Genomic DNA, 130,428 nt, shown 5'->3' with positions numbered 1-130,428 from the left:
CAGACTCCGAATGCTCTGAAGCTGATTATCTTCATGCCGTTCAGGTTTGGAGTCACTTCAACTGTCAAACACTTAAAGATTATTTGGAACTCTACTTAAAGACAGATGTTTTGTTGCTCACAGACGTTTTTCAGAACTTTAGGGCTATTTGTTCAAATATTTACCAACTCGATCCTGCCCATTATTGTACAACTCCAGGCTTGTCATGGGATGCGATGTTGAAAACTACAGGAATATCCCTCGAATTACTGACTGATATTGATATGATCACATATATTTAATCTGGAATTCGAGGGGGACTTGATCAAACTAGTCATAGATATACCAAAGCAAACCACAAATATCTTCAAGATTTTGACCCGAGTAAGGAGTCAGAATATTTAATGTATGTGGATGCTAATAATTTATATGGATGGGCAATGTCAGAAGCACTCCCTTATGGAAATTTTAAATGGTTGAATCAACCAGAAATAGAAATGTTTAATATTAATTCTATTTGTGAGGAAATATACGGGAGGACGATGGAAAATAGCTTAAGGCGCATGGACATTCGCCTAGTAACAGAATGGGAAGCCCCACCTGTATGTCCCAAAGGTGGGCGTCCTAGATTATGTGCGAGGGAGTTAATAGCCAGGTCCAATTTTCATAGTGCAACAAAGTTTAGTGAAAACATGTATGCAATTCAAATGAATAGACTTCATAACGTTTGTGATAAGCCAACATACCTGGGTTTTGTAGTGTTGGAGTTATCCAAATGGAAGATGTACGATTTCATTACTCATATATGAAACCCAAATTTCAGAATGCACTTAAATTAAACTATATGGATACAGATTCATTTATCTACTCTATTAAAACAGAGGATTTATATAGTGACATTCGTGAAGATGTTGCTTTAAAATTTGATAAATCTGAATATCAATTGGCTAGGCTATATAATTTCCAGCAGTGTAATAAGAAGCGCTTAGGGTTCTTCAAAGACGATCTGCAGGGTAGGTCAATGACAGAGTTTGTGGGTCTTCGCTCGAAAATGTACGCCTACACAGCAGCGGGTGTAGGTAGCGAGCCTAAAAAATGTGCTAAGAAAAATAAGGGAGTGAAACGAAGTTGTTTGGAAAAGATTACTTTTAATAATTATAAAAATTGTTTGTTCACAGGACAACAATAAAGTGATAGCATGTACATGTTTAGATCGAGAGAGCATGAAATTAGTACATTAAAAATTACAAACATTACTTTAGATAATAAGTATGACAAAAGAGTTATAGGTGATGATGGAATATCCACTCTAGCAATAGGTCATAATAAAACAGTTCGTAGGGAAATTGAAGGCTGTATTGCAGATCTAGAAGCAGATTCAAAGGTTTGGCTTAGCGAAATTTCTGCTATAGGAAACACCCCAAATAATGAGGGTAAGAGAGATACTCTCAAAAGAAAATAAGACGATACTGAAAGTTCGCTCGACAAATTCGAAGAAAATTTAATTTGGCATTATATTTCAATGAATAAAATGAGAGATCCAAAAATTGTATTTAAATAAAAACATATATATTTTTTTTTTTTTTTTTTTAAATACTTACTTTAAGACTAAAAATAAATTAAATCGATGTGTATATAATATTAAGATAAGATTAAAATTAAATCAATGAAAAAATAAAAAATATATATAAATAAATATCCAAAGTAAAACATAAAACTGCTTGTGTCTTTATTTCATTATAAAATTTCAGAGTTATTTATCCAGCTGTCGTCGGTTTTCAGGCAACCCAACGAACGTACGAACGTATTCGTGAGAATATTTTAATGCTCTCGTTCCTTTCACTTGTCCGTTTGGTAGAAAATTTCTTCGGTAGGCATTACTTTTTTGTAAAATTTCTCTATATAGCTCCGGATCATCTGTATTATAATTTTTTGGAAGATGATGGAATATTAAAGAATATAGTCCGCTAGTGAGTTTCCAGTTTTGCCCATCCTCAAACTCAATTGTAATTTTTGATACATTTATTTGATTATTCCCCAACATTAATTGACCAGAGTCATTTTTGTATGGTCCATACGTTTTATCCAAAATATGATCTCGTGCTAGTTCACTAACATTAAAATTTTTTGAACTCTCTTCAAGCACTGAGGGTGGAGATCTCATCAATGGTGTTGTATGGGGGGGGAGGTTTGAGTTGTGTGAGCAGTCGCGGTTGATAATACTGGTGATGATTGATGTGAGTGATGATCAGGTGGTGAGAATGAAGAATCATCATCTATAGCTGATTGGGAATAAAATTGATCGTTCTCGTCCACCTCATCCCCACCAGAAATATTATCATAATCATCATCACTTTTTAATCTCCAATCCAATAGTTTGTATACATCATATTTAGCTTTTAAATTTTTTGTGGCTGCAGTTTAAAATGTTAGTTTCCTTTTTTTCATTAGCGGAGTTTTATTCTCTTTGTCAAATTCAAATTGATCATTTTGATTGTCTCCCCCTGTATTGGACAGGAATTTTTTGTTAATATTATTATTATTATTATTATTAACAAGTTCATTTAATGGATCAGTTATGGGTTTAAATGTTTCTTCCAAACCCATAATATTCTGGGTCTTAAATTGTTTTAGCTCTGAAAACTTTTTTTTCAAAGCATTTCGAGTTTTATTTAATTGTGATAAAATATTTTGGTTCATTGCGATGTAATTTGAAAATATTTAAATTTGAAGAGTAGAATTATTTCAGTCTTGGGGCTGGGAACGCACTGAGAAATAATTTATTAATCATAAGCATATATGTATATATATATATATATATATATATATATATATAAAGAGGTGTGGTATTATCTGATATGATAAACAGACCTGGTATTAACAGGTCTGATAAACAGATCTGGTTGTAAGACCTAATGTGATCTGATAAACAGACCTGGTATTAACAGGTCTGATGAACAGATCTGGTTGTAAGACCTGATCTGATCTGATAAACAGACCTGGTATTAACAGGTGTGATAAACAGATCTGGTTGTAAGACCTGATCTGATCTGATAATCAGACCTGGTATTAACAGGTGTGATAAACAGATCTGGTTGTAAGACCTGATCTGATCTGATAAACAGATCTGGTATTAACAGGTTTGATAAAACGAGCTGGTCTGATAAACAGACCTGGTATTAACAGGTCTGATAAACAGATAAAAATGCTGAAAAAATCCCCAATTTGCATTTCCCAATAATTAAAGTTTATGTTTTAAGTTTAAAAAATTTTTTAATTTTATTTATTTTTTAATTTTTATTAGCTATTACTCGTCATTTTTATACCCTTGCAGGGTATTATAATTTAAGTCAGAAGTTTGCAACGCAGTGAAGGAGGCACCTCCGACCATATAAAGTATATATATTCTTGATCAGGATCAACAGCCGAGTCGATCTAGCCATGTCCGTCTGTCCGTCTGTCCTTCTGTCCGTCTGTCCGTTTCTACGCAAACTAGTCTCTCAGTTTTGAAGCTATCTGAATGAAACTTTGTAGTTAGCCTTCTATATACTCTCACTCGTATATATGTCGGAACGGGCCGGATCGGACGACTATATCATATAGCTGCCATAGGAATGATCGGAAAATTTTTACAAAAAAAATTTTAACATTTTTCAGCTTTCATGAAAATCGGACGACTATATCATATAGGTGCCATACAAACTATTGTTTGATGTAGAAGAAAAATGGAAATCTGTGAATGAAAAGCTGCAAATATAATATGTATAGGTGAATGAAATGAAAGCAGGTATTAATTCATTGGTTTTTAACACAAATATATATAATTTATATGGTATGGTCATAGTCATAGAATTTCTATCTGCAAGGGTATATAAACTTCGGCGTGCCGAAGTTAGCTTCCTTTCTTGTTTAGATTGAAATCAGTGTTGCCATCATCCCTTTTTATAAGGGTGTAGCATTTAGTATTAAAAAAGTAAAGAAGGCTATCTTCAATTGCATTGTATCTATCTGGAAGATAGACCAATACATTGGCAAGCTTGAGCATTATATTTTGCACGAACTTGCCTGCTACCCTCCTAGCTGAAAAAATATCAAACTCCATATTAATGGGGAGTTTGTTAAAGCTGAGCTTACCCTTAACCCTGCATTCGTTAAGGGCAAGCATTAGCGGGTCCTGCTCGATGTCCCTCAACAGAGCGTTGAGGTCCTCCTCCGTTTCCCCTTCGGGTAAATTGGTGATGGTGGTGGAGGCGGTGGAGTTGGTGTTGGTGGCGGTGGAGCTGGTGGAGGCGGTGGAGATGGTGGCGGTGGAGCTGGTAAACATATAAGTACAATAGTATAGAAACGGGATTTTCGGGACCTTTGATGTCGGCAAAAGGGGTAATAAAAATGCAATTAATGGGTTAGCTGTCAAAACATTTAATTGCTTTGAGTAATAAAAATGCAATTAATGAGGGTTAGCTGTCAACCTGTCAATGGATGGGGGTAATAAAGATGCAATTAATTAGGGTCAGTGTATGTAAAAGGACACTTGTGAACAAGTGTTCAAGCGCCCCAACAAGGATGTGGATACGAGTACGAAAGGGAGGGGAGCGATCCCGAGCGATCCCGGAGCGCTCCCCGCACGTGTACGTTCCCACGACCCTCACTTAAAGAAAGGGACGGGGGAGGCAATTGAAAAGGTCGCACCGCAGCGATCCTGGGCCGCATCGATCCCGTTCACGCACGTGGACGTTGACCCACAATCCTCACTTAAAAAAGGGACGGGGGTGGAATTGAAGAAGGGTGCTAACGGAAAAATCCACGCCCACGCTCTGCTCGATCCTCGTTACGCACCTTGGACGTTGACCCACGATCCTCACTTAAAAAAGGGATGGGGGTGAAATGGAAAATTCCACGCCCACGCTCTGCTCGATCATGTTCACGCACTTGGACGTTCACCCACGATCCTCACTTAAAAAAGGGATCGGATTTGTTTTCCCATAGAAGGAGAGAAACACACAATTCCCTCCTTGAAAAAGGATGGGAGGAAGGGGTTTTCCCACACTCATTGCATCTGGAGTTGTTCGAATGTGTGTGATGACATATACAATTAGCTTATCTAAATAGGGGTGGCGGGTGAAAGGGATACACTTGTAACGGTTTCTCAGTGAAGGCGGAGCTGGCTTTAAAAAGGATGGAAAGGGTAAGAAAATGTCAAGTGTTTGCTATACATTTTCTGATTTTCGTGGGTCCGCGTATGGACTAGTTGAGTACTAAGAATCACTTCTAGTTGGCGGTTTGATCTATCCAGAGTGGAAAAATTAAATAAATTTTTAAAAGTTTATTAAAAATTTATAAAGTTTATACAAAATTTATAAAGTGCAAACGTGCAAAAGTGCAAAAGTGCAAAACTACAAAAGTGTAAAAGCACAGAACAGAAAAACAAAAATAAATAAATTAAATAAAATTAAAAACTAAAATAAAAATCAAATAAAAAAACAATCAACAAAAAACAAAATCATCATCATCATCATCATCATCATCATCTTCATCTTCATCATCATCATCATCATCATCATCATCTATCTTCATCTTCATCTTCATCACCATCATCGTCATCAAAATGTATGCCAACAACAACAACTACAACAACATGCAAGGAATTTTCTGTAACTCCTGTCAGCAGAACCTTCCAATTAATGTGCAATGGCATCACCATGTTCGCACAGAACAGCACAAATATTTTGCTACCCGACCCCTAGATGGACAAGTAAAGCAAATTATTGATGGATACAAGGGACGTATCCTTCAATATATGTTTACGAATGAGGGAGCAGCTCTAAGGATTCCTGGTGAATTTTTGCATGAAGCGGGCCAGGCGCTGCTCCCTCATATTGAAAGAGTCCTCAGTTTCCATACAGCTTCAAAAATAAATTTTGAGCTGTTTGCGGAGTACATGTTAGTAAAAGAACATGAAACGCAAGTGGAAATTAAATCGTTCCAAAGTAAGATGAGTTTGGTTACGATATCATCCAACTTATTTGATTTATACGATTCCCATACGGATAGTATAAAATCGAAAATGGATGAGTTCCAAGAGAAGGACAGTGGATGGACCCTAACACGCATACTTAGGGTGGAGTTGAACATGCTTCAATGTGTTCCTCTCAAAGGATCGGAATATTTCGATCTACCTGCACGCCTTAAAGCCCGTAGAGCATGCATCAATGTACAGAACAAGGATGTTTTCTGTTTTAAGTGGGCAATCGTATCCGGATTAAACCCAAAGGAAAAGGGAGAGCGGTGTTGTGTGTATGATGTTGATATCAAATCAAGCATCATACACACAAACAACATCAGAATCGATTTCACTGGGTTGACATTCCCAATGAAAACGGATAAAATAAATGTATTCATCCAACAAAACCCTCACATAAGTCTTAATGTGTTTGGGTATGACGAGGATAAGGACACTATTTTTGGACCCCTATATACAAATGGAACTGAGAAGCAGCATCATAATTTGCTGTATCTGGATGGACCAACCACCGATATTCATGGACATTATGTGTGGATCAAAAATATTTCCGGGTAAGCACACTCAAAAAAAATAAATAAAATAAATAATAATAAAACAAAAAATAAAAAAATATATAAATATATGGTATGATGATAATTGACTAACTCAATTTTTTAATTGTTAAATTCCAGCCTCCTATCTTCACAGTTAGGAAAAAAAGGAAATAGGCGATGGTTCTGCAACAAGTGCCTATCCTTTTCAACGAGTGAGGAAAGGGCTCACCGACACTCCGAAAGATGCAGCAACATTGTGAGTCAACAACCGAAGGAAGGGGAAAAAGAGCTCAAATTTAAGAAAGTCCATCGCCAGCTGGAAGTGCCCTTCGCTGTGTATGCAGACTTCGAATGCATACTTGAGCCCACAACAATAGATGTAAGTGAAAAAACCCAATTAGTAAATAAGCATGTCCCGATAGCCTTTGCATATTATATAAAATGTTCATTCGACCCCTCGTTAGAAAAATTTGTATCTAAGACCGGATTAAATGTCGGGCGCACTTTTGTAGATAGTTTAACATCCGATTTGTCCGCTATTTACCAAAACTACATGAATTATGTAGTACCACTTCAAATGAGTGCACAGGATTCGTATGATTTTGACGAGGCCCCTTAATTGTCACATATGTAAGGGATCACTGCCATTTTACTGGGCAATTTCGAGGTGCAGCACATAGTGAGTGCAACCTTAAATATAAGACAGGAGATTTTATACCTGTTTTCTTCCACAATCTATCCAAATACGATTCACACTTGTTTGTGAAAGAACTTGGGGAGATTGATGGAGAAATTAAAATAATTCCTTTGAATAAGGAATTATATATTTCCATTTCAAAATATATTCCATTAGGGAAAAATAAGATGGAAATTAGATTTTTAGATACCATTCGCTTCATGCCCTCTAGCCTAGACAAACTTGCAGGAAATTTAAATGAAGGGGATTTCAAAGTTCTTCGAAATCAATTTCCAAACGTAAAAGATTTCTCCCTACTTCGTAGGAAAGGTGTATTCCCATATGAATACTTGGATTCTGATAAAAAATTATTAGAAACCTCTCTCCCACCTCGAGAAAATTTTTATAGTAAACTAACAGACTCCGAATGCTCTGAAGCTGATTATCTTCATGCCGTTCAGGTTTGGAGTCACTTCAAGTGTCAAACACTTAGAGATTATTTGGAACTCTACTTAAAGACAGATGTTTTGTTGCTCACAGACGTTTTTCAGAACTTTAGGGCTATTTGTTCAAATATCTACCAACTCGATCCTGCCCATTATTATACAACTCCAGGCTTGTCATGGGATGCGATGTTGAAAACTACAGGAATATCCCTCGAATTACTGACTGATATTGATATGATAACATATATTCAATCTGGAATTCGAGGGGGACTTGTTCAAAGTAGTCATAGATATACCAAAGCAAACCACAAATATCTTCAAGATTTTGACCCGAGTAAGGAGTCAGAATATTTAATGTATGTGGATGCTAATAATTTATATGGATGGGCAATGTCAGAAGCACTCCCTTATGGAAATTTTAAATGGTTGAATCAACCAGAAATAGAAATGTTTAATATTAATTCTATTTGTGATGAAAGCGAGTATGGATATATTTTAGAGGTAGACTTGAAATATCCATACTCGCTTCACGATGAACACAATGACCTGCCTTTCTGTCCTGGAAACAGACTCCCTTCAAAAACCTCAAAGACTCCAAAATTAATAGCCGATCTTTGTAATAAAACCAAATATATCATACACTATAAAACTTTAAAGCAGTGTATAGATAATGGCTTAGAGCTCGAAAAGGTACATAGTATCCTCGAATTCAAGCAAAAACCTTGGCTTAAAAAATATATTGATATTAACACAGAGCATAGGACTAGGGCTAAAAGTAATTTTGAGAAAGACTTTTTTAAGCTTTTAAACAACAGTGTCTACGGGAAGACGATGGAGAATAGCTTAAAGCGCAAGGACATTCGCCTAGTAACAGAATGGGAAGCCCCACCTGTGGGTCCCAAAGGTGGGCGTCCTAGATTATGTGCGAGGGACTTAATAGCCAGATCCAATTTTCATAGTGCAACAAAGTTTAGTGAAAACATGTATGCAATTCAAATGAATAGACTTCATAACGTTTGTGATAAGCCAACATACCTGGGTTTTGTAGTGTTGGAGTTATCCAAATGGAAGATGTATGATTTTCACTACTCATATATGAAACCCAAATTTCAGAATGCACTTAAATTAAACTATATGGATACAGATTCATTTATCTACTCTATTAAAACAGAGGATTTATATAGTGACATTCGTGAAGATGTTGCTTTAAAATTTGATACATCTGAATATCCAGATCAATTGGCTAGGCTATATAATTTCCAGCAGTGTAATAAGAAGCGCTTAGGGTTCTTCAAAGACGAACTGCAGGGTAGGTCAATGACTGAGTTTGTGGGTCTTCGCTCAAAAATGTATGCCTACACAGCAGCGGGTGTAGGTAGCGAGCCTAAAACATGTGTTAAGAAAAATAAGGGAGTGAAACGAAGTTGTTTGGAGAAGATTACTTTTAACAATTATAAAAATTGTTTGTTCACAGGACAACAAGAAAGTGATAGCATGTACATATTTAGGTCGAGAGGGCATGAAATTAGTACATTAAAAATTACAAAAATTACTTTAGATAATAAGGATGACAAAAGAGTTATAGGTGATGATGGAATATCCACTCTAGCAATAGGTCATTATAAAACAGTTCGTAGGGAAATTGAAGGCTGTATGACAGCTCTAGAAGCAGATTCAAGGGTTTGGCTTAGCCGAATGTCTGCTCTAGGAAACACCCCAAATAATGAGGGTGAGAGAGGAACTCTTAAAAGAAAATTAGAAGATACTGAAAGTGCGCTCGACGAATTCGAAGAAAATTTAATTTGGCATTATATTTCAATGGATAAAATGAGAGATCCAAAAATTGTATTTAAATAAAAACATCATTTATTTTGTATTTCTAGTATAATAATTTATTTAAAAATACTTACTTTAAGACTAAAAATAAATTAAATCTATGTGTATATAATATTAAGATTAGAATAAAATTAAATCAATGAAAAAAATATATAAATAAATATCCAAAGGAAAACATAAAACTGCTTGTGTCTTTATTTCATTATAAAATTTCAGAGTTATTTATCCAGCTGTCGTCGGTTTTCGGGAAACCCAACCAACGTACAAGACATCTTTTTCCCTCTCTTTTAAGTACCTTCTCAACTAGGTAGGTATTGGGAAATCTAGTTTTTTTTAGCTCTTCCTTATAGAATCCACCCTTAATAGGATTTCCATTTAAATCTTCTAATAGATATGTGGTTGGATATGTATTTTGAACTTTGTATATCCGATTTCTCAAATACTCCCTTATATTTTGAAATTCGAACATTGTCACCAATTTTCAGTTTGCTACCTGTAAACATTTTTATATTATTGTATACCGTTCCCAAGATGTGTTTCTCATTCTCAACATTCACATCGATAGGAGCCATTTTTATAGTCCTGTGTATTTTGTTGTTGTAAAAGTTAATTAATTTTTTGTAGATTTCAACCCACTTATAGCTCCCGTTGTAAGAAAACTCTTTCCACATAAGTTCTTTTAATGTTCTGTTGAATCTCTCAACAATTGAAGCCTTTAAAGTACTAAATGTTGAATAATGATTTATTTGATGTCGTTTCATCAAAGACTTAAATTGTTCGTTAAAAAACTCTTTTCCATCATCTGTTTGTAGATGTTTTGGTACTCCACGCCCAGATTTAAATATTTTCTCCATTGCTTCAACAACATCTTTTGCAGACTTAGACTTAAGTGCTTCACCCCACGCAAATTTCGAGAATGTGTCAATTACTGTTAGTAGGAAGCGATATCCATTATTCGAGGCAGAGTACTTTCCCATTTCCACCAGATCAGCCTGCCATAACGAATTTATTCCCTTTGTAATAACCCTCCGACGTAGAAAATGTTTGCGCGCAGGAGCGTGTAATTCATTAATAATTCCTCGCCTACTCATTATCAGGTAAAAGACTATTCAATTATTTCGAAAATCTTATTTTTTCAATAATAGATGAGACAACAACCTCAAGTCTCTCTATTCGATCTTCAATATCTGCAGTTTTCTCATCAGGAATACTAACAATTAAATCTTGTTGATGTGAAATAATAGAATCCCTCAGCCTCTTTACAGACTTGTCGACATATTCCTTGTTGGCTATATCTTTAGCTTCTTTGGGAATCCCAACATTTTTTTCACGTTGAATATTAAAATTACCCTCTGTATCAGTATCGATTGCCGTAACACCATCAAAACTTTGACCAATTGCTTCTTGAAATTTTGTAATCAATGATGTTAAGGATACTCTCAACTCATGAATAGCTTTATCAACATATTCTTTGATGACGATGTCTGCGTTTTCTTTTGGGAAGCCACCATTTTTTATACGCCTTTTTTGTATATTAAAGTTTCCATCAGTATCTAGGTAGAGTCCCGTCTCAGTTTTCTCATATCGTTTTAAATTATTAGTGTTCTGCTTTTCAACGGTCATGATGAGTATAATCTCATTTGAATATTACAACATAAATATATACTAAATAAATATATACTAAATCTTTGGCCTCTCGGAGCTCTTCAATTATCGATGTAATTTCGTTTGCGTGATTTGTATTTCCAGCTGTTTCCGAAGCTATTAAAAGTTGAAGTCGTTCCACTAACTCATTTGGATCGTCCCAGTATACATAATTAGGTTTATTCCTTTCAAGTGTCATGAAACCAGACCCGGTTACGTTTTCTTTATCGCGTTTGGGTGTAGACTTGGTGACGGGTAAATTAGCTAAAAGTGGTTTGATAATTTGAGAATATTTTAATGCTCTCGTTCCTTTCACTTGTCCGTTTGGTAGAAAATTTCTTCGGTAGGCATTAGTTTTTTGTAAAATTTCTCTATATAGCTCCAGATCATCTGTATTATAATTTTTTGGAAGATGATGGAATATTAAAGAATATAATCCGCTAGTGAGTTTCCAGTTTTGCCCATCCTCAAACTCAATCGTATTATTTGATACATTTATTTGATTATTCCCCAACATTAATTGACCAGAGTCATTTTTGTATGGTCCATATGTTTTATCCAAAATATGATCTCGTGCTAGTTCACTAACATTAAAATTTTTTGAACTCTCTTCAAGCACTGAGGGTGGAGATCTAATCAATGGTGATGTATGGGGGGAGGTTTGAGTTGTGTGAGCAGTTGCTTGATTTGATAATACTGGTGATGATTGATGTGAGTGATGATCCGGTGGTGAGAATGAAGAATCATCATCTATAGCTGATTGGGAATAAAATTGATCGTTCTCGTCCACCTCATCCCCACCAGAAATATTATCATAATCATCATCACTTTTTAATCTCCAATCCAATGGTTTGTATGTATCATATTTGGGTTTTGAATTTTTTGTAGCTGCAGTGTAAAATGTTAGTTTCCTTTTTTTCATAAGCGGAGTTTTATTCTCTTTGTCAAATTCAAATTGATCATTTTGATTGTCTCCCTCTGTATTGGACAGGAATTTTTTGTTAATATTATTATTATTATTATTATTAACAAGTTCATTTAATGGATCAGTTATGGGTTTAAATGTTTCTTCCAAACCCATAATATTCTGGGTCTTAAATTGTTTTAACTCTGAAAACTTTTTTTTCAAAGCATTTCGAGTTTTATTTAATTGTGATAAAATATTTTGGTTCATTGTGATGTAATTTGAAAATATTTAAATTCGAAGAGTAAGAGTGGTTATTTCAGTCTTGGGGTTGGGAATGTACTGAGAAAAAATTTATTAATCATAAGCATATATATATATGGTGTGGTGTGTATAGAGGTGTGGTATTATCTGATGTAATAATCAGACCTGGTATTAACAGGTCTGATAAACAGACCTGGTTGTACGACCTGATCTGATCTGATAAACAGACCTGGTATTAACAGGTCTGATAAACAGACCTGGTTGTACGACCTGATCTGATCTGATAAACAGACCTGGTATTAACAGGTCTGATAAACAGACCTGGTTGTACGACCTGATCTGATCTGATAAACAGACCTGGTATTAACAGGTCTGATAAACAGACCTGGTTGTAAGACCTGATCTGATCTGATAAACAGATCTGGTATTAACAGGTTTGATAAAACGACCTGATCTGATAAACAGACCTGGTATTAACAGGTCTGATAAATAGACCTGGTTGTATGATTTGATCTGATCTGATAAACAGACCTGGTTGTACGACCTGATCTGATTGATAAACAGACCTGATATTAACAGGTCTGATAAACAGACTGGTTGTACGACCTGATCGGATCTGATAAACAGACCTGAGATTAAAAGGTCTGATAAACAGACCTGGTTGTACGACCTGATCGGATCTGATAAACAGACCTGACCTGATGAAGATTTTAAAGAATATGAAAAATAAAATTTTGAAAAAAAAAGATTTTCATTTCAATAAAATTGGATAAATTTGATATTTAGCCATTTTACTATACTATACAATTTTTTATAAAATTTTATGAAAATCTGAAAAATATATATATAGCTCCCATAGGAACGATCGAGAAATTAATAAAATTAAAAATTATAATTTTTCAGTTTTCAACAAATTTTCATCAAATTTGAGGTTTAGTCATTTTATATTATTTTTAAATTTTGTATTAAATTTTATGAAAATCGGACGACTATATCATATAGGTGCCATATAAACTATTGTTTGATGTAGAAGAAAAATGCAAATCTGTGAATGAAAAGATGCAAATATAATATGTATATGTCAATGAAATGAAAGCAGGTATTAATTATTGGTTTTTAATACAAATATATATAATTTATATGGTATGTTTATATTTATAGAATTTTTATTCAAGGCTATATAAATTCTGCTGCCGAAGTTAGCTTCATTTCTTTTTAAATTAAAATAATGTTGCCATCATCCCTTTTTATAAGGGTGTAGCATTTAGTATTAAAAAATAAAGAAGGCTATCTTCAATTGCATTGTATCTATCAGGAAGATAGATAATACATTGGCAAGTTTGAGCATTATATTTTGCACAAACTTGCCTGCTACCCTCTCGTGAAAAAATATTAAACTCCAATTAATGGGGAGTTTGTTAAAGTGAGTTACCTTAACCCTACATTCGTTAAGGGCAAGCATTAGCGGATCTGCTCGATGTCCCTCAACAGAGATTGAGTTCTCTCTGTTTCCCTTCGGGTAAATTGGTGATGGTGGTGGAGGCGGTGGAGTTGGTGTTGGTGGCGGTGGAGCTGGTGGAGGTGGTGGAGATGGTGGGGTGGAGCTGGAAAATATAAGTACAATAGTATAAAAACGGGATTTTCGGGACCTTTGATGTCGGCAAAAGGGGTAATAAAAATGCAATTAATGGGTTAGCTGTCAAAACATTTAATTGCTTTGAGTAATAAAAATGCAATTAATGAGGGTTAGCTGTCAACCTGTCAATGGATGGGGGTAATAAAGATGCAATTAATTAGGGTCAGTGTATGTAAAAGGACACTTGTGAACAAGTGTTCAAGCGCCCCAACAAGGATGTGGATACGAGTACGAAAGGGAGGGGAGCGATCCCGAGCGATCCCGGAGCGTTCCCCGCACGTGTACGTTCCCACGACCCTCACTTAAAGAAAGGGACGGGGAAGCAATTGAAAAGGTCGCACCGCAGCGATCCTGGGCCGCATCGATCCCGTTCACGCACGTGGACGTTGACCCACAATCCTCACTTAAAAAAGGGACGGGGGTGGAATGGAAGAAGGGTGCTAACGGAAAAATCCACGCCCACGCTCTGCTCGATCACGTTCACGCACGTGGACGTTCACCCACGATCCTCACTTAAAAAAGGGATGGATGTGATTTTCCTTGAGAGGTATTGAAAAGGTATTTGTTTTCCCATAGAAGGAAGAGAAACACACAATTCCCTCCTTGAAAAGGATGAGAGGAAGGGGTTCTCCCACACTCATTGCAGTTGGAGTTGTTCGAATGTGTGTGATGACATATACAATTAGCTTATCTAAATAGGGGTGGTGGGTGAAAGGGATACACTTGTAACGGTTTCTCAGTGAAGGCGGAGCTGGCTTTAAAAAGGATGGAAAGGGTAAGAAAATGTCAAGTGTTTGGTATACATTTTCTGATTTTCGTGGGTCCGCGTATGGACTAGTTGAGTACTAAGAATCACTTCTAGTTGGCGGTTTGATCTATCCAGAGTGGAAAAATTAAATAAATTTTTAAAAGTTTATTAAAAATTTATAAAGTTTATTAAAAAATTTATAAAGTGCAAACGTGCAAAAGTGCAAAGTGCAAAAGTGCAAAACTACAAAAGTGTAAAAGCACAGAACAGAAAAAAAAATATTAATTAAATTAAATAAAAATCAAAAACAAAAAACAATCAACCATCAACAAAAAACAATCAACAAAAAAAAAAAAAAAAAAAATCATCAAAAAACAATCAACAAAAAACAAAATCATCATCATCATCATCATCATCATCATCATCATCATCATCTTCATCATCATCATCATCATCTTCATCTTCATCTTCATCTTCATCTTCATCTTCATCTTCATCTTCATCTTCATCACCATCATCTTCATCAAAATGTATGCCAACAACAACAACTTCAACAACATGCAAGGAATTTTCTGCAACTCCTGTCAGCAGAACCTTCCACTTAATGTGCAATGGCATCACCATGTTCGCACAGAACAGCACAAATATTTTGCTACCCGACCCCTAGATGGACAAGTAAAGCAAATTATTGATGGATACAAGGGACGTATCCTTCAATATATGTTTACGAATGAGGGAGCAGCTCTAAGGATTCCTGGTGAATTTTTGCATGAAGCGGGCCAGGCGCTGCTCCCTCATATTGAAAGAGTCCTCAGTTTCCATACAGCTTCAAAAATAAATTTTGAGCTGTTTGCGGAGTACATGTTAGTAAAAGAACATGAAACGCAAGTGGAAATTAAATCGTTCCAAAGTAAGATGAGTTTGGTTACGATATCATCCAACTTATTTGATTTATACGATTCCCATACGGATAGTATAAAATCGAAAATGGATGAGTTCCAAGAGAAGGACAGTGGATGGACCCTAACACGCATACTTAGGGTGGAGTTGAACATGCTTCAATGTGTTCCTCTCAAAGGATCGGAATATTTCGATCTACCTGCACGCCTTAAAGCCCGTAGAGCATGCGTCAATGTACAGAACAAGGATGTTTTCTGTTTTAAGTGGGCAATCGTATCCGGATTAAACCCAAAGGAAAAGGGAGAGCGGTGTTGTGTGTATGATGTTGATATCAAATCAAGCATCATACACACAAACAACATCAGAATCGATTTCACTGGGTTGACATTCCCAATGAAAACGGATAAAATAAATGTATTCATCCAAAAAAACCCTCACATAAGTCTTAATGTGTTTGGGTATGACGAGGATAAGGACACTATTTTTGGACCCCTCTATACAAATGGAACTGAGAAGCAGCATCATCTCAATTTGCTGTATCTGGATGGACCTACCACCGATATTAATGGACATTATGTGTGGATCAAAAATATTTCCGGGTAAGCACACTCAAAAAAAAAAAAATTAAATAAATAAATAATAAAACAAAAAAAATAAAAAAATATATAAATATATGGTATGATGATAATTGACTAACTCAATTTTTAATTGTTAAATTCCAGCCTCCTATCTTCACAGTTAGGAAAAAAAGGAAATAGGCGATGGTTCTGCAACAAGTGCCTTTCCTTTTCAACGAGTGAGGAAAGGGCTCACAGGCACTCTGAAAGATGCAGCAACATTGTGTCTCAACAGCCTAAGGAAGGGGAAAATGACGTCAAATTTAAGAATGTCCATCGCCAGCTGGAGGTGCCCTTCGCTGTGTATGCAGACTTCGAATGCATACTTGAGCCCACAACAATAGATGTAAGTGAAAAAACCCAATTAGTAAATAAGCATGTCCCGATAGCCTTTGCATATTATATAAAATGTTCATTCGACCCCTCGTTAGAAAAATTTGTATCTAAGACCGGATTAAATGTCGGGCGCACTTTTGTAGATAGTTTAACATCCGATTTGTCCGCTATTTACCAAAACTACATGAATTATGTAGTACCACTTCAAATGAGTGCACAGGATTCGTATGATTTTGACGAGGCCCTCAATTGCCACATATGTAAGGGAATTTTAGGTAGCGATAGAGTCAGGGATCACTGCCATTTTACTGGGCAATTTCGAGGTGCAGCACATAGTGAGTGCAACCTTAAATATAAGACAGGAGATTTTATACCTGTTTTCTTCCACAATCTATCCAAATACGATTCACACTTGTTTGTGAAAGAACTTGGGGAGATTGATGGAGAAATTAAAATAATTCCTTTGAATAAGGAATTATATATTTCCATTTCTAAATATATTCCATTAGGGAAAAATAAGATGGAAATTAGATTTTTAGATACCATTCGCTTCATGCCCTCTAGCCTAGACAAACTTGCAGGAAATTTAAATGAAGGGGATTTCAAAGTTCTTCGAAATCAATTTCCAGACGTAAAAGATTTCTCCCTACTTCGTAGGAAAGGTGTATTCCCATATGAATACTTGGATTCTGATAAAAAATTATTAGAAACCTCTCTCCCACCTCGAGAAAATTTTTATAGTAAATTGACAGACTCCGAATGCTCTGAAGCTGATTATCTTCATGCCGTTCAGGTTTGGAGTCACTTCAAGTGTCAAACACTTAGAGATTATTTGGAACTCTATTTAAAGACAGATGTTTTGTTGCTCACAGACGTTTTTCAGAACTTTAGGGCTATTTGTTCAAATATCTACCAACTCGATCCTGCCCATTATTATACAACTCCAGGCTTGTCATGGGATGCGATGTTGAAAACTACAGGAATATCCCTCGAATTACTGACTGATATTGATATGATAACATATATTCAATCTGGAATTCGAGGGGGACTTGTTCAAAGTAGTCATAGATATACCAAAGCAAACCACAAATATCTTCAAGATTTTGACCCGAGTAAGGAGTCAGAATATTTAATGTATGTGGATGCTAATAATTTATATGGATGGGCAATGTCAGAAGCACTCCCTTATGGAAATTTTAAATGGTTGAATCAACCAGAAATAGAAATGTTTAATATTAATTCTATTTGTGATGAAAGCGAGTATGGATATATTTTAGAGGTAGACTTGAAATATCCATACTCGCTTCACGATGAACACAATGACCTGCCTTTCTGTCCTGGAAACAGACTCCCTTCAAAAACCTCAAAGACTCCAAAATTAATAGCCGATCTTTGTAATAAATCCAAATATATCATACACTATAAAACTTTAAAGCAGTGTATAGATAATGGTTTAGAGCTCGAAAAGGTACATAGTATCCTCGAATTCAAGCAAAAACCGTGGCTTAAAAAATATATTGATATTAACACAGAGCATAGGACTAGGGCTAAAAGTAATTTTGAGAAAGACTTTTTTAAGCTTTTAAACAACACTGTCTATGGGAAGACGATGGAGAATAGCTTAAAGCGCAAGGACATTCGCCTAGTAACAGAATGGGAAGCCCCACCTGTGGGTCCCAAAGGTGGGCGTCCTAGGTTATGTGCGAGGGACTTAATAGCCAGATCCAATTTTCATAGTGCAACAAAGTTTAGTGAAAACATGTATGCAATTCAAATGAATAGACTTCATAACGTTTGTGATAAGCCAACATACCTGGGTTTTGTAGTGTTGGAGTTATCCAAATGGAAGATGTATGATTTTCACTACTCATATATGAAACCCAAATTTCAGAATGCACTTAAATTAAATTATATGGATACAGATTCATTTATCTACTCTATTAAAACAGAGGATTTATATAGTGACATTCGTGAAGATGTTGCTTTAAAATTTGATACATCTGAATATCCAGATCAATTGGCTAGGCTATATAATTTCCAGCAGTGTAATAAGAAGCGCTTAGGGTTCTTCAAAGACGAACTGCAGGGTAGGTCAATGACTGAGTTTGTGGGTCTTCGCTCAAAAATGTATGCCTACACAGCAGCGGGTGTAGGTAGCGAGCCCAAAACATGTGTTAAGAAAAATAAGGGAGTGAAACGAAGTTGTTTGGAGAAGATTACTTTTAACAATTATAAAAATTGTTTGTTCACAGGACAACAAGAAAGTGATAGCATGTACATGTTTAGGTCGAGAGGGCATGAAATTAGTACATTAAAAATTACAAAAATAACTTTAGATAATAAGGATGATAAAAGAGTTATATGTGATGATGGAATATCCACTCTAGCAATAGGTCATTATAAAACAGTTCGTAGGGAAATTGAAGGCTGTATGACAGCTCTAGAAGCAGATTCAAGGGTTTGGCTTAGCCGAATGTCTGCTCTAGGAAACACCCCAAATAATGAGGGTGAGAGAGGAACTCTTAAAAGAAAATTAGAAGATACCGAAAGTGCGCTCGACGAATTCGAAGAAAATTTAATTTGGCATTATATTTCGATGGATAAAATGAGAGATCCAAAAATTGTATTTAAATAAAAACATCATATATTTTGTATTTCTAGTATAATAATTTATTTAAAAATACTTACTTTAAGACTAAAAATAAATTAAATCTATGTGTATATAATGTTAAGATTAGATTAAAATTGAATCAATGAAAAAAAAAAAAAAATATATATAAATAAATATCATAAATAAATATAAATATAAATAGTAAAACATAAAACTGCTTGTGTCTTTATTTCATTATAAAATTTCAGAGTTATTTATCCAGCTGTCGTCGGTTTTCAGGCAACCCAACGAACGTACAAGACATCTTTTTCCCTCTCTTTTAAGTACCTTCTCAACTAGGTAGGTATTGGGAAATCTAGTTTTTTTAGCTCTTCCTTATAGAATCCACCCTTAATAGGATTTCCATTTAAATCTTCTAATAGATATGTGGTTGGATTCCCCTCAAGTCAGGTGTGTGATGCGACCCGTGCACACTGACCTTCAGGTTCGCAGCTGAGGGGTAAAGCCAGCTGTGTCTGCACGGAGCCTTCAAAGGGCCAGGCAACCCTGGGTCGTAAGTGGCCTTGCCGCAGTTTTGGGGCGAAGCTGCGGTCGACCTTCTTCGAAGCCCCAAACCCCCTCTGGCCCGCTGCGCTTGCCAGGTCGAGCAAAGCGGGCGTTCATGTAATGTAATGACTTCAAAAAACCCCAAACAATGTCAACGAAGGACGAGAAGGAGTTGCAGAGGCCGAGACTGGTCGCTGCATCTCACATTGCATCGGAGACCGACGGAGAAGAGTCGCAATCCGAGGGGAGAGCGAGTATCACTCCCCAATCTAAACACACAGGTGGGGCTCAGCTGAGCACCACCTCAGAGATAGCGAAAATGTCTCACCATCAGAGACGAGCGAGGGTCAACAGAGCCCGCTTCGTTCTCCGCAAGATAGCCAAGAATGAGGCTGAGGGCAAAACTGACCCTCGGGATGCCGAGGACAAGGCCAAATTCCTTGCGGAGATCGCGGAATATGAGCAGTACAAAGCGGCAAACCCGGCGGCGTTCCAGCCCTCGAAGGCAAAGCGAATTCGCTCACAGGAAGTGAGCGAAAGCGCACCTAAGAGAGCGAAGGACCCACAGGGTAAGCCGCGTGCGACAAACTTTGTCAGCCAGGCAAAGAAGTTTAGCGAGGTGGCCAGAGACAGTCTGGCTATGGCACTGGTGGACGAGCTCCATGACGACGGTCGCCTGCTGTCGGAAAAGTGGGAGGAGATCGAGGCCAAGTTGGCCGACATGGTGACCGACAGGTTGGTCAGCATGCCGACCGGCCCCATCCCCTCCTTCGACGCCTCAGACGTGATCAGAGGGCACCGGGTCATCAGGTGCGACGACGGGTTCTCCCGAAGCTTCCTGGCGGAGTGTGTGGCTAAGATTAGCGACACATGGGCTGGCCTTAAGATTAGGCTAGTCCACGCCAGGGAGATCCCAAGGAGACCCAGAGCTCGCATCTGGTTACCTAAGGGCCAAACTGATTGCCTGTCTGAAGGCCCAGAACCCAGATATACATACAGAGGACTGGACCATCCTCAGGGCAGAGCAGGTAATGAAGGCGAGCCAGCCTTTCCTCCGGCTGATTAACCAGCAATGTCTGCCCCAGCTGGAGGCAAACGACCACAAGGTCCGGTACGGCGTCAGGAAGGCCAAGATCAAGGTCTTCTTGGCCGAGCCGGACGAGATTCTGGAGGAGGTCGATGACACCAACAAATTGTTGGACGACATGGTCATCGACGACAAATCTCCTGACGCCACCCCCACCAACATCGATGTCGAAAATCGTGCAGATTAACCTAAAGCACAGCTCGCAGGGACCAGGGACGGGCAAGTCGCTGGACTGAGAATCCAAGGATACACACTACTGTGCACAAACTCGAATGGTAGGTCGAGAGCTTGCATTGTAATCAAGAATCATTTAAACGCTTTTCTCTGTCCCAATCTCAGCACACCTGACCTAGCAGTGGCCAGATTCGTGGCGGCGGATGGGAGCGGAGTCACCCTATCATACATGGCCCATGACGAGCCGGCCCCGCCTGAGCCGGTAGTCAAGCTGCTGCAATGGGCGGAAGCGACGAAGACGACCCTGGTGCTCGGGTGTGATGCGAACGCGAGGCACACGCTCTGGGGTAGTTCGGAGACTAATGAAAGAGGTGAGTCACTCTTTGACAATATTATATGTAGAAATGTAACGATATGCAATAAGGGTAATACCCCGACCTTTATCTTTCCGAGCACGGAAAATTTTCAAGGTTGGGAAGAGGTGTTAGACCTCACATTACTTATAGAACAAAATAATTACAGGGTCGAGAACTGGAGGGTATCAACAGAACACTCCTTCTCAGACCATAGATACATTTTCTTTAATATAACGACACCAGTTAAGAAACAGGTGCCAAGAAGGAACCCCCGTAGGACGGATTGGAACAATTTCAGCGAAATTGTCCGATCAAAAGTAAACGGCAGGAGGATCAAGACTATATCCACTGCAAAGGCACTCGACAAAGAGGTCGAGGGCCTAACTAATATTCTGAACAACGCCTTCAAAGAGACTTGTAAGCTAACATTCTCGAAGAAGCAATACCCAACGTGGTGGACAAAGGAATTGAGCGAGCTCAGAAAGAGCGCGAGAAAGTCCTTTAACCACAGCTATGTAACCCGGGATTGGGGAACATACAAAGAGGCACAAAAAATTTACAAGAAGGCAGTATACAAGGCCAAGAAAGAGTCCTGGCAAAACTACTGCGAGTCACTGGAAGGCATAAAGGACACGGCGAGAGTAAGCAAAATCCTCGCCAAGGGGCACACAAGCCCTACCCTGATCAACAGAGCAGACGGCTCTGCTACGACGACAATCGAGGAGTCACTAGAGCTACTAGTTGACACCCACTTCCCAGGAAGCCTCAGAGTGAACTCGGAACCCGAGGAGGGAACGAGCTCTCAAATGGATACACCTACGAAAGACATCATTACCACTGAGCGAATCCAGTGGGCAATAGATTCTTTCGATAAGTATAAAAGCCCGGGCCCAGACGGCTTAATACCGGCAATGCTACAATCAGCTAAGGACAGTATTTGCAAATGGCTAAAAGCCATTTACGAAGCTTGTTTAAGACTGACGCACGTCCCACTGCTGTGGAGAGAGGCTAAAGTCATTTTTATACCGAAACCGGGCAGAAGGGGGCGCATCCTAGCAAAGGATTATTGACCGATAAGTCTCACCTCCTTCACCCTGAAGACACTAGAGAGACTCCTGGATGTCCACATCCGAGAGAAAACGAACTCACGACTAGTGGCAGAATGCAAGAAGGCCCTTAACAGACTTGCCGATAAAAATAAGGTACAAGTAACATGGGTACCGGGACACAACGAGATCCCAGGTAATGAGAAGGCAGACGAACTAGCCCGTGCAAGCTCGGCGGGGCTAAGTTCTGACTTCGAATTACCAATCTCCCTAAATCCAGACAAGGATCCATGACCACTTTAGACAGATAGCTAGTAAAGAATGGCAAAGGAAGAGCGATCACAGAAGGTCAAGGGAATGTTGGCCGAGGTACGATAAGAAACGAACCAGGGAACTGCTATCCAACAGCAAGCGGGATATCAGCAGGTTCACGGCACTCACCACGGGACATTGGGCGATCGGTTCGCACGCAATGAAGTTGGGACTGCCACACAACGCAATCTGTAGAAGCTGTAAGCAACCTACAGAGCAAGAGACACCGGAACATCTGCTCTGCTTCTGCCCAGCGGTAAACCACATCAGATTTCGCCACTTCGGTGCCTACCAGATGGAGTCACTGAGAAGCATAGGAAAACTGAAAGTTTCAGCAATCCTAGGTTTCCTTGCTGACTCTGGATGGTACTGATAGTGTATAACAACAAAAAAACAGAGGGAGTGGAACAAAAAGGAGCTTAGCTCTAATTGGAGGCCCCAGCAATGGGCCTCACCACTGTAACCTACCTACCATGTGGTTGGATATGTATTTTGAACTTTCCGATTTCTCAAATACTCCCTAATATTTTGAAATACGAACATTGTCACCAATTTTAAGTTTGCTACTTGTAATTGTATACTGTTCCCAAGATGTGTTTCTCATTCTCAACATTCACATCGATAGGAGCCATTTTTATAGTCCTGTGTATTTTGTTGTTGTAAAAGTTAATTAATTTTTTGTAGATTTCAACCCACTTATAGCTCCCGTTGTAAGAAAACTCTTTCCACATAAGTTCTTTTAATGTTCTGTTGAATCTCTCAACAATTGAAGCCTTTAAAGTACTAAATGTTGAATAATGATTTATTTGATGTCGTTTCATCAAAGACTTAAATTGTTCGTTAAAAAACTCTTTTCCATCATCTGTTTGAAGATGTTTTGGTACTCCACGCCCAGATTTAAATATTTTCTCCATTGCTTCAACAACATCTTTTGCAGACTTAGACTTAAGTGCTTCACCCCACGCAAATTTCGAGAATGTGTCAATTACTGTTAGTAGGAAGCGATATCCATTATTCGAGGCAGAGTACTTTCCCATTTCCACCAGATCAGCCTGCCATAACGAATTTATTCCCTTTGTAATAACCCTCCGACGTAGAAAATGTTTGCGCGCAGGAGCGTGTAATTCATTAATAATTCCTCGCCTACTCATTATCAGGTAAAAGACTATTCAATTATTTCGAAAATCCTATTTTTTCAATAATAGATGAGACAACAACCTCCAGTCTCTCTATTCGATCTTCAATATCTGCAGTTTTCACATCAGGAATACTAACAATTAATTCTTGTTGATGTGAAATAATAGAATCCCTCAGCCTCTTTACAGACTTGTCGACGTATTCCTTGTTGGCTATATCTTTAGCTTCTTTGGGAATCCCAACATTTTTTTCACGTTGAATATTAAAATTACCCTCTGTATCAGTATCGATTGCCGTAACACCATCAAAACTTTGACCAATTGCTTCTTGAAATTTTGTAATCAATGATGTTAAGGATACTCTCAACTCATGAATAGCTTTATCAACATATTCTTTGATGACGATGTCTGCGTTTTCTTTTGGGAAGCCACCATTTTTTATACGCCTTTTTTGTATATTAAAGTTTCCATCAGTATCTAGGTAGAGTCCCGTCTCAGTTTTCTCATATCGTTTTAAATTATTAGTGTTCTGCTTTTCATGGATATAACGTCCAAACTTGTCAACGGTCATGATGAGTATAATCTCATTTGAATATTACAACATAAATATATACTAAATTAGAATATAATTTTGGCCTCTCGGAGCTCTTCAATTATCGATGTAATTTCGTTTGCGTGATTTGTATTTCCAGCTGTTTCCGAAGCTATTAAAAGTTGAAGTCGTTCCACTAACTCATTTGGATCGTCCCAGTATACATAATTAGGTTTATTCCTTTCAAGTGTCATGAAACCAGACCCGGTTACGTTTTCTTTATCGCGTTTGGGTGTAGACTTGGTGACGGGTAAATTAGCTAAAAGTGGTTTGATAATTTGAGAATATTTTAATGCTCTCGTTCCTTTCACTTGTCCGTTTGGTAGAAAATTTCTTCGGTAGGCATTAGTTTTTTGTAAAATTTCTCTATATAGCTCCAGATCATCTGTATTATAATTTTTTGGAAGATGATGGAATATTAAAGAATATAATCCGCTAGTGAGTTTCCAGTTTTGCCCATCCTCAAACTCAATTGTATTATTTGATACATTTATTTGATTATTCCCCAACATTAATTGACCAGAGTCATTTTTGTATGGTCCATATGTTTTATCCAAAATATGATCTCGTGCTAGTTCACTAACATTAAAATTTTTTGAACTCTCTTCAAGCACTGAGGGTGGAGATCTCATCAATGGTGATGTATGGGGGGAGGTTTGAGTTGTGTGAGCAGTTGCTTGATTTGATAATACTGGTGATGATTGATGTGAGTGATGATCCGGTGGTGAGAATGAAGAATCATCATCTATAGCTGATTGGGAATAAAATTGATCGTTCTCGTCCACCTCATCCCCACCAGAAATATTATCATAATCATCATCACTTTTTAATCTCCAATCCAATGGTTTGTATGCATCATATTTGGGTTTTGAATTTTTTGTAGCTGCAGTGTAAAATGTTAGTTTCCTTTTTTTCATAAGCGGAGTTTTATTCTCTTTGTCAAATTCAAATTGATCATTTTGATTGTCTCCCTCTGTATTGGACAGGAATTTTTTGTTAATATTATTATTATTATTATTATTAACAAGTTCATTTAATGGATCAGTTATGGGTTTAAATGTTTCTTCCAAACCCATAATATTCTGGGTCTTAAATTGTTTTAACTCTGAAAACTTTTTTTTCAAAGCATTTCGAGTTTTATTTAATTGTGATAAAATATTTTGGTTCATTGTGATGTAATTTGAAAATATTTAAATTCGAAGAGTAAGAGTGGTTATTTCAGTCTTGGGGTTGGGAATGTACTGAGAAAAAATTTATTAATCATAAGCATATATACATATATATTTGGTATTATCTGATCTGATAAACAGACCTGGTATTAACAGGTCTGATAAACAGACCTGGTTGTACGACCTGATCTGATCTGATAAACAGACCTGGTATTAACAGGTCTGATAAACAGACCTGGTTGTACGACCTGATCTGATCTGATAAACAGACCTGGTATTAACAGGTCTGATAAACAGACCTGGTTGTACGACCTAATCGGATCTGATAAACAGACCTGACCTGATAAAGAGAGCTTAAACTAAAATTGTAAAAAAAAGAAAAAAAAAATATAACCAATTTCATTTCCCAATAATAAAAAATTTTGAATTTTATTTAATTTAATTTATTATGATAATTTATTTTTTAAATTTTAAACAATCTGAAAAATAAATGCTGAAAAAAGAACCCCAATTCCCATTTCCTAATATTAAAAAAATTTTGATTTTTAGTTTACATTTTTTAATTTTTATTATTTATTTAATATTTTAATTTTTAAGTTCTGAAAAATTAAAATGCTGAAAAAAGATCCCCAATACCCATTTCCCAATAATAAAAAGTTTATTTTTAAGTTTAAAAATTGATTATTTTATTTATTTATTTTTTAATTTTTTTAAAAGCTATTATTCCACATTTTTTAAATTAAAATCAATATTACCATCATCCCTTTTGATAAGGGTGTAGCATTTAGAATTAAAGAAATAAATTAGACTATCTTCAATAGCATTGTATCTATCTGGAAGATAGACCAATACATTGGCAAGTTCGAGCATTATATTTTGCCCAAACTTGCCAGCTACCCTCCTCGCTGAAAAAATGTCAAACTCCATGTTGACAGGGAGTTTGTTGAAGCTGAGCTTACCCTTAACCCTGCAACTGTTAAGGGCAAGCATCAGCGGGTCCTGTTCAATGTCCCTCATCAGGGCATTGAGGTCCTCCTGTGATACCCCTTCGGGTAAATTGGTGATGGTGGTGGAGGTGGTGGAGTTGGTGTTGGTGCCGGTGGAGCTGGTGGAGGCGGTGGAGCTGGTGGAGCTGTTGGAGGCGGTGGAGCTGGCAAACATCTTCATTTATCGGTGTTGAGCTGGTGGCTGGTGGCTGGTGGCTGGTCTTGGCGCTGGTTCTTCGCTGAATGATATTTTTCCTAGACGAGGTCCCTGATTTTATACCCGACGAGGAGAACATTTCTCCTCCTCCGACTACACAGCATGTGTGGAATGGGAGGGGATTCTAAGAAACGTCTATCGACTCATATTGTCCACTTCATGTAAAGTGAAGGTTAGGCAGGACATGGCTTGAATTGCACTCTAGTAAAAATTTGATACATAAATGCCCACAGTTAAAAGTACCAAATTTTTGGAAACGATTGTAATTATATTTTATATTTTTACCCAAATATCTTATTACTTCTAATGGAGGTTGTAAATTCCCAAAACTATCAAAGTAAAACGAGTGTGTCCCCTTCTTAAAATAGGCTACCCAATGCGTTCCTTCTGATGTCGAGTCTGCTAAATTTATTATTCCACATTCAGAATGATGAGGAAATTTCGGTATTTCATCTTTCATATAAACTCCTCGAAAATGAGGAATATTTTTAAAGGCAAACTTCAATATATCAAAATTCGATAACGCTCTATTAGGTAGCTCATTTAGTAGTTTTTTTGATTGCGTTTTTGTTTGTTGGTATTATTATTTTTTGTAAATGATATACCGTAACCTTTCTTGTATGGATGTAAATACAATCCCTTGCCTAACGCTACCGATTCCATTTTTCTATTATGTCTCTGGTTTTCCTCAAGTTGTGCCTTTGCCATCTTTGCATTGTTAATAGACTTTACAATTGCAGCGCTACCTGATGCTAAACTTCCCACAGCGCTAAGGGCTGTTAAAATAGGTACCAATGGTAAAAAACCACCAATTTTAGGGACTGCTATAACCCGTGGAATTACAACATTTTTCCTACACCCCATAGAGTTAGATACTGCAGAGCGAGCCACTTTTACTGCATTCAATAAGTCAAGAGGTTTATTCTTTCGCAATTCGATTGTTGCCTTTCTGATGATTGAGGCAAGAGTTTTTTTTACAACTTTCTTTTTCTGCTGCTTTGTTCCCATCCCAAATTTTTTCTTTAGCTTCATCACGTTGCTCACAAAATATGCTGCAGCTCTTTCACTAATGCTGCTATTCAATGCTTTTACACGATCCCGAGCCCTATCAATTAAGATGGAATCTGCTTTATGTCGTTCACTCAAGTCCTTGCTATTTGAATATGCTATGTCGTGTTCCCGACAAGCCTCATCTAAACCATTGATCCCTCGGTCACCACGAAGTAATCGTTTCTCAAGGTTTGTGCCAGGTCCACAGTAATTGTACCCAGGTATATGAGCCTCAAAGGGTAAAGTGTTTATTAAATTATTTATGATACCAGTTCCCTGTTTCACATTTGATTTATGACTGATTATATTATAAAAATGTTTCCCCATTTTATATCAACCTCAATTAACGAATGATTGTCCTCGAATGAAGTACTTATCTTCAAATCATGCGTTTATTAAGACAAAATAAAAGTATCACAGTAAGAAACATTGAAGGTGGTGTGCATGGTGAAATTACTCATCCACGACACAGTTCATTGTTACCAAACACAATTAGAGCTTTAATTGTTGGACCATCCAATTGTGGAAAAACCAATGTGATGATAAGTCTTATCGAAAGTCCAAATGGCTTAAAATTTGAAAATATTTACATATTTTCAAAGAGTTTATATCAACCAAAATATGAGTATTTGGAAAATCTTGTGAAACCAATACGAGGAATGGGATATTACACATTTTCGTCAAATGATAGTGTTTTGTCACCAGAAGAAGCAAAAAACAATTCCATTATGATATTTGATGATGTCGCATCCGAAAAACAAGATAATATTCGAGATTATTTTTGTATGGGACGACATAGGAAGATTGATTCATTCTATTTATCTCAAACGTATACACATATTCCGAAACATTTAATTCGAGACAATGCGAATTTTATTATAATGTTTAAACAGGATGACTTAAACATGCGTCGTATATATCGAGATCATGTTAACAGCGATATGGATTATAATTCATTCATGAATATATCAAGAAGGTGTTGGGAAGATAAATTTGGATTTCTTCTAATCTCTAAGGATGATGATATGAAAACTGGACGATACAGAAAAGGATTCGATCAGTTTATTATTCTCGAATAAATAATAATATAAGTATAATGAAGTTGATAAAAAAACATACAGTTCACGATTAAGCTTCATAATGAGTACATCGCTAACAATTGCTTTAAATGGAAACACATCTGTACTAAGCGAACATTTTTTTCCTCAAATTGAGTTAAATCGTAATTATGAATGTGCTCTAATCGACTTTTATACATTCAATTCTATACCGAATGTAGATAAGGGGAATAATCTATTTCATATTGGAAACAAAGTCATAGAAATACCTATAGGCTCATATGAGTTTGAGGATATAATAAAATATATTTTTAATAAGCTCAAGGAATATGAACTTCACAATAGTGTAACAATTGAATGTAACACCAATACTTTACAAGTTCAAGTTGTTAGTAAAAAAGAGACAGTATATTTTAATCATGAACGATCAATTGGACGATTATTTGGATTTAATAAGCGTAAATTAAGACCAAATGAAAATGAAATTTACGTCTCGGATAACCCTGTAAATATTTTAAAAATAAATTCTGTTAGATTGGAGTGTAACATTGTTAGTGGATCATATGTGGGGAATAAACCAAATCATGTGCTTCATGAATTTGGAATCAATGTTCCGCCTGGATATAAAATGAACATTACACCACACAACTTGATTTATTTACCTGTCAACACCAGAGAAATAAGCACACTCGAAGTACGGATAACTGATCAAAACGGAGAATTAATTAATTTGCGTGGAGAAACTGTATCAATTCGTCTTCACTTACGATCAACAGAATGATTATTTATAATAAAAAGACGTTACATAGCTCCTTTGATAACATTATTAAATCGTCAGTTGAAGTGAAAGCATCATCATCCTCAAAATCATCATCATCAACCCGAGGTCCTTCAAATCAGCGGCCGACTCTCACATTAAAAAATAAATTGATTTTAAAATCATTGGGATTTAATATTAAATAAGACTTACAAGTATTATTCAAATGAATGAGATTTTTTATGTTCAAGAAAAACCTGTTTATGATGAAAGCATTGTTAAAAAAGAACTTCATACTTATTATCCATATCAACAAAACTTCAAGCCAAATGATGAAGTTCGCATCACAATACACAAGTACTATGTATGTAGTAAATTAAATTATATATATAAAAATGCTCTGTTCGTGTCTACATCCTTCATAGACTCGAAAAGTTCTGAACCGTTTAAGCCCAAATTTTTACACAACATGCGTTGAGGTTCCAGCTCGGTTATTGACTACTTTTGATGTTGATAGCTTATCTGCGGTTGCGAATAGGCCAACATCTATTTTTCATCCCCCTAAATGTTAGGGGTAGTCCACCCTTAGCGTTTCCAAGTGACCCTACTGCTGCGCCATCTACAGGCAGCCAGCTGAATCAAAGCATTTCCTGTCAAACATTCAAAACATATTGAAAGAAGAAACTTGAAAAGTTCTGAACCGTTTATGCCCAAATTTTTAGAGAACATGCGTTGAGGTTCCAGCTCGGTTATTGACTACTTTTGATGTTGATAGCTTATCTGCGGCTGCGAATATATCTATTTTTTTAGCGTTTCCCCGTGCCCCTACTACTGCGCCCTCTACAAGCAAATCAAAGCATTTCCTGTCAAACATTAAAAACATATTGAAAGAAGAAATTGGAGATACAAATTTTATTTTTTGTTCAGGTTCAGTAAGAAACGAAGTCATGCCACCAAAAAAGTCGAGATTGGGTCGTTGTATTCGCAATACAGAAGCAAAAAGACGTAAGATTACGAATATGACTGACGAAGAACGGGCCTCCTTCCGAGAGACTGAGCGGCTGAGAGCAATGCATGGGAACGCGTTAATATTGCTCGCAGGGGATTTCAGACAAACGTTGCCTGTGATTTCCCGATCGACACCAGCTGACGAGATAAATGCTTGCCTGAAATATTCTATATTGTGGAAACATGTACGTACATTACAGTTGAAGACGAATATGCGTGTCCAGTTACAGAACGATGACTCAGCCGACGTATTCTCACGACAGCTACTGGACATTGGGAACGGAAAGCTGCCAGTCAATGAGACGTCGAGAAAAATAGTATTGCCCGGGAATTTCTGTAATTTAGTTACATCGAAGGAAGAACTTATCCAAAAAGTGTTCCCCAATATCCGAATAAATTATAGGAACCACGATTGGCTCAGTGGACGAGCGATTCTCGCTGCCAAGAACAAAGATGTCTACCAGCTCAATCATGTAATCCAAAAAAGCATAGAAACTGACGAAATTACATATAAGTCGATAGATACCGTTGTGGAAGCAGAGGAAGCAGTTAATTACCCTACCGAATTTCTAAACTCACTTGATCTGCCTGGAATGCCACCACACATATTGAAATTAAAAATAGGTGTGCCGATTATCATGCTCCGGAATATAAATCAGCCGAAACTCTGCAACGGTACGCGACTCGCAGTCAAGAAATTGATGAACAACATAGTAGAAGCAACGATCATAACTGGTCCTTTCAAAGGTGAAGATGTCCTCATTCCTAGGATTCCTATGATCCCGACAGATACACCGTTGCAGTTCAAGAGATTGCAGTTTCCCATTCGTTTGGCGTTTGCAATGACCATAAATAAAGCTCAAGGTCAATCTCTGGAGTTGTGTGGTCTGGATTTGGATGAAGATTGTTTTTCACACGGACAATTATATGTTGCGTGTTCACGAGTCGGAAAACCAAAAAGTCTTTATATTTACGCGGAGAATGGAGAAACAAAGAATATTGTATTACGATATTATATTGTGTTACGAGTTACGATATCTATGAGTGCATCCTTCTATCTTTGTGGCTACGTGCGCGAGAACTTTCCTTACTTTGGTGATCCTTTGTGATAGTGATATTCCAAGTAATGTGCTCTTTTTTGTGATAGTGACACTTTACTGCTAAATAAGTGGGAAATTTTCTCAATTACAATTTACGATGCCGAGGAGAAGACGACCTAACGTAGGTCGTCGTAGTCAATCAAATGTGCGAAGAGCTACCTCACGTGCTAACCGCACTGATGACCAGAGACAGAGAGATCAAGAAAATAGTCGTATTGCTATGTCAGAATTGCGTTCTTTAGTGAGTGACAATGTAGGAGATAGGCTTAGAATGCAACGAGTTCGTGCACATCCACAACAACAGCAAGCTAGACATAATGAAATTGAGCGAATCCGCAGACGCAGTGCTCCTGTGATTCTTGAACGAGCTGCATTCCACTATGATCCGGCAATTGATTATTGTGCCGACAAATCAGTAACAATTGGGGAAATAAAAACAATTTGTAAATATTGTAAGGCGTTAAAATACACTGGTGAATCTACTGGATTATGTTGTGCTGAAGGCAAAGTAAAATTGCCACAATTGGTCCCACCACCAGATCCTTTACGCTCTTTAGTTTCTGGCATTATGGCCGCCCAGACTTATTTGTTACATTCACATGTAACCCAAAATGGTCCGAAATCAAGAAGGAATTACTACATAGCCAAACACCAGTTGATAGACATGACATAACCGCCAGAGTTTTTAATCAAAAATTAAAATCTCTCACGATGAGGCAGTACGAAGTCTGCCGGGTCAGCTAGTATTTATATATTTTTTTATTTTTTTTTGTTTTATTATTTATTTATTTATTTTTATTTTTTTTTTTGAGTGTGCTTACCCGGAAATATTTTTGATCCACACATAATGTCCATTAATATCGGTGGTAGGTCCATCCAGATACAGCAAATTGAGATGATGCTGCTTCTCACTTCCATTTGTATAGAGGGGTCCAAAAATAGTGTCCTTATCCTCGTCATACCCAAACACATTAAGACTTATGTGAGGGTTTTTTTGGATGAATACATTTATTTTATCCGTTTTCATTGGGAATGTCAACCCAGTAAAATCGATTCTGATGTTGTTTGTGTGTATGATGCTTGATTTGATATCAACATCATACACACAACACCGCTCTCCCTTTTCCTTTGGGTTTAATCCGGATACGATTGCCCACTTAAAACAGAAAACATCCTTGTTCTGTACATTGACGCATGCTCTACGGGCTTTAAGGCGTGCAGGTAGATCGAAATATTCCGATCCTTTGAGAGGAACACATTGAAGCATGTTCAACTCCACCCTAAGTATGCGTGTTAGGGTCCATCCACTGTCCTTCTCTTGGAACTCATCCATTTTCGATTTTATACTATCCGTATGGGAATCGTATAAATCAAATAGGTTGGATGATATCGTAACCAAACTCATCTTACTTTGGAACGATTTAATTTCCACTTGCGTTTCATGTTCTTTTACTAACATGTACTCCGCAAACAGCTCAAAATTTATTTTTGAAGCTGTATGGAAACTGAGGACTCTTTCAATATGAGGGAGCAGCGCCTGGCCCGCTTCATGCAAAAATTCACCAGGAATCCTTAGAGCTGCTCCCTCATTCGTAAACATATATTGAAGGATACGTCCCTTGTATCCATCAATAATTTGCTTTACTTGCCCATCTAGGGGTCGGGTAGCAAAATATTTATGTTGTTCTGTGCGAACATGGTGATGCCATTGCACATTAAGTGGAAGGTTCTGCTGACAGGAGTTGCAGAAAATTCCTTGCATGTTGTTGAAGTTGTTGTTGTTGGCATACATTTTGATGACGATGATGGTGATGAAGATGAAGATGAAGATGAAGATGAAGATGAAGATGAAGATGAAGATGAATGATGATGATGATGAAGATGATGATGATGATGATGATGATGATGATGATGATGATTTTGTTTTTTGTTGATTGTTTTTTGATGATTGTTTTTGTTTTTTGTTTTTTTTTTGTTGATTGTTTTTTGTTGATGGTTGATTGTTTTTTGTTTTTGATTTTTATTTAATTTAACTTAATATTTTTTTTTTTCTGTTCTGTGTTTTTACACTTTTAAAGTTTTGCACTTTTGCACTTTGCACTTTTGCACGTTTGCACTTTATAATTTTTTTAATAAACTTTATAAATTTTTAATAAACTTTTAAAAATTTATTTAATTTTTCCACTCTGGATAGATCAAACCGCCAACTAGAAGTGATTCTTAGTACTCAACTAGTTCATACGCGGACCCACGAAAATCAGAAAATGTATACCAAACACTTGACATTTTCTTACCCTTTCCATCCTTTTTAAAGCCAGCTCCGCCTTCACTGAGAAACCGTTACAAGTGTATCCCTTTCACCCACCACCCCTATTTAGATAAGCTAATTGTATATGTCATCACACGCATTCGAACAACTCCAGATGCAATGAGTGTGGGAAAACCCCTTCCTCCCATCCTTTTTCAAGGAGGGAATTGTGTGTTTCTCTCAAGGAAAATCACATCCATCCCTTTTTTAAGTGAGGATCGTGGGTGAACGTCCACGTGCGTGAACATGATCGAGTAGAGCGTGGGCGTGGAATTTTCCATTTCACCCCCGTCCCTTTTTTAAGTGAGGATTGAGGGTCAACGTCCAAGTGCGCTCGAAGATCGAGCAGAGCGTGGAATTTTCCGTTAGCACCCCCGTCCCTTTTTTAAGTGAGGATTGTGGGTCAACGTCCACGTGCGTGAACGGGATCGATGCGGCCCAGGATCGCTGCGGTGCGACCTTTTCAATTGCCTCCCCCGTCCCTTTCTTTAAGTGAGGGTCGTGGGAACGTACACGTGCGCTCCGGGATCGCTCGGGATCGCTCCCCTCCCTTTCGCACTCGTATCCACATCCTTGTTGGGGCGCTTGAACACTTGTTCACAAGTGTCCTTTTACATACACTGACCCTAATTAATTGCATCTTTATTACCCCCATCCATTGACAGGTTGACAGCTAACCCTCATTAATTGCATTTTTATTACTCAAAGCAATTAAATGTTTTGACAGCTAACCCATTAATTGCATTTTTATTACCCCTTTTGCCGACATCAAAGGTCCCGAAAATCCCGTTTTTATACTACTTATATATATTGTGTCACTGTCACTATTATTAATTATTTAATTATGTTGCCTTTTTTTGTCTAGTCCACCCGGGGGCGCCATGAATTTTCTAATTAGTTTATTAGAAAAACTAAAAAATTAAATTACGAAAAAAACCGAGTTGTGGTGGCAGACTTTTGGCGAACGAAAAAAAGAGTGGTGCGTCGCTTCGAGTTTAACATGCGAATCTTTCTCTTTCATATGCTTAGCCTAGCTTATCTAAGGTTGGCGAAGGCGAGGCGAATTCGCGAAGAGCGCGAGAGAGCTTTATTGCGCTCTCGCCTTCGCCCTAAACTAACTACACTAGACTTCAAATTGTGAATTCAGCCAACAGCTCTGTTTTTATTTTTTCAAAGTACAAGTACAGTGGTAAGTCCATACAATGTCCGGAAATATTGTCTGTTTCGTCAAAACCTGCAAAAAGGCAATTGCTGCAGGTGACCTTACAATCGGCTGCTGGCTGTGCGACAACGTCATGCACGCCAAGTGTATTGGAGTTGCAGCTCGGACGGTGGACGATGTAAAAAAAAAACATCGGCCTGCGTTTCTGTTGTGAGGTCTGTCGCGATGTTGAAAGGGAGATGATGTCTTTCATGCGGCAAACCAAAAGCGGTTTTAAGTGCATTTTAACGAGTTTTCGTAAAACTCTTGATATGTTTTTGGCGCTGGACACCCAATTTAATAGCCTTACGCTATTAAATGAGTCTCCTAGGCGCAAAAAAACTGCTACTGGTGGGCAGCATGTAGACGGACCCCAATTACCTGCAACGGGCTCTCAGCAGCAGCCTCCCTCGGCACAGCCCTCGACCTCAGCATTAATTCCAAGAGTGCTGAGATCGAGCGCTAGAAAAGATTCGGTATCCGAATGTGCAGCGGGAGTGCCCGTACCGCCGGTGATTTCTGTTTTATCCCCTGGGGGGTCGCAAATATTGACCCCTCAAAGTCCCGTTCACACAAATATATCTGCCCAGAGTGTTAGGCCCGGAATACCGGCCGACAATGGCACGGCAGATAACCAATCTGCCTTGCCAAAAGCCCTTAAAGCTGTTCCACCAACGAGACATATTTTTGTCTCGCGGCTCTCCCCTGACCAAACATCGGAAGATGTTCTCGCCTTTATACAAGGCAAAACCAGAGCCGAAAAAATTAAGATAAAGGTGGAAAAGTTCAAATTTTCTTACGCAAGGGAAATTTCATCTTTCAAAATAAACCTTTATTTTTAACCTTATCCATGGTGATGTAGAAAGTGCGGACTTTTTGAGTCAGCTTAATTTCCATGTACCATGTAGAACTACTAGATTCTATATCCCATTAGTGTTGCGCCTCCTTCGAACTGCATGAACCTTTTAGAGTGCTATGTGCAAATTATAATGATTTGTACACACTAATCTCTAACGTAGATACCCTTCCCAAATTAAAATCTTTAATACTAACACACTTAGTAAGCATGTAAGCTAACAATCTGGCAGCACGCCGGTAGTCAATTTTCCTCGTATTCTGTCCTATATTTTCCATCGCGCCTACTAACACCTAACCCAAACAGGCACGTGCCTGGTGTCATACGGGCCACTTGAATGTACTGACCGTAGTGCATCAACGTCCAAGATTATGTTTTTGTTATTTATGTTTGGGGTGAAGATAAGTGGCATATTGTTGGTTGATTTTGTGGCTTGAACAGCTAGATCGTTTCCATTTATTTCTACATGATCAGGAATCCACATTATTGATTGTTGATTTTAGGGGAATGTTGTGTTAATAGTGATCTGATTCTGTTTGGGTAAATGTTATTGTTATATGAATTCTTTTGCTGCTAGGGAGTCGGAACAGATAATGAAATTACCCTTTCGGCTTTTAATAATTTCGATGTCTTCTAGGATGGCGATTGTTTCAGAGCTGAGTACGGTTAAATATTGTGGCAGTATGCCATATTTTAAGATTTTTGTTTCCGTTGTAATGGCTTATGATATATTTGCAATTCATTTTTGAACCGTTTTAAGATTATTCTTTGTGTGTTCGAACAGTTTTCGGTATGTTTCTGGAGATGCCTCGTGTTTCTTATGGGTTCGGAGTGATGTGTCAATTAGATTGGGGAGGGTCCAGGAAGGTCTATATTTATAAAGTTTTATTGGTTTATAAGGTAAGTTAAGAGCTAGGGTTAGTTGTATTGTCTGGTCTATTATTATATGACTTTTCTTTTTAGATTTTTTATTCCTGACATACTTGTAAATTGCCGTGTTTTTGGAAAAAATAGGTTTTGAGTTAGTTAGGCAGTTAGAAATTTGTATGTTATCGCAGCTTATCTTGCAGGCGCAGTTGAGTTTTTGGCTAATGTGGAGGTGTTGGCATTTGGACAAGGATAGCCAAGAACCCGAGTAGGAGCCCCAATTCCCTATATTGTTAAAGAGGTTGTTTAGATTGAATTTTGCATTTCCGTTTTTATTAAAGAAATTAAAGAAGTCGTCGGCGTATGCATTAATTTTGATTTCTTTATTTAAGGATATGATGTTTGATAGTTTATTGAAGGCAATAGAGGATAGTATTACGGATATGGGCGAACCTTGGGGAATTCCATTGATGTTAAGAGTTCGATGTATGCGGACCGACGCGGACAATTATTTTCCTGTTAGCCATGAAGTTTATAATGTACTTGTATTTTATTACTTTTTGGCTTGTTTTCCATTCCTGCAATTGGTCAATTATGGAGTGTACACCTACTCGATCAAAGGCTCTTGAGAAATCAAGAGTGACTAGTGACTAAGGAGGCGTGCATTTTTGACTTCGTTATGAGATATTTTACATAAAGTAGACAGTCAGAAGTCGATTTGCCTTTCTTAAATCCGAATTGGTTTCCGTTCAGTAGTTTATTTTGTGTAACAAGAGAGTTTTTGCTGTGTGTGGAATGGGTCGGTAGGAAGTGGTTTTAGTTTTGTCTGTGTTCGGCTGAGCACTGGAATGATTAGACTTGTTTTGTAAGCTTGTGGTATGAGATTGTTAAATATTTATTTAGTTTTTTGTTGTAGAAGAGCAGATCCTTTTAATGTTTGTAGGGTTCAGATAAGTTCTAAAAATGTTGTTTTTTTCTATGATTTGGGCTGTTGAAGAGGGGGTATAGTTTTGTAAGTTGCTTCCGAATTTTTGGTTTCTGAAAAGTCTGAAAAGTGTCGTGTAAATATGTTAGCAATTTTTTCTCATTGTTTTGTTGATTTATGATCGCATGATTTAAGTCCGCAGAAACGCCTTATATTGGACCATATTTTGGATGAGGCGAAAGCGGGTTGGATGGTAGTGGTGAAAGAGTTGGAAGCTTCTTTTATACTTTTTTTAAGTTTAAGCCTAAATTTTGCGTTTTTGCGTCTATAGTCTATAATATTTTCTGTTGTAATTATTTGGTTTAATTTTTTGCAAGCAGTTTGTTTTTGTTTTCGTAGTTAATCGAGGTGTTTGTTCCACAAAGCAACCCTGTATGGATATTTCTGTTGCCACAAACTGCTTCTTTAATTACGTTTTGGGAAGTTGTGAATTTTTTATTTGTTTGTTGGGAAGGTAAGTTGTACTGTTCCCAGTTGGCCTCTCTTAGTTTAAAAGAAAGTCTTTTTGTGTATTAGTGGTTGGAAATGGGGTCGTGATAATATGAAAATGGTCACTACCATGAAGGTCGTTCGGTATTTACAATTTGGCGTGTGGGGCCAAGATTGGAGAGCAGAGTGTGAGTTCGATGTGTGTGTAAGTATTGTGTGTTGAAAAATGTGTGGGAGATTTGTCGTTCCCCTACAGTACCGCGTGTCAGCAATAGGCCACTGTCATCAACATGTCATCAACGCGCGGACTGCGACTTCTATTGAGACGACCTTCTGCCGACTGCGACTTCTACTACGACGCTCTGCCCACGATACAGTTACAGTACCATGGCCCGGCTGTTAAGAAATTTTTTGATGAAACATCGATGAATTGTTCATGAATCATCGATGAATTGATGATGAATTGTTGATGAATTTGTTCATGAATTGTTGATCAATCATCGATTAATTATTGATGAATTTTTATTGATGACAGCCTAGGACATGCCCATGTTAAATAAATCAACAGTTGGTATGGCCTGTCATCGATGAAAAATCAGCACCCCGTTGACTGTTGATGAAACGTTGATGAATTGCTGATGACAGGTACTGCAGGGAACAAACTCTCAATCACCGAATACTCACACAAATACACACATAAACATCAAAACAACACAAACACCCACATCAGAAACACATATCACTTTATTGAGGACAACAACCACTGGACCAGCCAAAACAATTTTACCATCAAACCAACTTTTTGCATCGGAGTGGAAATTTTATATACTCGCGTACACAAACTGTTTCGTAACCGATTCGTAATATTTCTGGTAGTTTGTGCGATTCAAATTTAATACTAATCAAGCCTGTTTTAATTAAAGTGGTGTTGTTGCTATCAAAATTAGTGTTGGTGTTTTTTCGTTTCATTATTTCTTTTACTTCGCAAATTTTTTGTGGTTTGAACTCTTGTAGAATTTTCTCTTCGTCAATATATCTAACTTCTTTGCAATAAATAACTCCCTTAGAGAAAATTAATGTTTTATGTTCATTTGTAGTTACTTCGATTCCTGCGATTGCAAACTAGTTCCTAACTAAGGACTTAGGAGATAGCCTCAATTATATTTTCACTTGTAACATATATAAGTTGAAAAGGGTCGGATCGGACCACATTATATAGTTGCCATAGGAACAATTAAAAAATGTATAGGAAGAAAATACGTAGTTTTCAACATATTTTTATCTTAATATTAAAATAATTTAAACAAAAATTCAATTTTTTTATGAAAATCTTACGATTTGATAATTAAAACATATAGCTGCCATTAAAACGAGGGGTAAATGTAGAGGAAAATGCAAAACATTAAATCAAAGCCGTAAATGTAAAACTAAAAATATAATATTTATAGGTCAATGTAATGAACGTTAACATTATTTTGTTTTTTTCTAACATATATTATTTTTAATATATTAGACATTTCAACCTAAGATAAAGTTTTACCCGATTTTCAAATTATGTTGTTCAAAGCAGAACTATTATGATATGTATTAATGTTCTAAATGTGTCATATTAATTTTTTTTTTTTTCATTTTATGAAAATTGATCCATTCTAAATGATCAAATTGCAAACTGTATGGGTAAACAAACTTCGGTGCGTCGAAATCAGCTTCCCTTTTTCATACCCTTGGGTATTCTAATTTAGTCAGAAGTTTGCAACGCAGTGAAGAAGTCATCTCCGACCATAAAAAGTATATATATTCTTGATCAGTATCAACAGCCGAGTCGATCTAGCCATGTCCGTCTGTCCGTCTGTATTATCGTATTATCGCAAACTAGTCTACCAGTTTTAAGCTATCTGACTGAAACTGTGCAGTTAGTCTTCTATGTACTCTCATATATATTTCGGAACCGGCCGGATCGGACGATTATATTAAATAGCTGCCATATGAACGAATAAAAATTATAACATTTTCAGTTTTGAGCCGAATTAAATCAAATTTGAGATATAGCCATTTTATATTATTCTACAATTTTGTGTTAAAATCGGACTTTAATATAATTAAAAATTATAACATTTCAGTTTTCAACAGATTATCAAAAAATTTAAGATATAGCCATTTTATATTATTCTACCATACAAACGATCGTTAGACATAGAGGAAAATGCAAAACTGTGAATGTAAAACTGTAAATATGTATAGGTGAATGATATGAAAGCAGGCATTACTTTATTGTTATTTAACATAAATATATACAATTAATGTTGTATTAATTCCTGGTGATCGAAGTTCAATCTGCAAGGGTATATAAACTTCGGCGTGCCAAATTGAGCTTCCTTTCTTGTTTTATTATAATTTTATCGTGTTATTGCGTTCTAAATTTCATTAAAAATCAGAGAAACATTAAAGAAACACGACGTGGGTACTTCGGAACAGTTCCCCAGATTATGAATTTTTTTGTATCTCATAAAAAGAATTTACACCGCAAACCAAACTTTTTGGAGGACCTTTAGGGGATTCGTTATTACTCGTACACCTATATACAGACTTTGGCATCAAACGCCGTTTACATTAATAAGCAATTTTTATCAGTTGTTATACCATATTTGTTTAAAGTGTCTCATTTTGCAATGAATTAACTTTACTTTGCAGTGTACACATTGTTAAAAAGTTGGGAAGGTCGCCAAAGCCCTCTATACCAAAAATATATTATATACTTTTGCATTTTAGACTTACCTGTATGCTTCCGCCAGTACCGGGTTTTTTTTTATTGCCAAAGTAGAAAACTGTGCTGACTTAGCAAGCCTTCTGCATTGAAAATGAATAGATGACAGTAGTAATAAAACTCCCGTGTTTGTACTGTCCTGACGCCATAGTTGCATACAATGCTTTTCTGCACTTTCGTAGTCCACTGCTTGGTACTCTCTATGAGCCAATTCTAGTAAGCCTAAAATGGAAAATATGTATGCTCATTTTCAGGGCAGAACTCCTAACTTATTATGGGAAAATACATATGTACACTTATCTGTTATATTCATAATAACGAATACCACTTTTAATTGAAGAACTCAAGATCGACCCAATCCAAATTTATAGATTCCGTTCGAACTATTTATCGGTGAATTGGTTTTCTCATTTTTCACTACTTTTTTAATAAATGGCGGACCATTTTGTTAAAAGAGATTTTGATTTCAAATTTAATAATTTAACCTTGAATTACAGATGGAATGTTTTCTCAACAGATTCAAAGATTTAAACAAGGAATATTGTTAAGCGTATTTAAGGCAGATGCAATTCTGAAAATTTATACAGTACATGCAAGCAACGCTGAGTGATTTTGCTTGCCGTTTTTATAAGTCAACCAAATTCATTTCAATAACAGTTAACGGCCATTGGAATCAAACATACCGTAAAGTTTGTCACTTCTTTTATTTGTTAAAGGATGTTGCACATTGGGATTCAGAACTTCACGATAATTATACTTTAAAGCATTCACAACAAATACGAATGCTATTTGCCATTATATTTTTAACATGTAAGCCATCGTCATTCTGTGGACGGAGATAACTTTAACTTAAACTGCGAACCGCAGATCTAACAAGATCTAATTTATATTAATAAATATTTTTATAGAGGGGATATTTCAAATAATACAGCTTGGATTGTTTTCTCTATTTCTTGTATTTTAAATTACACTTAAATACCACTTGGCTTTTGTATGTCACTTGTATCCTAGGGCTTTATTATTAAACATAGTAATAACCAGTTGGGCGGTTCGCTGGAAAGGGAATTAATCATTCATAATTGTAATTGTAATTGTAGAGGAAATAACCGTGGTGGAAATAATAATAACAATAACAGTAATAATAACAGAAATAATAACAATATTAATGCCCGAACTGTCCAAACCACGTCGGAAGACCAATAAAGACCCTTAAGATACAAAACCCAGTAAAAAATACGGTTCTCACTATCAACCTTAACTTTAATCTCTTTGTTTCATTAAAAAACGAACAAACAAATAAATAATATACATTACTAGTTGATACAGGTGCAGACATCTCTTAAATGAAAGAAACTTCAGACTCATTTAACAAAGTTAAAAATAAAAATATTACCCAAATACCAGGTGTTGGTGAAGGAACAACCAATTCAAAAGAATTAGTAGAAACAAAAACGAGATTATTAACCTAAACGAACCTAACGTGCTTCAGGTGCACTCGCATTCATTGGCTCGGTTCGGTCACAAAGGCGTAGCAAGATCGGGTTGGCTTTGGTCCACGGCGATTGCGAAATAATTGTTTATTCACTAGGGTTATCCTTGAGGATATCGCGTAAGGTCTCGGTGACCTTTGAGAGTGATTGGGATTAATCCTTGGTAACTGTAAGTAGTCCTGTGTAAGTATCCTTAAAGTTCCTGATTCGCTTGGTGTAGTTCTTGATGACCGTGAGTAGTCCTGTGTGAGTATCCTTAAGGATCCTGGTTAATGCAGCAGGGTTAGGTAGCTTTGTCCTTGCTCACATATTCTGATATGCTCCTCTACTCCCTCGGTCACTGGACTGTAACTCGTGCGAAAGACCCCATGTGCATCTAAGCATCTTCTTGGATGCGTATAACGCTATTGGGACCTCTTTTACCCTCTCGAGTACATTGAGTTTCCATGTCATCTGGTTGTCTAGTACAGTGTCGAGGTATTTGTCTTATCCGTCTTGTCCGCGTTGATATTAAGTCCTTCCTTTTCCGCATATTTACATATCTCATTGAGTGCTGATTCCATAAACGAGCTAAGGAGTCGGCTCCCCTGATAATTATGCTTATATCATCTACATAGGCTGTTTTCTTCGGACCGATTGATTAGGTCGTCGACCACAACATTCTATAGGAGGGGCGATAGGATTCCATCTTGCGACATTCGCTCCTTTCATTTTGGAACCGGTTTCCCATTCAGACTGTACCCGCCTACAACTTAGTACATTTCTTATCCAGAACTTGATTTTTTTTAAATTGAATTGAATTTAATATTGGATGAATATCTAGGGGACCAATTTCGATTATGGTTTCCATAGTGTTGTACACAAAAGCCAGAAAGATTACTATACGGCATTTTTAATGCATTAGCCGCGAAAATTGACTGATATACATTAAATATCCTTTTTTTTTTTCTTGAAATTGAATTGAATTTAATATTGTATGTTACTGTAGTATAGCAACTTAAACAATAGTGTGGGGAGGATTTCAATGGAAATTTACAAAAGGGTAAGGGTTATAAGTGGGGCGTGATTGTAATTGGGAGTAAGAAGTGTCAGGAAGTTTAAACGGTGTTTAATTAATCTTCCGCTTTGGAAGATCTGTGTGGTGAATCCTATTATGTCTTCGCTGAGTTCGTCGAGATGCAAGTCTCCTGGCAATGATACTTGGGTGTGACGTGAGCTTATTCATATAGTGTTTAGATTGTTTATTGATAATATCCCCAATCAAGGGAATTTTCTGGTCCCTTGTTAAGTCAGTCTTACGGATGAACTACTAGGTACCAGTAATTTTCCGCTGGATTTTATTTTGGAAGACCTAGATGCGACTCAGATTAGTTTTGGCCACTATACCATAAACTTGAATCCCATATCGCCAAGTAGGGGCAATTATGGACTTGTATATCAGGACCTTATTTGCCAGGCATTGGTTTGCCTTCAGCAACCAGCACAGCCTTCTGGCCTCATCCTCCAATGGGCACCTAACTGCTTTGCGAACTTCTTGAACTAGCTAACGGTTGCTCCACCCAAAACTTCAATTAAGCTTTCTCTCCACAATCCGCACCAAACAATCACACGCAATGGATGCATTGGCTTCTTTAAAACCTAAGACTTGTTGACCGACTCAAGTTAAACCTTCCGTCAAATCAAAACCTATAGGTGGCCAACCCTTTAGTAAAAATATTATATATTTATAATATTTTTAGGTATAGGAGTTATAGGAAACCTTTCGAGTCCTAACAAGTGTTTATTTTTTATTTACTTTTTTTTTTTTTTTTGACTAACAAAAAGTTAATTTTTTAAATACAAAATATAATAAATAAAAAACATTTTTAAAAAGAAAGCTACCTGTATAAATAGTTAAAGAAGTTAAGTTGCAATTTCAAAAAGATTTTTAGTTTTCGTGTATAGCGATTTTTTAAATGACAACCTTTAAGAGTGTTAGGTTAGGTTACAGTGATAAGGCCCATTGCTGGGGCCTCCAATTAGAGCTAAGCTCCTTTTTGTTCCACTCCCTCTGTTTGTTGTTGTTATTCACTATCAGTACCATCCAGAGTCAGCAAGGAAACCTAGGATTGCTGAAACTTTTAGCTTTCCTATACTTCCCAGTGACTTCATCTGGTAGGCACCAAAGTGGCGAAATCTGATGTGGTTTAGCGCTGGGCAGAAGCAGAGCAAATGTTCCGGTGTCTCTTGCTCTGTAGGTTGCTTACAGCTTCTACAGATTGCGTTGTATGGCAGTTCCAACTTCATTGCGTGCGAACCGATCGCCCAATGTCCCGTAGTGAGTGCCGTGAACCTGTTAATATCCCGCTTGCTGTTGGATAGCAGTTCCCTTGACATTCTGTGATCGCTCTTACTTTGCCATTCTTTATTAGCTATCTGCCTAAAGTGGTCATGGATCCTTGTCTGGATCGCGTTTAGGGAGATCGGTAATTCGAAGTCAGAACTTAGCCCTGCCGAGCCTGCACGGGCTAGTTCGTCTGCCTTCTCATTTCCTGGGTTCTCGTTGTGTCCCGGTACCCATGTTACTTGTACCTTATTTTTGTCGGCAAGTCTATTAAGGGCCTTCTTGCATTCTGCCACTAGTCGTGAGTTCGTTTTCACGGCAGATAGGGATTTTACAGGCGCTTGGCTATCCGAGTAGATTCGAACTCTTTTGCCCCTAAGGTCCTGCCTTAAGGAAAGTTCGACTGCTTATCGACTGAGACTTATCGGTCTATAATCCTTTGCTAGGATATGCCCCCTACTGCCCGGTTTCGGTATAAAAATGACTTTAGACTCTCTCCACAGTAGTGGGATGTGCGTCAGTCTTAAGCAAGCTTCGTAAATGGCTTTTAGCCATTTGCAAATGCTATCCTTGGCTGATTGTAGCATTGCCGGTATTAAGCCGTCTGGGCCCGGGCTTTTATACTTATCGAAAGAATCTATTACCCACTGAATTCGCTCAGTGGTAATGATGTCTTTCGTAGGTGTGTCTGTCTATTTGAGAGTTCGTTCCCTCCTCGGGTCCCGAGCTCACTCTTAGGCTTCCTGGGAAGTGGGTGTCAACTAGTAGCTCTAGTGACTCCTCAATCTGTTAATCAGGGTAGGGCTTATGTGCCCTTTGGCGAGAATTTTGCTTACTCTCGCCGTGTCCTTTATGCTTTCCAGTGACTCGCAGTTATTTTGCCAGGACTCTTTCTTGGCCTTGTATACTGCTTTCTTGTAAATTTTTTGTGCCTCTTTGTATGTTCCCCAATCCCGGGTTACATAGCTGTGGTTAAAGGACTTTCTCTTTCTGAGCTCGCTTAGTTCCTTTTTCCACCAAGGAGGGTATTGCTTCTTCGAGAATGTTAGCCTACAAGTCTCTTTGAAGGCGTTATTCAGAATATTTGTTAGGTCCTCAACCTCCTTGTCGAGTGTCTTTGCAGTGGATGTAGTCTTGATCCTCCTGCCGTTTACTTTAGATTGGACAATTTCGCTGAAATTATTCCAATCCGTCTAACAGGGGTTTCTTCTTGGCACCTGTTTCTTAAGTGTTGTCGTTATTTCAAAGAAAATTTATCTATGGTCTGAGAAGGAGTGTTATGTTGATACCCTCCAGTTCTCGACCCTGTAATTATTTTGTTCTATATGTAATGTGAGGTCTAACACCTCTTCCCAACCTTGAAAATATTCCGTGCTCGGAAAGATGAAGGTCGGCGAACTACCCTTATAAATATCGAATTATTCCTACAGATAATATTGTCAAAGAGTGACTCACCTCTTTCGTTAGTCTCCGAACTCCCTCAGAGCGTGTGCCTCGCGTTCGCATCACACCCGAGCACCAGGGTCGTCTTCATCACTTCCGCCTATTGCAGCAGCTTGACTACCGGCTCAGGCGGGGCCGGCTCGTCATGGGTCATGTACGCAGATGATAAGGTGACTCCGCTCCCATCCGCCGCCACGAATCTGCCCACTGCTAGGTCAGGTGTGCTGAGATTGAGACAGAGAAAAGCATTAAAGTGATTCTTAATTACAATGCAAGCTCTCGACCTACCATTCGAGTTTATGCACAGTAGTGTGTATCCTTGGATTCTCAGTCCAGCGACGTGCCCGACCCTGGTCCAAGGCTCCTGTATCAAACCGATGTCGATATCCCTCTCCCTTAGAAGGATCGTGAGATTAGCTGAAGCGTGCGAGCTGCGCTTCAGGTTAATCTGCACGATTCTCGACATCGATGTTGGTGGGGGTGGCGTCAGGAGATTTGTCGTCGATGACCATGTCGTCCAACCTATCTATCAACCATGCTAACCAACCTATCGGTTACCTTGTCGTCCAACTTGGCCTCGATCTCCTCCCACTTCTCCGACCGTCGTCATTGAGCTCATCCATCAGAGCCATAGCAAGACTGTCTCTGGCCACCTCGCTAAATTTCTTTGTCTTGCTGACAAAGTTAATCGCTCTCGGCTTACCCTTTGGGGCCTTCGCTCTCTTAGGTACACTTTCGCTCAATTCCTGTGAACGAATTTGCTTCGCCTTCGAGGGCTGGAACGCCGACGGGTTAGCCGTTTTGTTTGCCTCGAATTCCGCGATCTCCGCAAGGAATTTGGCCTTGTCCCCGGCATCCCGAGGTTCAGTCTTGCCCTCAGCCCCGTTCATGGCTATCTTGTTGACCCTCACTCGTGTCTGATGGTGAGAAATTTGCGCCCTCTATGAGGTGGAGCCCAGCTGAGCCCCACCTGTATGTTTAGATTGGGGAGTGCTACTCGACCTCCCCTCGGATTGCGACTCTTCTTCGTCGGTCTCCGATACATTGTGAGATGCCGCGACCAATCTCGGCCTCAGCATCTCCTTCTCGTCCTCCGTTGACAGTTTTTATGGTTTATCCTCTCCCGGGAGTTCCGAAGCTCGGTTTGTGGAGGTCATTTCAATTCATGAACGCTCGCTTTGCTCGACCTGGCAAGCGCAGCGGGCCAGAGGGGCTTTTGGAGCTTTAAAAACAGGTCGACAGCAGCTTCGCCCCAAAACTGCGGCAAGGCCACTTACGACCCAGGGTTGCCTGGCCCTGGGAAGGCTCCGTGCAGACACAGCTGGATTAACCTCTCAGCTGCGAACCTGGAAGTCAGTGTGCACGGGTCGCGTCACACACCTGACTTGAGGGGAGGCTGATTAAAGACTGGCTAATTCCGCCCGACTACAATTGGTCAGCATCCCCGGTCGAGCCTCGATTGGGGACCTGCTTCCAGCCGCCCTCGCTTGGAGAGTATAGTCGCACTACCGATGGTGTACACAGTTACGGCGGATGACACAGTCATCCGTTGATCCCCCTGTACACCCTATCGGCTGACGGCCTTTAAAAGAGTGCTATAAGAAACAATCCTAAAAGCCACAAACACATACTTATCCCATTACAGCAATACTCTGTCCTTACAAGCGAACTTATAGCTATACTGGAAGCCTTTAAAAACCTGCTATAAAAATACAGGCAAATATGCTATATGAACCGATTCCCCATCCTCCATAACACCAAAAGGAATTCCTACTACCTACCACCACTTTCAGAAACAATTACCAAGCTCCAAAAATATAATTAGTTTGGATCCCAAGCCACATGGTTATAAAAGTCAACCAAAGAGCCGACAAGGCAGCTAGGGAACCTCACAAAAATCCTCTAATACTAACTGAAAACCAAAACTCCAAGGACATCACGCAACACCTCATGAAATACTATCCCACAAACAGAATAGACTAAAAAACCAAACGTCCCAATGGTACATAACACCCCAGCAATAAAAAAGTAATGCCTGCCTTCATTTCATTCACCAATACCTGGTATATTTACAGTTTTACATTCACAGTTTTGAATTTTCTATAGCGATCGTTTGTATGGGAGCTATATGATATAGTCGCCCGATCCGGTCTGTTCCGACATGTATACGAGTAAAAGTATATAGAAGACTAACTGCAAAGTTGCATTTATTATTATTTATTTATTACTATTATTTATTTATAAAATAAACTGCAATATGTCTGCAATTCTTAAATTATACCCTTACCTCTGTACAATACAAAGGAGTGTTTTTTTAACGATGTGCTCCGACTTACATCAGATGGGCAGAGGCAAGAATAAGTGTTTTCACAGATTATGAACATTCATCTCGATGCACAATTCAACATGTAACAGAAAATATTATTTATTATACATGGAACATAGAACACGGAAAGGATCATGCTCGTCAAGGTTCGTCTTATACACATTAAGGGCGACAGGGACAGCGAGTCGTAATTTGCTTATTAGGTATGTGGAGCAAATTTGACCGTTAATAAGCTTAAAAATAAACATAACGCCGTGGCAGGTTCAACGATCCTTTAGGGTGGGGAGGCTTAGAAGTCATAGCCTGTCGGCATAAGAAGAAAGACGACGATGTGGGTCTCAGTTTAATCCTCGTAGAGCAAATAAATGGAATTGTTTTTGAACAGATTCAATAAGGTCTTAATACTTTACACTCACGAACCATATTCAAGAATAGGACGAACGAGTGAGATATAAAGAAGTGGCCCAAGGTGGCTCCCTTAAGGAACGCCAGGAGTAACGAAAACCCGGTTTGAGAGAGAGTGCTTAAAGGCAACACGTTGAGTATGATTGGATAAATATGTTGCAATTCAGTTAGTTAATAAAACAGGGAATCCCAAGAGCTTAAGTTTTTTTTTAGTAATGGTAGGTGATCTACCGAGTCAAAAGCTTTGCTGAAGTCGGTGAAGATAATGTCCGTTTGGAAATTCAATTTGAAACATTTTCAAATGACAGGAAAAAATTCAAGAAGGTTTATAGACGTTGATCTGCTTGCCGTGCATAATTGACCGGCATTGGTGCTGCAGCTGCGCAGTAATCAGAAGTTTGAATAACTTGGGAATAGCACTAAGCTTTGCAATTCCTCTGTATTTTTCGATATCAGATTTACTGCTCTTTTTATGAAAAGGAATGATGAAAGATCCTTCCAAATTTCTGGAAAAAATAAAAGCCGAAGAGACATCTAAAAAAGAATTGACAGAGGTCGACATAAAGCACCAGCACAGAGTCTCAACACAGCTAGGAACGAGACTGGACCAGAAGAAAAGGAAGGCTTTAGTGTCTTGATATTCTCAAAAACATCGTCTTCGCATATAGCGGACATGAAAAAGGAATTAGAATATGGAAGAGAATAAGGATACGAAGAGGCTACAAAACAGCCAATGGGTGATTACGTAGACTGGAAAAATTTTGATGGGATATTAATGTCAAAAGCAGAATATAAAATGTCGTCTATAGAATCCAAAAAAGTCCAATCAGCTAGTTCAATTGGCCCAAAGATATTTACTATGGGGCGGGGGGTTCCGGGGATCTTTTACACGTTTTCCTTACTCCTTTGAGTGTCCTACCTGATTCTTCTCTGAATTCCCCATGATTACTGCCTGATTCCGTCCCAAATCCCTGTATGATTCTGTTCAGAATCCCTTCCGAAATTCCCTTCTGATTCAGGGGGGAATTCGTGTCGAAATTCATGACAAATTCCTAGCAGGATTCCTTAATGATTCCCTAAAAATTCCTCAGGTAGTCCGAATTCAGGTTTGCTAACGCCTACTGTATGCAGATTCCTGGATGGCTTGTATGAAAGCTCCCTAATGATTCAGGATGTAGTCTAGAACATTCCAACCTGATTCAGACCTGAATCCTAAAGGATTGGTACTGAAGGGTATCTATAAAAATGTCCCAGTATATGCCTTTCTCTAGTTCTATCAGTTTTGCAATCATTGGTTCTAGACATTCTGTTAACTCTTTCGACCTGTCCATTAGCCATTCATATGCTTGATTTCAAACTCTAATAAAAAATCATCAAACTCTATCCCCTATCTGAAATTATGCATTTAGGTTTGCTGTATGCTCTAAAATATTCCTTTGTAATAACCTCCTTTGTGTTAGTGGTTTTTGTTGTATATAAATGTAGTGTGAATTAGTTCGAAAGGTTTTTCCCTTTCGGAATGCAGTATTTGCCTGTTTTCGGGGAAAATGCTACACTGCCAACTGCTTTTTAATATTTCGAACTTTTGGATCCTTGGCTTGACAAATTACTAAATTATCTTCAAACTTATAGGATTGTACTATCAAAATATTCGTGCATCTCAGCGTCGAAACGCTGCATTCTTTTGCCCTCTCTATGTACGAGCTCATAGTCGTAATTTTGGAGCTCTAACGCCCACTTGACTGATTAAATTCAATCTTATTAAGCGTTAGGGTGAGTGAATTGCAGTTAGTCACAATTTTGAAATGTTTCCCAAATATATATATTCTAAATATGCGCAATGCGTGAATAATGGTCATAGTTTCCAGCTCGAAACTATGATATTTAGCCTCTGCAATGCACAAGCGTTGCAACCGTTTCGAAAAATAAAATATGGGGTGTAATTTTCCATCTTCCTTCTTTTGACATCACAGTGCAGTTATACGTCGTCTTTGTAATTGTAAACTGCTAACACAGGGGCTTGCTCCAATTTTTCCCTGAGCGATAAAAGCAGTTCATTTCCTTCTCCTCAAACTTAAATTTTTCATCTTTTCTCAAAAGATCATATAATGGTTTCGCAAACGTGAAAAAATCTTTTATGAACCTACGGAAGTAATAATACAAGCCCAGGAGACTTTGTACGGATTGTGTTTTGTTTGGAACCTTTATCATCCGCTTTTATGCCTTCACCATTTATAATGAATCCCAAATATATTGAGCTAATCTGAGAAATATATCCTTCCAGATCTCCAAACTTTCCTCAATATCCCTGCTGGCTATCTAATAAGATCATCGAAAATCTTGCTTAGAAATCTCAAAAACACCGTAGACGAAGCTTTACGGCCCATTGGCATTCTGAAAAATTTGAATTGAAAGGTGATTCTAAAATTTTGTTTACATTATCGATGTGACGTTGGTCAACATTGCCAGAATTTTCGATGTTAACCGCGATGACGTCATGAACTTGGTGAACATGTATTGATTTGTTTGCTGCAACACGGCCATGCTGGCATTTGAATTTGCGAAATCTGCTCCATATCAAAGTCGCAGATCGAGCATAGCCTCCTGCGCGTCTCCCACCTGCAGCTCTTGCTGCGCCAAATATTGATGCAGCTACATTCGCCTCTGCCACGAATTTCTTCACTTTCTGTTGATACTCCCTTCAGTTGGTGGGTCTCCACGCGTCTCCAGCGAGATAGCTTGTAACCGAGCTAAAAGCTCCACTTTAAAGCCGGACTTTTGGCGTCCTAACGCTGTCAACCATTTTTTTACGCCTAATTCCGCGTGCAGGCATCGTGAAAAAGATCACTTTTGTTGTTGTAAAAAGCTTCGTTTTGTTTAGAATCTTTATTTTTTCTGTTCCACCTCTTTCCACTGTGAGTGTCAGCCCATTCCCATTCCCCCTATTCCTTTTTCTTATGCTCTTTCCATGTATAACTGTGAGCTATGTATACATTTGTCTCTCTTAATGATATTCCTTGAGTTAGACAGACACGACTATATTACTTGTAATTCTTTTCTCTTTCGTGCCTCTTTTATACATTGTAACTTAATGTCTTTTATTTTGTGGTACAGTGGGCACTGTAGATATCTATACTGCCCCATTATTCAACGCACACGCTTTTTGTACCGTGGATATCTCACTCGGCCACTCTGCTATAACTTTTTCACTGATTTGCTTGTACTAATGTTCTTATAACATCAAAAATTATATTTTTAGGAAGCTCCAGATGTACCAATGTCTCACATGGGAAAGTCAACGAGTTTACTTGCGAAACCAAGTGTTCGTAAACGATATCAAGTACGTGATAAAGGAAACGAAGAAAAATTTAATGATCTGATGATGAAAACAGCAATAAAGATATTGCCTTTGATGAGAGGTTTAAAATTACGCTATGAATTTGTATTTTATTGTGTATCTTAGAATTTCTCAATTAAATAAAACAAAAAAGATTATAACCTAATCCAAACCGAGTTATGAATGCAAAATTACATTTTTCAAAAATATGACATGTATAGAATCTATTGTTTAAATACTTACACTAACACAAAAAGTACACAACTGCAGTTCATAAAGCACCCCAGGTAAATATATGTATTCTGGCTACGTTTGCAGTTTTTAAACTAACTAATAAGACTAATTCCTTAAAACGTTATATTAGAAAATATGTAATTATACAGAAAACTTGATTTGTTATTTACGCATATACAAAGATATGTGCATTTATGATAATAAAATAAAAAAATGTATAATATAAAATGTGAATATATACTATACATATATTAAATTTTAAATTTAAATTAAATTGGTTTATTGATTTAAATAACAATTGATTTTTAATATTAATTATCTTATGATGATGATGTCTTATTATTTTTTGTATTACTCGAAAGGAATCTGAAGCTATGATAGTGTTCGGATGAATCCTAGTATTTTTGTTTGTGCATTCCCTTCTATTGTAATCGAGTAAAAATTGTGCATTCTCTTCTATTGCACGATGCAAAAAATTTATTTATTTTCATCGAAGTTAAATTTTTTGTACCAGTGAATAAAAAGGCGACCAGTCTTCCAACAATACTTTTTTTATGTTGTTCCAAATGTCCTTTTGTATTTGCATACTTCTCAAGGACCGATGACAATGCAATAATTTGATTAAAAAAATTTCATTATCCTGATTAGAATCTTCAGGATTGATAAATTCTTTTATAGATCCTAAACGGTATTCGCATTGAAGAACTTGATTGCTCAATGTTAACAGGAAAAACACCATGCAACAAAGAGGCCCTAAGAGGCCACGCTTTTAACGCTGAATTTAGTGATCTTGTTTATAATAATATACTATTGCTCAGAATTTAATAATTTTGTTTGCAATTATAAATTTTTTTTCTTCTTTTTAGTTCGGTTATTTTAAAAGCATTTTTTTTAATTTTTTTTTTAACTTTTATTTATTTTAAACTGAACTGAATTAAATCTTTTATGTTAATGAGGTTGCTCGGAGCAGACCGCTAGCGCCTAATCATGCGCGCATGGGTGTATGGCTGCACCTGCTGCGCTCTTAGCTTTTCTCTTTCGTAATCTATTTCTCTATCTCTTCTTCTTCTGTCGCCTTATCTTTATGCTAAGCTATATTGTAAGCGTTTTGATATATGTTAAAGGCAAGCATTCGATCGGTAGTTGCAGCTCCGACCAGAGAAGTGAAAACGAAAATATACACAGCATATAATAACCTATTCGTGCGTTATAAATATTACTTAAGGGTGGCAAATTCGTTGTCTTCCCCATAAACAGAGGTGAAGCAACTTAAACAATAGTGTGTGGAGAGTCATCAATAGAAATTTACAAAAGAGTAAGAGTTATAAGTAGGATAATTGGGTAGTAGCAAGGAGTTTATTTAATCATCTTCCATGGAAGGTAAGAGGGATGAATCCTTTTGAGTCTTCGCCGAATCCGCGAAATGCAATTCTCCTGGCAAGGATATTTGGGTGTGACGTAAGTTTATTCATATAGTGTTTGGCTTGTTTATTGATAATATCCCCAATCAAGAGAACTTTAAGGTCCCTCGCTAAGTCTACGTTACGGATGAACCACTCAACAACAGTAATTATCTCCAAGTGGGGTAAGTATGGACTTGTATATCCGGACTTTATTTGTCAGACTCGGGTGATTACTGCCTTAAGCAGCCAGTACCACCTTCTGGCCTTATCCTCCAATGAGCGCCTAACTCTACTCGTATGCATGGCGAAGGTTTAAAAACAATACTTTTAATGGTACTATGACCATACAGTTTTTATTAATTAAAGTGTTTATTAAAACCTTGAAATAGACAACTACAAGTGTTTTTTACATAACCTCAGACTTTCAAACTGGGACAAGAATTTCCGTCTGCCAGCTCGTTCATGTGGCCACATTCGCGCGTTTTGCGGCTGCAGGTTCATGGTTAGGTTCAGGGTTAAACTGCACGTCCTCCAGGAAGTATTCCAAATATCTGCAATAAGAAATGTAAACAAACCAAAAAAAGAAGCTTTCTTCGGCAAGCCGAAGTTTAAATAAGTAAGTTACTTAATAGGAAGGTGAAACTAAAGCTAAAATACATTCAAACAAAAAATACATCAAATACATTGCAAATTTTTACTTTAATATGTTGATAATGTAGAATGAAAATAGTTTTATTTACAAGGCGATATATAAAAACAATTTTTTTTTTCTTATAACTTTAACTAGCTTACAAGCTATACGTAGAGAAAATGCCTTCATAATGGCCATAAGTGGTATAATAACATATATGAGATCAAAAGCTTCTGGAATCCGAGTGTCAGAAAATACCCAGAAAATTTGTTTCGTAATTATTAATAGGGTTAAGATTACAATCATTCAAGTTTTCTTTCAAAACATAGCTCGTTGAAGACTTGCAATAATAAAATCTTCCAATATTTCTACATTATTATTATCTATTTTGCGTACGTCAGCTTCATTTCGAAATGTTGGAACAGGAAATCCCAGACTTCTATAGACAATCACATGTCAAGATATTTAAAAACTAAACAATCGATTCATATATTTCTCTGGGGCTTGGCGATTTCTTTGTCTCAAAAAGAAATTGCACATTTGGTAAAATAATTTGTTTAGCATAAATTAGTATTCCGTTTTTCCCAATACCATTTTAACGATTACCATCAATATTTCTTATAATGTTGAAGTCCTTAAATTGTACTTTTCCTGGGGAAGAGTCCAGGTTTTAAGTAAGCAAAAGAAGTTAGCAGAATAACTGATTTTGTCGGTGGCAATGTCTTCGCGTTGAGCCCGAAAATACCCAACGTTGTGGTAATATATTAAAATAGCTTGATCAAGACTATTGACCAAGAATTTGTATTGTATTGTAATTCTCCTCTCAAGCTTTCTATCTCAGCTTGGACATTTGTATCTCCAAAACTTGTTGGAGGAACAAAGTCTCCGAAAAGGAAAAGACCCGATGCGCTTGTTTCCCTGATGCATCCTACGTAGAGCGAAGCTCGCTTAATGCCTCTTTTAAGCTACACAGCGATTTGACATTTGGTGACGCCTTGACTTTTGTGTAAAGGATCAACCGAAGAATGCCCTGACCTACCGCTTCGAAAGACACTAGTTGTTTTTTGAATAGGAGTCCAATCTGGGTTATAATTTCTCCCAACTTTTGACCTGGACATGGCACCAACGTAAGGATCTAAAAACTTAATCATAATTACTAATATAACTTTGTTAGCTAAGCAGTTGTCAATTTGCATTAATTGGAATTGGAAAACATATACTTCGCTGTTGTTTTCGGGTGTAGTATAACATATATGGCAGTCCCTGGGTTTCGGACGTTTTCATATTTTCGGCATTTCTTAGAGTAATTTCATTGATTCCTACTGACATGTTAGCTGTTTTTACAGGATCAATGGCAGTTGAAACGAACTCTTCTGTGGCGATTTGAGAAGTAAATAGATGGATAGCGTCATTTGGAATTTCGGTTGGCGCGACAACTCTTTGCCTAAAGAGCTCAACATCATGTTGGCTTCATGTTATTAAAAGACATAGCAAATGCATGATCGTCTCGTTACAGCATTATTAACTAAATAAAATTAAAAATTCTCCAAAGGTTTGTGTCAGACAAAATATTATACGGATTTGATATATTTTCCAAGACTATCCATCCATCTCATACTGGGATAAGCTGCTTCAGATCTCCGTACACTATATTTGACTTACCCCCAAAAATAACGTCTTAGCTTCTTAACATTTGTCGAACTCTTTTTTCCAAATATCAAAAAGTTTTGGATCCGACCATCGAGACTTCGTCAATAATTATTAGATTTTGGTCACTAAGCTTGCAATGCATTAAGTTTAAGGAGTCATTGTTTAAGGGTCTTACGGAACCTGATATTTGATTCACTGGAAGTGAGAAAACGAAATGAAGCGTAAGTCCTCCAATTCCAAAAGCTGTTTTCCAGCATTTTTTTTGTTTTGGTGTTATATTATGCATTACATGGGTGTTTGTGGGGAAGACAACGAATTTGCCACCCTTAAGCAATAATAACTATAATTAGGTTGATAAAATGCTGTGTATTTCGTTTTCACTTCTCTGGTCGGAGCTGCAACTAACTACCGATCGCTTAGCTTCAATATATATAAACGTTTATTCTCTTGGACGTTGATGCACTAAGGTCAGTACATTCAAGTGGCCCGTATGACACCAGGCACGTGCCTGTTTGGGTTAGGTGTTAGTAGGCGCGATGGAAAATATAGGACAGAATACGAGGAAAATTGAACTACCGGCGTGCTGCCAGATTGTTAGCTTGCATGCTTACTAAGTGTGTTAGTATTAAAGATTTTAATTTGGGAAGGGTATCTACGTTAGAGATTAGTGTGTACAAATCATTATAATTTGCACATAACACTCTAAAAGGTTCATGCAGTTCAAAGGAGGTCCTACAGTGGCGCAACACTAATGGGATATAGGATCTAGTGGCTCTACATGGTACATGGAAATTAAGCTGACTCAACAAGTCAGCACTTTCCACATCACCATGGATAAGGTTAAAAATAAAGGTTATCCCTAGCATCGTTCTACGATTGGCTAAGGACGGCAAGTTAATTAATAGGAGTCCACTAGAGTAGGAAGGTAATCTTTGGTTTGCATCCCAATTTAAACCGCGTAGAGCGAAAAGTAAAAAGTTCTTTTGAACCGACTCAATGCGTTTACTATGGACGCCGTACTGAGGGCTCCAAACGCAGCATCCATATTCTAGGATAGGACGAACTAAGGAAGTATATAAGGATTTAGTAACATAGGGGTCATTGAATTCCTTCGACCACCGTTTAATAAATCCAAGCACACCCCTGGCTCTATTCACCATAGACGAAATATGATCAATAAAGTCAAGTTTTGGGTCCAAGCGGACGCCCAAATCGTCAACAGTATTAATTCTTTCCAAAGAGCAGCAGTTCAACGTGTAAGTAGCAAGCTTAGGAACGACACGAGAGAATGTCATTAGCTTGCATTTCGAGCCATTTAAGTTTAATAAGTTTACACGGCACCAAGTTTGAAAATTATTAAGATCTGTTTGTAAATCCGACTGGCAGGCAACGTCATTGTATTGCACGCAAAGCTTGACGTCATCCGCGTACATAAGTACTCTGGAGTTAGTCAAGACTTTGGGCAGGTCATTTTTAAATAATGTAAACAATAAGGGTCCCAAATGGCTTCCTTGCGGGACGCCAGATGTAACTCTTAGAACATTGGATAATTATTCTTAAAGAGGACATTTTGCGTCCTGCCATTCAAATAACTTGAGATCCAATTAAGAAGATCACTTGGAAAACCCATTGAATCGAGTTTTCTAACGAGGAGAGAATGGTTAACAGAGTCAAATGCTTTACTGAAATCAGTATAGATTACATCTGTCTGACAATTATTATGGAAGCCCTTTATAATATAGGAAGAGAGCTCCAAAAGATTTGTTGTTGTTGATCTTCGCTTCATAAAACCATGTTGACATGGAGAAATAACCGATCTACAAAGGTGCTGTAAGTGAGGGGTGATAATGTTTTCAAATAATTTAGGGATGGCCGACAACTTAGAGATTCCTCTATAATTGCTGGCATCCAATTTGCTACCTTTTTTGTGGAGAGGAATAATAAACGATTCCTTCCAAATAATGGGAAAGTGAGAGGTTTCTAAGGACAAGGTAAACAATTTCAGAAGGGGATAGCACAGGGCGTCGGCACAATACCTGAGCACACAGCCAGGAATTCCGTCGGGACCTGGCGAATAAACTGGCTTGACACGATGAAGATCTAAAAGAGAACTGGGAACTGGGCCCTACAACGAGTTAAATAGTTTTTATAACACTGCGCGTTCAGCACGGTAAAGTTTGACCGAGCTGATAAATAAAATGAAAGGGCAGATTGAGAACCGGTGATTTTAAATTTAGCGTACAGTCTAGATTTTTTATTTTTAAGTCGGCTCAACTCTTTATTAAACCACGGCGGTTTATTCGAGCTTGGCGGATAATATAACGGAACACATTCAGTAAAAAATGAATTCATGGCACTGTAAAAAATATCAACGGCAACTGCCATGTCAGTGCACATGTATAGATCAGACCAATTGAACTCGTTTATAAAATTATTCAACCGTTCAAAGTCCGTTTTGCGAAAACATAGGACTTTATTGGCTGGACGATCAGAAATATTCTGTACGTCACACCCAATATCAAGAGTCACATCGAAAGTTGGATGATAAGGATCTTCGGGCTGCGTCAGAGGCGCCACCCTTGCTAAACTGACTCTCGCAGGATCAGAGACGAAGCAAAGATCGAGCAAGCGCTGTAAGGAATTTCGAACATGGTTGACTTGAGACAGCGAAATGTCAAACAAGCCAGCGATAAAGTCATGTTGTGTATGTGTATGGAGAGTATTGGTGGAATTATTTGAGCACCAAATAGCACCAGGGATATTAAAATCTCCTAGAACTACCAACTGGTCTCTATCCAAAAGTCTACTGGAAACCATCTGAATAGCGGAAAGGTGATTCCAATAAATAGGAAGTTCCGACAGTGGAGGTATGTAGGAACAGGTAATAAAAATGGAGCTACCTTTGATAGATAGCTTCACACAGAGGAATTCAACATCGTTACATTCCTCGAAGGTTAATAATTCTGACGTGAGTGAGGAGTCCACCGCTATTAGAACTCCACCCCCGCGCCTGATAGGGCGATCTAGCCGATATACTGTGAACACAGCTGGAAAAACTTCGGAGCTCAGAATCTCCGGCTTTAACCAGGTTTCTGTGAGCACAATAACCTGAGATGCAAACGAAAGGCTATCAGAATACAAGTTAGGGAGCTTACTACGTAAGCCTCTTGCATTCTGATAGGAAATACCTAAGGAGTAGGTTAGTTTTTTGGGTGGGGATTGGAAGACGTAGAAGGCGCAGTGGTATCATTAGGCCTAGGAAGAGTTATTCCTACAGGCCGTTTTTTCTTTTTCTTCGCCTCGAACTCCTTAACAACGATGTACTCTGGCCAGAAGTTGGGAGAGCAAATAGTGTTAAAGAGCTCGTTAGGGACATTTATTTTGAAAGATGAAATGTCCCTTGCGTAAAAAAATTTGAACTTTTCCACCTTTATCTTAATTTTTTCGGGTCTGGTTTTGCCTTGTATAAAGGCGAGAACATCTTCCGATGTTTGGTCAGGGGAGCGCCGCGAGACAAAAATATGTCTCGTTGGTGGAACAGCTATAAGGGCTTTTGGCAAGGCAGATTGGTTATCCGCCGTGCCATTGTCGGCCGGTATTCCGGGCCTAACACCCTGGGCAGATATATTTATGTGAACGGGACTTTGAGGGGTCAATATTTGCGACCCCCCAGGCGATAGAACAGAAATCACCGGCGGTACGGGCACTCCCGCTGCACATTCGGATACCGAATCTTTTCTAGCGCTCGATCTCAGCACTCTTGGAATTAATGCTGAGGTCGAGGGCTGTGCCGAGGGAGGCTGCTGCTGAGAGCCCGTTGCAGGTAGTTGGGGTCCGTCTACATGCTGCCCACCAGTAGCAGTTTTTTTGCGCCTAGGAGACTCATTTAATAGCGTTAGGCTATTAAATTGGGTGTCCAGCGCCAAGAACATATCAAGAGTTTTACGAAAACTCGTTAAAATGCACTTAAAACCGCTTTTGGTTTGCCGCATGAAAGACATCATCTCCCTTTCTACATCGCGACAGGCCTCACAACAGAAACGCAGACCGATGTTTTTTTTTACATCGTCCACCGTCCGAGCTGCAACTCCAATACACTTGGCGTGCATGACGTTGTCGCACAGCCAGCAGCCGATTGTAAGGTCACCTGCAACAATTGCCTTTTTGCAGGCTTTGACGAAACAGACAATATTTCCGGACATTGTATAGACTTACCACTGTACTTGTACTTTGAAAAAATAAAAGCAGAGCAATTAAGAAAGAAGTGAAGAGTCTCAGCGAGAGCGAGAGAGCGGGAGAGCGAATAAGTTCAGATTAGATAAGAAGTGCAGCGGCACAGCTAAAGCGAGAGAGTGAGAGAGCGTGGGAGATAAGTAAATAAATCGTTTAGCTGTTGCGACGGCGCAAACAAAAGCTAGGCGAAGAAGGCACAAAAAGGAATGCAAAATATGCAAAAGCTAACACTAGCAGCACAACTAAATTGGAAAATAAAGCCAATTATGTACACAAATTAGAATAGCTGCATGCACACGCGAAGTGAACGGGAAGTTATAAACACAAATTAGAAAATTTAAGTTAACCCCGGTGGTTAGAATCAATCTTTAATACAAAACGAGAGCGCAAGAAAAAAACACGTCCGTTCACTTGGAAAGATGAAATGAAGAATTACAAGAATTTACAATGTAGCTTAGCTTAAAAGATAAGGCGAAGAAGCAGAGAGGGAGAAATAGATAAGAAAAGAAAAAAGCTAAGAGCGCAGCAGGTGCAGCCATACAGCCATGCGCGCACAATTAGGCGCTAGCGGTCTGCTCCGAACATACTCCCCCCGTTGGAAGAGGTACTATTCCAACTATATCGTCATCGTGGGGCAGAACGGCTTGATACGCATTTGCGGCCTCGAATTGGCCAATAACTCTTCCGCAATGTGGTCAGCAACGCTTGTGATCCTGCATGCGAATAGCTCTTGTCGTCAGACAGCTTTGTAGCCAAGAAAGCAGCTGTGTGTCATCATCAGATAGGTTCGTTGACGACGGCAGCTAAGACAGACTGAGGAGTAGACGCACTTGGCAGCCCTCCAGACACGATCCAACCAAGTTTGGTGTTCTGAAGAGTTGGCAACGCGCTATCCAAATGAATTTGTCCCGTAGCCATTATTTTAAAAAAGAGGCCAGCACCAATTATAAGATCAATGCGATCTGATCGATTGAAGTGAGGATCAGCGAGCGAAACATTTTTCCGGATTTTTCCAGGATACTGCGTTTATATCGAAATGGGGTTGATACTCAGTGATACTATCAGACACAACCGCGGAGAATGAGGCACGATAGCTTGCATCCCGGGATTGCGCTTGAATGTCGACTGTCCTATCACAATTCAGAGAAGATTCACCAATCCCAGAGACTAGTGTACGGGACTTTCGGTGATTTGAATTGAGTTGATTCGCTAGGCGAGAAGTAATGAAGTTTAGCTGAGACGCCGAGTCTAAAATTGATCAGCAAGGCACAAATTCTCCAGCCTTATTTCTCACATATATAATAGCGGTTGGAAGCAACACGTAATTAATTGGCAGAATATTTGTGGGTTTTGGTGAAGGGTTTGATGAACAGTGATCAGGTTGGGATGATGAATGCGAACATGATGCAACTGCTGATGAAGATGATGTTAATGGCTGAGAGTTCAGAAATGGATCGGATGATAGAGATGAGACGGTGGATGGGACAGATGGGTCCTGATTGAAATGCAACAATGAGTGGTGCTTCAATTGACAATATTTGCAGTGCGTTGACTTGCTGCAGACTATGCCCCTTGCGCAAACAATTGAGGCACAGGTGCAATTTCTTTGCTTGTCTAAATCGAAGATGCGGACTCAAATTTACAAATCGAGAGCATTTTAGCAAATAATGATCCCTCGCATCACAAAACGTACATAGCGGAAGATTTGAGCTAGCAGCTGAAGCAATGAAGCTATACCTATGCAGGGCTTTGTGTTGCTGGCTTGGTGTTTGCGTTACCAAGGCTTGATCCAAATTTTCCATCATCCGACACCTCCTTTGCAAGAACGACTCCATAGAATCCCATGTAGATAGATCGTTGATGGACAAATCCTCTTCCCCTTTTTCCCAAGTCCTCTGATCGAGCTTTCGTGCGACGATGTGAATCAGCAATCCGTCCAAGATTTGTTGCGTAGTGGCCAGGGTACGGATTGCTCGCAGATGCGAATTCATGCAATCGCTTAACTCCCGAAGACCCTTGGCTGATCCATTCTCGACACCCTTTAACCCAAATATGGCCTGTATGTGTGCCTGAAAATGTAGAACTTTATTATCGAATCGATTTTTGAGTAAGTCCAAAGCATTTCTATAATTAGCATTCGAGGGCTCAAGCGAAGCCCTCAGTTCCGATGACCGTGGTGAACGTCGCAATAAAATCCGGCCAATCAGAATCGGATCCATGGATCCATCCGAGCTCCAAAATTGGCTACCAAGGCTTCCTAGATCGGAAAGAAAGATCCGGATGATTAATAATGTCTATGGATGTTGAATTTGCAGCGGTTGCAGTCGGCAGTTGAAATTTGCGAAGCAGCACTAAACCTCGATTTATTTTCGCCTTCACATCCATGAACGCCGAGGAGAAATCGATCCGATGGTCGCTTGCTATCTCCGCAAAGTCAAATTTTTCCAGCGAAGTCTGTGCGGAATCAAAGGCCAGATTTAAGGAATTAATACACTCCAGCCGTGCCAGTAAATCAGCTTCATCAAACTGATCTACAGTCTCTGGATTTATATAATAATTCATCGAGCTCAATTGCCGCAAAAGGAATTGGGCTTTGGCGCGGTGGAAGTCCACGTCACTTGGCGGTTCATTTTGATGCTGAACCGAGTTTTCCGTATTTGACATTTTTATTTTCTCAAGCGAAAAGAATTATTAAAAAAAAATTTCTGGCCGCTTCGGTATGTATGAACCCGTTTAGTTTTCACCGCGCAAATTAAGAGATTAATCAGCGTCACAGAGATGCAACGGAACCTCGGCAATGTTGTTGCTGTAATTGTCTGCCTTGTAAACGCGCGACTATGCTATGTATAGTATGTATGCACGTATGATAAAGGCGCTATTTACGATGCTTAAACGCGAGAAACCTTTAATTATAATGTTTGGCACAACACTTGTTTTGTTTTAACAGCGCGAAGTAACCGGAAAACAGCGGCCGGCTATATGCACTCAGCTTGTTATGTATTTAGGTATGTATGCGAGTTTGCTTGTGTGCTTATGACCGAATGCCAGTAAGCGACAGCGAAGCAAAACGATTTGTTTAAACACTGGGTTGCAGGCTCCGAGCCGAAGAATCACGTCGGGGTCACCAAAATGTTTGTGGGGAAGACAACGAATTTGCCACCCTTAAGCAATAATAACTATAATTAGGTTGAATAAATGCTGTGTATTTCGTTTTCACTTCTCTGGTCGGAGCTGCAACTAACTACCGATCGCTTAGCTTCAATATATATAAACGCTTACAATGTAGCTTAGCTTAAAAGATAAGGCGACAGAAGAAGCAGAGAAAGAGAAATAGATAAGAAAGGAGAAAAGCTAAGAGCGCAGCAGGTGCAGCCATACACCCATTGCTTAAAGTTAAGCGATCTTTTAAGCGAGCTTGAAAGGTTGTCTACAGATACCAGTTGTAACGGAACTGCAATTCCTTGGTTAACGCCGGGCTAGCTCACAGTGCCCAGGGCTGGGTCCGACCCAATGCCCGCAGTCCGCACAATTTAAAATACCGAATTAATCGGACGTCTCGGACTAAACTACAAGTGTCATCACTAAACATTACAAAAAGGTAAACAAACAACAAAAATTAAGCTGCTGGGTCGAATTTTTGGCTTGGCTGGTTCCGCCACGACGCGCCCACCCATCCAGTGATGCCTCCTCCACATTTCGGGGCATCACCCATCTCCGGCATGCCGGAGCTTACTCCAGGCGGTCTGGCGACTGGCCCATCTCCCCCCCAGGTAAAACTTACTCCATTTTCATTTCAATCGTTAAATGACTATGGATTATACATTTTTGGCATCTTACATCTAACAGAGTTACAAATATAGTTTTAGGCGCCAACTCGTCCACGGCGAGAACGTGGCCTTTTATTGGGGACCGACAACGTTGGCGGAGGAGAAGCTTTTCGGCCACAAATTGGCCACGATTGGCTAACAAGAAATTTACCCTCTTTCACCTACTATCCCTGCTGGAGCTCCATGAGAAATAGCCTAGGGTCGGGGTTCAAACAAAACTGAGAGCTTACTAATGGCTTCTTCCCTGTTCCCCTATTGGTCGCAGCGCATGGGTTGCATCGCATGCAGATAATCATCTACGCTCTCCCCGGGTTGCAGCTCCCGCTGCAGTAGCTGATGCATCCGCTGATGCTCCGTCTCGTGGCTCTGGAACCGATCTAGCAGCGCTCGGCGTAGCTGATGCCAGCTGTCCAGTCGGTGCTGCTGCACGTGGATCCAAAACCACTCCAGGGCCTTTCTCATCACCTCGGCCCATGAGTAACGCGATTGCCTCTGGAGGTACTCCAAGCGAAACAGGAAGCCTTCGATGTGGTTCCGCTCGTCCTCACCGCTGAACGAGACGTTCCACCTATCCACCCTTTTGACCTGGGGACTGACTCCTGCATCCCAGTTGACGTACGTCCGTTCGTCACGGAATCCGCCTGCGCGGCAGTCCTCGACACGCCAGTTTCGACCAACGCTGTCATCCCGACGTGTCTCCTCAACCTCGGTGGAACGGTCGGGGCTGAATGAGTAGATCTCGGCTGGATCTGGCGCCCTCCTGGGCGGCTTCGGCGGAACTCGTGGCGTAGGCCTCGTTGCATGACCGGCGGACGTCTGTCCATGCCTGGGTACCGCCCCGCGGGCGTCGTGCACGGGCTCTCGCGCTCGTCCAAACGGAGGTGGTGGCTGCTGTGGGCGCTGTTGTTGTCTTGTTGCTGTCGACTGCTGCTGCTGACTTTCGATCCCTCCAGGTAAGTGCTGCTGCTTTGTGGCGGGTCTCAAAACTTCATTAATCAGCTTCATAATTTCCAGAAACCCGTCCCGCATCTCGTCCCGCAAGCTCTGGCTGATTCCATCTTCTTGGGACTTGCGGTATGTTTCCGCCGCCTGAGCCAGGGCGAGGTTCACCGCCGACTGGGCTGTGGAATCTACGGGCGGATCTTGAAAATGTACTGCCCGCTGAGCGGGATCCATTCCCATCAGATGGTCAGCTGTGGCCCCGATCGCCTCGAAGTCTAGCAATTTAGTCTTTGCTTGCTCTTACGGCTCCTCCAGCTGTTGATCTTGCCGCCGAGAAGGGGGTGTCCTCGGCAACCCCATAGAGGCCCGCGGCGGCGCGTGCCCGACAGCACCCTCCCCATCTGTGGACCACAACTCCTCTTCCTGGGCGGAAGCACCCTTCGACCTGAGCTGGTAATTATTTCCCCTGTCCCTGTCCATACTTAAATTCTTTAATTCCTAACCGCTACCAACTTTATTCACAAAATAAATAAATATGTAAACATAAATAACCTAACATAAATAAATGCACATGCAACAAATATGTAATTAAATAACGCAATAAATAAATAAATCAATAAATAAATATATAAATAAATAAATGGAGAAATAAATATACGAATAAATAGATAAATAAATCTTCTTCTACCTGCGTACTCAACCAAAAAAATTCACTTACTTTTCTATTCCTTTCTAAATTTCAGGGGAGATGGAGCCGATCAACCGCCGGTGGCTCCGTTCCAGATTCCCGCGTCATCAATTCGTCCCAGTAGTTTAGACTCCGGCCGCTCGTCAACTGGGCTAACTTTCAGCGGTGCTGAAAGTCGCCAGTTAAGGACATCGGCTTTCAGCAGTATCCCGTAGGATTTTCCTTGATGCCTGGGTCTTCAAGGCTCAGATTGCGGTGGTCGCGCAGCGCGCAGTGAGACCTGCGGGTCGCGACTTCACCAACAAACTGATCCCAGGAAGCTTCATCCACCAGGAAAATCCAAGGATCTGCACAACATTTACTTTAACATTAACATTCACATTAACATTGAAAACAACCAAACTTGACTTTAATATAAATAAACACTTGTTTCCCTATCTACTATATATCACAGTTTATATCACAGTGGTTATTGACTCGTGTTTTCTGCACGGTCTGTGGCTAAGGGATGCGAATCCGTCGTTCCCACGCCCGGATGCCACCACCCTGCCACCGCAGCACCCTCTGTGTACTGTGCCCGGGAGGAATTGTCCATCTTTTTGCGGACCAAGCCTCCCGTCCTTACTGGGAAAACTAATTAAAAATAAAATCAACAAATATCCTACGCCTTGGCCACCAGTCCCCGGTCCTCGGTGCAGTTGCAGACCGTAATATAGGCCTCGCAAGCCACCGAATGCGAGGGCTGGATGACCTAGGACGTGGCCTTTCGAGACGTCGTCATCCCGCTATTCTTTTATTTATTTAGATTTGGGCGCCATATTGTAACGGAACTGCCTTTCCTTCGGCAACGCCGGGTTTTTTTTTTTTTTTTTTTATAAACAGCCGTTACTTTTCGTTGCCCTTGCCGAGAGAAAGGGCAAGAACCCTTTCTCTTAGGCCGCATTCGAACTTCCCGGTTCGCTCATTTTCCTCGCCCCCTCCTGGTCCTACCAATTCCACCTATGCCTATCGATATATCGATGGTCCTTCAGCCCGTTCCCACCCGAAATGCAACACAGTGGGGAAAGTTTTAAGTTCTCTATCTTTTGGTCATTAACTGCATTGTCACCTTGGAGTATGTTAACGTTTTGTCAACCGTTTGTACTGCCAAGGCCCTTCATCTAGATATTAAAAGGCACGCTCTTTAGGTAGCGTCCCATTATCGTCTCTGTCAGAATTTTCCACATCTTGAAGCCCAAATTGTCTTATCATTGCTTTATTTTTTTTCTAAGCTTCCCAATGTGCTGGTGCGGAGCGAAGACCTAAATGAATATGATATCAGTCATAATTCTCTTCAAGGTTCCTAACAATGGAATTATTCATCACATTGGCAGTAGATACAGCACCAGATTTTTTCCTGAAGGCAATGGAGATTGAATTTGGCATCCGCTGCATTTCATAGAACTTATACATGTCGCACAGCTACAGTCATCAAAGCAAATCTGGGACCTTGCTTATTTTGTATAGGTGGTTTTGGATTTATGAGGCGTGATTTTTTAGCAACTTTCTATTTGGCAGCCCTACTTTTTACAGTTAACGCTTGCTTTTTGTCTAGTAACCCTGGTTAGTATTTTCAGATTTTCTTATAGTTTAACAATGAATCGTTTAACAAACGAACAAAGGTTGCAAATTATTGAATTTTACCATCAAAATGAGTGCTCGGTCAAGAAAGTTCATCGCGCGCTTTTTTTTTATTTTATAGACAGTTTCTTCGACCTTTTCTGGCGGATAATCAGGATGTTGTGATGAAGTTTCGCACCAAATTTACCTTATTGGACATTAAGCCATCAACACGTTTACTTAATGTGCGAAATGAAGAAAACATCGCAGTTGTAGCGGCTAGTGTCGAAGAAGAGCGTGAAGTATCAATCCGGAGCCGTTTACAGCAATTGGGCCTCTGTCACTCCACTAGTTGGAAAATTTTGCGAAAAAACTAAGGTTTAAAGCCTTTCAAAATATAGCTGGTTTAAAGCCTTTCAAAATATAGCTGGTGCAAGAATTGAAGCCGAATGACCTACCACAACTCCTAATTTTTGGTGAACGGCCTCTTGAGAAGTTGGCCAAAGATCACCTTTTTTATCAAAAATTGTGTCCAGCAAAGAAGCTTATTTCACGAAGCTCATTTCAAGCAAAACTGCCGTATTTGGAGTGAAGATCAACCTGAAGCATTGCAAAAGCTACCAATTCATCCTGAAAAAGTGTGGTATTGATTATAGGCTGGCGGCATCATTGGGCCGTATTTCTATAACGATGATCGGAAGAAGAGCTTGGAATGCATGACATGTGGTTCCAACAAGACTGAACCACATGACACACAGCACATGAAACAATGGACCAACTGAAAGATGCGTTCGGTGAACATTTTATTTCACGTTTGGGTCCGGTCAATTGGCCGCCCAGATCGTGTAATCTAACGCCTTTAGATTATTTTTTGTGGGGTCATGTCAAGGCTCATATCTATAGGGACATGCCCGCAACAATTGAAGTATTGGAAGCCAACATAAAAGCTTTCATGAGCGAGATACCGGCAGAAACGTTGGAAAGAGTATTCCAAAATTGGACTAAGCGGATGGAGCATTAAGGACGAAGTCGCGGCCAACATTTAAATGAAATTATCTTTAAACATTATTTATATTGCCCATACTATCGATTCAAATAAAGATTTTATGAATTTTTCTAAATTTTGTGTGTTTTTTTCTTTTTAGAGTAGGAAAGCTCTTAAAAAATCACCCTTTATATTGATCCGCAAGAGACTGTTGGGAATAAAAGTTCTTCTGCATCCTCATCAAGGAATAAATTAGTTGGAAGTCGGCCTTCTGTAGGGACCAAAGCTATGCGTTGAAGAGCAATGTCATTATTTTCTACAAGGCTCTCATGCCCACCTGGGTTTAAATCTTCATCTGGTCGAATTAATTGGGTATTAGACAATTGGCGTAAGAGATGTTCCACTTCCTTTCGATCGGCTTCATCTGCGATAAAAATGGATTTCTTCTCGATCTCCCATTAAAGTAAGCCAATCACCATTAAAGCTATTTATAAACTAAGTTTTGAACAGTTTAAAGGACCCAAGCGGGTCGAATAGGTGCCGTCATAATATTGTGGGAATACTCTAACTTTCTTTCGAGGTGAACCTGTATGACATGAGTCGAATCAAAAGAACGGGGAATTTTCAAGGCACTCAATGATATTTAGGAAGTAAAAGCCATTAGAAAGGCAAAGGGCTGGTAATCTCATTGAAACACTCTGACGACATGTACTGCAAACATTATATTTTTTTCAGTCGGACTCGAAAATTTCCTACTTAAATAAAATGCGTTGTCCCCATTATATTAGGAAATTTAAAAGATATGATGAAATTAAATGGAATTTTTTTTAAACCCACTGACCTGAGACGGAATAGCATACACAGCGTTCAGTTGGTCCGACCTTAATATTCCGTAAATATTGTTCCCCCGCATTGGCTCGGTTCCTCTGTCGTTGGCGTCGGCGTTCTTGTTGATCCTCTCTTTCATCCGTGGAAAGTTCGGCTCTCATATAACTGTTTCGCTCTGACTGCCTTAAAGATTCAGCCAGGCGATTTTGGAAAACAGATCTATATGTGAAGAGTCGTTCCTCAGCCGCTTCATGAAATTCATACTCTCGAATCCGCAGCCGAAGACGGGTATTGCGATGATAGATAGATAGATTGTGTTCCTTTTTGCTCCCTTTCCCGAGTTAATTATTTGTTCCTCGCTCGAGTTTTGCCTAATCCGGAGCGGATCCAGCATTTAAACGTTCGTGAGCTCAAACTCATTCACTACGCCTACTCTGAGAGCAGTGTGTTTCGCAGGCGAACCTCATCTGCAGTCTCAGAGTTTTATTGGCGGACGGAGGCATAATGCTCGGCATTTGGTGCTCTAATATGGAAAAATTTCGAACGTATTGGATACGGCTTCGCCTAAGTTCTGCTTGGCAGCGTTGTTCCTGTGACAAGGTTGATATGCGCGGCATTTTTATGTCTTGTTTCTTTTTTTTCACAGGGTAAAAAATTCACGAATACAATAATTTATAGTACACTGATACCACTTTGAAACTGACGCGAAAATTAAAAATCTAGAAACTACCTTATAAATAGGCAATGGTTTTCTTTTGTATTTCTTTATTTTGGTTTGCTTACACTTTGTTGTTCTATGTGAAGTAGGAGGTGGAAAATGCGGTTGATTATGTAAATTCACGAACACAATAATTAGTGTAACACTGGTATATATTGGCACTCGTTTTTAAGCAATTTTATGTTTTTGGCCGCGGTGGACCTTTCTGGAGAATTGCCCATATATAAATATATACATAAATTATAAAAATAAAATAAAATAAATGTACAAATTTGTAATAAATTCAACCGCGAAATCGGTATTTTGAGGCACGCCATGTTGCTGTATGCGTATGAGAGAGCTGCTGGCTCTAGAGCCATCACGAAAACATTGCTGTATGCGTGAGAGTGCTGCTGGCTCTAGACTCTAGAGTCTAGAGCCAGCAAGAGAGAGCGGCTAGAGCCAGCACGAGAGAGCGGCTGGCTCTAGAGCGCTCTCTCGCTGGCTTTTGAACGAAGTGCGAGAGAGCCTGGAGCCAGTTCAAAAGCCAGCACGAAAAAATCGTGTGCAAAAAAATCGTATGGCGTTACTAATCTTATACTTATACATCTTTGGACATACCCTAAATCTTTTTTGCAAGTGACTCTCAAAGTCAACCGTTTTCAGCAGCTATATGATATAGTCGTCTGATTTTAATAAAATTAAAACCAAACTTAGGGGCATTTCATAGAACTTATACATGTCGCACAGCTACAGTCACCAAAGCAAATCTGGGACCTTGCTAATTTTGTATAGGTGGTTTTGGATTTATAAAGCGTGATTTTTTATCAACTTTCTTTTTGACAGCCCTACTTTTTACAGTTAACGCTTGTTTTTTGTCTTGTAACCCTGGTTATTATTTTCAGATTTGCTTATAGTTTAACAATGAATCGTTACACAAACGAACAAAGGTTGCAAATTATTGAATTTTAAATTTGAAATTTCGCACCAAATTTACCTTATTGGACATTAAGCCATCAACACGTTTACTTAATGTGCGAAATGAAGAAAACATCGCAGTTGTAGCGGCTAGTGTCGAAGAAGAGCGTGAAATATCAATTCGGAGCCGTTTACACCAATAGGTCCTCTGTCACTCCACTAGTTGGAAAATTTTGCGGAAAGATTTCGCTTTAAAGCCTTTCGAAATATTGCTGGTGCAAGAATTGATGCCGAGTGACCTACCACAACTCCTAATTTTTGGTGAATGGCCTCTTGAGAAGTTGGCCAAAGATCACCTTTTTTATCAAAAAATTGTGTCCAGCAACGAAGCTCATTTCGTGAATAACCAAAATTGCCGTATTTGGAGTGAAGGTCAACGTGAAGCATTGCAAATGCTACCAATTCATCCTGAAAAAGTCAGTGTGGTATTGATTATAGGCTGGCGGCATCATTGGGCCGTATTTCTATAAAGATGATCCGAAGAAGAGCCTGGCCTGCATGACATGTGGTTCCAACAAGATAACCTGTAAATTTAGACTTGAATCGGCGCTTGCTGTTACACTGCGTTGTTGTTGTTGTTGTTGTTTATTATCTGTCGTATGTCAGCATTACAATGCAGTGAAGTTTCAATTGGAACCTGATGGATTATGTTACGCCGCTGGCAAGATAAAATTGCACGACTTGATACATCCTCCAGTGCCTTTGTATTCGCTTCTCTATGGGAAACCAATCAAACCATTTTAAGACTTCTGCAAAGCATATAATGCATTCTTTTAAATTACGTCATTTGGTGCTACAATTTTTAAGCCAAAAGTACAGTCCGTAAGGAAGTGGCATATCAATATTATGAAAATGAAAAATTCCAGCGGAATGCATCTAAACATTCAGATTCAAGGGACAATTCACTATCGAACTAACGCTATGTTACCACCAAAAACCAACATTCATAAGTTCCTCCAGATATATTTTAATACTGATTTGGCAGTTAAAGTAAATTGTCGTTCAATTGCAAAGTCTTCTTCATGAGCATAATGAAAGAGTTAGATTGTTCAAAGCCCCATTACATACAATGCATTCCGACGACCACAAAATCATTATCAGAGCAGAGAATAGACCTACTGGAAGCCATGCAAAAAGATTCAAGACAATTCAGTCAATGAATTGGCAGTGGTAATTGGTGGTGAAAATGTGGATTCACGGGATATTATTCTCAAAGGTCGGGATAATTGAAAGTTGCAGCCCGTAAAATAGATCCATTGATAATATGATGCACTAAAATACCCGTTGATGTTCTGTCGTGGAGTAGATTGTTATCAAAGAAGAGGAAGTCCTAATCCCACGAATTCCAAATGATCTTCCATTTCAATTTAGGCGGATTCAGTTCATCAACAAAATTCGCGACGGCCGGGCCATGGTACTGCCGACGACTGCCGTTTAGACTACCGCCGTAACTGTACACAGAGCGTCGTAGTAGAAGTCGCAGTCGGTAGAGGGTCGACTTGGTAGAAGTCGCAGTCAGCAGAGCGTCGCCTCACTAGAAGTCGCAGTCGGTACGTTAATGACAGTGGCCTATTGATGACACGCGGCACTGCAAGGTATCTATGTATGTATGTATGTATGTATGCATATTTGAGAACACTTTTGTTTTAGCGCACTTGCAAGTGAAAAAAACTTAAATTAGAATAAGTAGTAATTATAGTTAGATAACATAAATAATTTGTCTCCCAATGCAAGCGCTAGCCGCTAAGTATTGCTGTGACGTCATAAGCAAGTGAGCCGCCGCCACGGCGCACTGGCTGTGGCCGTCCGAAATCTATGAAAAAAACCCTGCATGCAGAAATTTGCACACGCATACAATCGTGCGAGCGCTTGTACACATATACACATATACACAGAAACGAGAGCACAGCGCAAAGAAACGCACCCCTGCTCATCGTTCCACGGTCGATCTGCCACAGAAAAGTGAATTCTTGTTGTGCTCGGTTTCGAACGAATACTTCGAACTCGAAAAAGCCGAACGCACTCTGGGGTTCTTGACATATCGTTCGGGTGCTCTGGGGTTCCAGGCTCAGCCGTTTTTGTGTTAGTACTTTTTTATACTGTTTGACTTCTCTATGTATTTTTTGCTTAGTGCTAGGGCATACAACAGATCGGAGCGCAAAGAAACGCACCCCTGCTCATCGTTCCACGGTCGATCTGCCACTGAAAAATGAATTCTTGTTGTGCTCGGTTTCGAACGAATACTTCGAACTCGAAAAAGCCGAACGCACTCTGGGGTTCTAGACATATCGTTCGGGTGCTCTGGGGTTCCAGGCTCAGCCGTTTTTGTGTTAGTACTTTTTTATACTGTTTGACTTCTCTATGTATTTCTTGCTTAGTGCTAGGGCATACAACAGATCGGAGCTGACACGAATGCAACTGGCAGCGAGTGCATGGGCCATGGACCTATTATCCAATAAGGGAAGACTGGAGCAGGGTCAAAGTGGTAGTAAAGAACGAGGTACACCGATGGCTCCAAGATGAGCAGTAGAATAGCGGCTGGGATCTACGCTGAGAATCGGGCAATTGAAAAGACTTTCAATATATCGGACTCAGCGAAGGTTATTATCCATAAGGGAAGCAGCCGAACTCTCCTTTGGGCGGGACCACAGGGACACCAAAGTACGGATTTACTCGGATAGCCAGCGGCTATCAAATCACTAGCTGCCATGAACATCGGTACAGATCTCGAATTACCGATTTCCCTAAACGCGATTCAGACAAGGATCTATGATCATTTCAAGCAGACCACTAACAAGAAATGGTTAGGGAAGAGTGAGCCCAGGAGGTCAATGTTTGCTAGGATTCGACTAAAAACGAACAAAGAGAACTGCTATCAAATAGCAATCTGGATATCAGCAGGATCACGGCATTCACTACGGGTCATTGAATCGCACGCAATAAAAAAGAGACTGCCGCACAATCCAATCTATAGAAGCGGTACGAAACCTACAGAGCAAGAGACATCGGAGACATCTGCTCTGCTCCTGTCCAGCGCTAAGCCACACCAGGCTACGCCACGTTTGTACCTACCAGCTGCAGTCACTGGGAAGTATAAGGCAGTTAAAGGTATCGGCAACCCTAGGCTTGTCCGGGACTAGATGGCAAGAAACTTAATAACATCACTATAAAGCTTATTTTACTGAGCCGTATTAATAAGGCAAAGTACCATGCCATTAACAGTGATTATGTATCATGCAAGTCTAAAGTGAATAATGTCCTGGAAAGATTGGAGTGGAAGGCTGGCAAGATGGTCACTAAAACTCCAAGCATATGACTTCTGCATTTAACACCGGAAAAGATCGGAAAACGTTGTGGCGGATACACTATTAAGAATGGCTTAGGAGGTAAACGAGGGATACCATCAAGTATAGTTTGTTACAGAAGGTTTACTTTGACTTTCTGAAAATTATCCTAACTTAAGAAAAGTCCACGCGTTTATTAATATCATGGTCGATCACTTCTCAAAATTTGTATTTCTTAAAGCGATGAAAGAGGCGACAACGGCGCCCTTTAAGAAAGGATATCTTTCATACGCTTACAGTTCCAAAAACAATACATTTCGACAACGGAAAACAGGTCGTGGCGAAGCAGTTTCAGGATATGATCGAGGAGTATCGAATAAGACATGAAAAGACGCCAGTCTACTACGCTCGATCAAACGCGACGGAACGAAATCGGTACGCAATCCGAGCATTCCCGGAGTGTACCCACAGAGATTGTGACTTGTATTTTAAGGATATATAGGCGGCAATAAAGATCTCTGTCCACCAAGCTGCAAGGGTGACGTTGTGTTTGCCAGCTACGGGCTGGATCGGATGGAGTCATCAGTTCCAGACTAATCAGAGGGCGGTATCCCTGGTTGGGCGCTTTTTAGGTTTTTAATAAGGCCCTGCGGTTAGGGACATGGGACATGACATGACAAGATATTTATTATTGGAATGTGTGCAGGGCGGGGTGCCAAACCAAAATTACCCATGTCCTACAAGGGACAACAGAATACTATTCAGCCTTGCTGCACATTCATTACGAGTTTCACAACGGGAACGCACATATGCTTAGTCACAATATGTTTCAAAACGTCCATCCGCATTACAAATTAAAAAAAAAAGAAACGAAGTTGAACAAAAAGTAACAATGGTTTCAGTAAATAGAACAATATCGCCACCAATTATCATTAATCATTAATCAGTTTTCCTGAGCGCTCAAAATACCCCTCGAATACATAGTCTATTTAAACCCTATCGTCATCGTTCATTTCCTTTGACTTTGATTATTGTTCACGTCAGGAGGCCCTTCGCGGCGCCGCCTCTGTCCACAGAATTTCCAAAGCTTTGCCGCTCTTGCACTCCCGCGCCCACTCTTCGATGTTCGCGAACGCCCGCTCCCGAGTTCCCGAGCTTCGCTCGCTGCTAGGCAAGCTGAGGGACGGCTAGTTCGCGCTCCACTTCTCGGGCCCGGAGCGCTCGGTCGGGAGCGCAGCCCTTACGTTTAAGCTAGTTAGTTCTATGTATGATGCGTAATAAAGCGGAAGCAATTATTTCGAGCTCCACGACGACCCCTAATCATTTTAACCACTACGGGTTATCATACTTTCTGACTGCGTCGCGGGAGCTATTTTCCAATACAGGATATTTAGCGGCAGGATCGCCCCCCAACAAACATTGGTCCTTCGAGCCGGATACGGATATCCTTCCGTCCTTTCACCAGCAGTTCCCGGTGATTTTTCCGCTAGAGATAAGTATGTGCTTGCTTCCGTCTTGTTCTCGCTGCCGGTCTTCAACAGTGGGCCGAACATTTAATTTCGGTCGCACCGCTGCAAAATTTGTTTTGTTCGTGTCAACTCCTCGTCCGAGTTTTCCTGACACCACGGCAATGAGAAATTCCACTTTCTGTTCGCCTCCGAACTTCGAAAGTTTCCATCCGTTTTGTGTGCGCCGCCAGACTTCTCGCCGTTTCTTATTTAATTAATATTTCCGTACAAAAAAAGTTCTTCGTGAACAGTGAAATTGTGTTACAAAAAGAAAGGAATAATTAATATCGGCCAGCCGCTGTGCGCTTGTTGCGAGAATTCACCCTGCTCGCCGAACAATCCGCCGCTGTCACCATATTTTCGCTAATTTTTGTGCTGTATCCATACACATTTTTCTGTTCGCACAATTCAATACAGTCCACTTCTCGACGCTCCACTGTGCTAATACAAACCCTACATATCTACATACATACATATATATTGGGCAAGCTTCGCGCTATTCTGCGCTGAGCATCGATCTCCAAGCTATTACATATATATATATATACACACGCCCGCATAAAGGCATATCAAGCAATTATTTGTCTTTTTTTTCGTCTCCACTTCGTGCCTAGAGCGTGTAGAAGCACCTGCACTCATACATTCCTCAGCCGAATAGTGCCGACGAGACAAAATCCGCCACCTACAACTTTAAAGAAATAAGTTTCGGGAACCACGGATTTAAAATTATCCGAATTTTATTTATCCTATTTTCATTTATATCAAAGAAATACCAATGAACACACATACATCCATACATTGGGCAATCTTCGCGCTACTCTGCGCTGAGCATCGATCTCCACAATTATCTACATACATACATATATATTGGGCAAGCTTCGCGCTATTCTGCGCTGAGCATCGATCTCCAAGCTATTGCATTCATATATACTCACGCCCTCATTAAGTAATTATTTGTCATTTTTTTCGTCTCCTCTTTGTGCCTAGAGCGTGTACAACCACCTACACTTATACATTCCATAGCCGAACAGTGCCGACGAGACAAAATCCGCCACCTACAATTTGTAAAGAAATGAATTTCGTGAACCAAGGATATAAAATTATCCGAAATTTATAAATCCTATTTTTATTTATATCAATTTACTATACATACATATATATTGGACAAGCTTCGCGCTATTCTGCGCTGAGCATCGATCTCCACAATTATTTTACATAGATACATATATTGGGCAAGCTTCGCACTATTCTGAGCTGAGCAGCAAAACCCAAACACAAACAAGTGTTTTTAATTTTCTTCAATTTAGCCGCCGCAACGGCCGTGTTGTTGTTGCCCTGTAATTCTTGGGTCCCTCACATACGCACTGCTTGCCGACGGCATTACACAGCAAGCTGTTCCGCTATCAAGAATCTAGTTTTTTTTTAATTCCACCTTTACGGATTCAAACAATAGACATTCGCGGCTAATTAAAAATTAAAAAATTTTTTTTTTTCGAGTTGCGAGACAATTCCCATTACCACTAAAATCCGAACTCCCACCCCCACGATCTGCGACTGCGGCTGTTGTTGTTTTTTTTAATATTCTCCTTTTTCTCGCTTCGTCGCCACAGACTCCGTGTTTATTGTTGTTGCCGCTGAGTTCTCTTGGTCACATCCACATATCACACAAAGCTTTGTATCCGCTACCAAAAACAAGAGTCTTTTCATTCCACTTCTCCGGCGCTGAAATACTTAAACACGAGCGGCCGATAATTTGCTCGGGCCATAAATAGTTATTATTTTGGTGGGTTCCGATGAAATAAAAATCGACGTTTTATTTTTAAATCAAACGCAAACATAAACGATCCCCACGTTTGAGACCCGCAATTAAACACGTAGATCAATAAACAAAGAGAACAAATCCGTTTATTTGGAAACATTTTTTGTATTCTTCTTCTATACGGTACATTTCAGTCAGCTTCCTCGATCCGAGCGTCAAGCCTTGTGGCCGAGGTTTATTTATTTTTTCTCCACTTTATCCGTTTTTGGCGACCCAGACCGCACGTTAGTGTGACCGTCCTCTCGTCCGACAGTCGACAAGCCCTGATCCACAGCATTCTATTCCGAGAATGCCCACGGGAGACGACAAAAAACTGCGTCCGATCCCATCCATCCGTCTGAGCAGGTCCCAATCCGCATCTCCGCGGGCGTCCCAATTGAAGCCAAACTCTAGGCGCCCCAGAAACCACCCAGCCCTCTCCTTTCACGTGTCAGGTGCGTCGCGACGAAATCCGGGCTTTGTGGGATAAGGTGGAGAAGAGTTACGAGAGCTGCTCCGAACTGCTCTCCGTGTCCGACGACGGCGCGACACTTCAACGGTGTTAGAAGCTAAGTATAGCTACTGCTACTCCGTCTATTCCAGGTGTGTGGCCCAGCTGCAGGAGATAATAGAAAGGGGCGAGGCGCAGTCAACTCTGGCTTCCAGCAGCGTTCACACACCCCCTTCCACCGGTTGCCGTTTGCCACCGGTTTACACCGAAATTTTCGCTGGTGACTGTCTTCGGTGGCCCACGTTCAGAGACCTTTTCACGGCGGTATATATTCGCAACCCTCGTCTCACCCCGGTGGAGAAATTGTTCCACCTACTATCCAAAACAACGGGCGAAGCGCACGCCATTGTTTCCAGAGCCCCGCTCACCAATAAGGGGTTCGTCGCAGCTTGGCGAAGCCTCACCGACCGCTTCGAGAACCGGCGGTTGTTGGTCAGAAGCCAGTTGAAAACCCTTTTCAACATCCAGGCTATCCCCCAAGAGTCCGGTGGCGCGCTAAGAGAGCTGCAAGGCACTATACAGTGTTGTCTAACGGCATTAGAGATGACCGCCATTCAGGTCGAAGCCTGGGACTGCCTCCTGGTGTACATGGTTTCCTCGAAGCTCCCCAAGCTCACACTCTCCATGTGGGAGCAATCTATCCACAATAAGGACAAAATTCCAACTTGGAACGAGCTAGACGCGTTTCTGACCGAACGCCATCGTACGCTGGAGACCATCGACGACGTTACGCCTACCAGCTCTAGGCATTTTCCGCCAAAGTTGTCGACTCCGCGGGCCCCAGCGCCCCGGCTCCATTCTTCCGACTTCAGGGTGACTCCAACACCCAGAAGGTGAGACCTGTGTTCCAGGGAAAACCACCCCCTGCAAAGATGTCCACGTTTCCTCAAAATGACCGTAGTCGAGAGATCAAATATCATCCAAATAAAAACAACTCTGCTTGAATTGTTTGGCACGAGGCCATCAGCAGCGGGATTGCCCCAGTGTCCACTCCTGACTTACATGCCGCAGACGGCATCACACCCTGCTGCATCCCAGAAACTGTTCCTCCATTGTTCAGATTGCTCCTGAACCTTCCAGCCCAGTAACCGCACCGATCCAAAGGATATCCGCGTTCTACGCGTTCGAATCACTAATCCCAACGCCTTCAATTACTGGGTACCCTACGACATCAAGAGCAGACGTTCCCGAGGTATTGTCATCGTACCCATGCCGAGTCTGCAGCGGAATCCATCTTCGAAAATGCCACAAGTTCCTCAGGCTTAGTGCTGAAAAGAGGCTCAGCGCGGTGTCCACCAACCGCTACTGTTCGAACTGTTTGGCCCACGAACAATCCCAAGGCAAATGCCGCAGTGGTGACCGATGCAAGACGTGCAATCAGCTTCACCACACGCTCCTGCATATGCCGTGATATGATTTTATTTGTTTTGCACCTGCTTTTTGCGGGCGGACGTACCGCCTCTCTAACTCGCTTTGGGGCGTTCTAAGAGAGAGACTGGGACGTTTTCTGTTCTATCAATACCCAGTCCGAGTCCTTCCTTTGCCAGTTCGTGTGTGATTTCGTTTCCCTCGATGCCCCGGTGTCTGGGAGCCCAGTTGATCCGCACTGACATTGTCGTGCTTAGGATATCTAGTGCTTCTTTGCTTGCCAGTACATTTTTGGAACTGACCGCTGACGATTGCATGGATCTAATCGCCGCTGTCTTCGAACAGGAACAAACTCTGCCGCCTTCCTGATGGCGAAGACTTCCGAATGGAATATGCTGCAATGGCTTGGTAGCTTATACGACAGCCTTATCTCGGTGTCTGTACAGTAAATGCCCGCTCCAACTCCTCGTTCCATCTTGGAGCCGTCAGGGTAGATATTGAGGTGTCGAGCGTGGTCCTGAACCGTTTTCCAGTCTTCAGGTCCCATAAATGTTGATGTTTTCATATCCGGGCATGTTCTAGGCATCATGTAGTCGCATACACTGCTTATGGTTCGACCAATTGAACTGTTCTTCTGTTGACATACTTCCTAGCGCTACTAGGCGCAATGTAGCCTTTTCCGCGGTCAGTTGCGCGTGGATGTCCAGGGGATCAGTTCCAAGTATTGTCTCTAAAGCTTTTGTAGGGGTTGACCTCAGCGACCCAAATATGCAGAGCAGTGCCTGCCGCTGGGTTCTCTCCATAAGCATTTTGTTGGTCCTCTTTTCCATGGCTTGCCACCGATAAGTAGACCCAGTGCATCAGAGCGGGTGAGAGGTCCCATGTGTCCCAAATATAGCGCAATGGTGGCCTTTTCACTCTCTAGTACATTGGGTTTCCATGCCAGCTTGCTGTCTAGTACAGTGCCCTGGTATTTGACTTGTATTTCGGGGTCAGCATGGTTGAGTTTGTTTTTGGGGGGATCCATGACGGTACCTTGTATCTCTTAGTGAAGAGAATGAGGTCCGTCTTATCCGCATTGATGGACATACTTAAGTGATAATTATGCGTATGTCGTTATCTTTATGGCCTTCCTCTCGAACCTTCTGCTTGGGTCGTCGACCACTAGATTCCATAAGGGGGACGATAGGACTCCACCTTGCGGCGTGTCTTTGTGCGCTCTTTTTCCATGGATGCGGTGCCCCAATCCGATTGTACCCGTCGGGAATAGATTTCCAATCCAAAAGTTGATGGCGGGGTGCGTGTTGGTCTCTCCTAGACGCTCCATTATTGCGTTTATACTTACATTATTGAATGCCCCGGATATGTCTACGAAGACTGCGAGCGCATATTCCTTGTTGTGCAGGGCTCCCTTAATGGTGGCTTATCGGCCTGTAGTCCTTTGGACTTACGTGGCTGCTCTTTCCTGCTCTGGGTAGGAAGACAATCCTCGAGGTCCTCCATTGGATAGCCCGTACTAAGACAAGCTGTGTAGATTGCGTATAGCCATGGAGCGATGACTTCTTTGGGCGCCTGCAGCATGGCTAGTTCTGGCGCTTTTATACCCGCGAAGGAGTCTAAAGCCCAGTGAATTCTTCTTGAGGATATGAAATCATTTGGGAAATGCTCTTCACTGGTTGCTAGTACCTGGTGCTCGTTGTCATCAATGATCTCTATGCAACCTGGGAAGTGCGCGTGCAATAGGGCTATTAGGGCCTCTTTGCTGCCCTCAGTCCACTGTCTGTCGTCGCGTTTGAGCTGACCCTGTATGGAGGGTTGTTTTGAAACCAACTTCCGTAGTCTAGCCGTTTCTGGGGCCGTCTCTATGTTGGAGCAGAAGTTTATCCAAAAACTTCTTTATTCCCTGCGTATTTCCTTCTTGTAGTATCATACTTCGCCTGATTGGCGATTTTAAAGAATTCTCTGTCTTTATGGTTTTACTGATCCGAAATTTCTTAAGTTTTCTACATCCAAATATGTGGAACCATTTAAAAGGTGGTTTTGCGATAATTTTCGCAGCACTTATAATTTTTTGGTTTGATTCCAAATAAAGTTATTTAAAAAATTTTACATAAGCAGAAATTTTAGAGAAGATAATATTTGCAAGGACTAAAGGTTATTTAGATTTACATCAGCTAAAATAATTGGTCAAATTCTGTTTTTAATCCTACAACAGCGACTTAAATGATAATAATGGTTAATAATTTGTTATCGGAAAGGTTATGGTGTAGAAATCAAAGTTTCTTTCCGAAATTCCCAAATGTAAAAATACCCCGGATTACTTATAAATACATTTTAAATAGCCTCTTCCCACTGCCATACACACTTCGATTGGCAGGTTTTTCCATAATTTGATCACTTTTGTGATAATTTTCAGTTTTTTTACCATACATGTTTGAAGGGCTTTTATTTCAAAATCTCAGCGTTTGTTTTTCGGTACAACTATGAATTCTCATTCTTCCTCTTGCTAGTGATATTTGAGAGTTTACTACAAAAATATATACGAAGATGACAAGAGATAATTGGATAATTGGAGCCGCTAAAAGTCAGAAGTGTGTCCAAAGTACAATAAGTACATTTTTGGTATATCATTGTCCAAAATTATTCTAATTGCTTTTATTGAAATAAAACTCCGACACCACTCTAATTTTAAATGTATATGGAGAGCTTCTACCGACAAGTTTTTTATCACAATACCCACAACTTTGTGAATATTTTTTTTAACTGTCTTTTTCAACAGCAAAATTTCAACAGTAAATTGGTAGCTCCTTATGCTTTTGTGAAGCAACACCTTGTTGTTGGGTGTTGGATGCTGGATGATTTTCTGTTCGAAATGCAGTTATATATTGATTCATTACAGAAAAAGTAATTTTTTAACGTCTTTCAGTCAATATAACTGTTTCATTTCTTGTACGAAGCAATTTTTTAATGAATGATTTATAATATTTTATGAAATATTGGAAAAAAATAACATATACATTTATATAAATTTTAAATTTCATAAAATGTGTATAAGATATTTGCATGACGTTATGCAAAGAATAAGACATGTGCCGTTTGTAATTGCTGCCGTGAAGTTGAGCTAAAAGAACTGGATGTACTCACAGAATTGATGGTTTTAATATTCATGTAGAAACATAAAGTAAGTAATTGTATAAATGTTTCATTTCTTGTTGTTTCGAAAATGACAAAAAGTTTTTTTCAAGTTTGGCATCTAAATCACAACTAAAAGACAGTAAGGGTGCTATCTTACATATGTACTTTATACACGCATGTCGGCCATATTTTCTTAGTGAAAATATGTGAAAATAATTCAATGTATGTTTTAGGAAGTTATGACGAAAATTCGGTGGACGCAATTTAGTTGAATTAAGAATGTTTTGAATAGTAAATGCATTCACCAAAATTACAAAATATACGTTGGAAGTGTCAACAAACAATAGTTTTATCTATTAATATTCGTTGCATTAAAAAAGATAAATAACAACGAATTGGATAAAACTAAAATGCTGTAATTATTTCTTTTAGAGGTATATCGTAATAATCAATGTACACAATAAAATTTTTATATTAAATTATTATGATTCAGTTTCTAAATTGTTTCCCGTATGTCCTTGAAATATTAGACAAATACATCTTACAATATACACAATCATACACAGGCATATATTAATTAAATCGTACATATGTATGTATAAAGATGCGCTTACACATGTTTACATGGATTGAACTATCGAACTTGTGGAATCAGTAACGACACAGTGTTTCTATAACTTTAATAATAATTAAATTCCGGTATCAAGAAAAATTGAATCGACTCGGCCTATCAAATAGAATGGGAGACCGCGACATCCCTAGTGTGCCTGTGACCACTCTAGCTGGTTTGACCAGCACTTCTGATTGTAAGTAGTTCATCGAATATTAAGTACCAGTTTTAATCGTTAATATTTTAAAATTTTTAACCAAGTGCTGAGCGAATTACCCGTGTCAGATTCACTTCAGAGTGCCGCTTCCTTAAATAAATCCCTCCTGTTCCATGCTTTAGTTGCCAATGAATCTAGCAACTTGCTTTCGGTCCGTGATGAAAATCTCGTTCGACAACTAGTTAATGCCATTGAAAAAACGAACTCTGACAATATGTAAGTCATTTTTTCTCAACAATTGTTTTTTAGTAATGCATTTCGTTGCAGTGAACTAAAATCACATTACGCTATTCAGTCATCTGGAGCTAACATAAGTGCTTTCCCGGAGTTACTGCAAGGAATTTACAGTTTTCGACCAACAGTTTTCAATTCGCCACTAAAGATATGTAAGTTTTAATAAAGTAATGCCTTCATTCATTACATTTACCTATGGGCAATTCTCTGGTGTCGAATGCGACATTCGTACGCATTCAAACTAAAAAAATGCATGTGCAATGACTTTTTTTAATTTTAGAAAAATTGAAACGTATAGCTCTTGGTTAGCACCCTTGAACCCTTGTTTGTTTTCAAGATATTCACTAAAAAGTACTGCGTTCGCACGCGACAAAAATATAAGTTATATTTGCAAAAAACCAGTTTAAGCTCGAATTTCAGCGAAACGATGAAAAATTGTAGTACAATAAATTTTAATGAATTACGCAATGAATTCTCTTAATAATGTATTTTGTTTGATTTTAATATATTAAGTATTTATTTTTTAAATTCAATTTTAGTCCCGGTCGCACGCGACATTTTGAAAAGCGATAATTTAAATTAAAACTGTACGACTATTGATTATCGAATATGTTCTTTTGCATTGGCTTTTTATGTCATATTAGAAACCAAAAGTCGAAGCAAAATGCTTCGGTTTAAGAGATTGGCATCAAAACCAAACATGCCATTTTTTATGCCTTTTTTTTATAAAAAAAACATTTTTTGCGTTTGCGCGTGTTTGACATCGATTTTTATGAAACTTATTTTAGAAAATGAAAAATTCTCTTAGTCTTGATCATCTTGACCAATTTTTTTTATGTAATCATGTTAATAATACTCGTTTTTAAGCAATTTTAAGTTTTTGGCCGCGGTAGACCTTTCTGGAGAATTGTCCCTATACATATGATATTTACAGCTTGACATTCACAGTTTTGCATTTTTCCCATATCTAACGATCGTTAGTATGGCACATACATATATATATATAGTAGTCAGATTTTCATAAAATTTTACCCAAATTGTAGAATAATATGAAATTAAACTTAAATTTGATAAAAATCTGTTGAAAACTAAAAAACCTATAATTTTATAATTATACAGCTATTTTATATTAGTCTTAAACTTTTTGTCAAATCGTACAACTATATCATATAGCTCCCATAGGAACGATCGAGAAATTAATACAATTCAAAATTATAACGGTCAGTTTTCAACAGATTTTCAAATTTGAGATATATCCATTTTATATCAGTCTTACATTTTGTGTCAAATTTTATGAAAATCGGACGACTATATCATATAGGTGCCATACAAACGATCTTTAGATGTGGAGCAAAAATGCAAATCCGTGAATATGTTTAGGCGAATGAAATGAAAGCTGGTATTACTTCATTGTTTTTTAACATAAAAATATATAACTAATATTGTATGGATTCCTAGTCATCAAAGTTCTATCTGCAAGGGTATATAAACTTCGGCGTGCCGAAGTTAGCTTGCTATCTTGTTATGTGTAATTTAGAGACTATGGGAAAAATATGAATGGAGGCAAAAAATATGCAACCACGGCATCGGAAAGGCGACTTATTCTGCGAACAAGCCAAGATGACGAAATGCAGTCTGTTTGTGTGAGCGAGTATCAAGAACTAAAGAGAGTACTGATTGACGAATTTACAAAGAAGGAAGGAAGAAGAGCGAAAGGAACTATATTTCATGTGTGGTTCTGCAGAGCATAAATTCAAAAATTGTCATTCTCATCTGAATTGCTTGAAATTCAATGAAAACGGTAATAATGAATATTCCTGGGAAAAATTGAAAACATTGAGGTTTATAAAAGTCTTGGCAGATCATTTTCCAATACCTCTGATAGAAGATTGAAAAAAACTACAATAGGCTGCATTTTTATCTACAATGGACTTGAAAAATGGGGTTTTTAACATAGCTTTGGAAAAGGCTAGCCACTAACAGATTTTGATAAAAAAAAGGACTGTAGAAAATTAAGAAAGCTCCAATCTGTATTCATTGGCTGGATTTATCAGATTCGCCAACTAACTTCCAGGTTGCAGCTGAGGTGTTAATCCAGCTGTGTTTAAATAGAACTTTCCCAGGGCCGTACATCCCTGGGAAAATACCTTGCCGTAGCTTTGGACCGAACCTAGTCTGACTTTTCTGTTTGGAATCGCTCAAGGGGTACTATCTTACTGTTTATGTAAAGTTACCATTTGCTTTTATTCATGCTTGGCCGGGGTAAATAATAATGCTCATGATGAAATTCATCCTGAGAGGTATGAAAAAAAAAGCAATATGACGCTGTGAACTTTTTTACACGCTTATTTTTGTTCCATTTGTTACAATTACATTGTTAATTGTAGTAAGTCATTTTCAACCATACTCACAACCTCTTTAAGACTATACGTTTAACAGTCCGGGCGCCACGTAGACAACATAAATTGCGTCTTCGATATACACATATGTGCGTATCGCGTCTGAGAAGAACTTGCAACCCCTTTATTTTTTTTTTGCTCGCTTGATATTTGACTTTGCCTCAAAGGTTAGAGCACCCTCCTCACAACCTGGCGAGCGCGAGCTCAAATCGCTCACGAGGCAAACTTTCTCTTACTTAATTTTTATATTTGTTAGTTAAATGAATTTTCTAAAAAAAATATAAATAAAAGATTGATCAAATTAAATTAAACAAAATTCAAGTAAATCTATAAGCTATATTTGACTCTGGCATTATATAGTTTTACTTATAACAAAACAGGAAAGTAAATATACCTTTGCAGAAAGAACCTTGATGACTAGGAATCAATACAATTAAAATAATATAAATTTATGTTAAAAAACAATGAAGTAGTACCTGATTTCATTTCATTCACATATACATATTATATTTACAGTTTTACATTCACAGATTTACATTTTTCCTCTGTATCTAACGATCGTTCCAATGGGAGCTATATGATATAGTAGTCAGAATTTCACAAAATTTAACAGAAAATTGTAGAGTAGCATAAAATGGCTATATCTTAAATTTGATTAAATTCTGTTGAAAACTGAAAGTGTTATAATTTTTATACCCTTGCAGGGTATTATAATTTCAGTCAGAAGTTTGCAACGCAGTGAAGGAGGAACCTCCGACTATATAAAGTATATATATTCTTGATCAGGATTAACAGCCGAGTCAATCTAGACATGTCAGTCTGTCCTTCTGTCCGTCTGTCCGTTTCTACGCAAACTAGTCTCTCAGTTTTAAAGCTATCTGAATGAAACTTTGTAGTTAGCCTTCTATATACTCTCACTTGTATATATGTCGGAACGGGCTGGATCGGACGACTATATCATATAGCTGCCATAGGAATGATCGGAAAATTTTTACAAAAAAAATTTTAACTTTTTCAGTTTTCAATAGAATTTGATCAAAAATGAGATATAGCCATTTTACTATCTTCTACAATTTTGTATAAAATTTTATGAAAATCGGACTATCATATATCTCCCATAGGAACGATCGAGAAATTAATACAATTAAATTTTTAACTTTTTCAGTTTTCAGCTGATTTTCATCAAATTTGAGGTATAGCCATTTTATATTAGTCTTAAATTTTGTGTCAAATTTCATGAAAATCGGACGACTATATCGTATAGGTGCCATACAAACGATCATTTGATGTAGAGGAAAAATGCAAATCTGTGAATGTAAAACTGCAAATATAATATGTATAGGTGAATGAAATGAAAGCAGGTATTACTTCATTGTTTTTTAACACAAATCTATATAATTTATATTGTATGGATTCCTATTCATAGAAGTTCTATCTGCAAGGGTATATAAACGTCGGCGCGCCTAAGTTAGCTTCCTTTCTATTTTTTTTTTTTTTTATTTATTTAATGTACCAGGCCGCCGATCCAGACGCGATCAAATGCTTGTGATACGTCCAGAAAAAAACAATTCTTTATTTCTTGCGTTCGAAAGCCTTGCGAGGGATCGCTCTGTTGCTTTAAAGATGTGTTAGTAGATGAACAAAAAGGAGTTTTTCAAATAGAGCAGACTGATGAGCCGGTACGTAGAAGGCTGGGATTTGTCTTTACCTGTCTTTGGGATCATTAACAGACTTTTTCCATTGGTCAATTCAGTTATCATTTTTGGAGTAATAAAATCGTGGCCAGGAGCTTTTTTGGATTTATGTTTACCGTCCGGGTGGTTGGCCGCGTGGAATATATAGCCGATGATATGGAGGTAGCTGTTATTAGTTAGATGGGTTTCAGAGAACAGCATGATATCGATATTATAGCTGTTTAGGAACTGCAGGAGCTCTTTTTATGCTATATGGGACTTGCCGTTTGCGTTCCAGAACTATATTCTTAAAGAGTCCATTTATACAGACTTTTGTTTGATTAGTCGTTCCATTAGAAGGCTCTGGTATCGCAGTAGTTCTTAGAGAAAACTTCGAATCGACATCATGTTGTTTTTAGGAGTAACTAGTGAAGATTCAAGACCGCTAAGGGTTTGTGGGGGAAGAGTTTGGTTTTGCTGCGTATAAGGTAAAGTTGTTGTTTGGCTGTTTTGGTTTAAGAGCGAAAAATCATTCAGGTTTGGTAAAGGTGGTTGTAGCTGTGGTCGCAGTCCTGCCGGCTGAGCGGCAGATGTTTGTGAGATTTAAGGGTAGCGAAGAGCGTTGGCAAAGGAGACACCAGGAGTAATTTTTGATGGGGTGACGATATTTGGTTGGGCAGAGTGTTGAGCGGCGAATGGATTACTGCGTTTCTGATTTAGGCGGCTCTTGAGTTCTTTATAGACGGGACAGCCTCAATAGTTGGCAGTATGATTTCCGCCTCAGTTACCGCGTTTCTTAAGGGTTGAGTCATTTTTATTTTCCATGCATGCTTCAATGCAATGCAAATCCCCAGAGGCAACATAGACAGGTCGTAGGATGCAGTAGGTTCTTGTATGGCTAAACTCCTGGCAGTTTGTACACTGTTCGGGTCCGTTTCACTTATGCGGTTCCTCTTTTGTGATTCTTCAGTAAGGAGATATTGCAGATTGCATATAGGATGCATTGCATTTTTCTTCAGAGGTTTCGTCTCTGGGGCCAGCTCAATCTTAAACATAGGTTGAGGAAGTTTATCCCTGTTTACTATGTTCACTATGTGCTTAACGTGGAAGCCTTTTTCCGCGAGGCCTTCAGCTATTTCTGCTACAGCAACAGTCGGCTCGATACCTTTAAGTACAACTTGTAGGCCTTTCTTAAGTGTAGTAATTTATAACGAAACTTGTCTTCATTGTAAACCTAAAGTTTTGCTTCTAATGTTTCCTTTTTTTTTAGGGTGGTGATAAAAAGGTGGTTAGGCTCAGTTACTTGTTTAATAATATATAATGGCGGTGGCTTTACAACTTTCTTGACTTCTTCGTCCTCGCCAAGTATGCAAAATCTGTTTGTTTAATTTTTATTTATTTATTATTTATTTTATTTTATTTATTTGTACATACCGATCGATCCCGGGCTGTACGAGCGTGTTATTCGTGAGTCAGTAGAGCTAAGTTTTTCTTGCGATGTTGAGATAGGCCACTGTGTAGCCGCAGACGTTAAAGTTGTTGTTATCGTTGACGTTGCTGTAGTAAGAGAGGGTAGTGTGGTTGTAAGCGCACAAGTCGAAGTAGTCGGTGCGTCGATAAGAGAGAGATGGGACGGGCATTGTGAGCTTAACACCGATGAGTCAATTGAAATGTAAGCATTATTCCGTGCAGAAGAAAGCCGTCGTTCAACTAGTTTTATTTGTTAATTTTTGAAAGTCTTTCGGCAGAACGATCCAAAACACGACCGAACGATAAAGAATCAATGTTTCACTCCTGTTCACTTCTGTTCTAATAAATGCATTATGTTTGGTTGCTAATTTCATACACTATGTTCACCAAAAATGTTACTCTATTATTTTTATTATTATATTTCTGTGTATCCAAAGATTGTTATGTCCACTTCCTAGACTCACATTACTGTTGTAATATCCAATTTTTGACCAAAAGGCTTGTTCTTTGGTCCAATTTTTTTTTCTGAAAATGAAATTTTTCAGCAGAAAGTCCTATATTACCGATCACTTATTCACTATTTTCTTTAATGGTTAAATTTTGCTCCTTTCACATTATTCACTTTGCTAGAGTCAGGGTCCTGATACAACCAGTACAACGTTGTCTGCGTATGCTTCTGCATTGACGCCACTATTATTGAGTTCTCCCAATATGCTTTTTATATTCCTTAACCAGAGCTATGGCGATAGAACCCCGTCCTGGCATGTGCCTCTCGTCACTACCCGCGAGAAGTGAGTGCCATTCAGTTTAGCTACGATCGCCCTGCTCGTGACTGACCTTTTCTGTATGCATGATCCAAAAGGTGTTTTAATTTCTCCCAGATATGACCATCCAGTAACTTTTCCAGTGTCTTTAGGATTGAAGAGGTAGGGCTTATCTCTAGAATTCTAGGATGTGTCCTCTTCTTTCAGGTTTTCGTATGAAGATAACTTTAGCTTTTCTCTACAGAAACGAGACATACGTCAGTCAGCTTCATAAATGGCTTGCATACATCTGCTAATGTTTTTTTACCTGTTTGCAACATTACCAGAGTGATGGCGTTCGGGCACAGACTTTTGTGCTTGGTAAGAACTAATGTATTGTAGTAACGTAATAAACTTTTATTTTTCCAAGGGAACGGACGAGTTGAATTCATGCGGTACCGTAAAAAACAAACAAGGCTTTATTTATTCTTATTTGCGTGTACAATATCTTCTCGTTCACTTCGCGTCTGCATGCAGCTATTCTGATTTGTGTATTTCATTTATTAATTTAGGTTTCCTGCTAGTGTTTTCTTTTGCACATTTTGCATTGAATTTTGTGCCTTCTCCGCCGCAACAGCTAAACGTTCCTAAGCTTGTCTCATCTTATCTATCGTGCTTTCTCTCTCTATATTGAAAAAAGTACAGTGATAAAACAGTTGTATAATTTTGTTAACACTAAATGGAAGACTGTAACTCATCCTTCCTCGCTTTCTTTCAAAAATATAACTGTAAATAATGAATAGGCAATAGCGGATATATTTGCGAAGTTTTTTCAAACAACATATGGGCAACTCTCCAGAAAGGTCCGCCGCGGACAAAAATTTAAAACTGCTTAAAAACGAGATTTTTTCACATGGTTACATAAAAAAATTGGTCAGATTGATCAAGACTAAGAGAATTGTTCATTTTCTAAAATAAATTTCGAAAAAATCGAAGTCAAACACGAGTAAACGCAATTTATGTTTTTTTTTTGTCAAAAAAAAGGAATGTTTTGTTTTGATGCTAATCTCTTAATCAAAAGCATTTTGCTTTGACATTTGCTTTCTAATATCACATAGAAAACCCAAAGAGTCAATATAAAATGCAAAAGGACAAATGCGTTTACCAATAGTCGTACTTTTGATTTAAATTATCGCTTTCCAAAATGTCGTGTGCGACCGGTACTAAAATTGAATTTAAAAAATAACTACTTAATATTTTAAAATCAAACAAAATACAATATTAAGATAATTCATTGCATAATTCATTAAAATTTAATGTAATACAATTTTTCATCTCGTTTCGATGAATTGTTGTTGTTTGTTGCAAATGTAACTTCTGTTCTTGTCGCGTGCGAATGCAGTACATTTTAGTGAACATCTTAAAAACGAAGAAGGGTTCAAAATCGATCTTAGCACCAAACTTAAAGATAACCAAGAGCTATAAGTTTCAAATTTTGTAAAATAAAAATAAAGTCTTGGTACATGATATTTTTAGTTAGAATGCGTACGAACAACGCATTCGACACCAGAGAATTGCCCATATTTGAATTCTACGTATTCAAAACAAACTTCCTTTTTCATCATGCCGAAATCAAACCGAATTTCCAGTCCTAGTTTAAACGAAGGCTCTCTTTTTTTTACATCTCCACCGTGTTAAGACTGTTTATTTGCCGGGTCCCGACGGAATACCTGGCTTTTTGCTCAGTTATTTTGTCGACGCCCTGTGTAATCCCCTCTCCAAAAAAAAGCATTACTCATCATTTTTGTAGATCAGTAATTTCTTCACGTCAAAATTTTATTAGGCGAAGATCGAAAACAACTAATCTATTGGAGCTCACTTTCTTTAATATAAAAGGCTTCCATAATAGCTTCTAGACAGATGTAATCATACGGAAATCAGTAAAGCATTTGACTCTGTTAACCATTCTCTCCTCCTAAGGAAACTCGATTTAATGGGTTGTCCAAGTGGTCTTCTTAATTGGATCTTAAGTTATCTGAATGGCAGAACGCAAAAGGTCCTATTTAATAATAATTTATCTAATGTTGTAAGGGTTACATCTGGCGTCCCGAAAGAAAGCCATTTGGGACCCTTATTTATAAATCACCTGCCCAAAGTCTTGACTAATTCCAGAGTGCTTATGTATGCTGATGCAGTCAAGCTTTGCGTTCAATACAAGAACGTCGCCTGTCCGTCGAATTTACACACAGATCTCAATAATTTTCAAACTTAGTGTCGTGTAAACTTATTAAACTTAAACGGGTCTACATGCAAGCTAATGACATTCCCTCAAAGCAAAGATTACCTTCCTACACTAATAGACTCCTTTTAATTAACTTACCATCCTAAGCCAACCGTGGAACTATAATTGGCATTATCTTCATCTATAACCTCATTCATGGTGTACCAAGTAGAAATATTAGATTCTATATTCCATTAGTGTTGCATGACTCTAAAACCGCTTTTGAATTACATGAACCTTTTAGAGTATTGTGTGCAAATTATAATGATTTGTATACAATAATCTGTAACGTAGAAGGCCTTCCAAAACTAAAAACTTTAATTCTAACCCACTTAGTAGACATGCAGGCAAGCAATTCGGCAGCACGCCAGTAGTTGATTTCCTCTTCGTCTTTTCTATTTTTCCTTTCGCGCCTACTAACTCTTAATCCAACAGGCACGTGCCTGGCTTCATACGGGCCACTTGTATGTACTGATCTTAGTGCATCATTGTCCATTATATATTATTCTAGAATTTTGCTTAAAATGTTATGAAAATTGGATAACTATATCATATAGCTATCATAAGAACGATTGGAAAATGTATAGAAAATAATGATATATTTTCCAGTTTTCAATAGAATTTCATCAAATTTAAGATATAGTCATTTTATATTATTCTAGATGTTTGTTTACAATTTTATGAAAACTGCCATAGGAAAGCTCGAAAAGTTAATACAATTAAAAATTATAACTTTTTCAGTTTTCCAAATATTTTTATCAAATTTTAGATACGGCCATTTTTAGTTTAAATTTTATGAAAATCATTAGATATAGAGGAAATGCAAAACTGGAAATGTAAAACAATAAATATATACGTATAGGTAAATGTAATAAAAGAAAGCATTACTTCATCGTTTTTTTATATCCTTGCAGGGTATTATAATTTCAGTCAAAAGTTTGTAACGCAGTGAAGGAGGCACCTCCGACCATATAAAGTATATATATTCTTGATCAACATCAACAGCCGAGTCGATTTAGCCATGTGCGTCTGTCCGTTTCTACGCAAACTAGTCTCTCAGTTTTGAAGCTATCTAAATGAAACTTTGTAGTTAGCCTTCTATATACTCTCACTCGTATATATGTCTGAACGGGCCGGATCGGACGACTATATCATATAGCTGCCATAGGAATGATCGGAAATTTTTTACAAAAAAAAATTAATTTTTCAGTTTTCAATAAAATTGGATCAAATTTGAGATATAGCCATTTTACTATACTCTACAATTTTGTATAAAATTTTATGAAAATCGGACTACTATATCATATAGCTCCCATAGGAACGACCGGGAATTTAATACAATTAAATTTATAACTTTTTCAGTTTTCAGCTGATTTACATCAAATTTGAGGTATAGTCATTTTATATTAGTCTTACATTTTGTGTCAAATTTCATGAAAATCAGACGACTATATCATATATGTAGGTGTCATACAACCGATCGTTTGATGTAGAGGAAAATGCAAATCTGTGAATGTAAAACTGCAAATATAATATGTATAGGTGAATGAAATGAAAGCAGGTATTACTTCATTGTTTTTTAACACAAATCTATATAATTTATATTGTATTGATTCGTATTCATAGCAGTTCTATCTGCAAGGGTATATAAACTTCGGCGTGCCGAAGTTAGCTTCCTTTCTTGTTTTTGTTTAACATAAATATGTACAAATATGTTGTATATATATAACTTATGTTGTATTGATTCCTAGCCATCTATCTGCAAGGGTATATGAACTTCGACCGAAGTTAGCTACCTTTTCTGTTAGACATGTGATCACTCTTTCGTGATGAGTGCGTCCTTTTGGCAATCATTTGAGGTTACCACGTCGGTCATATCAGACCCAACCTTCCCCCATTTCTCCGACATGAGACGAACGTTGTCATGGAATTCATCCACCAGACTGTCTCTGGCCACCTTGCACAACGTTCTCACACTTCTTACAAATCATAAAGGTAACCTGTAGATCTTTCTACCATAGGAACAATCGGAACATTTTTACAAAGGAAATTATAACATTTTCAGTTTTTAACAGAATTTTATTAAATTTAAGAAATAGCCATTTTATATTATTCTACAATTTTGTGTTAAAATCGGTCACTATATCTCATAGCTGCCATAGAAACGATCGATAAATTAATACAAATAAAAATTATAACTTTTTCAGTTTTCAACACATTTTATCAAATTTGAGATACAGCCCTTTTTTTATTATTCAAGAATTTTGGTTTTAATTTTATGAAATTCGGACGACTATACACAGCTGCCATACAAACGATCTTGAGATAATGTAAAACTGTAAATGTAATATATGTAAGGTGAATGAAATAAAATCACGCATTACTGCATTGTTTTTTAACATATATATATAATTTACATTGTATTAATTCCGACTGATCGAAGTTCGTGCGTGCTGAAATTAGCTTCCTTTCCTGTTTAATATTATACAATTTCGGATTTAATTTTATAAAAACCGGACGACTTTGTCATATAGCTGCCATATATTCTTGAAAAGCTCTCTATCTAGCCATGTCCGTTTGTTTGTCCTGTCTGTCTGTCTGCTTCCACGCAAACAATTTTTTTTTTCAGTTTTAAAGCTTTTTGAAGTAATTATTGCAGTTAGTCTGCTATATACTCTCACTACTATATAAATATGAACCGGACGAATGGGACAAATATATTTCACAATGCTGGCAAAGAAACGATCGGAAAATATTTTTTTATTAATAAAGGATTTTGGTTTTAATTTTGTAAAAATCGGGCTAGTATTTTTATATATGTAGCTATAGAAAGGATCCTTAAATGTAGAATAAAATGCTAAACTGTATCTGTGAAAGAGACTCTACTTTCTTTGCCAACATAAATATTTCGAATTACACATGCACACAAAAAAAAAGACGTGTCATGTACCAGAGGGTAGACCATTCTTTTCCTAGGTTTTCGAGGTCACTGAATCCGAATCTGAAGTCAGAACAGTAAATTTCTTTCCAGTTTTCGAGATATTGGCTTTTTAAAAATTTTTAGAGGTTATGTCAGTTAAATAGATATAACTCGAAAATAAAATTTCTAATTCGCATAAATTTCATATCAAATGAAAGCCAATAGAATAACCTAAATATGTTTCTCTCAAAACTTTTCGATTCGGTTAGTAGTTTCGGAGATATAAGCCGCCAAACTCAAAAATTGTAATTTTTGCTCGAAAAAGTCATTTTTGAGTATCGAAAAAGGGCCGATAACAAATCGATACATTTTTTTTGATATTTTTTTCTGAAGAACTAAAGTTTAAGGAAGAAATTAAGATATCATTGATCAAAATCTATGGTGTTATAGTTAAGTTATTTAATTTTAAGTGATTAAATTTGTGTATTTTTTACATGCAAATGTATGGCAGGAAACAATGTTTTTGAGTATACACGTGCAGACCATTGTGGAGTGCTGAAACCAAAAATTAAAATTTTTGAGTTTGGCGGCTTATATCTCCGAGTTTCGAGTTATATCTATTTAACTGACATAACCTCTAAAAATTTTTAAAAAGCCAATATCTCGAAAACTGGAAAGAAAATTTACTGTTCTGACTTCAGATTCGGATTCAGCGACCCCGAAAACCTAGGAAAAGAATGGTCTACCCTCTGGTACATGACACTTTTTTTTTGTGTGCCTGTGTTATTATCGTTTTAATTGAATTGCAATCTGAAAGGCGCGCCGATTTTAGCTTTTTTACTTACATTTTTTTTTATTAACCGTACATATGTATATACGAAATGCAATTATTTTTGTCTAACACCTCATAGTAAACAAGTAAAATTACTTACAGGTTTAATCTGTTATTTATTTAATTACAGTGTCTGGTGAACACCATCTCGTAAAAAGACTTTATTACCAAAAGGAAGAAAGCGAACCTAAATTTGATTCATACGCAACACCGATAGAAAGCAGTACCAATATATCTACACAAATCTTAAAAAACGATTCGCATTTTCGTTCGCAGATTTATATTGATCAGTAAGCATTATTGCTACATATGTACACATACATTCTATAATATCTCTTAAATTTTAGTATGACCTCAACGGTGACTCCGCCAAAATATCCACAAATCAAAGTCAGAGAACAGTCATTTGAAGACAGTGAACTCAAAAATAAAACTATAAACTATAAAAATGTGGACAACATATTTTCGGAAAATGTTGATAAAGAAAAAGTATTTTATACCTCGGAGACAAAAAAGCAAATTCAATCCAATGAAGATTACTTTCGTAATTGTGATATTATTCAAACAGACAAACCTTTTCAAACTATAACTGAAGACTTGCCCCAAGTTTTAGCGTCCTCGACTTTTAATTTAGGTTCGTCAAATTTGTCTTTAACACATGATCAGCCATATAAGGCATTTGCATCAAGTCAAATCCAAAACTCTTTACTACAACAACCAAAAAGTAAACCAACACAAGCTATTGAGAAACCCGAGGCAAATCAGCAAGAATCACAACCAAGTGCGAACTTAATTCCAAATAATAACAGAATTTCGTATAGCTCCGACCTCCAACAAAGTGTGGCTTCAACCACTACATCGACGTCTACGTCATCAAGTGGCAAGTCTCAGGTTCGGGTATGTATCAATCGCCTTAAAATTGAGGATACTTGTCTTATGCAAGAAAGTATTAAGAAGTTTGTACAAAAGTCACCAGAATTGGCTAGAAGTTTGGGGTTACTACAAGAATCAACTCAACCATTTGAAACCTTGAAAATGCTGCCTAAATTTCCGGACCTGGTAACTTCGAGCGGTGAGACCCTTGTTATATCTTCGGCAGATTCATTTTCTAGCATAAAAGCAGATGAAAAGAATATTTCTGGTAAACGAAAACAAGCTATATCAATTGGTGATATCCCACCGGAACAAGTTTGTAAGTATTATTATATTTTAGATTTATTATTAAGTATAAATATAAATTTACTTATTTTTATAATAACAGTCTCTAAACCCAAAGTTCGCCGTGTCGAAAGAATATTGCCTATATCAAATCAACAATTTCTGAAGGATGAAGTAACTAGATCACAAACATATCAACAATTTATTCGAAACATGGAGCAAATAATTGAAATATTAGACGATACCGAGTCTCCCAATTTTGATTCAGGTATGCAACACAAAAAATTGTATCTTAAGTTAGTAGTAATATCACTACAAAATTTTGTATATTCTGTTGAACTCTCCCTTTAAACCATTATAACATTATCGGACTGAACTCCTTTTATACCCTTGCAGGGTATTATAATTTCAGTCAGAAGTTTGCAACGCAGTGAAGGAGGCACCTCCGACTATATAAAGTATATATATTCTTGATCACGATCAACAGCCGAGTCGATCTAGCCATGTCCGTCTGTCCTTCTGTCCGTCTGTCCGTTTCTACGTAAACTAGTCTCTCAGTTTTGAAGCTATCAGAATGAAACTTTGTAGTTAGCCTTCTATATACTCTCACTCGTATATATTTATGTCGGAACGGGCCGGATCGGACGACTATATCATATAGCTGACATAGGAATGATCGGAAAATGTTTACAAAAAAAATGTAACTTTTTCAGTTTTCAACAGAATTGGATCAAATTTGAGATATAGCCATTTTACTATACTCTAAAATTTTGCATAAAATTTTATGAAAATCGAACTACTATATCATATAGGTCCCATAGGAACGATCGAGAAATTAATACAATTAAATTTATAACTTTTTCAGTTTTCAGCCGATTTTCATCAAATTTGAGGTATAGCCATTTTGTGTTAGTCTTAAATTTTGTGTCAAATTTCATGAAAATCGGACGACTATATCATATAAGTGGCATACAAACAATCTTTTGATATAGAGGAAAAATGCAAATCTGAGATTGTAAAACAGCAAATATAATATGTATAGGTGAATGAAATGAAAGCAGGTATTACTTCATTGTTTTTTAACACAAATATATATAATTAATATTGTATTGATTCGTATTCATAGAAGTTCTATCTGCAAGGGTATATAAACTTCGGCGTGCCGAAGTTAGCTTCCTTTCTTGTTTTTTTTTTTTTGAGTTAGAATAATTAATTCGTTTTTAGTCAGAAGTTTGCAACGCAGTAATATATTCTTAATCAGCTTTGTCTGTCCGCCTTTCCGTTTCTATCCGAATGAACTTTGCAGTTAGTTCTCTATATACTCTGTCTTGTCTATAAGTTGAAAACGGACGGATCATATAGATGCCATAAGAATTATTAGTATTATATTAGAATTTAAGTTTTAATTAACCTACACCTACCATTTCGGTATATGTGTTGCGCATCCCAGTTTTTCCCAGATGTGAACATCGAGGATATGTCTTCCCTGTGTGTGTTCGCGCTCTTGCTCACGTTCTATGAAGGAATACGTTTTCCGTGAGAGGACTGGAACGCCGCCGGGTTCGCCTTTTTGTTAGCGATCTGCTCTATGAATTTTCAGATGGGGTGTAGAGCTTTGAAGAGGTCTAACTTAAGGGGTTAGACCACCCTGCATTTTCTTTTAAATCGTTTTTATACCTTTGCAGGGTATTATAATTTCAGTCAGAAGTTTGCATCGCAGTGAAGGAGGCTCCTCCGACTATATAAAGTATATTTCTTGATCAGGATCAACAGCCGAGTCGATCTAGCCATGTCCGTCTGCCCGTCTGTCCTTCTGTCCGTCTGTCCGATTCTACGCAAACTAGTCTCTCAGTTTTGAAGCTATCTAAATGAAACTTTGTAGTTAGCCTTCTATATACTCTCACTCGTATATATGTCGGAACGGGCCGGATCGGACGACTATATCATATAGCTGCCATAGGAATGATCGGAAAATTTTTACAAAAAAAAATTAATTTTTCAGTTTTCAATAAAATTGGATCAAATTTGAGATATAGCCATTTTACTATACTCTACAATTTTGTATAAAATTTTATGAAAATCGGACTACTATATCATATAGCTCCCATAGGAACGACCGCGAAATTAATACAATTAAATTTATAACTTTTTCAGTTTTCAGCTGATTTACATCAAATTTGAGGTATATCCATTTTATATTAGTCTTAAAGTTTGTGTCAAATTTCATGAAAATCGGACGACTATATCATATATGTAGGTGTCATACAACCGATCGTTTGATGTAGAGGAAAATGCAAATCTGTGAATGTAAAACTGCAAATATAATATGTATAGGTGAATGAAATGAAATCAGGTATTACTTCGATGTTTTTTAACACAAATATATATAATTTATATTGTATTGATTCCTATTCATAGAAGTTCTTTCTGCAAAGGTAAAGTAAATATCCTGTTTTGTTATAAGTAAAACTATATAATGTAACCTTTTTTAGCCAGAGTCAAATATAGCTTATAGATTTACTTGAATTTTGTTTAATTTAATTTGATCAATCTTTTATTTTTATTTTTTTTAGAAAATTCACTTAATTAACGAATATAAAAATTAAGTAAGAGAAAGTTTGCCTCGTGAGCGATTTGAGCTCGCGCTCGCCAAGTTGTGAGGAGGGTGCTCTAACCTTTGAGGCAAAGTCAAATATCAAGCGAGCAAAAAAAAAATAAAGGGGTTGCAAGTTCTTCTCAGACGCGATATGCACATATGTGTATATCGAAGACGCAATTTATGTTGTCTACGTGGCGCCCGGACTGTTAAACGTATAGTCTTAAAGAGGTTGTGAGTATGGTTGAAAATGACTTACTACAATTAACAATGTAATTGTAACAAATGGAACAAAAATAAGCGTGTAAAAAAGTTCACAGCGTCATATTGCTTTTTTTTTCATACCTCTCAGGATGAATTTCATCATGAGCATTATTATTTACCCCGGCCAAGCATGAATAAAAGCAAATGGTAACTTTACATAAACAGTAAGATAGTACCCCTTGAGCGATTCCAAACAGAAAAGTCAGACTAGGTTCGGTCCAAAGCTACGGCAAGGTATTTTCCCAGGGATGTACGGCCCTGGGAAAGTTCTATTTAAACACAGCTGGATTAACACCTCAGCTGCAACCTGGAAGTTAGTTGGCGAATCTGATAAATCCAGCCAATGAATACAGATTGGAGCTTTCTTAATTTTCTACAGTCCTTTTTTTTATCAAAATCTGTTAGTGGCTAGCCTTTTCCAAAGCTATGTTAAAAACCCCATTTTTCAAGTCCATTGTAGATAAAAATGCAGCCTATTGTAGTTTTTTTCAATCTTCTATCAGAGGTATTGGAAAATAATCTGATTTTTTCTTTCCAATAAATATTTTATTTTTTATAAAAAACAATTTAAAGCGGAAATTTCCTCGAAAAATCGATTTTTTTTTGCAAAACTGCCATTTTGTCAAAAAAAATTATTTTGCCTATTCCTTCGATTAATTACTAGATTTGACATTACTCTAACGAAATGTGTTTGGTTTTTTAATTTCGGATGATCCAGTTCCGACATATTGTGGTCACCACAAAACGTCATATTTAAAAGAAGCTCCCGGAATTCAGTTAAAATACAGTTAAAAGATATTTTAATATGTCTTTAAATTTTTGGATCAATGATTTAAAAAGTTTCTTCAAAAAACACTCTGAAAAATTCACTTTTTTTTGGCCCTCTAACTGTATGTAACCCCTAAAGAAAAAAAATTAAATCAAAATAAAAATGTTAAATTTTGCGAACAATTTTAAATTATCGACAAATAATTACCGCCACACTCGTTAGCTTTTTGATAGCTAGTCCAGCTAGTTTTGGCGGGTTTTTACACAATTTTTTTTTTTTAATTGTTCGTTGTGTTCCTTAGGCAAAATCAAATATTTCCAAATAATTTTAAAATTATTGTCAAATATTTAGCTATTTTATTGCTATACTACGATTCCGATTGGTTCCTAAATTCTAAATCTAAATAAATAGGTGTCGAATTTAAAAACCATTTCGAGAATACCAAAATATATAAAATCATTATGGCTCCTTCCGTTTTGAATAAATTTATTTTGACCTCTGACAGTCTGAGTTATTTCCAATCCAACTTCTGCAATCCAGCAACGCCCATTCCATCTAGGTATACGTGCCAAATTCATGTGATAAGGTACAAATCTTGTTCAGAGCTGATTTCAGTTGATTTTAAGTGCGCGGCGGACACCTTGCCTTCTCTCAAGCCAAAATATGAGTATTCATATTTTATTTACGAAAGGTGTGCCGCCCTGCTTATGGAACAGATCGATACGATCTCTGCTAAATCAGCTCAAGTTCAACCCGTTCCGACCCAAAATTCCTTTCCGTCTGGCCGTCGGCTTCCTCCGTGCGATGCGGAAGTTTTCTCGGACGATTATCGTCGCTGGCCGACTTTCCGAGATATTTTCACAGCGGTCTATATAGACAATCTATTGTTATATTTATCCAATTCGCCACTCACTAATGATGGTTTCCGCTCAGCATGGGAAAACCTAACTGAGCGTTTTGAAAATAAACGATCGCTGATGAACAAATACAAAATATGCGACTTGTGTTCAAAAGATAACCATCCAGTGCATATACTTATGTCCAAGCTATCTTCAGATCGAAGGAGTTCGAAGCGAAGAAAATGAAAAAGCAGCTTGTAGGAATAACTCTTCCCAGGCCTGCTCGTACCACTACGCCTTCTACGTCTTCCAATCCCGATCCAAAAAACTAACCTACTTCCTAGGTATTTCCTATCAGAATGCAATGTTTACGGCGAAGGGGCGCTGTATTTCGAGAGGCAGTGTGATACCGTAGGCTCTCTCTCCATTTTCTATCAGTCCAAAGAGCTTTTAATTCACTTGCCCAAGTTAGCTTTTTAGTTAAATGTACATTTCAACCAATAGAGATTCGACGCACGTCGCGTAATGCCCAGTTGCCGTCTTTTCATAATCGCGAATGATATAGAATGATATAAAATGGGTAGTTCTCAAATTTATTAAAAATGTGTTGAAAACTGAAAAAGTTGTAATTTTTAATTGTTTTAATTTCTCGATCGTTATTATGGCAGCTACATCATATATAATACATGTATATGAAATACATAGTAGTCTTATTTAATAAACATTTTACTAAAGATTCTAGATTAATATAAAATGGCTGATATATTTGAGATATATTTTATGAAAATCTCTTGGAACTGGAAAAGTAAATTTTTTTTTAAAATATAAGCGCCATCTTTTTAAGTGAACGGACGTGTTTTTTTTTTCTTGCGCTCGCGTTTTGTGTTAAAGTTTGAAAATAACCACCGGGGTTAACTTCAATTTTCTATTTTGTGTTAATAACTTCCCGTTCACTTCGCGTGAGCATGTAGCTATTCTGATTTGTGTTTATAATTGGTACATTTTTTTTAAATATAAGCGCCATCTTTTTAAGTGAACGGACGTGTTTTTTTTCTTGCGCTCGCATTTTGTGTTAAAGTTTGAAAATAACCACCGGGGTTAACTTAAATTTTCTATTTTGTGTTAATAACTTCCCGTTCACTTCGCGTGAGCATGTAGCTATTCTGATTTGTGTTTATAATTGGTAAATTTTTTTTTTAAATATAAGCGCCATCTTTTTAAGTGAACGGACGTGTTTTTTTTCTTGCGCTCTCGTTTTGTGTTAAAGTTTGAAAATAATTAACGGTTTACAAGATCGTCCTCTGTCATTTACGAATCAGAATAAGGACCAAAATTATGTTTTTATGCAGGATAATGCAAATGCAAAGAGACGCAACGGTTCCTTAATGACAATAAAATAAATGTTTTGGATTGGCCGACTTGCTCTCCTAACCTTAAACCGATTGAAAACATCTGGGGTATCTTAGCCAGGCGAGTTTACGCCAACAACAACAAATTTCAGACTGTTAAAAGTCTCAAAAATGAAATTTTAAGACAATGGTCTCTCTTGGACCAAAATATCTTAAAAAACCTTAAAAATTCAATGCCTAAAAGAATTTTTGAAGTAGGAAAAGCACAAGGCGCCGTTATAAACTATTAATATTTAGTTATAAACAATTAAACCAATAAAATATTAGCTGTAAACAAAAATAATTGAAGTGTGTCGTATCATTTTGTAACAATTTCAAGGTAGCCTAAATAAAGGCGCGTGTCTTTTTTTACCGTTACTTGAAAACGAGTGATGCAACCAAGGATAAGAATAGCGCATTTTGTGCACAACTCCTTGTGCTATTATTCGGCATACTTTATTTTGATCTACTGTGTGTTTCCATTCTCCTACGACTGCTGAAACCAAAATTTCATAGGTGTCGTATAATTATGAACAGGAGTGTATATTTACTGTATATGGTCGGAGAGGACTCCATTACTGCGTTGCAAATTTCTGACTGAAATTATAATACTCTAATAAAAACATAGATTAAGTCGATTTTTTTATATATTTATATTATTTGAGCGATTGCTCCTATTACAGGTCTTTAATATTATCGTTCTTTGAAGTTGATCCTTATGTTGTTTTCATTTTTATCTCCCGATCATTCCTATTCGCCTTCAACTGAGAGCGAAAAAATGCTGTTTCCACAACACAATGTTTACTACATACAAATTCATTGGCTAATATTGAAGAAACTAATTTGTATTTACTTCTAAAATATATTGTTATTCTTTATTTATTAAAAGAAATCATTGCTTTTATATTGCAGAAGACGTCGACGAGAATATTGAGTGTATATCACCAAAGCTTCTTAACATAATGAGTTCTGACGTTGCCAAACTTAAAGCCAAACAAGCTCTGGATACCATTCCGAAAAATAAACTAACCCTTCTTATTAACTATGCAATGCGCAACGTTTATTTAGCCAGAAACTACTTTGCTGGACCGGTAAATATTGTGTTCACTTACATATTAGATATTTGGTCAATATTATAATAAATGGTACTCATAAGGGGGGCGTGGGCTTAATATATTTAAAATTTCTTTCGTTTTTTTTTTTTTGTTTATTATTTATTGTATTTGTTATAAAAAAATCGAATATTCCAATTAATTTGAAACATAAGGTATTGAAGTAATTCTACAGATATTCACGTAGGCCTTTTGTAATTTTCCCCAAGCAGGGTATTTATTTAGTCAGAAATTTGCAACGAAGTTGCAAGGTAAGGTATTTTATGTTTATTTATTTTTTTTGTCATATTGAATGCATAATATCTGAAGAATATTGTACCAAAATGTCAAGTTAATTAAAGCAAAATTGACGAAGATATGATTATTTTTATACTTGCCGGATTTTTGTTGTACTCTGGATTTTTTTGTGTTTAAAAGTTTAAAGCGTTTTTCCCATAACTCACGTTTTCAAAGTCGGTGAAATTGTATTTATATTATATAATATTTATAGATATTTATGAGGTAACGCTGTCAAGATTTTTTTTCATAATTTTGATTATACAATGACCAATTAGCTGATTTCTTTTCCCAAAATATTGTGTGAAGTGAAAACAGTCTTAGAATAAAATTAAAAAATTGGATTAAAAAAAAAAACTTAGCGTTACCTTGGGTATTCTCTAAGCTAACGATTTTTTGATTTCCGATGATCCGGCACCGAGTTATGATGGGCAACGCAGTTCAACTTTTTTTCGAGACACGTCCGGACAATTGCTACAGTTGCCATATTTTTGAATATTTCTTTATAACAATTTTATAAGACATGCTTCGAATATTTTACTTTAATATACCATTCGTTAAATAAATACATTTTAAATCCCAAAAAAAAACTCCAACGACGTACGATTCGAAAGCTTTGCATCCAAATGTATTGATATGGGCATGAGCTTAAAAAATAAGTTAAGCTAAATCGATGACATGAAAGCTTTAGAGATATAAGTTAAAAGAAAGACGTTTCGTTAGCATCTGGTCACCCTTGGCCGTCTGCTGAGCCATCACGAAGAAAAGTAATACATATCTAAGGAAATCTTGTGTTTTAAGAATGACAGATTTTAATTGGCTAGAGTTCTTATTCATCAATGGCTAGGATGGGTGCATCGACAACTCTCCTCCCATAAACCCCTGAAATGCGGAAGAATCAAATTCACAGTTTTTATCAAATTATAGGTAGTTACAGGTAATATGCAAATATGGATTACGCCATATTGATTCCTAAGTTAATACCTGCCATGAACAGATGTCAATTAAGAATTGCTAAATTGCTCCTTCACTGCGTTCCAAACTTTTAACTAAAATTAGTATATTCAGCAGTGGCATAAAAACAAAATAATTTCTACTACTCCACCTTTACTTATTATAAACATATAACTATTTACAGTTTTATCTTTTACACTTTAACATTCACTGTTTGGTATTTTCCTGTACATTTAACGATTAGTTTCTATGGCAGCTATATGATATAGTCTCCCGATTTTCCCAAAATTAGAACCGTAATTCTAGAATATAAATTGGCTTTATCTCAAATTATATGAAAATCTGTTGAAAATAGGAAAAGTAAGAATTTTCTAAAAATTTTCCGATCGTTCCTATGGCAGCTATATGAAATAGTCGCCCGGTCCGGCCTGTTCCGACATATATACGAGTGAGAGTATATAACTAACTACAAAGTTTCATTTAGATAGCTTCAAAAGTGAGAGACTCGTTTGCGTAGAAACGGAAAGACGGACTGACAGACAGACGGACATGGCTAGATCGACTCGGTTGTTCATGCTGATGAAGAATATATATACTTTATATAGTCGGAGGTGCCTCCTTCACTGCGTTGCAAACTTCTGACTGAAATTATAATACCATGCAAGTGTATAACAATGATTATGAATACTGTCATAGGGTACATAGGGCGGATGTTAAATATTTCTGACAAAGTATACCATGAGAAAATAAAAAAATATAAGAAAATGCGTGTTACGAAAAAATAACTTCATGGACAAAATGTTTAATACACTTATAAATATACAACGTTCCACAACCACCAAAATATCACCTGAACCGCCAACGACATATAAATCTGCCATTTATATACCCAAACTCTCTAAAAGACTAAACATATCAAACTCTTACAACAAAGAAGAAACATTAATAATAGCCCATAAACCAATAAATACATTAAGAGAAACGTAGTTAACAAAATTCAAAGCAACGGAAAGAACAAAAATCCATGCAACAGTTTAAACATAGGATCGACAAATTCAAAATTAAAAACGAGGATAGCCCAACACAAATCATATATCATTAAGTTAAAATAGTTGACCTGAAGACGGTTGCCGATAAGCACCCAAAATATATCTGAAAAAAAAAAGGTTCTAATTTTGGCTTACCCCCCTCCTTGACCTTGAGCTGGATAAACAACCACTTTATTTATTATAATATATTTCTGTTCAAAACAACGAAGTAATAGGTACTTTCGTTACATTTACTTTTCTTCATTAATTCATTATTCTCTACATTTAACGATCGTTTCTAATGAAGCTACATATATATATGTATATGGTCGGAGGTGCCTCCTTCACTGCGTTGCAAAGTTCTGACTGGACTTTTAATTCCCTGCGAACATATAAAAAAACGATGAAGTAATGCATTCATTTATTTCATTTATCTCTACATATTATATTTACAACTTTACACTCCCAGTTTTGCATTTCCTCTATATCTAACGATTTTCATAAAATTTAAACAAAATAACATACAAACTGAAAAATATAACTTTCCAATCCTTCCTTTGAAAGCTATATGATATAGTCATCAAATTTTTATAAAATTTTAATCAAAATTCTAGAATAATATATAATGAACGTTGATTCACTATGGTCAGTGTACATACAAGTGCGCTGTATGAAACCAAGCACGTGCCTGCTTGGTTAGGAAATATGGAAATACACTACAAGGAAATTAACTACTGGCGTGCTGCCAGATTGTATGTTTGCATTTGTACTAAGTGGGTTAGGATTAAAGTATTTAGTTTGGGAAGACTATTCAAATTCAAGGGAGGTTCAACAGTGGTGTTACAATAAGGGTAAATACGATATAGTATTTCTTTTTGGTACGTGGAAATTGAGCTGACTCAACAAGTCAGCACTTTCCACGTCACCATAAATGAGGTTATAGAAAAGATTACGCCAAGCATAGTTTTACGCTTGGCTAAGGATGGTAAGTTAGTTAGGAGGAGTCTATTAGAGTACGAAAGTAATCTTTGCTTTGCATCCCAATTTAAACCGCGTAGAGCGAAAAACAAAGTTCTTTTGAACCGATTAAATTCGTTTACTATGGACGCCTTATGGAGGGCTTCAAACGTATGATCCATATTCTTAGATCCATAGTGCTAAGAACGAACTAATGAAATATATAAAGAATTTAGATATACAGATGTCATTGAATTCTTTCGACCACCTTTTATTAAATCCACACACCCCTTGCTCTATTCATCATAAACGAAGTATAATATGAAGTCAGGTTTAGAATCCAAGTGGACGCCTAAATTATTATGAATTTATTCCTTCCAAAGAGCAGCAGTTCAGCGTGTAAGTCGCAAGCTTATGAACGACACGAGTGAAAGTCATTAACTTGCATTTTGAGCCATTTTAGTTTAATAAGTTTACACGGTATCAAGGTTGGAAATTATTGAGATCTGTTTGTAAATGCGATTGGCAGGCGACATTATTGTATTGCACGCAAAGCTTGACATCATCAACTTACATAAGCACTCTGGAGTTAGCCAAGACTTAGGGCTGGTAATTTATTAATAATGTAAACAATAAGGGTCCCAAATGGCTTCTTTGCGGGACGCCATAAATAACCCTTAGAACATAAAATAAATTATTCTTTTTTTTTTTTTAATAAATTAATTATATTTATTGTTACCGGAATCGTTCAGAGCCATTAGAACATAACAGGACGTTTAGGATATGGGAAGGTAGGTATGGTACATATGGGATATGGGCCTGGATTAAATTATTCCGATAGAGGACCTTTTGCGTATAACTAGATAACATTAGATTACTGAAGTCCATGTAAATCACATCGGTTTGACTGCTACGTTGGAAGCGTCTAATAACAAATTAAGTAAGTTCCAAGAGTAGTGTTTCAAGAAGATTGTTTTATTAAATGTATTGGGTTTACGCTTAGTGTTAACAAAGTTATAATACTGTTTTGGGTTCTGCAAAAACTGAACACTACAAAGAGTCAAATAATCTTAATAACACTGACCAACAAGCACGGTCAAATTCGACCGAGCGCGTAAAAAACTAGATAGAACCAAGGCGGTTTATTAAAGACCAACGGATAGGTTACCGGAACACTTAACGAAAATAAAAAAGAGTTCATGGCACTGTAAAAAGTGTCCTCTGCGGTTACCATGTCCGAGCACAACCAATTAAATTCGGATATTTAAGTACTTAGCTTTTGGTAGTCAGCTTTTCGAAAACAGCGGACTTTGTCAGCTTTTCGATAAGGTTTAATCTCTATGATTTCCCTGTATGGATAGTCACTTAGAAAGTTGGATGGTAAGGGTCTTTAGGTTGCGTCAATGGAGGAAGCCTAATGAGGTTTACGCCTTCAGGATCAGATACGAAGCACAGATCAAGTAAGCGGCTTAATGAATTATGGTTAACTTGAGACAAGGATAAATCAAGCAAGCCAAGCCAAATTTAAACTTGGCGTGCAGTATAGGGACAGTCACGCTAACTCTTTACATAGCAACAGCTCTAAATGCAAACTGATGACATTTTCACGAGTCACTCCCCTGTTAACTTACATGCTTTTCGCCTGCGCTTTGAAAAGAATCTCTCTTGTTAATGATCTAGTTGTCCGTCTAGATCCTAAACTTTCGTTCTACGGTCATCTCTATATTAAAAAGAAAGTTGTGTCTGTAACACCACTTAGAACGGCAGAACATATTTGGGTAAAAATTGGTAGGGAGGTAGTTTAGAGACAGGAGACGGACATGAGATACTGTTTATCCCGTTCGACAGAAAGACGGGAAATCCATCGCTGATATAAAGCATTTTCTACAAACCAATATATCAAGCAGTCGTTTCCTAACATTTTAATTGGAAACAACAAAATAAATAAAGTGAAGGCATCTGTCTTTAAGGTGGTGAGTTGATATGTGTTAATTATTTGGATCGTGCATTTGAGGTTATAGTCCTAAAGGACGACGTGCGAACGAACATCATCATAAAGTGTATTTACTGAACTTATGTTAAGCGAAGAAAGACAAAATATAATAAGAGAAAATGCCCTATTGAGACGACGCCTGAGGACACGAAGATCATTGGCATCAATCAATCGATTGGCATTCCAATATGATCCCACTGAGAACTAGAGTGATGATACAAATTTTGATATTGGACCAATGACAGTTATATGCCGATATTGCAATGCGTCAAAGTTCAAAGGAGAAACGGCTGGATTATGCTGCGCAAGTGGAAAAGTTAAGCTGGATTCATTACTTTTCAAATATAAATAAAAAAAAAGTTTTTCATCTTTAATAACCAAACGAAATGTTACATAGAACGAAGCTATCTGGTGGCAAAACGGAGTTCGCCGGATTTCCTAGTATAACATTAAAACTTCAGTACTTGTAGAATTATCCTAAATTTCCTCGTTCTTTTACCTTTTTTCCTTCTCTCTACGTCACACGTCCCCTCGGTCGGTTGGGCGGGAGGTGGGTGTGGGAAATAAAAAACAAGTTTTAATTGATATCTTCTTCCTGTTTCTGAAACAATTAGTACATCATAAATACTAGGTGAGGTGAAAAGTAACCTCCTTGACCGCCAGAATGCGCTACTACTGCAAAGAAGGTTATGGTTCCTTACGGTGCGTTTAGGCAAGCATACCAAATTTCAGTACATAACGATTTCGTTCTCTCATATAACATTATTTTTTAAGAGGCAAAACGGCGAAGGAAACAAAAGAAAAATTGGACAAATATTATGGGACAAATGCAGATTACAAACGTCAGATAACACCGTGATATATTGGTTTCGAGAGTTTCGTGGTGGCCGCAACTCCACTACCGATGAAGCCCGCAGCGGCAGGCCTTCCGATGCGGTTACAGAGGACAATGTCAAAAAAAAACACATGAAATGGTACCTCGAAAAAGGAAAAACCATCAACAACGAGTATTACTGTACATTATTGGAGCGATTGAAGGCCGAAATCGCTGCAAAACGACCTCACATGAAGCGAACAAAAAATTTGTTTTTGCAAGACAATGCACCGGCGCACAAGAGCGTTGCAACCACGGCTAAAATAAGTAACTAAGGGCACCAATTGCTTCGGCATCCTCCTTATTCACCCGATTTGACTCCCTCTGACTCTTATCTCTTCCCGAACCTGAAAAAAGGCTCATTAATAAAAAATTCAGCTCACGCGAGGAAGACATCAACGCCGCGGAGGAGTATTTTGCAGTCCTTACGAAAAATTGCTTTTCAGATGGGATCAAGAAGTTGGAAAATCGCTGGAATAAGGGTAAAGAGCTAAAAGGGGACTACATTGAATAAAATAAAAAAACATTTGAAAAAAAAAATGTTTATTTTTATTCCCAGGGAGGTTACTTTTCACTCCATCTAGTATACAAAATTACAAACAAATGAGCAAGATTGCCCAGGGCCTTCAATATAGCTCTGTGAAACAATAAAATTACGTTTTGTAATGCCCATCAGGTGTAACAAAAGATGTATATTCAACTGATTGAGAGTGCATTGGAATTATATCTTCTAGTCATGTCAACGGAAGTCAATTAAAAATCCATTTCAAATATTTTTTATCTAAAAGCGTAGTTGATAATCTGAACTCGTTGAAGTTCGCTTAAGTTGTAAAATACTGTCGATGCACGTAGCTGCGCTTCGCAAACGAACACGTGTTCACAACTTCAGTTCTATTTTTAGAAAGTTTCGCTATATTTTGGTTTGCCAAGAAAAAGATGGATCATTTTAGAGGCGATTTGTTTACTTTTTCTACATTTTATGATTTTTTTTTGCCTATGCACGCAACCATTGTGCAGCGACTCAACGCTGTAACGCGCTACAACTCTGCTTGGAAATTGTTAGAATGACTTCAAATTTCATTGGAGTCCACTCCAAAAGCAATAGCATACTGCCCTGCAGTACCATTCCTCTCGGATTCAGGTCGGATTGTTGAGGACTAATTCCTGAATCATACCGAAATTTTCATACAACCCATCCATATCTGTTAATTGTTAATACGTGTCAATACAGCATACTATAAAATAAATAAACATCCATTATATAAAATATAAATAACATAAAAATATTTATAAATATTCCAACTAATTCTAAAAAGAGTATTCCGATGTCGAAACGATATACTTTTAGTTTTTGAAACACATTTTTTCCCTTCCATCATTTCCATTTTTGTCTTATTTGCCAAAAGTCAGTCATTTAAAGTCAGAAATTCAGCAGTAACCGAACACATGTAGAATTTTCATTGCCTACTTTGTTTCGGATTTCTCTAAGCGAAACCCATGAGATTTGTTTTTGTTTTTCGAACATGATATATATATAAGTTAAAGATTATTAGTTATTTTTTTTATTAAAAAATAATCTTTATTATTTTGAGTTGGATTAAGAACTAAATTTTCACCGTCTCTGCCGCCGTTATTACTTCCGCTGATGTTCTTTGTTTTTCCGCTGACGTTCTTTGTTCTCATTAGCCGGTTATGACGATTTGTAACTATTGGCCGCTTCCAATTACCATTGGTCAATGCATTGATTTCCACATTGGCAGATGCCCTAGATATGGTAAGCCACGTGCGCTGAGCTTGCATCTTTTGGGTAGCGATTGTGGGAATACAAATCCGGAAGTTTGAGTTGGTAGTAAATTGAACTTCTGGTTTCTTCACCCGGTTGCGCCATATGTACTGAGCTTGCATCTTCTTTGTCAACGATTTTAGAAACTAGCTTGTTAACTTATATATTACATATATCAAATTATCTAGGGGAATATTAAGAACTGGAAAAGTTATTATTATTATTATTTATCAGCTAGATAATATAATCGTCCGTTTGGGGCCGTTCCGACTTACGGAGGTGGTTAAAAGTATTTACACAAATTCACAATTATTTACACATCCCAACTTCCTTTAGTTGTTATTCCTGTTATTGTGGACCAATTTCCCCGACATTTTTTTATCGCGTAGATTGATCTATACAGAAGCAAGCCGAAGAGAAATGCGAATGATAACAGTACATTGGACATTCTCTCGCAGGAAGAAGTGTGAAGGTTTGGAGCAGGTGAAGCAACATTCAACTAAATTGTAATATTCTGAATCAAAAATACTAAGTAGGGCTTACACTAAAATGTGTAAAATATTCTAAAAATAACTATATTCTGATTTATGTTTAAGTATAAAATCGTAAGTAAGTATATTCGCATAGATGGGAAGTCCTAAACAAGTGACGAGGATTGTTTGTCTTTCAAAACTTCCGAAAGACATAAAAGTAATAGCATTAACTTCAAATATCCTTATGAATTAAATTTAAAAGAGGCTAAGGACTACTTTTAAGATAATATGAGAACACAACTAAATTGTTAGACAATAAATATCTTTTATATTAATTTGTTGTAGTTTTAAGTCAAATAAAAAAAAGTGAATTTATAAATTCATAGTGACTAGCATGCTTATTAATAGGTATTAACTTGCAGCGTTAGGAAGGAAATGCACTATGGGCCAGGAAGTTCATATTTTTGCCACAATTCTGTAACTTCTAAAATAAATTTTTTAGAGACGTGAAATTTGGCATGCACATTCTGAAAACATTGAATTTTATGTGTTCAAAAATAAGTAACAGAAAATATTTTTCTTTTATAAAGATAATAATAATATAAAGATAATAATAATATAAAGATAATAATAATATAAAGATAATAATATAATTATAATAATAAAATAAGAAAAATCATGTTTGTAAATGTATGCCACAAATTTTTAAAATTGTATTTTTGCTTGTCAATGCTTGTAATATCTTATTTCTTGACTGCCTTTAGGCAGTATTATAAAGACTTTTTATATATATATATATAATATATAATATATAATATATAATATATAATATATAATATATAATATATAATATATAATATATAATATATAATATATAATATATAATATATAATATATAATATATAATATATAATATATAATATATAATATATAATATATAATATATAATATATAATATATAATATATAATATATAATATAATAATATATAATATATAATATATAATATATAATATATAATATATAATATATAATATATAATATATAATATATAATATATAATATATAATATATAATATATAATATATAATATATAATATATAATATATAATATATAATATATAATATATAATATATAATATATAATATATAATATATAATATATAATATATAATATATAATATATAATATATAATATATAATATATAATATATAATTTGGGACAACATATACGTACGTCGAGGTACCCTAAGTTTGAAATCACAACTTGTAAAAAATGGGGAAAAAACTGTGTTCTTTTTAAAATTGTTTGTAAAGTAATATATAAAAAGCAAATAAATTATCATATAGCTGCCATAGAAACGATCGAAACATTAAAAATAAAAATTATAACTTTATCCGTTTTCAAAATATTTTCATCAAATTCGAGTTGGCATTTAATATTATTATAGAACTTTATTTTAAATTTATGAAAATTTAACGACTTTATCATATATGTGCCAGAGAAACTATCGTTAAATGTAGAGGAAAATGCCAAACCGTGAATGTAAAACTGAAACTGTAAAACTGTAAAAATATCATTGTTGGCATTACTCGATGTTTTTTAATTTACACATATATAAATTATGTTGTATTATAATATTGATAAAATTTCAATCTTTAAGGGTATAAAAACTTCGGCGTGCCGAACATAGCTTCCTTTCTTGTTAGATATGACAAGTCCCTGAAAAGGGAGCACGAAGCGAAGCGAACCGAGAAAACGGAAAGATATAAGTATGAAAGCGATTTGACTTATAAATTTGCGAATATTTAAAACATGTGGTTAATACAACCCATAGAATAACGTATTATTAATCACTTTCAGTAAAACATGTTGTTTTTTTCTTGCAGGAAGACGAAGAGGAAATTGTAGACGATGAAGTCATAGAAAAAATATTAAACGCTATGGATGCGTGCTTACTTATATGTAATATATATTCAACAGTGACGGATCTTAAGTTCTTACAGGAGGATAATATTTCACATATTATAAAATTTGCACAATTTCAATTACGAGAGACAATATTTCCTCTCCACGATCCTGTTTATACAGTAAAAAGTTTAAAAAAAAGCCATCCACGTAAAAAATTAAAGTCGAACCAAGCTCAGAGTAGGAGTCTGCAACTCTTTTACTCAAAGACCGTCGAGCTTTTAAAAGTTTTTGTAACACTATTTGATAAGTGTATTTTTGTTGATACAATAGTCTTGCCATTATCCTCACTAGCTATTGAACCTTTTTTTGTCGACAATATAGAAACAGTGCAATTCGTTTGTTTGGAACTTGTAACCACAGTAAGTAGTTGCTCTATAATTCTATAATTTTGTATATAAATAAAATATATAAAAATATATTATATATACATAAAAAAAATATACATCATTATAATAATTACTAATATATGAAAAAACAGGACAGGAATTTAACTTCGGCACGCCGAAGTTTGTATACCCTTGCAGATAGAATTCGATTATTAAAAATTAATACAATATAAATTATATATATTTCTCTTTAAAAAAATTTAAAAATTCCTTATTTTATTACTGTCACTTATATTTATGAAATGGGTAATTCTTCTAATTCTCTGATGCGACAATCGTTCGCATTAAAACTAAAAAAACATGTGCCAAGACTTTATTTTAATTTTACAAAATTTGAAACTTATAGGTCTTGGTTTGATTTTGATTTTGGGCACTTGTTCGTGCATTCGCACGAGTAAAAAAAGTCACATTTGCAAAAAAAAAAAAACAAAAAAAAGAAAGCGTATACAAATTAAAACTGTACGAATATTGTCGCATATGTCCTTTTGCATTTTATAATGACTCTGCGTTTTCTGTGTGATCTTAGAATTCAAGTCTTTATTTTTTTTTGTAAAAAAAAAAAAACAAAAATTGCGCTTACGCGTGTTTGCAATCCATTATTACGAAATTTATGTTAGAAAATGAAAATCTGACCACACGTTTTAAAGAACTTTTAATCTTCTGACCGCGCTGGACCTTTCAGCCCTTCTTTATAGTTGTACAGTTAAAGTTTTACATTCATAGTTTCCATTTTCATCTATATCTAACGATCATTTGTATGGCATCTATATGATATAGTAGTCCGATTTTCATAAAATTAAATACAATATTTTAGAATATAAAGACGCTATATCTCAATTTGATGATTTGGTTAAAATGTAAAGGAACATAGATATGGCATACGTTGTAAAAAAAAGTTGCGCAATACCCCAATAAACGTAAATGTTCCTCGAAATTCGGTAGCCATTATCAATAAGTCCCATGAATATTATCCTTTTTTAATAAAATGTTAAAATACTACGGCTTCGGGGATTTTTTTTTACCCTTGCAGTCACTTCCGACCATATAATGTATGTACATATATTCTTGATCAGCTTCAAGAGCCGAGTCAATCTAGCCATGTCCGTCTGCCCGTTTCTACGCAAACTAGTCTCTCAGTTTTGAAGCTATCTCAATAAAACTTTGCAGTTAGTCTTGCAGTATGTCGGAATAGGCCGGATCAGACGACCTAATTATATAGCTGTCGGAAAATTTGTAGAAAATGAATTCCATGTCTCAACCGATTTTTGTGAAATTTAAGATATAGTCAATTAATATTGTGTTTTAAATTTGTTTTAAATTTAATGAAAATCGGTCTACTATATGATATAGCTGCCATAGGAACAATGAAACCAAGAACACAATAATAAATTATAACTTTTTCAGTTTTTAACATATTTTCATAAAATTGGGGAATACACTCGTGTTCATAATTATACGACACCTATAAAGTTTTTGTTTCAGCGGTCTTAGGAGAATGGAAACACAAAGTAGATCAAAATAAAGTATGCCGAATAATAGCACAAGGAGTTGTGCACAAAATGCGCTATTCTTATCCTTGCTTGCATCACTCGTTTTCAAGTAACGGTAAAAAAAAGCACACACGCCCTGATTTAGGCTACCCTGAATTTGTTTCAAAATGATACGACACATTTCAAATATTGCGGCTAAAGAGGAAGGTTTAGGGTTTATTGGTTTTTTATAATTTTGTTAAATATTTTATTCATTTTTTAATAAAATGCCGCATGGTAGCTTTTTAAGCGAAGAATTGAAGGGAAAAATTAAGGCGTATAACGAGTCTAGCCTTAATGTTAGCCAAATATCCCGGCTGAAGGGTCGAACACGCTGTGTTATTACCAACTTTTTAAAAAATGTGGATGGGTACGGTGTCAGGCGTAGCTCTGGAAGAAAGCTGAAGCTATCTGATCGCGACAAACATCGAGTACTTAACAATGCAAGCAATTCTTTTTCATCGTGTGCATCACTTGCTGCGTGTTGCAGTCGTCCTGTATCCCGTAGGACTATCTGACGAACATTACTAAGCTCCGAAAATATTGTAAGAGTAGTTTTGAAAAAAAAACTCCGATATTAAAACCGCAGCACAAAAGAGCACGACTTCAGTTTGCCGAAAACAATTTGGAAACAAACTGTGTCTCGGTATGGATTTTAACTTAATTTTGGTTATACAAGTTTTTATCAATATTTCACATTTAGATAATTTTTTCTAATGAGAAAAAATTTAATAAATTTGAGACGGTTGAAACCTCAAAAAAGAAATTTTAAGACAATGGTCTCTCTTGGACCGAAATATCTTAAAAATCTTAATTAATTCAAAGCTTAAATGAATTTTTGAAGTGGGAAAGTTACAAGGCGCATTTATAAACTATTAATATTTAATAAATATTATTTATTTATAAACAATTAAACCAATAAAATATTAACTGTAAACAAAAATATTGAAATGTGTCGTATCATTTTGAAACACTTGCAGCGTAGCCTAAATCAAGGCGCATGTCCTTTTTTACCTTTACTTGAAAACGAGTGATGCAAACAAGGATAAGAATAGCGCATTTTGTGCACAACTCTTTGTGCTATTATTCTGCATAATTTATTTTGATCTACTGTGTGTTTCCATTCTTCAACGACCGCTGAAACAAAAACTTTATAGGTGTCGTATAATTATGAACAGAAGTGTAGGCATTTAATAATATTCTAAAATTTTGGTTTTAATTTGATGAAAATCGGACTACTTTATCATGTAGCTGCTATACAAACGATCTTTAGATATAGGAAAAATGAAAAACTATGAATGTAAAACTATAACTGTACAACTGAAAATATAATATGTACAGGTGAATTTCACGAAAGTTAGCATTACACGATGTTTTTATCATACATATTTATAATTAATGCTGTATTTATTATTGATAAAATTGCAATCTGCAAGGGTATACAAACTTCGGCTACACTACACTAGAAAGGCATTTTTATCTTAAACCGAAAAAAAAATTGTTTTAACTAAGTATATGAATATAACTACAGTGCCTCTCAACTGAATATGCTTGAATTTTTTTTAGGTTTAAAACGTTGTATCTCTGTAATAATCACTCCGATTTAATTGAAATCAATTTTGTTGAAGAAACCTGTCTTTAGTGAAATAACAAAGTTTCTGTTCTGTTAGTTTTATGTTTATATTGTTTGAATTATTTTTTCAAAAATGAAAAAATAAATCTCAATTTTTTAGCGCACCTGAATAGGATTGACCAAAAAAACTATTACATTTTTTAGTGTTTAATATTAATGCCAAGGTACTGGGTAACTTAAGTAATAAAAGAGACTGCTTTAGCATTATTTAATATTTTGTAAACCCACCCGTGTTTTTAATTAATTCAAACATACGGCTTGGTAAAAGAGCATAATATTTTTCATTTCCAGTTAGCGAAGTTGTTGACAAGGCCTTTTTAATTGCTTGAACTACGCCCTAAAAGTCACTTAATTATCTTCCTTCTTCGTATACTCTCCTGGAAAAAAGTGACCAAATGTTCTCCATAATGTTAATGTCAGGGGAGTAAGGCGGCCACTCATGCTATTTAACATTTTGGTCTTTAATCCACGGCTTTACAATCCGACCTGTATGGATCGGAGCGTTGTCATATTGGTATGACCATACATCTCAGAAAACTGGGGAGAGGCATTTTCGAGCACACATTTTAGTACACATTTGCGTTCATCTTCGAGGTGACAAACTGGAGCTTACATGATCTATAGAAAGATATGGCCCTTCACACCATTACTCCACCTGCACAGGTTTGGAATTTGTAATTTATCTATCCGGTCCATCAAGGTTGAACTTCTTTTAGTCGGAAAAGACCACCGTTTTCCACTCCCTATTCCATGACATTTGTCTTGGGCAAATCGTAGGCGTGCTTCCTTACGAGCATCATTGAGGGTTGATTTTTTGGTTATTTTTTTTTTCTTTAAGTGTTTGGCTCTTCAAATAATTCGTTTTACCGTGATCACACTTGCATTAAGGGGGTAGACCACCCTGACATTTTTTAAAAACCAAATTTTTTTTTACTTAATGTTGATGTCGATATTCTTACGCTCATTTTAAGACATCGAGCTTAAAAATATCTCATTACATGTGGATTCTACAGCCATTAGAAGTACTTAAGGAATACCTTAGAGTACTTTCTTTATCTTCTTTTGCGTTTTTCTCAAAAGTACGTTTTTTAAAACGGTGTATATGATTTCTCAAAAACCGCTTGACCGATTCTCTTCAAATTTTTTACACAGCTTCTCTATAACGCCCTTTATGGCATGACGTATGATATAATATGATATGATTTCTTATTTTAAAGCTATAAATTTTTAAAACAAAAATATTGTAAAAAAAAAATGTTTTTTTTTCAAAGTGCTCCCATTTGCTCAAACAATTTTTTCCAAAAACGGCTACGTCATGCTATAGCCATACTTATATAGTTTATAAAAAATTTTTGTTTTTGAATTTCGGATAAAAAATGTGGTGTGCAGCATGTACACCATCCGACCATTCCCTAAAAAAATTCGTTTTTTGACTGGCTATATCTCCGGCGTTCGTAAATTTTTTTTTCTTTCAATAAGTATTTTTATACCCTTGCAGGGTATTATAATTTCAGTCAGAAGTTTGCAACGCAGTGAAGGAGGCACCTCCGACTATATAAAGTATATATATTCTTGATCAGGACCAACAGCCGAGTCGATCTAGCCATGTCCGTCTGTCCGTCTGTCCGTCTGTCCTTCTGTCCGTCTGTCCGTCTGTCCGTTTCTACACGAACTAGTCTCTCAGTTTTGAAGCTATCTAAATGAAACTTTGTAGTTAGCCTTCTATATACTCTCACTCGTATATATGTCGGAACGGGCCGAATCGGACTACTATATCATATAGCTCCCATAGGAACGATCGAGAAATTGATACAATTAAATGTATAACTTTTTCAGTTTTCAGCTGATTTTCATCAAATTTGAGGTATAGCCATTTTATATAAGTCTTAAATTTTGTGTCAAATTTCATGAAAATCGGACGACTGTATCATATATGTGCCATACAAACGATCGTTTAATGTGGAGGAAAAATGCAAATCAGTGAATGTAAAATTGCAAATATAATATGTATAGGTGAATAAAATGAAAGCAGGTATTACTTCATTGTTTTTTAACACAAATATATATAATTTATATTGTATGGATTCCTATTCATAGAAGTTCTGTCTGCAAGGGTATATAAACTTCGGCGTTCCGAAGTTAGCTTCCTTTCTTGTTTAGTTTAACATATGTAGGTAACCTACCTACCTTAACATATGTACTTTGATGTACTAATAAATAAAAAGGTGTATTCCTAATAACTTGATAAAAATAAGTCAAATTTTCATGCGTTAACCCCCCATTCTTCCCTAATTTTACGAGCAGAAAGGTGGGAATTTGAGGCAGTGGTTGAATATTTTTTTCCTCCATTCATATTTATCCCATAGTCTTCTACATTACAAACAAAAATTACTTACAGCGTTTTGACTTCGACCGATTTTTTTTTTAGCTATTTTATGGTCTTTTAAGCCAGATTCAATATAGCCTTTTGACATTTTTATCCCCTTGGAGGGTATTATAATTTCAGTCAGAAGTTTGCAACCATATAAAGTATATATATTCTTTATTAGCATCAACAGCCGAGTGGATCTGGCCATGTCCGTCTGCCCGTTTCTACGCAAACTAGTCTCTCAGTTTTGAAGCTATCTGAATGAAACTTTGTAGATGGTCTTATATAATCTCACTCGTATGTATGTCGGAACGGACCGGATCGGACGACTTTATCATATAGCTGCCATAGGAATTATCGGAACATTTTTACAAAAAAAAATCATAACATTTTAAGTTTTCAACAGAATTTGATCAAATTTGAGATAAAGCCATTTATAAATTTCTAAAATTTTGTGAAAAATTGTATGAAAATCGGACTACTATATCATTTAGCTCCCAAAGGAACGATCGAGAAATTAATACAATTAAATATTATAACTTTTTCAGTTTTCAACAGATTTTTATGAAATTTAAGATATAACCATTTTATATTATTCTAGAATTTTGTTTTTTTATGAATTTTATGAAATTTATGAAACGATCGAAAGATATGGAGGGAAAATGAAAAACTGTGAATGTAAAAGTGTAATTTTAATATGTATAGGTGAATAAAATGAAAGCAGGCATTACTGCTTTGTTTTTTAACACACATATGTATATATATATATAATTTATATTGTATTGATTCCTAGTCATCGAAGTTCTAGCAGCAAGTGTATATAAAATGTATAATGTAGGTAGGTTGCTGTGGTGAGGCCCAATACTAGAGCCTCCAATAAGAGCTAAGCTTCTTTTTGCTCCTTTCCCTCTGTTTGTTATTGGTGGTTCTGATCTCTATCCTGATCCTGATCTATTGCCGTTACTTTCAGCTTTCCTATGCTTCCCAGTGACTCCATGTGTTAGGCACCAACGTGTTGAAGGCTGGTCTGATTTAGCGCCGGGCAGAAGCAGAGTAGATGTTCCGGTGTCTCTTGCTCTGTAGTTTGCTTGCAGCTACTACAGATTGTATAATGTGGCAGTCCGTACTTTGGTGTCCCTGTGGTCCCGCCTTAAGGAGAGTTCTTCTGCTTCCCTTATGGTTACTTAGCCTGAAAGAAAGTCTCTGAGTCTGAGAGATTGAATGCCTTTTTAATTCCCCAATTCTCAGCGTAGATCCCAGCCCCTATTCCACGGCTCATCTTGAACCAATCGGTGTAGAGGGACAAGTCGTTCTCTACTGCCACTTTGTCCCTGCTCCAGTCTTCCCTTGTTGAATATGAGGTTGAGAATGCGTTCCCGAAGTTCAACTCCGCAGTATGTAGTCAGTTTATTCGTTTGCCTTTCTTCCGTTGCTTTCAAGAATCTTGCCGTGCCCGGCGCCGTATTCCTTCCAGCAATTGCTTGCCTTCAGTCTCACTGCGCTCTATGCTGCAATGCCCTTTACGAACAGTTCTATCGGCATTATGTTCAGGATAGCATTGAGGGCAGCCACGGGGCATGAGCGCATTGCTCCCATGGCCCATGCACTCGCTGCTCGTTGTATCCATGTCAGCTTCGATCTCTTGTTTGCCTTAGTTAGTGCCGGCCACCATACTAGGGCCCCTTAGGTTAGTATTGGCCGTACCGGACCTTGTGGTCGTTGGCTTCCAGGCAGCGCTGATTGATCAGTAGGAGAAAAGGTTGGCTCACCTTCTTGTCCTGTTCCGCTCTGAGGATGGTCCAGTCTTCTGTATGGACGTCCGGGTTTTGGGCCTGCAGACAGTCGATTACCCTGGCTTGGTCGGTTTGTTCCTTTGGTAACCAGATACGAGCTCTGGGTCTTCTTGGGATCTCTCTGGCGTGGTCTAGCCTAATCTTAAGACCAGCCCATGTGTCGCTAAACTTAGCCACGCATTCGGCCTGGAAACACCTGGAGAACCCATCGTCACATCTAATGACCCGCTGCTCCCTGACCACGTCTGATGAGTTGAAGGAGGGGATGGAACCGGTCGGCATGCTAACCAACCTGGCGACATTTTCGCCATCTTTTGGGTGGTGCCCAACTGAGCCCCACCTGTGTGTTTTGATTGGGGAGTGCTACTTGCTCTCCTCTCAGATTGCGACTCTTCTTCGACGGTCTCCGATACTATATGAGATGCCGTGACCAATCTCGGCTTCAGCATCTCCTTCTCGTTCATCGTTGACTGTTTTCGGAGTTTATCCTCTCCCGGGAGTTCCGAAGCTCGGCTTTTATTGTTCATATTTCATACATAAACGCCCGCTTTGCTCGTCCTGGCAAGTGCAGCGGGCCAGAGGGGGTTTGGGGCATCGAAACATGTCGACTGCAGCTTCGCCCCCCCTTAACCCCTCAGCTGCGAACCTGGAAGTCAGTGGGCACGGGTCGCGTTACCAACCTGACTTGGCTGTTTAAAGACTTGCCTAGGTCTGCCCGACTACAATTGGTCAAACCTCGACTGGGGACCTGCTTCCAGCCGACCTACTTGGAGAGTATAGTCGATGGTGTACACAGTTACGGCAGATGACATCCGTTGATCCTCCTGTGTACCCTATCGGCTGACGACCAAAAAAAAAATGTATAAATTAAAAAAAAAATAATTATAAAAAAAAATCAAAATGTTATAGAGAAGCTGTGTACAAAGTATAAAGATATTGGGTCTAGTAGTTTTTAAAAAAATCAAATACACCGTTAAAAAAAAAAAGAGTTGAGAAAACGCAAAAGATGATAAAACAAGGAGGGAAGCTACTTCTATATATACCCTTGCATATACATAGATGACTAGGAAGCAATATAACATAAGTTATATATATACAACATATTTGTATATATTTATGTTAAATAAGAAAGACAGCTAACAACGGCATGCTGAAGTTTATATACCCTTGCAGAGAGAACTTGACTACTAGGAATTAATACAATATAAATGATATATATTTATGTTAAAAAACAATGAAGTAATATTTGTATGATAAAGTAGTCCGATTTTCATTTAAGTTTACACAAAAGTGTAAAGTTATATAAAATGGCTATATGTTAAATTTGATAAAATTCTGTTTAAAACTGAAAAGGTTATAATTTTTAATTGTTATAATTTCTCGAACCTTCCTATGGGACCTACACGATATAGTAGTCCGATTTTCATAAAATTTTACGAAAAATTGTAGAATAATATAAAATGGCTATATCTCAAATTTGATAAAATTCTGTTTAAAACTGAAAATGTTATAATTTTTTTTCGTAAAAATTTTCCAAACATTCCTATAGCAGCTATATGATAAAGTCGTTTGATCCGGCCCGTTCCGACATACATACGATTGAGACCATCTACAAAGTTTCATTCAGATAGCTTCAAAACTAAGAGACTAGTTTGCGTAGAAACGGACAGACGGACATGGCTAGATCGACTCGGCTGTTGATGCTGATCCTGAATATATATGGGCAATTCTCTAGAAAGGTCCACCGTGGCCAAAAACTTAAAATGGCTTAAAAACGAGTATTTGACATGGTTACATAAAAAATTGGTCAAATTGAAAAAGACTAAGAGAATTTTTCATTTTCTAAAATAAAAAAAGTCATAAAAAATAGCTTGTTTTGTTTTGATGCCAATCTCTTAAACAAAAGGACATATGCTATCACCAATATTCGTACAGTTTTAGTTTGAATTATCGCTTTCCAAAATGTCGCGTGCGACATGCGTGCGACCGATACTAAAATTGAACTAAAAAATAACTACTTAATATTTTAAGCTTGTCTCATTTTATCTATCGCGCTTTCTCATTCTATATTGTAAAATGTACAGTGATAAGACCTTATAATGACTTCTCAAATTGTCTTTTGCAAAAACTTGCAAATAGGCTATATCCGCTGGTGACCTTACCATCGGCTGCTTGCTGTGCATTGGTGTTGCAGCCTGGGCGATGGACTATATGATAAAATATAAAATAAAATATTCTACTACTATATATATACTATAAAATTGGCTTGCGCTTCTGTTGCGTGCCTTGTCGCGATGTGGAAAAGGAGATGATGTCTTTTATGCGGCAAACCAAGGGTAGTTTTAGGAACATATTATTCGCGCTTAATAGCCAATTTAAAAAAAAAACGCAATTGGTGCGCAGCATGTAGGCGGATCCCCGCCACCAGCAACGTGCACTCAGCAGCAGACTCCCTCGGCGCAGTCGACCTCAGCATCAATTTCAAAAATTTAGAGATCGAGCGCTGAAAAAGGTTCGGTACTTGAATGTGTTACAGGAGTATCCGTGATATCCGTTTTGTCCCCTGGGAGGTCTCAAATTAATAATTCACTATTCCAGGGCGTCAGGCCCGAACTACCGGTCGATAATGGCTAAGAATAACTCTTTCTAGGCCAGACCAAACCTCTGCGCCCTTCTTCCTTATTCCCCCTTCCAAAAAAACTAACCAACACCCAATATTTTTGCCTATCAGAATACAAGGGTCTTACCACTAAGCAAGAAATACATAGAGGAGTCAAACAGTACCAAAAAGTACTATCACAAAAACGGCTGAGCGTGGAACCCCAGAGCACCCGAACGATATGTCGGCTTTTTCAAGTTCGAAGCAGTCGTTCGAAACCGAGCACAACAAGAATTCACTTTTCAGTGGCAGATCGGCTCTGTAAGGATGAGCAGGGGTGCGTTTCTTTGCGCTGTGCTCTCGTTTCTGTGTATATGTGTATATGTGTACAAGCGCTCACACGTTTGTATGCGTGTGCAAATTTCTGTTCGCAGAGTCTTTTTCATAGGTTTCGGACGGCCACAGCCAGTGGGCCGAAGCGGCGGCTCACTTGCTTATGACGTCACAGCAATACTTAGCGGCTAGCGCTTGCATTGGGGGACAAATTATTTAAGTTATCTAACTATAATTACCACTTATTTTAATTTAATTTTTTTTGTCTGACAATATTTTCCCAAAAGGCATTTTTGACCGACCAGAAATTATTATTGCATTCCATATTGTATTAAAACATTTTTATTTGTTTCAGTACATTTGCATATTTATAAAATTATAATTAAAAACTAATTGTATAATTAATTAATTTGTAAACTAGAAAATAATAGATTTATGGTAAATTTATAACATTATTTTTCAACTATGAACAGAACGTACTCACATACATACTTATGTATGTATGCAACAATACACCCGAAATCGTCTTCTGTTGAGGTAGGCTCTCAAAGTTGACCAAATGCGTGTTAGGTGCCTGCATGTATGTATGTACATACATATGTGTGTGTGTTCATATGTTGTTGTTGTCTATAAAAGTGAATTGCGTTTGTCACTTTTTGTTTTGTTTTGATTTTCAAGATTCTTTGATTTGTTTTGATTATGCCTATGTCAATATCTATGCATGTATGTATGTATGCATATTTGGGCGCGCTTTTGTTTTAGCGCACTTTTTTGTTGTTGCTTCTGCAAGTGATTTTCTTCTTGCTTTTTTGTTTTGTTTTGATTTCTATTTGTTTTAGAGCTCATAATTGGGCGCGCTTTTGCTACCGCGCTTTTAGTGCATCTTCAGTGGTCGACTAAATTAGATCTCGGGCGTATTTGCGAAAGTTTAAAATTCGTGTGTGGATAATTGGTGAAGTAATATTAATTAAGAACAATGCTTAAAGCAAAGTTATGTGATGGCAGGAAAAGTGGGTTGAAGTGCGCTATAGATTTATGCATGCGAAGCTATAGAGACAGCACAGAACATTTCCCCGTCCGCCCTTTTAAGTTCTAAAAATGAAGTTATGCGTCGCCAGTGGATCTCAAAATGTAAATTGCAAAGCGGCACCAATGTTAATGTTGCACTGATTTGCAATTTGCATTTTGAGTCAAAGTACATTGGCCAAAAATATTTAAAAGCAGGGGCTATACCGACTCTGTGCTTGAGTGATGAGCCAAATTTAAATTTAAATATATTCCAAGAAAAAGAAGACGTGTTTTCGTTTAATGAAGAAAGCGTGACGGAGAATGATATATATATTTTTCAAACTGCCCGTAGGCCCTCGGCAGCAGGAATGATGAGCACTGATATTGTTGAAAGCCCGATAATAGATTGTGAAACCGGCAGCTCCATTTGTGAAATTAATAATAATAATATTGTATATTGCGAGAATTGTTTAAAAAAAGAGCAAAATGAATTATTTTACAGAAATAAATATTGGAAAGTAACAGAAGATTTAAAAAAAGAGAAGCAAAAGGGTAAAGTTTATACCAAAAAGATAAGGCAGCTAAAAATGTTATTGCGAAGCGATAGAGCCATGAAGCTAAAATATCAAAATCGTCGCTAGTGAGATGGGCTCCGGTTCGACACATGGTTCCGGGATTTAATGCAAATTTTTTAAATATTTTAAAAGCGCTTATTTTAAAAATGGACAGTAGGAGTAGAAATGCCGTAATAATTTTTGACGAAATTTCAATTAGAAAAGTGCTGCAATATAATTGCCTTCGAGATGAAGTAGAAGGCTTCGTTGATGATGGCAACGAAAAAAGTAACACATTGTGCAAGCAGATATGCGATTTCATATTGCGGGGATTGTATGACAACTGGAAGTTTGTCTTAAGTTATGTCGCAACCACCAACGGCCTTAAAGGCCTCAGTATAAGAGCAGTGGTATGCGACCAAGGGTCGAACAAATGGGGAGCCTTTACAAATTTCGGGTTGAAGAAAGAAGAGCCTTTTATATCTGTTGACAGCCAGAAAATTTACACAATATATGATATCCCCCACTTGTTTAAATCGCTTCGCAATATTTTGATGAAAAATTCTATTATGACTCCAGATGGCGAAGTCTCATGAAAAATTATTGTTAAGTTGTTTGAAATTGACACAAACAACTCGTCAACTCGGTTATGCCCAAAGCTATCTCGAAAGCATATAAATTATTTAATTGCCGGCTGGCGGATCCTCTGCGGCATGGGTAGAGCCGGTAGGTAATATATCCGTGGGGGGCTGGCAGTATGGTACTGCCGCTGGTTGAATATTGGTGACCACCAAGGTTGGCAGCCACTGGATAGTCGGGTGGTCGCTTCGACTCCTTTGCTTCTACGAAGTATACGGTGGGAGGTACTTATCTCCGTTGTCACGCCCCTTACAGCACGATAACCAAATTCAATAATCAAAATAATGTAACGGCTAAGGCCGGAGTTTTATGATCGAGCTGGTGCTCTTTATTTCAAATCCAAATTAAAACTAAACTTAAGATTGAACAAAAGCTCATGCATAGCCGGATGCCCGTGGCAGACCGCTGACCTTGCACATTTTGCAGAAGTCATACTATCGCTGTCAGCCAATGAAAAGGAGCCACGGCTCGGAATGGCACAATGTGCTGGCTCAGCTCTAGGGCCAATAAGGCGGACCCAATTTTAGGGTGGACCATGCATGAGGGAGAAGTGTAATGATAATAATAATAATAATAATAAAAAGTGATTAATACTAGAGAATGATAAACATGATAAATGATTAATATTAACAAAGGAAATAAGAACTGGCCTGTTCAGCCTAAGCTGGGAGTTGGTTGTTAACTTATAGACCCAAACTCCTTTGAAAAAATGAAGGTCAAATATGCTACGCAGGTATTTAGGCAAACAGTCGCGTCTGCCTTAAAGACGCTTATTGAAAATGACGCATTTAATGACTGCGAAGAACTTGCACTTGCAACCGTAAAATTTATTGAAAAAATTAATAGGCTCTTCGATTGCTTGAACAGCAATAATATATATAATAAAAATCCGTTCAAGGCCGCCATGCAGAAAAATAGTGATACAGAAAAATACATAATTGAAATGAAACACTATTTGAAACAATGTAAATACGCCAACAAAGTGTATTGTATAGACGGATTAATTCTTTCCATTAATTCAGTTTTGATGCTTGCGCAAGATGTCTGGAGTGAAGGCAATGAATATTTTCTGATATTGTCCCGTCTTAATCAGGATGCTCTGGAGCACTTATTTTATTTATCCAATGCTATTTGAGTTTAATGCCATAATTTCCAAGATGTTGGCAATGAAGGTAATCTCTTCTAAAAGAACCACTGGAAACTGCGAGCCAGATGACGATGAAATGATCATTAATGCAGTTGAAAACGTAAATGAGGAACAGGCCGCCGATCTAAATGACCAAGAACAGGTGTATTATAAAGATATAGATATTTGTTTTGAAGCGCAATCGGACGAAATAGAAATTATTGACAATAACGAAACCGCCACCCTTGCCATGAGCGTAGCAAGTGAAAACGCATTAAGGTATTTTACAGGATTTGTGCTATTCAAATCACAACTGAAATTTAATTGCGATACCTGCAAGATGCTCACAAAAGATGAATTAGTAAATATTGAGCAATCCAAACTATTTTTATTTAACAAAAATTACAAAAATACAAACAATAATTTGAAACTAAAAGCCCCACAGGACGATTTTTTTGAACTTATTAACCGGCATTATAATATATTTCACACATTTTTTGAAGGGTTTCCTCATTCTAGAAATATAAAAGAAGCCTTAACAATTAAATGTATTGCACAGGCGGAAACCGAAGAAAAATACTCAGAATGGTATTCGAAGGATAATGATTGTTATGAACACAGAAAGCACATTTTGAATTATTTTCTGCTCACCCTGCTTAGGAAAAATAGTGTATGGCTCTTAGAAAAATTATGTGGGAGAGTTTTTAAAACTACGTTTAATTATCTCAAGTCGACTCGGAGGTCATCTTTTGATGGCCCCATTGTTATTACAATGGCCTCCTCGTGGTGTTCCCTGGGTACCGATTATATGTATGTACGCAATGTATTTTATAATCGGCAGCAAATTCGAGCGGCGAAATAGTTTAAAATATATATATGTATGTAAATTATCATTACAAAATCAAAAGAATTCAATATATTCGAAATTAACAACATATGAACACATATGTAAATTAATATTGTGTTGGGCGGTAATGAGTCGTCGTCGACAATTCCAATTTCGCCACGGATCGTTCCTGGAGATGTAAGGTCGGGGCGAGAGGCCCTTTGATGTCTTCTAGCCGGCTGGCCGTAGAATATTTAGTTAGGATGATTATGTTGGAGGGATGACTGTCCCTCTTTATCTGCTGGCCTAGGGACTCAGTCAGATTTGTAATAATAAATGCTTTACGACGGATCGTCGGAGTTACAGTAAGAGAGCGATGGCTCTTTATTTCATAAGTGTCAAAACAGAACTGAACTTAAAGCTAACATAAAAAGGGACTCATAGCGGCCACTCCAATGGGTAGTGTTTGCCGGCTATGCACGGGCTTCCGGCCAGACGCTGTGTCAGCAATTTGGCCTGAGCGAGCTTTCGGACGATCGGTCATTGCCGTCGCCCGGTTAACTTAGTTAACTACTCCCCCCTCAGGATTAAGGCCGCCCTCGGCCGACCCTATTTGGGCGATCATATCTGCTATCTGGACCGTAGTTCTCCTGGCCTGGATGACTCGCCGATAGGTGAACCCGACGCAGATCAACGCGCAGCATATTGCTCCTGCCACCAGTACTATCTGATGTGAATGATAGTCGTTGATATTCTCCCCGACGCTTTTGATGTGTTCCAGGTTACGCTCACTCAAGCGGTGAAGGTATGGAAGACTGAGGATGTTGTGCTCCATAGTAATATTCAGGGAGGGCGTGCTGGCTATTCCTGGGACCCTTTTCTGGGCCCTGTCATTGTTGACGTATCGGGTTTCATTAATCATGGCACTCTCAGTAAAAGTAATGAGATGCGTGCCTCGTATATGAATGTAAGTGCCATTATCCACACTCACACGTGCCGGACGATCGTTTACAATTATGATGCCTTCATCTACGTGAGTAA

General features: G+C 37.6%; 6 protein-coding genes, 1 long non-coding RNA gene and 2 pseudogenes across 54 annotated transcripts; 5 read left to right on the top strand and 4 right to left on the bottom strand.

Annotated features, from left to right (window-relative positions):
• Positions 1–5,600: 5,600 nt before the first annotated feature.
• LOC147644815 (uncharacterized) lies at positions 5,601–9,674 on the top strand. The gene is made up of 2 exons (XM_086840526.1): positions 5,601–6,552; positions 6,673–9,674. Exons 1-2 carry the CDS (start codon positions 5,615–5,617, stop codon positions 7,151–7,153), a joined length of 1,419 nt encoding a protein of 472 aa, XP_086696652.1. The 5' UTR covers positions 5,601–5,614; the 3' UTR covers positions 7,154–9,674.
• Positions 9,675–16,090: 6,416 nt separating this feature from the next.
• On the top strand, positions 16,091–17,736 carry LOC147644814 (uncharacterized). The gene is made up of 2 exons (XR_015273378.1): positions 16,091–16,187; positions 16,311–17,736. It is a non-coding gene; the product is annotated as an uncharacterized LOC147644814 (long non-coding RNA).
• A 12,492-nt stretch (positions 17,737–30,228) lies between these two features.
• On the bottom strand, positions 30,229–33,585 carry LOC147644813 (uncharacterized). Its single transcript, XM_086840522.1, has 2 exons — positions 31,800–33,585; positions 30,229–31,732 (listed from the first exon to the last, which is right to left on the bottom strand). Exon 1 carries the CDS (start codon positions 33,536–33,538, stop codon positions 32,564–32,566), a length of 975 nt encoding a protein of 324 aa, XP_086696648.1. The 5' UTR covers positions 33,539–33,585; the 3' UTR covers positions 30,229–31,732; positions 31,800–32,563.
• LOC147644810 (uncharacterized) lies at positions 32,018–72,528 on the top strand (annotated as a pseudogene).
• On the bottom strand, positions 64,711–65,782 carry LOC147644812 (uncharacterized). Its single transcript, XM_086840528.1, has one exon. The coding sequence runs from the start codon at positions 65,638–65,640 to the stop codon at positions 64,711–64,713; it is 930 nt and encodes a 309-aa protein (XP_086696654.1). The 5' UTR covers positions 65,641–65,782.
• Positions 66,159–70,003, bottom strand: LOC147644811 (uncharacterized; annotated as a pseudogene).
• Positions 72,529–74,817: 2,289 nt separating the features above from the next.
• LOC147644809 (uncharacterized) lies at positions 74,818–79,113 on the top strand. The gene is made up of 2 exons (XM_086840541.1): positions 74,818–74,894; positions 78,369–79,113. The coding sequence occupies exons 1-2, from the start codon at positions 74,818–74,820 to the stop codon at positions 79,111–79,113; spliced, it is 822 nt and encodes a 273-aa protein (XP_086696667.1).
• Positions 79,114–82,872: 3,759 nt separating this feature from the next.
• On the top strand, positions 82,873–115,399 carry LOC147644808 (nipped-B protein-like). Of its 48 annotated transcripts, none has more exons than XM_086840405.1 (10): positions 82,873–83,001; positions 83,346–83,585; positions 83,651–83,822; positions 83,874–83,992; positions 96,289–96,448; positions 96,506–97,055; positions 97,128–97,350; positions 97,420–97,584; positions 104,085–104,263; positions 114,512–115,399. In XM_086840405.1, exons 2-10 carry the CDS (start codon positions 83,519–83,521, stop codon positions 114,977–114,979), a joined length of 2,103 nt encoding a protein of 700 aa, XP_086696531.1. In that variant the 5' UTR covers positions 82,873–83,001; positions 83,346–83,518; the 3' UTR covers positions 114,980–115,399. The 48 variants fall into 48 exon arrangements, 41 of the variants coding, with proteins under 41 accessions (XP_086696531.1, XP_086696503.1, XP_086696442.1 ...); XM_086840377.1 differs by having other exon boundaries at positions 97,116–97,350; XM_086840415.1 differs by having other exon boundaries at positions 82,878–83,001; positions 83,384–83,585.
• Positions 115,400–122,197: 6,798 nt separating this feature from the next.
• LOC147644807 (uncharacterized) lies at positions 122,198–122,766 on the bottom strand. The gene is made up of 2 exons (XM_086840533.1): positions 122,643–122,766; positions 122,198–122,547 (listed from the first exon to the last, which is right to left on the bottom strand). The coding sequence occupies exons 1-2, from the start codon at positions 122,764–122,766 to the stop codon at positions 122,198–122,200; spliced, it is 474 nt and encodes a 157-aa protein (XP_086696659.1).
• Positions 122,767–130,428: the final 7,662 nt, after the last annotated feature.

This window comes from Drosophila serrata, unplaced genomic scaffold (genome assembly GCF_035046125.1).
Source record: "Drosophila serrata isolate PLE 108 unplaced genomic scaffold, ASM3504612v1 contig_89, whole genome shotgun sequence".
NCBI classification, from domain to species: domain Eukaryota; kingdom Metazoa; phylum Arthropoda; class Insecta; order Diptera; family Drosophilidae; genus Drosophila; species Drosophila serrata.
The sequence above is the reverse complement of the archived record's forward strand: the minus strand, read 5'-3'. Positions and strand labels throughout refer to the sequence as shown.

Bases quoted from the DNA above. Each gene is read 5' to 3' on its own strand.
- LOC147644815 (XM_086840526.1), top strand. From the start codon at position 5,615: ATGCAAGGAATTTTCTGTAACTCCTGTCAGCAGAACCTTCCAATTAAT. The intron at 6,553-6,672 runs GTAAGCACACTC...GTTAAATTCCAG, and splicing joins TGGATCAAAAATATTTCCGG to CCTCCTATCTTCACAGTTAG.
- LOC147644813 (XM_086840522.1), bottom strand. From the start codon at position 33,538: ATGTATGCCAACAACAACAACTTCAACAACATGCAAGGAATTTTCTGC.
- LOC147644812 (XM_086840528.1), bottom strand. From the start codon at position 65,640: ATGGGAATGGATCCCGCTCAGCGGGCAGTACATTTTCAAGATCCGCCC.
- LOC147644809 (XM_086840541.1), top strand. From the start codon at position 74,818: ATGATCGAGGAGTATCGAATAAGACATGAAAAGACGCCAGTCTACTAC. The intron at 74,895-78,368 runs GTACGCAATCCG...CGTCTATTCCAG, and splicing joins AACGCGACGGAACGAAATCG to GTGTGTGGCCCAGCTGCAGG.
- LOC147644808 (XM_086840316.1), top strand. From the start codon at position 83,519: ATGGGAGACCGCGACATCCCTAGTGTGCCTGTGACCACTCTAGCTGGT. The intron at 96,449-96,505 runs GTAAGCATTATT...CTTAAATTTTAG, and splicing joins TCGCAGATTTATATTGATCA to TATGACCTCAACGGTGACTC. The intron at 104,264-114,511 runs GTAAATATTGTG...TTTTTCTTGCAG, and splicing joins GAAACTACTTTGCTGGACCG to GAAGACGAAGAGGAAATTGT.
- LOC147644807 (XM_086840533.1), bottom strand. From the start codon at position 122,766: ATGAACGAGAAGGAGATGCTGAAGCCGAGATTGGTCACGGCATCTCAT. The intron at 122,548-122,642 runs GTGGGGCTCAGT...TCAACTCATCAG, and splicing joins TCCCCAATCAAAACACACAG to ACGTGGTCAGGGAGCAGCGG.